At 46.6% G+C, this 144,179-nt stretch overlaps 2 protein-coding genes and 1 long non-coding RNA gene across 8 annotated transcripts in view; 1 reads left to right on the top strand and 2 right to left on the bottom strand.

Annotated features, from left to right (window-relative positions):
• The window catches only part of LOC140204770 (uncharacterized), a 25,672-nt gene extending 22,941 nt beyond the window's left edge, over positions 1-2,731 (top strand). Inside the window, exon 3 of the long non-coding RNA XR_011887703.1 lies at positions 1,654-2,731. This is a non-coding gene — a long non-coding RNA (uncharacterized lncRNA). The remainder of the gene's footprint in view (positions 1-1,653) is intronic.
• A 25,924-nt stretch (positions 2,732-28,655) lies between these two features.
• Positions 28,656-111,473, bottom strand: LOC140204767 (suppressor of cytokine signaling 1-like). 5 transcript variants are annotated; one of them, XM_072271533.1, is made up of 4 exons: positions 111,024-111,473; positions 76,168-76,289; positions 51,904-52,172; positions 28,656-29,976 (listed from the first exon to the last, which is right to left on the bottom strand). In XM_072271533.1, exon 4 carries the CDS (start codon positions 29,914-29,916, stop codon positions 29,323-29,325), a length of 594 nt encoding a protein of 197 aa, XP_072127634.1. In that variant the 5' UTR covers positions 29,917-29,976; positions 51,904-52,172; positions 76,168-76,289; positions 111,024-111,473; the 3' UTR covers positions 28,656-29,322. The 5 variants fall into 5 exon arrangements, with proteins under 5 accessions (XP_072127634.1, XP_072127636.1, XP_072127635.1 ...); XM_072271535.1 differs by lacking the exon at positions 51,904-52,172; XM_072271534.1 differs by lacking the exons at positions 51,904-52,172; positions 76,168-76,289 and adding an exon at positions 33,991-34,111.
• Positions 111,474-139,212: 27,739 nt separating this feature from the next.
• LOC140204766 (uncharacterized) overlaps positions 139,213-144,179 on the bottom strand; it is a 96,477-nt gene continuing 91,510 nt past the window's right edge. Inside the window, exon 4 of one of the 2 annotated variants that reach the window (XM_072271530.1) lies at positions 139,213-139,628. The gene's annotated coding sequence lies outside the window, so the exon portion shown is untranslated. Of the gene's footprint in view, positions 139,629-139,707; positions 140,634-144,179 lie in introns of those variants that run through there. The other variant, XM_072271529.1, reaches the window with a different exon arrangement.

The following is a 144,179-nucleotide window of genomic DNA, read 5'->3' as shown; positions in this document are numbered from 1 at the left end:
GAAGAAACACGACAGGCTGCCAGTGACGGTCTTGGACAAGTATGTACGACGAGAATGGGAAAGCATTCTGCTTTGGGTGGAATGGATCCCTTCTGTCATTGATTTAACTGTTTTCAGCAGAAATCCGGTTTCCCTTTCTGCTGGAGGAGCCAACATCTCCTGGTTCAAAGATTGGGTAGTGCCAGCCATCGTCAAGGGATGCCTTGGTTTCAGCAAGTTCAGCATCACTACTGTATACAGAGGATACAGGGGAGGAGGGGAAAGATTTAATTATCAACTTGTTGAGGTGGATATGAAAGAATCGATGATGTACAAGAAGCATTTGATGTCTCTGGGCCTGTACTTGTTAGAATTCAGAAGGATAAGGAGGAAATCTCATTGAAACCTACTGTGTACTGCAAGTTCTGGATAGAGTGGCCATGGAGACTTTGTGTCCATTAGTAGGAGAATCTAGGATCTGAGGGCAGAGCCTCAGGATTAAGGGAAACATCTCTCCAACTGAGATGAGAAGAATTTTTTCAGCCAGCGGGATGGTGAATCTGTGGAATTTGTTGACATTACAGGGCAGTGGTGGTCAAGTCATCAGGGCAAAAATGATCCAGTGCTTTCATTAGGGCAGAGATGGTACGTTCTCGATTAGTAAGTATTATGGGGAGACGGTGGGAGAATGAGGTTGTTAAAAATAATCAGCTATGATTGAAAGGTCCTCCAAGAGGACCACAGCCTTGTTGTTGGGTTTGGAGGCTTGTGTGCATCAATGGCCCGGAGAGCTATGCTGGCTGGAGTCAGAGCCTTGTGCTTTGACTCTTGGTAGGGTCCCCCAAGCCAAACAGGTCAAAGGGTAGAGGTCAGACTAAGAGTAGTCCACCAGTCCTTCAGGTCCTGGGCTAACAACCCTGATTGGTCAAAAAATATTGTTACGGAAACAACAAGGAAGAACCCTTCTTTATCTGTGTGCAACGATATGGACAGACAAACATGGAGGCCCTTCAATGCTGCCCTAAATGCCAATGGTGTAACGAGCAGTAAGTAAGTAATGAATGAATGGTGGAGCAGGCATGATGGGCTGAACAGATTGAATTTGCTGCTATAATTATTAATTTTATTTTATATATTTGTAGATACAGCACCCACCCACACCACCCAGCAACCCATCTATTTAACCCTGGTCTATTCACAGGACAATTTACAATGACCAATTACCCTACTAACTGGTAAGTCTTTGGAATGTGGGAGGAAACTGGAGCACCCGGAGGAAACCCATGTAAGGTACAATCTCCTTACAGACGGCATCAGAATTGAACTGTGTACTCTGGAACAGCCCAAGCTGTAATAGCATCACACCCTACACCTTACGGTCTATGCTAAGGCTCTATGTGAAGAAAAGGGAATCCTTGTACAAAGTCTGATCATCTCTGATCAGAGGCAGCATCTTTCATCAGAAATGTTAAACAAAAGAAAGCTTCTGCTGATTAGGTAAGCGCAGTAATTTTAGTTTTCAGTCTGAGGCAGAACAAAGAGTTTTCAAGGTTTCCTGACCAACGATCATTGTTCAAACAAAATGGCCAAAGCTAGATTATCTAGTGATGAATCTTGTTTGTTCTTTGTGGGCAAATTGGTTGTGGTGTTTTATTTATCTATTTATTTACTCAGAGATACAATGTGGAATGGGACCTTCGAGCCACGCCACCCAGCAATCCCCCGATTTAACCCTAGCCTAATCACAGGACAATTTACAATGACCAATTAACCACCGAACAGTACGTTTGTGGACTGTGGGAGGAAACTGGAGCACTAGGAGAAAGCCCATGCATTCCACGGATGGGTAGTGTGAGGGGATCCAGGAGTGCCCCTATTAACTTTTGGAGAGAAACATTTATCGTTGATGGTTTGTTTGGAAAGCAGAGAGAGACAGAGTTATTTACCACCGATATGTTGCTTTTGAAAAGAGAGAGAGAGAGACGAAGATTAACAATTGGACTGTCACTTTAAGGCATTGGAAGTAACTTTGGATTTCTACTGAGTTTGGAGTTGGAGACAGCATCAAGCAGCTCGAAAGTTGCTATGGTGACCGGAGGCAGTGTTAATTAATGGACACTCGATGTTATGATTTTCAGCACATTGTTGATGTTACTTTCAAGGACTTGTTGCCTGCTTGTACTCTTTTACAGATAAAGGAAGGAGGGACTCTTTGAATGACAGGTGATGCTCAGCCTGGTGAAATAAATGAGAGGTCAGAGGATACAGACCTCAGACACACGATCTGGACACTGAATGAGCATTGTTGTGCCCGCAGAGAAAGTGGGTTTTGGAGGATCGATCAGGCGGATCAATCCAAATTGCTATTCCACCGTGTGAAAAAGGAGTTGACTGGTGGGGAGTTGTCTATGTGTCCACCCTCGCCTGGGTGATAGCTCCACCACAGAAGACCGGTCCCCCTGGTTAAAGGCACAGTCGGTGACTTGTGAAGGATTTCGGAGGACGACGAGAGGATTGACGGTATCAGCTCACCTGAGGACTCAACTCACTCTCTCTCACTCTCTCTCCATCACTACCCAACTAAATACCACGAACTGAACTGAACTGAACTGAACTTTACTCAACATCGTAAGACTGTACCTTTTTACCCCTAGACTTAAAGAAGCTTGGTTTTTCATACATATATATTCCACACTTACTTCTATATATAATCATTGCTAACCTGTTTGATTTATCTACATTTATATTACTGTATTGCGTAGTTACTAATAAATATTATTAGTTTATAGAAATACGAGACTCCAAAGTGTTTTCCATCTCTGCTGGTTCTTTATCCCCGTCATGAGGTACATGACAGTAGGTACAGACTCCGTACAGAGGACACTTCGAGCTGTAATAGCATCGTTCTAACCACTACACCACCGTGGTGCCCAATTCTGCACATCGCAACAACATCTGTATGTTCATCATTACACAATACAGAGAGTGCCCTGAACCCTAGGCATTCGCACCCTTGGTGCCTTGGCTGACTGCTTATTCCCCGTCAAATAGGGAACCGTGTTTGGTCACGTCACCCTGGGTAGTAACAAAGGGGCACAAATGTGACCGCGTGATCTCCTCCGCGTGCTCCAGTTTCCTCCCACATTCCAAAGACGTCCCGGTTAGCAGGTTAATTGGTCACATGGGCAGCAAGGATTCTTTGGGCTGGAAGGACCTGTTACTGTGCTGGATCTCTAAATAAAGTTTAAATAATGAATGAATAAATAAATAAACAAACAAACATACAAACAGATAGATAGACTGACGGATGGTTGGATAAATAGATAGATGTACAGATGGATAGATGGATAGATAGATAGATTCCTACATACATAGATAATAATTGATAGATGGATAGATAGCGAAATAAATAGATAATTGGATAGATAAATGGATAGACAGATAGATGAATGGATAGATAGATAGGTAGATAGATTGGATAGATAGTCAGATACTCCCATGAAGAAGGAGAGTAGGAGCCCTCTTTTCTATGCTTGTTCTATATCACAAAAGCGGTCTCATCTCTGTTATCGAGAAACTAAACTTGCAGGAAGCCTGGAGGAATATACATAGTGCTGGGGTGATATTAAAGGGGTAATTAAGAAACCAATGGGAAGGCACGTGAAAAAGTATCTTGCAGAAAAGATTAAAGAAAATCTAAAGATGTGTTATAAACACATGAGGAGCAATATGATAACAAATGAACAAATAGGACTACTGGAGACCGAATCAGCAAGCCACGATTGGAAGAGGAGTTGAAGGTGCACTTCTCAATGGATAATTTTCAGGACCTCCATAGAAGAGATGATGCCACCTGTAGTTTAAGAAGTGTGCAAAAAGTGGAGGCCGGTAGCAGACTGGTTAGAGTAACACTGCTGTCTGTAAAGAGGTTGTACTTTCTCCCTGTGACAGCATGAGCTTCCGCTGGGAGCTCCAGTTTCTGCCCACATTCCAAAGATGTACGGGTTATTAGAGTAATTGGTCACATGGGTGTAATTGGGCTGTGTGGGATTATTTGGCTGGAATGTGTCTGCTACAGAGTTTAATCTCTAAGTAAAAATATTAGTTGGGGTAAATATAGGAAAAGAAGAAGCATTAAGAAGTTTAGTGTTAAAAACTATCCAGATCAACATGAAATATATATCAGCCTCTCAAAGGATGCAAAGTAGGAAATTGCAAGGATTTGATCATAACTTATAAACATTCATCACTGCAGGGATAATGTCAGTGGAATGAATGACTGTTCATTTTGCAAATTGTTTGAAAAAGGATAAACCATCTCATGACAGGGCCATTAGTTTACCAGTAATGGTGGGGAAATTACTGGAATGAGTTCTGAAGAACAGTATAAATCTTCATTTAGAAAGGCTCAACTTAATCAAGAATGGTTAGCAGGAATTTCTCAAGAAAAGTCTTGTCTGACTAAGATTGAGTGTTATTTGGAGGGAATGATCAGATGAGAGAGAGCTCCTTTATTCTGATAATGTGTCTTTGACTTCCAATTTTAATTTTGCTTCTCTTTCTGTGGATGCTGCCTGACCTATTGAGTTTAATTTCTAAATAAAAATATTAGATTAGATTAGATTATGTGGACACTCAGTCCTCGCTTATTGTCATTTAGAAATGCATGCATTAAAAAATGATACAATGTTCCTCCAGTATGATATCACAGAAACACAAGACAGACCAAGACTAAAACTGACAAGAACCACATAATTATAACATATAGTTACAACAATGCAAAGCAATACCATAATTTGATAAGAGCAGACCATGAGCACGGTAAAAAAAAGTCTCAAAGTCCTGACAGCCCCAACATCTCACGCAGACGGTTGAAGGGAGAAACTCTCCCTGCCATGAGCATCCAGCGCCGCAAACTTGCCGATGCAGCATCCTGGAAGCACCCGACCACAGTCCGACTCTGAGTCCGTCCGAAAATTTCAAGCCTCCGACCAGCCCTCCGACACCGAGCACCGAGCACCATCTCTGCCGAGCGCTTCGACCCCGCCCCGGTCGCCGAGCAACAAGCAAAGCCGAGGACTCGGGGCCTTCCCCTCCGGAGATTTCGGATCACACAGTTGAGTGTATTGAGTGTTCACAGCATTTTCTAATTTTACTTCGGATTTCCAATAGCTGCATTTGATTTATTTTTGGGTAAATGATGGACCATTAGACATAGGAGCACAATTAGGCCATTCGGCCCATTGAGTCTGCTCCACCTTTCCATCATGGCTGGTTTATTATCCCTCTCAACCCCACTTCCTGTCTTCTCCCCATAACTGTGACGAGAGGCCTAGGTGAGGATGGGAAGAACCCAAGTGCTGGAGTGTCCCAGACTAGAATGAAAACATGATTTGGAGACTGAGAAAAGAACAGGGTTCTTGACGGCATGCCACTCGAGGACCTGACAAGACTAGATGAGAATCCTGCTAAGACAGAAATCCTAAACACAAGCAGAGACAGAACCAAAGTTGAGCTGATGATTGAACACCGAAAATGAGTCCAGGTGCTCTTTAAATATCCAAATCTCGGTGCCAAAGCATGACTGCCATTCAGAGGAGCAGGCCAGAATCTTACACGGGACTGTGCTAGCTATCTGTCCTCTGGAGAATCCGAGCGTCTAAATCCCGGAGGCTGGCACGGTCGGGTACATACTGTAACAGTAACATTACCAATCAAGAATTTATCGACTTCCACTTTATAAACACCCAATGACTTGGCCTCCACAGCTGCATCTATCAGGGACAATGGGTTTGGCAGGACATTGACCTAAGAGGTGTGAATATCCCCTGGACCAGTGTCCAGGTATCTCCACACCTCCCTGGTGTGCCACAGTGTATGAAGCTCAGACTTCAGCCTCACAACTCTGAGCCAAAGTTCCCCGAGCAGCCAATGCCTGGTACAGATGTGGCTGGGGTGAACCACAGTGAGGTTCGGCAGGTCCCATATGTTGGAATGGCCAGACGTCCCTTGCTCGGTCATTTCTGTCCCATTTAACTGGATTAGGTTAGAGTCATAGAGTTATTCAACATGGAAGCAGGCCCTTCAAGCCAACGTGTCTATACCAACCAAATGGTCCCCTTTAGTTATTCCCATTTCCCAATGTTTGAGTGTTCTCATAATCTAATCCTGTAAACCATCCTTATCTCCGAACCTTTCCCTGGCAGTTCAGTCCACATATTCACTGCCCTCGGTGTCAAAATGTTACCACTCAGATCTCCTTGCCTTCAAGAAGAAGGTACAGGAACCTCAGGTTCCACAGCACCAGGTTCAGGAATGGCTATTACCCCTCAACCATCAGGCTCCTGAACCAGTGTGGATAACTTCACCCATCTCAACTCTGAACTGATTCCACAAACTACAGACTCACTTTCAAGGACTCGACAACTCATGTTCTCAACATTATTTACTTACTAATTTTATTATAATTATTGTGTTTTTATTTTTGCCTGGCTCAAGCTGGCAAAACCTAAGGTGTGGGATAGCCAACCACACTCAATTCTTGCATACTAGGCTTTCCGGAGACTTACATAGATATTACTCTGGAGCCCTAATTGTTTAATGCTATTGTGTCATGACTTTGGGATGCCACCAGTTGTAGATATTACTTTTGGAGCAATATATACTCTGTTCATGTTCCATTGTCTTTCAATTTCCTCTTTTAATTCAGCATATTTCTGGTGTTCTGCACTTATTGATTTCTGTATGTTATGTGGGTTTGGAATGGCTAGATCTATTAAGTAAGTTGTTCTTGCTTGTTTGTCCTGTATTATTATATCCAGATGGTTATTATAGCTTGTCCTATCTGTAATAACAGATTAGTCATGATATAATTTGTGGGACTCTGACTCTGATGCCCAAGCTGTAGTAGCATCCCGCTAACCGCTACACAAAAAAGCCACTCCATCGAGCCAGAGTCACGGAAGACTCCAGCAAATTTCTACAGATGTACTGTGGAGAGCAGAGGAGACTCGGTGCCCGTACAGCTGGCCTGGGTGCTGGTGCCAGGCTGATTTGAAGAGCTTGAGAGGGGCCTTGGGCTGGGCAGTGAAATCTGGGCCTGGAGCGAGTCACTGGGTGGCGTGGTCTAGGCCCCGAGTCCTTCGCAGTAGCCAGGTCCTAGTGTGGGATACGATTCGCTGTTTAGACAATTTAAATCCAGGCCCAGACTGGAAGCAAGAGCAGATTTCACCCGCTCTCCGCGATGTTCACTCCTCTCTCCAGGGCACTAGAACCATTTTGCTGTCTGTTGTGGGGTCATCTTAAAGACTAACCCAGCTAGACTGAAAAAGTCAGGGTGTCGGGATCCGGTACGAGAACCAATTTCACTCGTTCTCTGCAATCGTTACTCCTCTCTCCCTGGCGCCGAGGCTGTGAAGACAGCCCTGGCTGCTGTGCTCCATGCCTGCTAGTATGATGAACTGATAGGTGAGGCTTTGGGCCTACTCTGGACTGCTCTGGGGTTCGGGTCTGTGGACACAAGTTTGGTTCGGAATGCTGTTGTTGTTCACTCCAATTGTTTGTATGATTTGTATTTTTTTCTTTCTCTTGCGCATCCAGTGTTAGTCTTTTGTTTTTCTTTTTATTCTTTTTTTTTTCCTTTAATTGGGTTATTTCTGGTTTCTTGCTTTGTGGCTACTGTGAGCAAGCAAATCTCAAGGTTGTATAATTTATACATTCTTTGATAATAAATGACTTGACTTGACTTGGTTGCATCACCGTCTGGTACGGAGGGGCCACTGCACGGGATCAGAAAAAGCTGCAGAAGGTTGTAAACTCGGCCAGCTCCCTCATGGCCACCAGCCTCCCCAACATCAAAGACACCTTTAAAAGGCGATGCTCCAAAAAGACAACATTCATCGTTAAGGACCCTCATCACCCAGGACATGCCCTCTTCTCATTGCTACCATCAGGAAGGAGATACAGAAGCCTGAAGACACACACATACTCATTATTTCAAGAACAGCTCCTTCCCCTCCACCATCAGATTTCTGAATGGACAATGAACCCACGAACACTCAGTGATTATCCCCCTCTCTGTTTACTTTTATTGTAACTTATAGGTTTTATTGCTATGTATTGCAATGTACCGCTGCCACAAAACAACAGAGTGCATGGAATGTTCATCACCATGGACGGTCCCAAGTGAAAAGAAGAGGGTTGGGTGTGAGTCACAGAAAGCTACAGCACAGAAACAGGCCCCTCGGCCCATCCAGCCCATGCTGAACCATTTAAACTGCCTTGTCCCATCAACCTGCACCCGGACCATAGCCGTCCATCTCTCCCATCCATGCACCAACCAAACTTCTCTTACACATTGAAGTCAAAATGGCATCCACCACTTGCACAGGCACCTCAACCGACACTGTAGTTTTCAGGAATATTCCTGCTTCCCAACATTTTCACCACATTTGAACTGAATGTTCCGTCCATTCTCTTTATTTATCGATCAAGCACGGAGTAGGGGCTTCCGAACCTTCGAGCCACATCACCCCAATAACACCCAACAACATCGATTAACCCAAACCTAATTATGGGACAATTTACAATGACCAATTAACCCACAGATTTTGGACACTGGGAGGAAACCAGAAAACGCGGGGAAAACCCATGCATTCCATGGGGAGGACGGACAGAGACTGAAATTAAACTCTGAACCCTGACACCCCTAGCTGTAACACTGACGTTGTAACTGCGACATTACCATGGCAACCATTAATTTATCCCACAAATTGGTGAACGATGATGTCTGCAGACTCCCCCAACTCCCCGGAGATTGCCCCACCACTGAGATGAGTCAGGGGGTCATTGAAACTCCTCCAGGTTGTATCCAGAATGGGGTCAGTGGGCAGATCAGTTCTGTAACCCAACTCCAGGAAGCTGGCACTCCTCCACCGGACTCCATGACGATGCAGGACCATAGAGCGGTCTGAGTGACTGTGGGGGAGACCACGCAAGGAAATGGGGTTCTGTGTCCATTCTAGGGTCCGCTGAAGGGGTATGGAGTTCAAGTTCAAGGGCTAGCAATATAGAAACATAGAAACATAGAAAACAGATGCAGGAGTAGGCCATTCGGCCCTTCGAGTCTGCACCACCATTCAGTATGATCATGGCTGGTCATCCAACTCAGAACCCTGTACCAGCCTTATCTCCATACCCCGTGATCCCTTTAGCCACAAGGGCCATATCTAACTCCCTCTTAAGTATAGCCAATGTACTGGCCTCAACTGTTTCTTGTGGCAGAGAATTCCACAGATTCACCACTCTCTGTGTGAAGAAGTTTTTCCTCATCTCGGTCCTAAAAGGCTTCCTCTTTATCCTCAAACTGTGACCCCTCGTTCTGGACTTCCCCAACATCAGGAACGATCTTTCTGCATCTAGCCTGTCCAGTCCCTTTAGAATTCTATGTGTTTCAATAAGATCCACCCTCAATCTTCTAAGTTCCAGAGAGTATAAGCCTAGTCAATCCAGTCTTTCTTCATATGAAAGTCCTGCCATCCCAGGAATCAATCTGGTGAGCCTTCTTTGTACTCCCTCTATGGCAAGAATGTCTTTCCTTAGATTAGGGGACCAATACTGCACACAATACTCCAGGTGTGGTCTCACCAAGGCCTTGTACAACTGCAGTAGTACCTCCCTACTCCTGTACTCGAATCCTCTTCCTCAGCATACCATTCGCATTTTTCACCGCCTGCTGTACCTGCATGATATACTTCCAAGTTGGGACGACAAGTGACTTGAAGGGGAACCTGAAGGTGATGGTGTCTCCATGTGTCTGCTGCCCTGCCCGTCCGATTGGTGGAGGTTGTGGGAGTTTCTCCCCGTGACTGCTTGGGTTTCCTCCGGGTGCTTCAGTTTCCTCCCACAGTCCAAAAGTTTGGGAGGTGAAGTAGGTACCCAGGAAGAGCTACTGCACTGCATCTTTCTTGATGCAAGATCGTTTAAAGTCACTTCATGTCGACAAATGCATGGAGAATGAAGTAATTCTTTCTCCGGATCCAATGCAGCACAAACAAAATACAATAATAATAATAAAAAACACACAATAAATATAAGTACAGAAGATAGGTTGATTGTATGTCCATAAATTAGTGTGGCACAGTGGCGTAATGCGTTACAGTGCCAGCTGTAAGATCGAGGTTCAATTCCCGCCACCATCTGTAAGAAGTTTGCAAGTTCTCTCCTTGACTTCGTGGGTTTCCTTCATGTCCTCCCGCATTCCAAAGGCGTATGGGTTAGTGTTAGTAAATTGTGGGCACGCCACGTTGGCGCTGGAAGTGCGGTGACGCTCACGGGCTGCCCACAGCGCATCCTGAACGCACTCCACTGTATGTTTCGATGCACTGGTGACAAATAAAGCTAATTTTTAGGACCACATGGTAGCATAGTGGTGAGAACAACGGTTTACATTACCGGCGACCTGGGTTCAATTCCCGCCGCTGCCTGTGAGGAGCTTGTACATTCTCCCCGTGGCCGCGTGGGTTTCCTCCACGTGCTCCGGTTTCCTCCCACAGTCCAAAGATGTCATTCTAAGTTGTCCCGTACTTAGGCTAGGATTAAATCTGTGTTGGGTGGCGCAGGAGGGCAGGTCCTGGGTGATGGAGGCCCTTAATGATGGATGCTGACTTTCTGAGTTACTGCTTTTTGAAGGTGTCCTGGATACTGGTGAGGCTCGTGTCCATGACGAAGCTGACTGAATTTAAAACTTTCTTCAGCTTTTTCCGATTCTGTGCAGTGGCCTCTCCACACCAGGTGGTGATGCAAACATTCCAAATGCTCTCCACGGTACATCTATGGAAATTCGTGAGTGTTCCTGGTAACATACCAATTCTCCTCAAGCTCCCAATGAAATATAGCCGCTGTCCTGCCTTCTTTGGCGTGGGAACATGGCCAAGTGGCTAAGGCATTGGACTAGTGACCTGAAGGTCGTGAGTTCGAGCCCCAGCTGAGGCAAAGTGTTGTGTCCTTGAGCAAGGCACTTAATCACACATTACTCTGCGACGACACCGGTGCCAAGCTGTATGGGTCCTAATGCCCTTCCCTTGGACAACATTGGTGTCGTGGAGAGGGGAGACTTGCAGCATGGGCAACTGCTGGTCTTCCAAACAACCTTGCCCAGGCCTGCACCCTGGAGAGTGAAGACTTTCCAGGCGCAGCTCCATGGTCTCGCAAGACTAACGGATGCCTTAAATCCTGCCTTCTTTGTAATTGGCATCACCATGTTGGGCCTGGGATAGATCTTCAGAGATGTTGACACCTAGGAACTTGAAATTGCTCACCTTTTCCACTGCTGATCCCTTGAGGATTGGTTGTGTTCCCTCAATTTCCCCTTCCTGAGGCCTACAAGCAATTTCTTGGTCTTGCTGATGTTCAGAGCAAGGTTGTTTGCTGTGACACCACTCAACCAAACTTTGTGCTTCCATTTGGAAACTAGAGATCCAGAATAATTTATTTATCACACGTACATTAAAAAACTTAACTTGCATAAAATCATCACTTGTATCCTAATTTAAATAGCAAAAAGGTTATTCTCTGCAAAAAGGGTGTGCATTCAATAATTGCTCATGGTCAAACTAGAATGATTGGGGGTTAGGAATCAAATTAAAGAGACTAGGAGAGAGGAGGTTAGTTCACAACAGGGGGATGGGAACAAGTGCAGAGAGACAGAGGGGTGTAAAATGAGGGTAGAAGCAAAAAGTAGTAAGGCGAAAAGTAAAAGTGGCAGGCCGACAAATCCAGGGCAAGCATCAAAAAGGGCCACTTTTCAACATAATTGTATAAGGGCTAAGGGTGTTGTAAAAGCGAGCCTGAAGGCTTTGTGTGTCAATGCAAGGAGCATTCATAACAAGGTGGATGAATTAAAAGTGCAGATTGTTATTAATGAATATGATATAGTTGGGATCACAGAGACATGGCTCCAGGGTGACCAAGGATGGGCGCTCAATGTTCAGGGATATTCAATATTCAGGAGGGATAGACATGAAAGAAAAGGAGGTGGGGTGGTGTTGCTGGTTAGAGAGGAGATTAACACAATAGAAAGGAAGGACATTAGCCGGGAGGATGTGGAATCGATATGGGTAGAGCTGCATATCACTAAGGGGCAGAAAACGCTGGTGGGAGTTGTGTACAGGCCACCTAACAGTAGTAGTGAGGTCGGGGATGGTATTAAACAGGAAATTAGAAATGCTTGCACTAAAGGAACAGCAGTTATATTGGGTGACTTCAATCTACATATAGGTTGGGTGAATCAAATTGGTAAGGGTGCTGAGGAAGAGGATTTCTTGGAACGTATGCGGGATGGTTTTTTGAACCAACATGTCAAGGAATCAACTAGAGAGCAGGCTATTCTAGAATGGGGATTGAGCAATGAGGAAGGGTTAATTAGCAATCTTGTCGTGAGAGGCCCCTTGGGTAAGAGTGACCATAATATGGTGGAATTCTTCATTAAGATGGAGAGTGACATAGTTAATTCAGAAACAAAGGTTCTGAACTTAAAGAGGGGTAACTTTGAAGGTATGAGACGTGAATTAGCTAAGATAGACTGGCAAATGACACTTAAAGGGTGACGGTGGATATGCAATGGCAAGCATTTAAAGGTTGCATGGATGAACTACAACAATTGTTCATCCCAGTTTGGCAAAAGAATAAATCAAGGAAGGTAGTGCACCCGTGGCTGACAAGGGAAATTAGAGATAGTATCAATTCCAAAGAAGAAACATACAGATTAGCCAGAAAAAGTGGCTCACCTGAGGACTGGGAGAAATTCAGAGTCCAGCAGAGGAGGACAAAGGGCTTAATTAGGAAGGGGAAAAAAGATTATGAGAGAAAACTGGCAGGGAACATAAAAACTGACTGTAAAAGCTTTTATAGATATGTGAAAAGAAAAAGATTGATTAAGACAAATGTAGGTCCCCTACAGACAGAAACAGGTGAATTGATTATGGGGAGCAAGGACATGGCAGACAAAATAAATAACTACTTTGGTTCTGTCTTCACTAAGGAGGACATAAATAATCTTCCAGAAATAGTAGGGGACAGAGGGTCCAGTGAGATGGAGGAACTGAGGGAAATACATGTTAGTAGGGAAGTGGTGTTAGGTAAATTGAAGGGATTAAAGGCAGATAAATCCCCAGGGCCAGATGGTCTGCATCCCAGAGTGCTTAAGGAAGTAGCCCAAGAAACAGTGGATGCATTAGTGATAATTTTTCAAAACTCTTTAGATTCTGGACTAGTTCCTGAGGATTGGAGGGTGGCTAATGTAACCCCACTTTTTAAAAAAGGAGGGAGGGAGAAACCAGGAAATTATAGACCAGCTAGCCTAACATCGGTGGTGGGGAAAATGCTAGAGTCAGTTATCAAAGATGTGATAACAGCACATTTGGAAAGCGGTGAAATCATCGGACAAAGTCAGCATGGATTTGTGAAAGGAAAATCATGTCTGACGAATCTCAGAAATTTTTGAGGATGTAACCAGTAGAGTGGATAGGGGAGAACCAGTGGATGTGGTATATTTGGATTTTCAAAAGGTTTTTGACAAGGTCCCACACAGGAGATTAGTGTGCAAACTTAAAGCACATAGTATTGGGGGTAAGGTATTGATGTGGATAGAGAATTGGTTAGCAGACAGGAAGCAAAGAGTGGGAATAAACGGGACCTTTTCAGAATGGCAGGCAGTGACTAGTGGGGTACCGCAAGGCTCAGTGCTGGGACCCCAGTTGTTTACAATATATATTAATGACTTAGATGAGGGAATTAAATGCAGCATCTCCAAGTTTGCGGATGACACGAAGCTGGGCGGCAGTGTTAGCTGTGAGGAGGATGCTAAGAGGATGCAGGGTGACTTGGATAGGTTAGGAGAGTGGGCAAATTCATGGCAGATGCAATTTAATGTGGATAAATGTGAGGTTATCCACTTTGGTGGCAAAAACAGGAAAACACATTATTATCTGAATGGTGGCCGATTAGGAAAAGGGGAGGTGCATCAAGACCTGGGTGTCATTGTACACCAGTCATTGAAAGTGGGCATGCAGGTACAGCAGGCGGTGAAAAAGGCAAATGGTATGCTGGCATTCATAGCAAGAGGATTTGAGTACAGGAGTAGGGAGGTACTACTGCAGTTGTACAAGGCCTTGGTGAGACCACACCTGGAGTATGGTGTGCAGTTTTGGTCCCCTAATCTGAGGAAAGACATTCTTGCCATAGAGGGAGTACAAAGAAGGTTCACCAGATTGATTCCTGGGATGGCAGGACTTTCATATGATAAAAGGCTGGATCGACTAGGCTTATATTCGTTGGAATTTAGAAGATTGAGGGGGGATCTGATTGAAATGTGTAAAATCCTAAAGGGATTGGACAGGCTAGATGCAGGAAGATTGTTCCCGATGTTGGGGAAGTCCAGAATGAGGGGCCACAGTTTGAGGATAAAGAGGAAGCCTTTTAGGACCGAGATGGGGAAAAACTTCTTCACACAGAGAGTGGTGAATCTGTGGAATTCTCTGCCACAGGAAACAGTTGAGGCCAGTTCATTGGCTATATTTAAGAGGGAGTTAGATATGGCCCTTGTGGCTACGGGGGTCAGGGGGTATGGAGGGAAGGCAGGTACAGGGTTCTGAGTTGGATGACCAGCCATGATCATACTGAACGGCGGTGCAGGCTCGAAGGGCCGAATGGCCTACTCCTGTACCTATTTTCTATGTTTCTATGTTTCTATGTCAAGTTTTTCTTCAAGATGCTGCTCTGCCACAACGCTTCACCTGATCAAGTCTCGTCTGCTAAGTCCAAGGTACCTCAAACATCAACCAACAGTTTATCATGTTTGATTAATACAAGTAGATTTATTTATTTTTTACAATAAATATTCTGTACATGTAAATTGAGCAGCTAAAATGCACAGGGGAAAAAAGAGAATTCATCACAGAAACAAGAATCACCAGGCATTTCAGTCAGAGCATTATCTACACATGAAGTGTCCTGGTTGACCAATGCAACAGATTGCCAAATGGAGTGGATTTTGCAGAGGAGGGACAGCCAAATGGAAAATAGATTTACACTGGGAATTCAATCACAAACAAGGGAAAATCTGCAGATGCTGGAAATCCGAGCAACACACACAAAATGCTGGGGGATCTCACAAGCCAGACAACATCTAGGGAAAAAAGCAGAGTCAACAATTCGGGCTGAAACCCTTCGGCAGGACTGGAGAAAAAAAGGTGAGGTGTAGATTTAAGAGGTGGGGGTAGGGGAGAGACAAAAACACAAGGTGATAGGTGAGACCTGAAGGGAGATGGATGAAGTAAAGAGCTGGGAAGTTGATTGGTGAAAGAGACAGAAGGACATGGAAGAAAGAAAAGGGGGTAGGAGCACCATTGGGAGGTGATGGATGGGCAAGGAGATAAGGTGAGAGAGGAATAAGGGATGGGAAGTGGAGAAAGAGGGAGGGTGGGGGACATTACCAGAAATTTGAGAAATTTATGTTCATGCCATCAGGTGAGAGGCTACCCAAACAGAATATAAGGTGTTGTTCCTCCAACCTAAGTGTGGCCTCATCGCAACAGTGGAGGAGGCCATAAATGGACATATTGGAATGGGAATGGGAAGTGGAATTAAAATGGGTGGCCACTGAGAGATCTCGCTTGTTCTGGTGGACGGAGAGTAGATGCTTGGCAAAGTGGTCTCCCAATCTACGTCGGGTCGCACCGGTATACAGGAGGCCACACCAGGAGCACTGGACACAGTATATGACCCCAACAGACTCACAGGTGATATGTTGCCTCAACTGGAAGGACTGTTTAGGGCCCTGAATGGTAGTGAGGGAGGAGGTGTAGGGGCAGGCGTAGCACTCGTTCCGCTTTCAAGGATAAGTGCCAGGAGGGAGATCAGTGGGGAGGGACAAATGGACGAGGGAGTTGTGTAGGGAGCAATCCCTGCAGAAAGCATAAAGTGGGTGGGAGGGAAAAATGTGCTTGGTAGTAGGATCTCGTTGGAGATGGCAGAGGTTTTGCAGGATTATGTGCTGGACGCAGAAGCTGGTGGGGTGGTAGGTGAGGATAAGAGGAAGCCTTTCCCTAGAGGGGTGGCGGAAAGATGGGTTAAGAGCAGATGTGTGTGAAATGGATGAAAACCAGGAGTCCAGTAGTATTCAGCTTAGTTCCATTCAGTTCCATTCCAGAACGAAAAGCCTCATCCTGAGAGCAGATGTGACAGAGGCAGAGGAATTGAGAGAAGGGGATGGCGTTTTTACAAGTAACAGGGTGGGAAGAGTTAGAGTCCAAGTACCTGTGAGCTTTCTTCCATGGCCTTCTGTGGCTTTCACAAATCAACTTCCCAACTTTTTACTTCATCCCTCCCCCTTCAGGTTTCACCTATCCCTTGTGCTTTTCTCTCTCCGCTCCCCCCACCTCTAACATCTACTCCTCAGCATCTTTTCCTCTGGTCCTGCCGAAGGGTTTCGTCCTGAAGCGTCAACTGTACTCTTTTTCATAGATGCTGCCTGGTCTGCTGAGTTCCTCCAGCTTTTTGTGTGCGTTACACTGGGAATTCCCGAGCCTTGCAAGCCGAGAAACTGTGCAAAGGCTAAACTCCGAAAGTTTCCAAAGGTCAGGAGTGGAAGATTTAATTTATTTCTAAAACAGTTGTAGGCTGTTGGAGGTTTCAAGGATAACGAAAGGTTAAAATGAGGAAGACAACAGGAAACTTTAAAAATGAGATATTGCTTAAACGGGTGATGGGGTCGAACATGCAGCTTGGAACATGCTACAGGATACGGTTTGAAAAGAAACACGCGAATATTTTTAAAACAAATGAAAGCATTGTTTCGTTTAACTGAAATAAGGCCTTGAGACTTCAGACATAAGAGCAGAATTAGGACATTCAGACTATCGAGTCTGCCATTCCACCATGACTGAATATTAAGTGTCTTTTCTGGTAAGCTCTCACCAAACTTTGTGCATCCATTTGGAAAATTTAAATTCAGATTCATGTATTTATCATATGTACATCGAAACATAGAGTGAAATACTTTGAGTTAACATTCACACACTCTAAAGGTGTGCTGGGGGAAGCCCACAAGTGTTGCCACACATTCCGGCTCCAACCTTCTATTCTTCCCTCCTTCCTTCCCTCTTTCCTTCCCTCCTTCCTTCCTTCCTTCCCTCCTCCCCCCCCCCCCCCCCAACGGCCCCTCGAGCCACACCGCCCAGCAATCCCCTGATTTCATTCTAGTCTATCATGGGACACTTTACAACAACCAATTAACCTACCAACCGGTACGCCTTTGGACGGTGGTAAAAGCCGTGACCGGAGCGAACTCGTGGTCACGGAGAGAACGTACAAACCCCTCACAGGCAGCAGTGGGGACTGAACCCAGGTCGCCCGTATATGAAGTGTTGTGCTAACCACTATGCTGCTCTGACACTCTATATATATTGCTTTTCTTCATGTAATTTATAGCTTTTATTATGATGTACTGCTGCAAAACAACAAATTTCACGACATACTCTATGCCGGTGATATTACCTGATTCTGATACCCACTCCCTCACACACAAACACGCACAGGCCCCAACCCCAGGACAGGCTGGATCTCCAGCCTGCAGTGAAGTTGCGGACTTGCAGACATCGGACCTCGGACTTCCACAGTGGACTGTCAAACCCCGGCCTTCAGCCAATACTGTCTGCGTACTCCAGCTTGATTACTAAGGATCTATAATGTTAGTTCTGAAGCATAGTTGCGGTTGATCGAACAGATTCCTAGCAAATCTGCAGATTAGCTCTGCACCCACAAGAAGCTGCAGCAGTGAGATAAAACATTTTGGAGAGAAAGGTTGAAAGAAGAGGCAGCCTTGTTTGACACCAGTCTTCACTGCGATTAGCCCTGTTGTAGGCTCACTGGTTAACACTGTGACTTTCACGTCACTGTGGAGGGAACTTCTTGAGGATAATGTTCCGCTGTTCCTCCTGACTGATGGAGTCAAAGTCTTTAGCGAGGACAAAGGCGGCCATGTATTTTGATGTGGTTGTCACACTGTGAAGAACATGTCCACTGCATGGATGGAATCACATTGAAAGAGTAGCTGTTCAGCCACTAAGGAGAGGAGATTGAGAAGGACTCTGGACAAGTGACAACTGGCAAGTGAATTCTTCCGTCATTAGCACAGATGAAAAATGGTGATGGCTAGAGTGTCCCCTCTTCACTGAAGTGGAGAAATGAGATGGAGAAGGATTTTGGCATCAACTTTATAATCACAATGAGGATATCATCTCTTCTCAGATTTGTGTCACTTATGAGCTGTGATATGACCATTTTGACTTCTTTTTGATATGGAGAGGCTAGCTTGAATAGGTTACTGAGGAGTGGAGGTGAGGGCACTTATTCAAGGATAACAGAGGCATGTACATACACATGCATGCATATATAAACGCGTATACACACATATAGCGGTGTGGAACTGAATGGAACTCAGCTGAATACTACTGGACTTCTGCTTTGATATTTGATGTTCCATGTGTTTGCTCGCACCTTGCAGTTTGCCTTATTTGTTGCTTTTTTTCACGCTTTTGGTGTTTGATATTTTCTTGAATGGGTTCCATGGGGACTCTGTTTCGTGGTTGCCTGTGGGAGGACGAATTTCAGAGTTGCATTTTGCATACATACTTTGATAATAAATGTCCTTTGAATCTTAAATACACACACAAACACACACACACACACACAGACACACACACACACACACACACACACACACACACACACACACACACATATATATATATATATATACTCTCCGAGGATCATTACCTTATCATGGTGGAGAGGCTTGAGAGTTCCTGAGATCCCAAGAGCGATGGAGTTTAAAGTTTAGCTCCCGGTAGGTTCACTGGTGAAGACAACAGTAAGAGGGAGGTCCTGAACAAAGAGCTCAGGGAGATGGAGCAGATATGCACATTGGGAGAGAAGAGGCTTTTCTACGTATTTCAACATCTGCTCCATCCAATGAAGACCTCAGCAGTGGAGGTCGCTGAAGATGATGACACATCACAGTGTCAGTTCAGGTGGAGGAAGGCTGTAGCAGTGAAGGGTGCCCAGTTGTCTTGCATTCCATGCCACTGGACCCTGCCCCCGATCTGTGTAGGACCATGTAACTGCTGCCCGTACATCTGCCTCCTCACGTTAGACAAAGTCACGCAGAGGCATTCTCCATTAAGGGACAAAGCACCAGAATATATGAATCTTGGATTGGTCTCTACAGTCATCTGAGGACCCACCAATTGACAATCCCTCAGGAGAGCATCATATTTATGTGATTGCAGAACCACTACATGTACAATTATGGATTACGTTTATGCTCACAAGCATGTGAAGAGGATGTTTCCTATCGTGGGGGAGTCTAAGACCAGGGGACCTAGCCTCAGAATAGCGGGACATTCATTTAGAACGGAGATGAGGAGGAATTTCTTTAGCCAGAGAGTGGTGAATCTGTAGAATTCGTTGCCACAGACAGCTGTGGAGGCCAAGTCATCGGGTATATCTAAGGCAGCGGTTGATAGGTTCTTGATTAGTCAGGGCATGAAGGGATGCAGGGAGAAGGCAGGAAATTGGGTCTGAGAGGGAAGTGGATCAGCCATGGTGAAATGGAGGAGCAGACTCGATGGGCCAAATGGCCTAATTCTGCTCATATGTCTTATGACCTTATGGTCTATAATAATAAGCACACTTGCAATAGGGAATTGTGAGAATGTGGGTAGAATAAAAGAGTATGGATTAGTACCAGTGGGTATTAGCTGGTCATTGCAGATTCAATGGGTCAAAGGGCTCATTTCAATGATGTTTCTCTCTCTGTCTGACTCTATGAAACAAGCTTCCATTTGTAACTTTTCAGCTTCTCTCTTTTTCAGTTTCTTTAGGTTTTGATCTGCACTTGCTGTAGGTAGGGTGGCTTCGAGTATGGCAAGCAACAGATACAAGATACTGGGAAAACTCAGAGGGTCAGGCAGCAGCTATGGAGGGAAACAGACAGTCCCGCTTTGGGCTGAGACCCTTCATCAGGACTGTGCGTGTGGCAAGCTCGGATCTCACAAATAATCACTAGAAAGCCACCATACCTGTGGATTTGGGTTCATGACAGAGTCGGAGTGAGATCGAGGCATGTTCTGGGAGAAGTTGGAATTTTGGAGACTAAGTTGGAGCAGGCGGAGTGGAGAAAAGTTGAAGTGAAGTTGTTTCTGAGCCTGTCTTCCTAACAGGGAGCGAGGTTTGTTCCATCTAAGCGATGCCCCGATTTGGAAAGGCTGAGTACGGGCCAGAAGCGGCTGAGAGTGTATCACTGCGGCGAGGCCTGGGTCCGAGTGTGAGGGGTGACCCAGTGCTTGGACAATTTAAATGCTGAGCCAGATGGATTGAAAAGTCAGGGTGTCAGAACCGGAGGTGAGGGTTGAGCCGATCCTGATCAGCGATGTTTTACTCCGCTCTCCTTGGGGCCAAGGCTGTGTCCAGCTCCGGCTGCCACGCACTTCGTGGCCATTTGCCCTACTATATAATGAACTGACACCCAAGTCTACGGTCCTACTCTGGGATTTGAGTCTATGGATTCTATTTGGTTCAGAATGCTGTTATTTTCTTTTATTGTTTGCATGATTTGTGTTTTTTTCTCCCCCTCTTTCACTGCACGTTGGGTGTTGGTCTTTTTTTTTAACTGGGTTTTTTCAGATTTCTTGCTTTGTGGCTGCTTGTAAGCAGATGAATCAAAAGGGTTGTACAATTTATACATACATTGATAATAATAAGTGAAAATAAATGTACTTTGAATGTGTTGATCTATGCACTGGGAAGGGTTCAATCCAGCTTGGTTTCTCTCTCTGTAGACGCTACCTGACCTGCTGAGCGTTTCCAACACTTTGATTTTTATTTGGCTATTGATTCACAGTTTTATTCTATCTGGCTCCACGTGTGCAGACAATGGATAAGAAAAAAAGAGCCCAAACGAAATGATTAGACACGACAGTACTCTTCACTTCTCAGGGCAACACAAGGCAATTTTAAGCTGCGTTGAATCAATTCCCAATGTTGTTGGAAAATTTTCCAGACAGAAACAATAAAAGAAGGAAACAAGCGATCGCTCAAAAAGGTGGCATCCGTCATCAAGGACACCCCCCCCCCCCCGCCCAATACCCAGACCATGCCCTCTTCTCATTGCTACCGTCAAGGAGGAGGTACAGGAACCCGAAGACACACACTCAACAATTCAGGAACAACTTCTCTCCCTCTGCATTCTGCTTTCTGGACAATGAAGCAACCCATGAACACTACCTCATTACTTCTTGCTCTCTTTTTGCAATTTATTTAATTTTAAAACTATTTTTTACTAATTGTAATTTATGGTATTGTTTTACGAATTGCACTGTACCGCTGCCGCAAAACAACAAATTTCACATATGTCAGTGAAATTAAACCCAATTCTGATTCAATTTGCTGTTGGTAAAATGCCATCTCTTTGGGACCGAGGCTATACAATTATACAGTATTGAATGCTACTGGCTCATCTGAGGAACAGTGTCCTATTGAGCTTATTGGGTTTACAGAACTAAACTTACCATCAGGCTCTAGGGTGAAGAATACTCAATAGAACTGCATAAAGTGTTCTAGATGTCCCTGCATCTGGATTATCAGAAATTCCAGCTACAGAAATATATTAGGATGGCGTACAGAAGACTGGCCCTCCTTACAAGAGGATTTGAATAAAAGAGTAAGGATGGATTGCTGCAATAATATAGACCACAACTGGAATGTTACATGCAAGTCTGGTCTACCTACCCAAGGCCAAATATATTGTAACACTCACAACATGCTGGAGAAACTCAGCAGGTCGGGCAGCATCCATGGAAACGATCGGTCGACGTTTCGGGCCGGAACCCTTCGTCAGGACTGAAGAGGGAAGGGCAGAGGCCCTATAAAGAAGGTGGGGGGAGGGTGGGAAGGAGAAGGCTGGTAGTTTCCAGGTGAAAAACCAGTAAGGGGAAAGATAAAGGAGTGGAGGAGGGGAGGTAGGGAGGTGACAGGCAGGAAAGTTGAAGAAAGAATAGGACGCAGATTGGGGAACCGCTTCGTCGAGCACCTCTGCTCCATCTGCCAACACAGACATGATCTCCCAGTAGCCACCCACTTCAACTCTGCTTCCCACTCCCATTCAAATATGTCCATACATGGCCTCCTCTACTGCCATGATGAGGCTAAACTCAGGTTGGAGGAGCAATACCTCATATACCATCTAGGTAGTCTCCAGCCCCTCGGTATGAGCATAGAATTCCCCAACTTCCGGTAATTCCTTCCCCCTATCCCTATGTCACTCTGCCCCCTCCCCCAGCTGCCTATCGCCTTCCACATGGTTCTGCCTCCTTCTACTACCCATTGTGTTTTCCCCTATTCCTTCTTCACCTTTCCTGCCTATCACCTCCCTGCTTCCCCTCCCCCACCCCTTTATCTTTCCCCTTACTGGTTTTTCACCTGGAACCTACCAGCCTTCTCCTTCGCACCCTCCCCCCAGCCTTCTCCTCTGCCCCTTCCCCCTACAGTCCTGACGAAGGGTTCCGGCCCAAAACTTCAACCGATCGTTTCCATGGATGCTGCCAGACCTGCTGAGTTACTCCAGTGTGTTGTGAGTGTTGCTTTGACCCCAGCATCTGCAGATTATTTTGTGTTGGCAAATATATTGTACTTGCAATGGTACAGCAAGGGTTATCCCATTGGTTCCTGGGAAGGCAGGTCTGTTTCATGATGGGAGATTAAGCAGACTGGACCTATAAGTGTTTAAAGTTTAGAAGAACGGGAAGTGATCTCATAAAAATGTAGAGTGTTTATGGTTTTGGCAGATCACAAAATGGTATTTTTCCTTGGCTGGAGGGGTGGGGTGGAAATGGAATCCAACAGGATCAAGCCATTTATTTTCCTTGAGGTACCAATGACGATTCATTGACTCACTGGAGTGAGTAAGAACAATGGGAACACGCTCTATCTTTAAGTGTTCTCTGCAACTGGACAACAAAACTCAAAAGACAGGTTGTGTAATCCTGGTCTTACACAAACAACGATAGGGTGGGAGTAAGATCCCAAAATGGTTTCAGAGAGAATGTGATGGACACTTTTTTTTGCTAAACTCAGCTTTCTAATCACAGCAGCTGCTTCTTGTAAAGATCAAAGTGTTGTTTTTGAGTCAGTTAAGATTCCAACTAATAGTCTTTGTTTAGATGCTTGTCATAAACAGGAGATGGTCTTCAGTTCTTAATGTGGCAAGCAGTAATCAGCTTGAAGTTGAAAGCATAGCTCTGCAAACAAGCACTGTCTATTGAACAGACATGCTGGCCCCAGCACCTGGGTTTATTGCTCAAGAGGTGTGGTGTAAAACAATGGGGTAATTTAATTGGGCCTGTTTCAATCTAGACAATGCTAGCTAAGTTATTTAGTTCAAAGAAGCTTGCAGACAAGACAGATAATCACTTAGCATATCAAGAGCTGATCTACTAATAGTTGGAAGATTATTGTACTCATGAGGTTGGCTTTGCAGCAGTAATTCTAGGTACCTGGGATCTCTGTCACCAGAAGCTTTTAGAGCATCTGTGTAATAAATATCTGAAAAAAATCATGTGCATGAAGTCACCCAAGTGGCAAGAAGGTAGTATAAGTTTAGAAGGAAGTTGTCTGTTTTGGCAAAGTCCACAATTATTTCTGGTATGCTTCACATATTGGCAATAAAGTGATTCTGATTTTGAAGTTCAGGCTTTTTAGGAATGGTCCAGGAACATCAGGAAGAATGACAGAAAGATGGGTCAAATTGAATCCATTCCTCTGCCTTTGATTTCTGCGACAGACAAGTGGTTCATCTGTGGCTTTCAGCTTACAGGAATTGTACCTGGGTTTTGCAAATCTTTTGTGTTTTAGAAATAGTTTTTAATTTGGAACTTTTTTTTCTGAGCTAGAAGTCCTCTGTAAGTTTTAAGTGTGTTTTAAGAGTGTTGTTTGGATTTAAATGTGTATCACTGAAAATAAATAAACTGTGTTTAAACTACTTTGTTAGCTGGAAGTATCTTCTCCTTGGTAGGGAGTGTGTACACCGCCCCCCCACTCACTGGTGGGAACTGGGCGCGAAACTCACTGTGGAGAATAAACAGGGAAGTAAACTAGTCTTTAAAGATTAGGTAGTTACAGTGTAACCTCCCTTTAATGGGGCTATCTATAAGAGACAGGGCTTAAGGTCTTTGTTTGAGTTCAGAAGCTCGTGGTCAGCAAACCCAACACCATCACAGAGGAAAAGTGACTGTGATGATGTCCAAGTTTGAAATGGCATCAACTAGAGTACAAGTGGACATTAAAGCAGTCACAAGGCCCTTGGGTCTTGATTTCACTCAAACTGACCACTCGCTCTCACCTCTTGATTTAGTTGAATCAGACCCACTGGGCCAACAATAAACTAGGACTGAGGTTGTATCTGTCATCAACCAAGGTTGTCATGGAGACACAAGAGACTGCAGATGCTGGAATCTGGGGCAACAAGCGATCTGTCAGGGAACTCAGCAGTGAGGAAAATGGACAGTCGACATTTTAGATCCAGACCTCGCACTTGCTGTCAGTTTTGTTAATGATTTAAGGTGACAACTTTTACCCCATTGTTCTCTGCACTGAGGCTGGGGCTTGGTCCAGGCTCTGTGACGTTTACTCTGCTGTGTGTTGAGCTGAGGCTGAGACTGAGGGCCTGCTCTGGGCTACCTGTCTGAGGGCTCGCATTTGTTCTAAGTGCTGTTTGCTTACTTTTATTGTTTGCATGATTTGTTGTTTTTCTCTTTCTCTGTCTCTGCACATTGGGTGTTTGTTGGGTATTTTTTAATGGTTTCTTTTGAGTTTCTTGTTTTGTGGCTGCCTGTAGGAGACAAATCTCAAGGTTGTATAATGCATACATACTTTGATAATAAATGTACTTTGAACTTTAAATACGCTTCCTGAAGGTTGTCATTGGTGAGGGGAGGGGGTGTGAAGGTAGTGGGGATAAGCTTCCACGACCTATTAAATAGATAGCCTCGAATAGCCTCTGACAACCGAGTCCAGCTCCTGGCTTTCACGTGTGGCTTAGCTACTAAGCCCAGTGGAACTGTTTCTACCGACAGGAAAAGGGGCAAAGGCGAGTTACTGGTGCCTTTAAACCAGTTGCTTTAGACAGGAGGGATTCATGAGACATGGTTGGCAGCTCATCGAGGAGAAGGAAAACTCTGATTTCAAACCTCTGCCGCCTTGTGGCTACACCCACTAGTGGGGAAGGCTTTGGGAGTAAACCCCGAGGGAAAAATCCAGAGCTGGCGTCCCTAAGGCCGTCTTACGCTCAGTTCAACGCTGATGGGCAACTCCTGCAATGCTGCTGATGCTGAACTGTATCAGTCTCTGCCTTTCCTTTGGACTCATTAGCTGTATGGAGTGGGGGAGCCTGCTGCATGGGGAAAAGCTTGCTCTCCATATCGTACTATCCTGGCTTGTGTATTGCATAGACAGCTAGGATAAGGGCCCCAGTGTTAAAATATCAAACATGTTTACTGTTAAGTTTATTAAAACAGTATTATCATTGCTACTTTTCCATTAACATTGTGCATAACTATTAACACAATTTTGGTTACTTCTGCTATCTTTGTTATCTAACCCACGTTTGATTAGCTGATCAATAAAGATTACAGCCCTTGATTAAACTCTGCTGAAATCGTTACCGTGGTCATTTTTAGTTTTAAGATAAATTAATATTTTACCATGAGATGCAGTTACTTGCTCCCAGGGCTGCTGTTCGAAGCTGTTGGCTTTGGTCCGGAGCAATTTGTCTGCAGAATGCCAAAGCTGCGATGTTTCTTTTATCTAAATTGGAAGCTACAGTTTCTTTATAGAGGTTGAAAAATTACATTGTAAAAGATCTCATTGAATTCTTGGCCTTGCTAATGTACAGTGTTGATCCAAGCCCTGGCCTTTCCATCTATCTACTTCTGATACTGGGTAATTAGGGCATGCAGTAACAAAGGAGGCTTCTGCTGATCGAGTGCCCAGGAGCATTACTTGAGTAGTAATTCCCAGTCGTGTGATGCACGTCTTTTTAAGTCTAGTCTGATTTATTCGCCTAATTGATGAGCCTTGGCAATCACACAATAAATCAGCTAAAAAGCAGTTTCAATGTTTGGAATTTCTTTACAGAAAGGTCTGAGGCTATTGAGTATAATCAAAGCTAAACTATAAAGATCTTCAAATACTAAAGCCCTTAAGGAGACAAACTTGAATCTTGTTAAATGCTGCAGCAACTATGAGGGCCAGTGTTGACTGTTCCTGCTCCTTTATTTAATTTCATTTATAAATCTATTTACTTTTTTATTAATAATTACTGTACTTCTCAAACTTAAAAATGTGGATTAGCTTCCAGATAAACACCATTATCAAAAGAGGACAGCAGGGCTAGAATTCATAGTAACACACAAATGCTGGAGAAACTCAGCAGGTCAGGCAACATCTACGGAAAGGAATAAAGAGTTGATGTTTCGGGCCAGATACTGATGTCGGGTCTCAGCCTGAAACATCAGCTCTTTATCCCACTCCGTAGATGCTGCCTGACCTGCCGAGTTCCTCCAGTGTTTTGTGTGGGTTGCTCTGGATGTCTAGCATCTGCAACATCTGTGTTTAGAATTCATAGATTGCTGAGTAATCTTAGTGGCAGCATCTGCCACAAGCAGGACTTCCCGGAGGCTAAAGCATTTTAATTCTGATTCCCATTCCCATTCCGGCATGTCCGTCCAGAGCCTCTCCTTCAACCTGATGGCATAAGTATTGATTTCTCCTTCCAATAAACAAATTTCACCCCTCTCCCTTCCTCTAATCCCCACTCTGACCTCTCATTTCTTCTCACCTGCCTATTACTTCTCCCTGGGTGCCCTCCTCCTTCCCTTTCTCCTATGGTCCACTTCTCCAGCCCTTGACCTTTCCCACCCACGTGGTTTCCCCTATCACCTTCCAGCTAGCCTCCCCTCCACCTTTTTATTCTGCCATTTTTGCCCTTCCTTTTCGGTCCTGAAGACGGGTCTTGGCCCAAGACGTCAATTATCTATTCCTCTCCATAGATGCTGCCTGACCTGCAGAGTTCTTCCAGCATTTTGTGTGTGTTTCTTTCTTCAAAGATAATATTCATTCTGAGTATTCCCTTGATCTGTCTATAGGGCTACCTTACCATGACCAGGAAATGATGGATGGGCCAACCACTTAGAAGAGAGCACAACAGAACTTGCCTTATTTACTCCTGACATCCCAGAGAGGAACCAAGCCACAGTAAACGACACAGTCGTGTAACAGCATGGTACTATTACAACTCAGGGCTTCAAGAGTTCGGAGTTCATTTCGGGCGCCATTAGAATGTTTATGCGCATGGATCTCCTCCGGGTGCCCCTGTTTCCTCCCACAGTCCAGAGACATACCAGTTAGTAGGTTAATTGGTCTTTGTAAATTGTCTTGTGATTAGGCTAGGGTTACATTGGTAGGTTGTTGGGGAGTACGGCTTAGTGGGCCAGAAGGGCCAATTCCGCACTGTATCCCTAAATAAAAGAAACACCTGACATTCCTTCCCGACCCTAGGCTCTTGATTGTTGAACCCAATGTTAACTGTTGACAGCAACCTTCTAATCCAGGGGTTCCCAACTTGGGGTCCGTAGACCCCTCGGTTAATGGGAGGCGTCTATGGCATAAAAACGCTGGGAGCCCCTGCTCGAATCTAAGACCAATGGAAATCCACCAACTCCACGGGTCGTCTTAGTTATGACACTGGAGGAGGCCATTCGGCCCACTGTGCCTGTGATATAACCATCCCAATGCCAGCTTTCGCATCGGTAGTCTGGCAGCTTTGAGTTTGCATCCAAGTAAGGCCAGTGATGCTGTGGGGATGGAACTGGACTCTCTGACGGTGGTGTCTGAAAAGAGGATGCTGTCCAAGTTGCATGCCATCTTGGACAATGTCTCCCATCCACTACATAATGGACTGGTGGGGCACAGGAGTACATTCAGCCAGAGACTCACTCCACCGAGATGCAACACAGAGTGTCATAGGAAGTCACTCCTGCCTGTGGCCATCAAACTTTACAACTCCTCCCTTGGAGGGTCAGACACCCTGAGTCAATAGGCTGGTCCTGGACTTATTTCCTGGCATAATTTACATATTACTATTTAACTATTTATGGTTTTATTACTATTTAATTATTTATGGTGCACCTGTAACGAAAACCAAAACCAATATGACTATGTATGTTTTTAAAAGTGAAGAGGGTTTTCTTTCTCTATCTCCTCTACAGGCAGTGAATTTCAGACCCCCCAGTACCCTCAGGTTACAAAGGGTTTCTTTTACCCTTCTCTCTAATCTACTGATTACTTTAAACTGCTGCTTTCTGACTCCTCTGCCAAGTGAAATAAGCCCTTCCTACTCATTGTATCGGGACTTGCCGAGAATTTTAGAGACTTCGGCTAAATATCGCCTCTACCACCTCTGCACCGAAGTAAACTTTTGTAGCCTATCCATGCTCTCCTCATAGTTCATTCATCCAATCAATATTTCCCAGGATTGTTTATTTACCAATTCCCAGAATATTGGATCAAATTTTACATTTTTATTTATGTAACAAAATATATTTATTTATATAATTAAAATATATAAGAATCATATTTCGTACTGTTCAAGTGAATCATGAAACACGTTATGTAGCAATGGTTTCTGTGTCATGGTGACTTAATTGAACAGAAATATTTCCTTCTCGCTATGTCAAGCTCTCTGCTCACTCAGTGAGTGTCTGTCATTGCAGAGCTTGTGGGCACCACACACGGCAGGCCTCCAATCCCCTGTGAAAGAGTCTCCCTCGCTGACTCCGCACCAACATTCCCTCTTAATTTTTCTTTCTCTCTACAGGTGTGCAGGCCAAGCACTGCTCCGTTGAGGAAATTTGTACATGGCCTGAAAACTGTGTGGCATTTTTAACAAAATATTAATTATATTAAAAGAAAATTCCAGCAAAGGCTACGTGCGCGGGGCCATCTCAGTTACTGCACGCTGCACGCCTACGCAGCTTAGAGGGAATGGTGCTCCACACTGCTTGCCGCGGTCCCCGTCATCGCCCCAAAATAAGGGCTGAGGAACACTCCGAGCCTGTCAGTGACAATCGGCATCAACTTTTTCCGCTGTGGGAGGTGTTCCTGGCAGCCAGACTCCCGGCCAGCTGTGCCACAATGATGGAGGAAAGACAACGTCATCGACAGGTTTGGGGGTTATATTTTGAATGGAAATTCCTCAATATAATTCCGAAGGCTGGGCCTCAGAGGCAGCTTTGTCACTCCGTCTCTCCCAAAGTGGCAGATAATGTTCTTTCTGCATAGCTGCTGTAGTTTGAGGACAGGGTTTTTCCGCAGTGGGGTGGAAAAGACAATCGTGTCTCCCCCCTCAAAGACAAAGGGCTTGCGCTGGCTGCTGTCCACGCAGTATTCCAGCAGCTTCACCATGCAGTCAAAGTGAGTGTTATCGAACCAGAAGAGTTCTTTCTTGAACTGGATTCGCATGCTGACGGGCCCCCTGTGGGCCCGGACGCTCAGACTGAACAGGTGATCGGCCTGGGTGCTATCCCGGACGAGGAAGGTGCCCACGGGCTCCGCCTTCAGCATGGCGTGAGCCTTCTCCACGGGCAGCGGCCCCCAGTAGAATCCGCCCTCGTTCAGGGAGCGCAGGCTTCGCTCCACCGTCTCCCTCTCTTCGTTCTGGAATGTGCGGAAGTGGGTGGGAGACTCAGGCGGAGGGCGCTGTAACCGCGGCGGAGGGGACTGTCGCACGTCTGCCCGGGCATCCAGTTGGTTTCTCCCTCCGACCATCTCAGACGGACCTCCAGCTCCGGAGAGGTCCCATCTTCAGCCGCCTCATGGATAAATGTCCTGCAGGGAAAGAGAGCTGAACGTTAATTTATCATCAACTTTTGTTAATGTCGCCATAAACCACCCGGAGATTCACTTTCATGGACAGAACAGTGGGACTGCCAAGAGCCCTGCTGCCTCACAGCTTCAATGACCGGAGTCTGATCCTGACCTCTGGTACCCTTTGTGGAGTTTGCACATTCTGTCTGTGACTACAGATAGATAGATAGATAGATAGATATACTTTATTAATCCCGAGGGAAATTTGGTTTCGTTACAGCCGCACCAACCAAGAATAGAGCGTAAATATAGCAATACAAAAACCACCAACAATCAAACAACAATATGCAAACTATGCCAGATGGAAAATAAGTCCAGGACCAGTCTATTGGCTCAGGATGTCTGACCCTCCACAGGAGGAGCTGCACGTTCGATGGCCACAGGCAGGAACGACCTCCCGTGCCGCCAAGTGTTGTATCACGGTGGAATGTGGCCGAAGTCCAACAGAAAAAAGTTCAATATCCAGTCTGCAAACATGTTCCTCGATCATAATATGCCCTGGACTGCTCCTTCCTCACACCTGCACTGCCGGTAAGTTACAGAGAGCCGTTAACCCATAAGACCAAGGAGCGGAAATAGACCACTGGGCCTACCTAGTCCCTACCTGGGACTACCTGGGTTACCCAGGTGCTCTGCTTTCCTCCTACATCCCAATTACTTGCTGGCTGGTGGGTTGGAGAGATTCCAGAGGAAGTTCAAGAGAATGATTCTGGAAAGGAAAGGGTTAACATACGAGGAATACTTGATGGCTCAGGCCTGTACTCACTGGAGTCCGGAAGAATGTGGAGCAGGAGGTCTCACTGAAACCTATCGAATATTGGAAGGCCTGGGTTGAGTGGATGTGGAGAACATGCTCTCTATAGTGGGGGAGTCTAGAACCAGAGGGCACAGCTTCAAAACAGAACAAAGATGAGAAGAAATTTCTTTAGCCAGAGGTCCTTTGCCATGGGTGACTGTGGAGGACAAGTCATTGTGTATATCTAAAGCAGAAGTTGATAGGTTCTTGGTTAGTCAGTGCGTCAAAGGTTACATGGAGAAGGCAGAAGAATGGAGTTGAGAGGGATAATATATCAGTCATGATGGAATGACAGAGCAGACATGATAGGCCCACTGGCCTAATTCCGCTCCTTGGTCTTAAGGGTTAACGGCTCTCTGTAACTTACCAGCAGTGCAGGTGTGAAGAAAGAGCAAAAGTGGGTTATAGTCAGGTAGATAGGAGAATTGATGAAATTCCCTTGAAATCCACCCAATATCACAAGAAAATATGAATACAGTTTACTTATATTTGAACTTCCTATAAGCATATTAATACTAACAATGTCATATAAGGCCCAGTTATCAAGATACTTCTTGCTGCCTCAGTAAAGCAGCCAGCATTAACAAAGAACCCACTCACTCTCTCTTCTATTGGGCAGAAGGTGCAAAAGCCTGAAAACACATATCACAAGGCTCAAGGACAGCTGTTATCAGACTGATTTGATATTGCCTGGTAAATAACTGCAACATTTTCCACATAATAACCATGTTGATAGTCCAAATACGTTAGTTGTTAAGCACTTTTGGATATCCTGAGCCTGTGAAGAGCAATAGGTTTCTGGTAGGCCTCTGTAGAGAATTCTCTGTGACCAAGAGCCCCCGTCAAGGCAAAATTGTGTTAAGCGCTAACCTCTCTGGTTACCTTTCCATGCTTTTGCCAAATATTTTCTCATCAACTCAAAGTTTTCTGTCTGTGGAAACAATAACCCCACATAAAGCCAGTGTTCCTTGTTAAATATTAATCTCACTCACCTTTCTTTTCCCTTACGTCTGAAGGCACGGTCTCAGAATAAAGGGACGTCCTATCATTACTGAGAGAAGGAGGAATTTCTTTAGCCAGAATCTGTGGAATATGTTGCCACGGAGAACTTGGGGATGTGGTGGCTATTTCACTGTGTGTATTTAAGGCCCAGAGTCAGAGCTGAGCAAATAGACTTTACGATTGATAGGATCTTGATTAGTCAAAAGGATTAAATATCACAGGGGGAAGGTAGCAAGAAATATTGACCACGACTGAATGGTGGAACAGATTGGCCTATTTCTTCTCCTATCTCTTTTGATAGTTTGGTCTTAAGGTCTACTTGCTCAACTCTGACTTTTACTTCAATTAACATTCCCCTGACTGTGGGGGATTCCTCTGGGTGCTCCAGTTTCCTCCCACATTCCAAAGACGTACAGGTTAAGATTCAAGATTCAAGATTGTTTAATATCATTTCCAGTACAGCAGTGCAAGATGAACAATATAGTGATATCTCTGGATCCAATGCTGCATAACAACAATGACTTTTCCCCAGGGCTGAAATGGCTAGCACGAGAGGGCACAGTTTTAAGCTGCTTGAAAGTAGGTACAGAGGAGATGTCAGGGGTAAGTTTTTTTATGCAGGGAATGGTGAGCGTGTGAAATGGGCTGCCGGCGACGGTGGTGGAGGGGGATACGATAGGGTCTTTTAAGAGACTCCTGGACAGGTACGTGGAGCTCAGAAAAGTAGAGGGCTATGGGTAACCCTAGGTAGTTTCTAAAGTAAGTACGTGTTTGGCACAGCATTGTGGGCCGAATAGTCTGTATTGTGCTGTAGGTTTTCTATGTTTCTAAAACACAGAGGATAAAGAACACAAGGATATCAAGTAAAAACACACACAATAAATATAAATACATAAGATAGCTTATATACTTAGATTGATTGTAAGGTGACAGATGAAGCACATTCCTTGGTCTGTGTCTACTCTGTTTGTGGCGGTCTCCTTGAACATCTGCCAGTTGGTCCGTTGAAAACAATTCATAAGTTAACAAGTTAATTGGTCACATGGGTGCAATTGGGCAGTGTGGGGTCATTGGGCTGGAAAGAGCTGTTCCTGTGCTGTATCGCTAAATTAAAACTACAAAAAACATTGTTCCTTCCAGCCTGAGAATACGAACTTTTAATCCTTAAACCCTTAAAACCTTCTCCACAAGGAATTATTTCTTTGGCTAGTCTCCAACAACTACTTCCTGAAACTGCCTTTGGAAGATATCTTTTTGTGCAATTGTGCGACGAGGTACAATCAACAGCTTATAGAGGGAGCAACCACTTGCCAACATTCCCTCTTAAAATTAGCACCACTGTTGAACTGGGCTGTAGAATTGTTACTTTTCTTGTATTTTGATGTCCCTGTTTGTACTTTTAAATAATCACCTATACACACGTAATTAAAAGCTGCTGGTGAATGCAGCAGGCCAGGCAGCATCTCGAGGAAGAGGTACAGTCGACGTTTTGGGCCTCGTCCTGACGAAGGGTCTTGGCCCGAAACGTTGACTGTATCGCTTCCTAGAGATGCTGCCTAGCCTGCTGCGTTCACCAGCAACTTTTATGTGTGTTGCTTGAAATTCCAGCATCTGCAGATTTCCTCGTGTTTACACACGTAATTGTTCAGTGAGTATTTCAGTGGTCGCAGTTGCCTCCACTGAAATGTGTCACATTTTTCTGGAAATTTGTTGGCTTCAGTGATGGGTGTCACATTACTTGAATCTGGCTATCTGATTGGTTAACTGTTACCTGTTAGAATTTTAACGGCATTCAACTACAAAGAAGGCACGACAGTGGCGATGTTTCATTAGGAATTTGAGGAGAACTGATATGTCACCGAAGGCACGCAAATTTCTACAGACATACTGTGGAGAGCACTAGATCGATACAAGCTGCAGAGAGTTGTAAACTCAGTCAGCTCCATCATGGGCACTGGCCTCCATAGTATCCAAGACATCTCTAAGGAGCGATGCCTCAAAAAAGGCAGCGTCCATCATTAAGGGCCCCCATCACCCAGGACATGCCCTGTTCTCATTGTTACCATGGGGAAGGAGGTACAGAAGCCTGAAGGCACACACTCGGCGATTCAGGAACAATTTCTTCTTCTCTGCCATCTAGTGTACCTGTTTCCGAGTTGTTTCCAATACATACTTACCCATCACTATTTCCTGAGGAGACTGAGGTCCTTTAACATCTGCCGGACGATGCTGAAGATGTTCTACGAGTCTGTGGTGGCCAGTGCGATCATGTTTGCTGTTGTGTGCTGGGGCAGCAGGCTGAGGGTAGCAGACACCAACAGAATCAACAAACTCATTCGTAAGGCCAGTGATGTTGTGGGGATGGAACTGGACTCTCTCACGGTGGTGTCTGAAAAGAGGATGCTGTCCAAGTTGCATGACATCTTGGACGATGTCTCCCATCCATTACATAATGTACTGGGTGGGCACAGGAGTACATTCAGCCAGAGACTCATTCCTCCGAGATGCAGCACGGAGCGTCATAGGAAGTCATTCCTGCCTGTGGCCATCAAACTTTACAACTCCTCCCTTGGAGGGTCAGACACCCTGAGCCAATAGGCTGGTCTTGGACATTTCATAATTTCCTGGCATAATTTACATATTACTATTTAACTATTTATGGTTCTATTACTATTTATTATTTATGGTGCAACTGTAACGAAAACCAGTTTCTCCCGGGATCAATAAAGTACGACTATGACTATGACTATGTAACACTAACAAAGCGATGGTAAGCAAGAACGCTTATGCCTCATTCATAATTGCCGGAGAACTTTTGGATCGCAACAGCATCAGGATCCGGCAACACTGCTTCATTTTCCCTGCAGGTAAGCAGAGGGTTATCGGGATCAGCGGTGTGTCCGATCAGCCTCCCGGTCACGGCTCCGTTTGACAGCGACACGGACAGAACAGTGCTACAGCAAAGAGCATTGCTGCATCGCAGCTTCAACGACCTGAGTTTGACCCTGACCTCTGGTGCGCTCTGCGGAACTTGTAGGTCCCCCCGCGACCACGCGGGTCTCCCCCGGGTGCTCTGGTGTCCTCCCACCTCCCAATGACTTCCTGGCTGAGAGGCTGGAGAGGGCCCAGAGGAGGTTCACAAGAATGATTCTGGAAATGAAAGGGTTAACACATGAGGAGCAATTGGCCTGTACTCACTGGAGTCTAGAATAACCGGGGGTGGGGGGAGGGGGTGGTGGGAGTGGGAAAGAATCTCACTGAAACCTGTCAAATATTGAAGAGCCTAGATAGAGCGGATGTGGAGAGGATGTTTCCTATATCGGGGAAGCCCAGGACCAGAGGACACAGTCTCAGAATCACAGTCACATCCATTTAAAACAGAGATGAGATGAAATTTCTTTAGCCAGGGGGTGGTGAATCTATGGAATTCATTAGCACAGATGGTTGTGGAGGTTAAGTCATTGTGTATATCCAATTATCTAAAGCAGAGGTTGATAGGTTCTTGGTTAGTCAGGGCATCAAACGCTACGGGGAGAGGGTAGGAGAACGAGGTTGAGAGGGATCATTTATCAGTCATGATGGAATGACTGATGGGCCGAGTGGCCTAACTCTGCTTCTATGCCTTATGGTCTTATGGGTTAAATTACCTGTAGTGCAGGCGTGTGGAAAGAGAGAGAATGGGAGAAATAATGAGATTGTCTTGAGACCTAACCAACAGCCTTCCCCAATGTCACTAGTAAATATGAATGCATTTTAATTACATCTGAAATTTCTTTATCTGCATTATTACTAACAGTGCCATATAAGGCTCAGTTATCAAGATACTTCTTGCTGCCTCAGTAAAGCATTCAGCAAAATCAAATACCCTAGTTACCCTGGACATTGTCTGTTTGCCTCATTTCCCATAAGGCAGAAGATACAAAAGCCTGAAAGCAGCAGGCTCATGGTCACAGTCAGAGTCATACTTTATTGATCCCGGGGGAAATTGGTTTTCGTTACAGTTGCACCATAAATAATTAAATAGTAATAAAACCATTTCTCTTTTCTCTTGATTTTATTTTGTTTGTGACTGGGGAGGAAGTTCGTCTTTCAGCAGGGCAACAACCCAAAGCACACTGACAAAGCAACCATTGAGTGGCTTCAGATAAAGAAAGATGCTGCCCTTGAGTGGCCCAGTCAGAGTCCTTCCCTTAACCCCATCGAACATCTCTGGCAAGACCTCAAGATTGCTGTCCACCACCGCTCCCCAACTAACCCGTCACAGCTTGAGCAATTTTGCAAGGAGGAATGGTAAATCTTGCTTCATCATGTTGTGCAAAGTTAATAGAGACTTATCCAACAAGATTACTGGCCGTAATAGCTGCGAGAGGTAACTTAACCAAGTACTGACCAAACTGCTGACATTTCAGTTTTTGAATTCTTATTTTTTCATGCTTTACAATTTTCCCTGTTTTTTAGGCTCTACTATGTGATTCATAAATAAAAATTGTCAGTTAATTTGATCAAAATCCCTGGTTGTAATACTCATTCATCTGTGTAAATAACAGGAGCAATGAAAGATCAACCAGAGTGCAGAAGACAACAAACTGTGCAAATCCAAATACAGATAAATAGCAATAAATAATGAGAACACAAGGTAATGTGACAAGGAGTCCTTGAAAGTGATATCAACAGCAGTGGGAACACTTCAGTGTAGTTATCCCCTATTATTCAAGAGCCTGAAGGTTGAGGGGTGAAACTCAGTGTGGCCTTCTGCTCCTGTAGCCCATCCACTTCAAAGCTCAAAGTGCAGTATGTTCAGAGACGCTCTTCTGCACACCACTGTTGTAACGTGTGGTTATCTGAGTTACCGTCGCCTTCCTGTCAGCTTGAACCAGTCCGGTAATTCTCCTCTGACCACTCTCTTTGACAAGGCGATTTCGCACACAGAACACAGAACAAGGTTGTATAATCCAAGTTTCTGTGGTTAAGAAGGCCTACGGTGCACTGGCCTTCATCAATCGTGGCACTGGGTTTAAGAGCCAAGAGGTAATGTTGCAGCTATATAGGACCCTGGTCAGACCCCTGCTCAATTCTGGTTGCCTTGCTACAGGAAGGACGTGGAAACCAGAGAAAGGGTGCAGAGGAGATTTACAAGGATGTTGCCTGGATTGGGGAGCATGCCTTATGAGAATAGGTTGAGTGAACTCAGCCTTTTTGTCCTTGGAGCGACAGAGGATGAGAGGTGACCTGATAGAGGTGTACAAGATAATGAGAGGCATCGATTGTGTGGATAGTCAGAGGCTTTTCCCCATGGCTGAAATGGCTAGCATGAGAAGGCATAGTTCTAAGGTGCTTGGAAGCAGGTACAGAGAAGATGTCAGGGGTAAGTTTTTTACACAGAGAGTGGTGAGTGCACGGAATGGGCTGCCGGCGGCGGTAGTGGAGGCAGAAACGATAGGGCCTTTTAAGAGACTCCTGGATGGCTACATGAAGCTTAGAAAAATAGAGGGGTATGGGTAAAACCTAGGTAGTTCTAAGGTAGGGACATGTTTGGCATGGCTTTGTGGGCCAAAGGGCCTGTATTGTGCTGAAGGTTTTCTATGTTTCTGTGTTTCTATAATGTAAACATACTTAGATAATACATTGAACTGCCACTCATTGGACTTTTCTTTTGTGTGCACACCATTCTCTGTAAACTCTAGAGACTGTTGTGTGTGAAAATCCCAGAAGATCAGCAGTTTCTAAGATCCTCAAACCACCCCATCTGGCACCAACAATCATTCCATGGTCAAAATCACTTGGATCACATTTCTTTCCCATCCTTATGTTTGGTCTGAACAACAACTGAACCTCTTGACCATACTGGCATGCTTTAATGCACTGAGTTACTGCCACATGAATGGCCGATTAGATATTTGCATTAACGAGCAGGTGTACCTAATAAAGTGGCCACTGAGGGTTTTAACAATTTATCCACTTTAAAAGGTGATAACCCCTAAGTGCTTCCCCTTTTACAACATTACCTCAGCAAATATTTCATACACTTCCTTCTTAGTTATAATGGCCACATCATCCCCTCTTTTGTACAGAGATGCAGTGTTTGGAGGTCAGTGCACCCTCCACCGTGGTGTGGTATCAAAAGGTCTTCACTCCCAAGTAGGAATGCCTCCATCACCCTCCAACATCAAGGACCCCACCATCCAGACCATGCCCCCGTCTCACTGTTAACATCAGTAATAAAGTGCAGGAGCCTTAGGTCCCACACAACAAGGTCCAGCTGTAGCCCCTCAGCCATCAGGACCTTGAAGCGGAGTGGATAACTTCACTCACCCCAACACCAAACTGTTTCCACACACTATGGACTCACTTTCAAGGACTCCTCATCTCGTGTTCTCGGTATTTATTTCTTATTTCTTTTTGTATTTGCAGTTTGGTTGTTTGTCTGGGTGAGGTCTTTCATTGGTTCTGTTGTGTTTCTTGGACTTACCGTGTATGCCTGCAAGCAAGTGAACCTCAGAGTTGTATATGGTGACGTATATATACTTTGATAATAAACTTCCTTTGAACTTTGAACCACTGGTTTGTAAACTGATGTCCTACGTGTCCAGCCAGCACCTTTGCAGAACACCACGCTGCAGCAGCTTTGCAGCGTGCACCGAAAGGTGTGAACCTATTGAAAAGTGTGTGATGTTATGCAAAGGTCATAGACTCATAGAAGACTTCACAACAGAAACAGGCTCTTTGGCCCAGCTAGTCTTTGCCGATCTGTAACTCTGAGTCCCACTGACCTGCACCCAGATCATACTCCTCCCACTCATGAACTTATCCAAACTTCTCTTAAACATTGAAATCGAACCCAAATCCACCACTTCCACATTTCACACTCTCACCATCCTCTGAGTACTCTGACAGACTGTGGGTGTAGAGAGATGGGTGCACATTGACAAAGTTCAAAATAAATCTGTCATCCAAGCACACATATGTCACCATATAATATGCAGTTTCCTGTGGGCATTCACGGAAAAAAAAGAATTTCAGGATGTATTTTGTATACATTTCTCCGACGTTAAATGTACCTATTGAAACCCAAACACAATAAAATCAATGAAAGGCCACACCCAGCAGGGCGGACAGGCAACCAATGTGCAGAAGATGACAGACCGTGCCAATACGAAAAGGAAGGAAAAAATAATTTAAAAAATAAGCAATAGATATTGAGAACATGAGACAAGGAAGTTCAAGGTGGCAAGACGGCACTGGAGAACCATGGTGATGAGTTGTGGGCAGACAAGCTCTAGAACCCATGGGGGGCAAAAAAAGAGAGAGACAGACATATCATGTTGACAAAGTGGAAACAGCAGACATAAACTGGGCTAAAAACTACATTAAGAAATACAGATATAAAAAATTAAGTAAGTAATACAAAACAGAGGGCAGAAGTAGTGGGGTGGGGTTCGTTGTCCGTTCAGAAATCTAATGGCGGCGGGAAGAAGCTGTTTCTAAAACGTTGAGTGTGTCTCTCTTGGAGACTTGGATGGGTTCAGACCGAGCTGTGAATTCTCCCATGGACAAAAAAGTGCCAATATTTTGTGCAAATATTGGCACAAAGTGCGCATCCTCAGATTGTGTTGTTCTCACAGATGATGCATTTCACTGTACACGTGATCAATAAATAAATAAATATATTCTAATCTAATCTACCGAGAGCATTATACAAATATACGTTCCCTGTCTCTTTCTGCCTGGATCTCTTTATTGATCCTTTCCACTGACACTCCCTTTGTCATTCCTTACATTAGAAGACAACCACGTCAGGCTATGTAACACCATAAGATATAGGGGCAGAATCAGGCCATTCGGCCCATTGAGCCTGCTCCGCCATTTCATCGTGGATGATCCATTTTCTCTCTTGGCCCTAATTTCCTGCCTTCTCCTAAAATATATTTAAGATAAGGTGGGATAGATTTTTGCATAGTAGGGGAGTTAAGGGTTATGGGGAAAAGGCAGGCAGGAGGAGATAAGTCCATGGCCAGATCAACCATGATCTTATTGAATTACGGAGCAGGCTCAGTGGGCCAGATGGCCGACTCCTGCTCCTACTTCTTATGTTCCTATGTTCTCCACATATCTCTTCATACCTTGACAAATCAGGAATCTATCAATCTCTGAGTATGGGAAAAGTGGCTCCATTGCCACAAGGTTCTGAGTCATTACCGGGGCGCACAAATACTAGAACACCAGTGTTCGCAGTTGTTAACAGAAGAAGCAGACCAGAGACCTGGACCAACAGGTCGAAGCTGCACCATGACAGTTTACTGAAAATCATCTGGGGCGCCGCAGTAGATTTAGGGCATAGCGCAATGCTTTACAGCACCAGCATTCAACGATCGGGGTTCAATTCCCACCACAGGCTGCAAGGGTCTGTGACGCCACGGGTTTCCTTCGTATACTTCAGTTTGCTCCCACAATCCAGACGCGTACAGTTAGGGTTAGTGCTACGTTGGTGCTGGAAGCACAGCAACAGCTACGGGCTGCCTCCAACGTATCCTCAGACTCTGCAGGTCGATGATGCAAACAAGGCATTTCACAGCATGTTTTGTTGTAACAAATTAAGCTAATCTTCAAATCTTTATCTTTTGAAAAAAAACTAGACTCTTGCAATCTGCTCTGTGAATGTCCTTTGGGACACGCAGATCTAATCTAAAGCACAAAGGAATGCTGGAAATCCAGAGCAATATGCACACAAAATGCTGGAGGAACTCAGCAGGTCAGGTAGCATCTATGGAGGGGAACAAACAGTTGATGTTTCGGGCCGAGACCATTCATCAGCACTGGCTGCCTGACCTGCTGAGCTCTTCCAGCATTTCATGTGTGTTACTCAGGTTGAATCTTAATGCCCCTTGAGTGGTATCCAAAACTGCAGTGTTAAAAGAGAACGAAATCAAATAGAGAGCCTGGCATCAACTTGGCACTGAACTAACGCACAGTTAAGTTGCTTCCTGTCCACTTAACCCCGTTAGTTCCTCCTCTACATGAACAACAATTGTTGAAACCGGGGTGGAGAAAATCGCAGTGGCTCAAGAAAGAAAATCACCACCATCTTCTCAAGGGCTAATGCTGGCCTTGTCAACAACACCTGAGGTCATGGGTGAAAGGTGAAATGTCTAAAGGGAAGTTAAGGGGGTACTTTTTCTCTCCGAGGGTGGTGCGAGTGTGGAACGAGTTGACAGCATAAGAGGCTCGATTTCAACATTTAAGAGAAGTTTGTATAAGTACATGGACGGGAGGGGTATGGAGGGTTATGGTCCAGTTGCAGATTGATGGGCCTTGGCAGAATAGTTTGGCATGGACTAGATGGGCCGAAGGGCCTGTTTCTGTGCTGTAGTGCTCAAATAAAAATCTTACTGCCTCTAACAAGAATAAATGCATTGCTTCCTACAAAATATTGGGAGATCTTCCTGAGTAAAATCAAAAAGCAGTGAAGTTAGTGTTTTATTTCAGATTTCCAGCTGCAGCAGTTTTCCTCCATCTTGCTATGCAGAAGGCAGAAGGGAAGCAGAAGGCAAGGACATGTCGATCTCTCCCAACCCACAGCGCAGAGCTTGTCATTGTCAACTACGTATTTTTAAACACTAAGTTTTGACTGGACCAGAGAGATAACACTGTCCCTGAGGCATTTAAAATGTGCTTTTAATCTTATCATGTTTTCTGTCTGTGTTGCACGTGCAGTCCCACCCTGACAATGAGACTTTTCGGATACCAAGTTCCGTCAAAGCCACAGTTGTGCACATCACGTGATTGCACATTTTCTCCCTAACCCCTTTTGGAAAGCCCAACGATTCCAAATTATGGCTTTTCAACCGAACAGTCACGTTTCATGTTGTCAATGCCATGGAAGCCATCTCTTTAGCCGAAGAGCATCCATGATTTTGAGCAGCGTCTCCTCCTGCCTCTTTGTGTCATCAAACGTGGCTCAGAGCTAGATTAAGTCTCAGCTCAGAAACTCAAACACCTAATCCAGCTCGACATTTCAATCACATCCCTGTGCTGCTGGGAGATGTTGCCCTTAGGCAAGATTTTAAACTGACCCCACCTTGCTCGATAGCACATGCCAGTCCTCATCTGGGGAATAGCAATGGAAAGGGTGAGCAGCTTCAGGTCAACATCTCTGAAGATCTACCCTGTGTCCAACATACTGATGCAATTACAAAGAAGGCACAACAGCGGCTATATTTCATTAGGAGTTTGAGGAGATTTGGTATGTCACCAAAAACACTCGCTAATTTCTACAGGCGTGTCATGGAGAGCATTCTAATTGGCTGCATCACCGTCTGGTATGGAGGGGCCACTAAACAGGATTGGAAAAAAACGGCAGGAAGTTGTAAACTCAACCAGCTCCATTATTTGCAGTAACCTCCCCAGTATTCTGGACACCTTCAAAAGGTGATGCCTTAAAAAGGCTGCATCCATCATTAAGGACACTCATTACCCAGACCATACCCTCTTCTCGTTGCTACCATCAAGGAGGAGGTACAGGAACCTGAAAACACCCACTCACGATTCAGGAACAGCTTCCTCCCCTCTGCCATCTGATTCCTGAATGGACATTGAAGTCATAAACACTACCTCACTACCTCTTTGTCTCTCCCTTTTTGCACTACTTTTACTTTAATTCTATATATGTTTCTTATTGTAATTTATATTTTTAATGATGTATTGCAATGTACTGCTGCTGCAAAACAACAAATTTCATAACCTATGCCGGTGATAATAAACCTGTTCAGATTCTCCAACAAGGAAGGTAAGGTTAGTTTAGTGCCCTGGGAAAGATTGATTTCACAATTGTTACTCAAAACCTGGTATTTGATTTCACCGCTGTTTGCACTAGTCTGCTGAGCACAAATTAGCTGCCACATGGTATTTGGGTGAGGCTAGAACCAGAGGTCATGGGTTAAGGGTGAAAGGTGAAACGTTTAAGCAGAACACAAGGGGAACCTCTTCGCTCAAAGGGTGGTGAGAGTGTGGAATGAGCTGCCAGCGGTGATTTGATGCCCACATTTAAGAGAGATTTTGATAAATACATGGATAGGAGGGGTGTGAACTGTAGACTGGGTGCAGGCTAATGGAACTAGACAGACTAGATGGACAACACACGTGAAATGCCGGAGGAACTCAGCAGGTCAGGCAGCATCTATGGAGAGGAATAAACAGTCAACATTTTTGGGCTGAGACCCTTCTTCAGGACTGATGGGGCATATGGGGTGACCAGTGTGGCACTGCATCACTGTATATGACGAGGGGCCATATACATATTCCTCTCCTTGGATACAAGAGGTCCTGCAGATGCCTGCAAAAGATGTCTGTTTATTCCCCTCCATAGTGCCGAGATGAATTGGAAAGATCGGGTACAGGCCACATTGATGTGTTGGGGTTCAAGTCTCAGAACGTATTGAAGTGACTGAAGCCGCCGACGATTTCGGCACCGGGCCAGAGTGAAAAGGTCAGTGTGTCGCTGCTCCACTCCGCGTTGAACTAAGAGTCTGTGGACTGTCTCTCTACTTGGACTTCTGTTCAGAATGCTATTTGCTTGTGTTTATTATTATTTGCATGATTTTTTTAAATCTCTGCACATTCAATGTTTGATGGTCTTTTTTTAAAAATGGGTTCTTTGGGGTTTCCTTTTCATGGCTGCCTTATAGCAGATGAATCTCAAGGTTGTCTAATGTATATATTGATAATAAATGTACTTTGAACTTTGAAATAAATGCATCTGGGTATGGACAAACTGGGTTGTGTGTGCAAGCAACAATTTCGAAGTTTCAAGATGACACAAAACTTGGCAGTAGTGAAGAGGATATGACAAATAACAGCAGAATATATAAGCAACACACACAAAATGCTGGAGGAACTCAGCATCTATGGAGAAGAGTAAACAGTCGACATTTCAGGCCGAGACCTCTTGTCATGTCCTGATGAAGAGTCTCCGCCTGAAACGTCGACTCTATACTCTTTTCCATAGATGCCCCCTGGCCTGCTGAGTTCCTCCAGCATTTTCTGTGTGTTGCTTGGATTTCCATCATCTGCAGATTTTCTCTTGTTTGTGAATAGCAGAATATAAACAGGCTAGAAGGGAGGGCAGACAGGTACCAGATGAGGGCGCGACGATAGTGTAACAGTTAGCGAGTTGGAGTTCAGAGTTCAATTCCGATGTCATCTGTAAGGAGCCTCCGTACGTCCTATCTGTGGAACGCCTAGGTTTTCTCCGGGTGCTCCAGTTTCCTCCCACAGTCCAAAGACGTACCAGTTAGTAGGTTAATTGGCCATTGTAAATTGTCCTGTGATTAGGCTGGGGTTAAAAATCAGGGGCTGCTAGGCAGTGTGGCTGGACTAGAAGGACCTTTTCTGCTCTGTATCCCTAAGATATTTCAGAAATGCAGATGACACTGTGTTAATTGCAAATACGGAGGAAGAACTACAAAACTTAATTGATAAAGTTGTTGAAGAAAGTGCAAAAATGGGTCTATCTATCTATCAACTGCAAAAAGACAGAATGTATGGTGATATCCAAAAAGAAGGAGAACCCCATCTGCAGGCTGAGAATAAACGGGAAGACATAAAACAAGTACAGAACTTTTGCTACTTAGGATGCAGGTGCGACACGGACATCAGAAGAAGAATAGGGATGGCAAAGGACACCTTTACGAGAATGAAGAGTATACTGACCAACACTAAACTAGGCATGACAACCCGCCTCAGAGTACTGAATTGTTACGTTTATCTAGTTATGTCATAGAATGTTGGACAATATCTAGTAACACGAGGAAATGAATTGAAGCAGCGGAGATGTGGTTTTTGCGGAGGATGCAAAGAATATCATGGACGAAGCGAATATCTAACGAGGATGTCATGAACAGAGCAAACACAAAAAGAGAAATAATGTATGAGATCATGAAAAGGCAAGGTAACTTCATTGGACATGTGATTAGGAAAGAGGAGTTAGAATGCACGGTAATTATGGGAAAGATTGAAGGGAAGAAAGCAAGAGGAAGACAAAGACAAATGATGATGGAGACAGCAGCCAGAGAACTGGAAATGAATACCAATGAATTGATCCACTTGACCCGAAACAGGAGTGTGTGGGCCATGGCCGTCAAAGCTCAAACCGGGCAGGGCACCTGATGGTGATGATGATCTCTAAGAAAAATAAAATAAGTGAAGAGAAACTACAGAGATGAATTTTTAGGAATAATAAGGAGAGGTGTAAAGAATAACCATTTTTAAAGGATTCAGGAGCAGGATAACCGTAGTTACATAAGCACAAGTCACTGACAAAGGTTAGGCATGTCAAGACTGGTGATTAATAAGATAAATAAGAGCTTATCCAATTCTGGGCTTTTTTAAATGGCATAAAAATTAAAAGTAGGTAAGACATGCTGATGACTTTGGATGTCAGTTGATTGAACATAGAATATAGAACGTAGAACAATATCACATAGTAGAGACCCTTCAGCCCATAATGTTATGCTGACCCTTTAGCCTACACCAAGATCATTCTAACACTTCCCTCCAACATAGCCCGCCAGTTTTCTTTCATCCATGTGCCTATCTAAGAATTTCTTAAATGCTCTTAATGTGTCTGCCTCTTCCACCATGCTTGGCAACACGTTCCATGTGCCCACCGCTCTCTGCGTAAAGAACTCGCCTCTGACATCCCACTATACTTTCCTCCAATCTTCTTCCAGTAGCATGGATATCAATTTCTCCTGCCAGTAAACAAATACCGCCCCCCCCAGCCTCTATTCCCTACTCTTATATCTTTTCACCTGCCTATTACTTCCCCCTGGGTCCCTTCCTTTTCCCATTTCTCCTATGGTCCACTCTCTTCTCCTATCAGATTCCTTCTTCTCTAGCCGTTGATCTTTCCAGCCCACCTGGCTTCACCCGTCACCTTCCAGCTAGCCTCCTTCGCCACCCCCTTCTTTCTCAGTCCTGAAGAAGGGCCTCAGCCCGACTGTCTATTCACTCCCACAGACGCTGCCTGACCTGCTGAGCTCCTCCAGCATTTTGTGTGCGTTGCTCTGGATTTCCAGCGTCTCTTGTGTGCTAATGATAATGGTTACTGGGTGGATCTTCTTTACGTCAGAGTAAAACGTTTTTAACCTATTTGGTGGAATTTTAGATCAGCTAAAAGATAGAGTTGATGAGGGCAATGCAGCCAACTTGGTAAACATGGAGACACTGGAGACCACAGATACTGGTTTCATGGACTGCTGATGATTCAGATCAACAGATGAAGGGTCCCCGACAGCCCATTTCCCTCCACAGACCTGCTGAGTGCTTCCAGCGTTTTCTGTGTTGATGCAGAATACATCCTTTTCCAGAGAAATTTTGATGATATACAGCATTAGAGGGCACCTGGACAAAGTTGAAGCACTTAGGCCACAGAGAGTTATTGGGAGCATGCCTACGGAGAACGTCCTGGTGAATGGTTGTTTTTGTTTTGGGCTGGAACAATGGGAATAGCTGAGCTCCAACAGGACTGATTTTACGGCCACTGCAAATTTCCCGGATTTATATTAGTAACAGAACTGAGTGTGCAAACAACAATTTCTAAGTTTGTGGATGACACAGAACTTGGCAGTAGTGAAGAGGATGTGATGAACAACAGTAGAATGTAAACAGGTTGGAAGGGAGAGCAGATATACTGACTGGTGCCAGATGAAGAGAAACTGGAGAGGATGGTGTGTGTGTGTGTGTGTGAGTGCGTGCGTCTGCATGTGTGTGTAAGTGTGTGTGTCTGCATGTCTGTGTGAGAGTGTCTGTGTGTATATGTGCGCCTCTATGTGTGTCTGTGTGGGCGTGTGTGGTGATTGCTTCATGAATGAGTTACTGAACTAGAAATTTGGACAGCAGAGTTCAAATTTCTCATGGCAGCTGAGGAAATTGGTTGCATGTTAAAAATCTGGAACATAAAGACTCTAATCTTCAACCGAAACAAGCCACTGGACTGTTGTAATATCTGAGTAGGAAGTATGTTGCCTGTGCTCTGTGTGGTCAAAGAACAAAACATTGTACAACACTGAAATGTACCCTTCAACCCACTATGTCCAGGCCAACCTCTTCACTAATCCCACATGCATGCCAGATGAGGAACAACCACTCAGGCCAACCTTGCCTGCCCCATTCATCTTCTGTAGCCTTCTAGGATATGACACATGAATTACTCATGCCAGCAATTTTCAAATGTGACAAGGCTTCTGCCCACGTTAGCACTTTAAGCCAGAGTTACTGACCCCAACAACATTTCTGGGTTGGGGGGGTGGAGATTTATCTTCATCCCCTCTCTCATCACTCTACCTTAAATCTACATTTATGTTCCATGTAAACAACAGGAATTCTGCAGATGCTGGAAATTCAAGCAACACACATAAAAGTTGCTGGCGAAGGGTCTCGGCCTGAAACGTCGACTGCACCTCTTCCTAGAGATGCTGCCTGGCCTGCTGCGTTCACCAGCAACTTTGATGTGTGTTGTTTATGTTCTATGTGCCATGTTCCATAGTTCTAAAGTTCTAAGTCCTAAAATTCTAAGTTCTACTGAATGTTGTATGTTACATAACTCTAACCTGCTCAAACTTTATGCATGATTAAAATTTCTAAAGAAATTTAATGGGAATTCAAAAGGCCTGATGAGTTTGTGGATTCTTTAGTTCCTAGGAAAGAAGACGGATCATTCACACTTGTTTAAAAATCGGGACATTGACAGGATGCAAAGTTGGGCTGAGAGGAGTTCCATCTGGAGAGATGAGAGTAAGTAGGATAGTCAAAGAAAAACTGGTGGATGTCGTGTACTTGGATTTTCAGAAGGCATTTGACAAGGCGCCACACACGAAGCTGTTCAACAAGACAAGAGTCCATGGTATTACAGGAGAGATACAATCATAGATAAAGTAGTGGTTGATTGGCCGGAGGCAAAGAGTCGGACTAAAGGGAGTCCTTTCTGATTTTCTGCTGGTGACTACTGTTCCACATGGGCCAGCGTTAGAACTGCTTCTTTTTACATTGTATGTTAGTGATATGGATGATGGAATTGCTGACCTTGTGGTCAAGTTTGCGGATGAAACAAAGGGAGGCGGAGATGCAGGTAGTATTGAGGAAGCAGGGAGGCCACAGGAAGATTTAGACAGATTAGGAGAACGGGCAAAGAAGTAGCAGATGGAATATATTGTAGTGAAGTGTACAGCCAGGCACTTTGGTTGATGAAATAAAAGCATAAACACGGATAGAATTCAAAAACCTGAGGTATAAAGGGACTTGGGAGTCCTCGTGCAGGATTCCCTAAAGGTTAATTTGTAGTTTGAGTCAGTAGTGAAGAATGCAAACGCAATGTTAGCATTAATTTTGAGAGGACTAGGATATGAAAGCAAGGATGTAATGCTGAGGCTTTATAAGGCACTGATGAGCAGTTTTGGGCCCCTTATTTAAGAAAGGATGTGCTGACATTGGAGAGGCTTCAGAGGAGGTTCATGAGAATGATTCCGGGAATGAAAGGCTTTTCGTACAATGAGCAATCGTTGGCGCTGGGCCTGTACTCGCTGGAATTTAGAAGAATAAAGGGGGATCTCATTGAAACCTATTGAATGTTGAAAGGCCTAGCTAAAGTGGATGTGGAGAGGATGCTTCCTATGGTGAGGGAGTCAAGGAATAGAGGGCACAGCTGCAGAATAGAGGGACATCCATTTAGGATGGGACGAAGGCAAGAGAATGGAGTTGAGAGGGAAATGGTTCAGCCATGATGAAATAACAAAGCAGACTCGATGGGCTGAATGGCCTAATTCTGCACCAGTGTCTCATGGTCTAAGTGATTCACTTTGGAATATCAAACTGGAAGGCAGAATACAGGGTTAATGGCAACACTCACAGCAGAGTGAAGGAACAGAGGGACCTTGGGGTCCACACCCGTAGACCCCTCGACGGCACCGCACAGGTTCACAGGGAGTACTTCCCTTCCAAGTTTCAAATTAAGTTTATTGTCAAAGTACCTACTGGATGTATGTCACCATATACAACCCTGAGATTCTCTCTGGAGCGAAGCAGGATGGGAGAGGTGACTTGGTAGAGGTGTACAAGATGATAAGAGGCATGGATGAAGTGAACAGCCAGGGACTTCCCCGGGGAGCAAATGGTTAACACAAGGGGGCATAATTTTAAGATGGAAAGAAATAGGGGATTTCAGAGATACATTTTTTTTTAACACAAAGGGAGGTGACTATGTGGAACCCAGTACAGGGGTAGCAGCAGGGGAACATTCATTAAGGATAATTAATTTTTTTTAATTTATTGAGATCCAGTGTGAAGTAGACCCTTCTACACTGCGAGCTTCCCCACCCCCCCACCCCCAGATTTAACCCTAGCCCAATCAAAGGCACTTTACAAAGAACAATTAACCTACTAACCGGTACATCTTTGGAGCTTGGGAGGAAACCAGAGCACCCAGGGGAAACCCATGCCTTCACGGGGAGAATGCGCGAGCTCCGGCGGGAATTGAACTCGCGTCACTGGTGCGGTGAAGCAGTGCACTGGCCACTATGCCACCGAGCCGCGCTGTGCTGTTATGTCCCACGTATCTACCGGGGACTGGGTGAGCATACAAAGAAAGAGGCGGACGGACCGGTGTGTGAGAGTGGGCGAAGACATATGCTTTGGTATAGACTGCGCTGCATACTATGTAACTTGATGTAAAGTACCCTTCTCTCTTGTATGTGGCTGCCACTTCATCTGTATATTGTTTCCATTTGTCAGACTTTCTGCTCTGCACGGTCATCACAAATACCTCATGACTAACCATCAACACCAAATCATGATTCATTCGGCCATCAAACCAGATAGCTTCCCACCCACCAACTCCCCCCCACCAATAATCTGTGTCAGCTTGCCTCCATTTAGTATTACCTTATTTTAATAAAAAAAACAAGTTTATTCAGAATAAAAAAAACAGTATTTACAAGAATAAACCATACACTGCCTTTTCATTCTTTACAGCCAATGCGTTCAGTAGTGCTCGATAGAGGCCCTCCAATGGTTCATGGATGTTGTGTCCTAGCTGTCTGTGTTCGATACACAAGCCGATACTCAAGCCAGGGCAGTACAATAATGGAGAGCAAGCTGTTGCCCATGTAGCAGGCTCCCCCTCTCCATGCAGCTGATCAATCCAAAGGAACGGCAGAGGCCGATACAGTTTGGTACCAGTGGCATCACAGGAGTTGCCAGTCAGCGTTGAACTCAACGTAGGACTACCTCAGGGACTCCAGCTCTGGAACTTTCCCTTGGATTTACTTCCGAAGCCTTACTCATCAGTGGGTGTAGCCACAAGCCAACGGAGGTTTGAGATCAGAGATTTCCTTCTCCTACTGGAGCTGCCATCCACAGCTGACAAGCCCCACCTGCCCGAGCTCAACCACATAAATGCTTGCTGACAGTTCAGTTACAGTTCTTAAAACTAATAGCACTGCTTCCACTCACGGGCCTTCCCTTGCTGTAACTTACGTCTGCATGGGCTGAAGTTCTCATACCAAGGACATACGTTCATATAATGAATGCTGGCTGGTATTCCAGCTTCTCTCCAACAACGTAACTAGTTCAGCGATTTGGAATTTGCTGACCTCCAGCAGAAATATTTCCATTTATTGTCATAGAAACAGGCTCTTCGGCTCATCTAGTCCATGCCGAATTCTTCCCATTCCTATCAACCTGCACCTGGAGTATCGTCCTCCACTCCTCTCCCGTCCGTGTACTTACCCAAACTTCTCTTAAATGTTGAAATCGAACCGGCATTTACCACTTGCGCTGGCAGCCCGTTCCGCACCCGAAGTTCCCCTTAAACATGTCACCTTTCACCCCTGACCCACGACCTCTAGTTGTAGTCTCATCCGAGCTCAGTGGGGGAAAGCCTCTCTGCATTTACCCTACCTACACCCCTCAAAATTTTGTCTACCTCTATCAAATCTCCCCCCCCACAGTGGGTGAAGTTAGATTCAGTGAACATCAGCACTCTTGAGGAATGCAGAATATGTGGGCTGGGATTGGATTCTCATCTCACTTTCAGCAGAGCTCTCTTCTAATGAAGGCACCTAGTGCAAGTCTACGAGCACCTCTTCAACTGATTCCGGACATTCCAGGCATAAGTCCCACTCCAGCAACACAAATGCACAGATTCCGACAGAGGTTCCGGGATAGTAACAGAAGATTTCTATTCCGGGTGATACTACCTTTCACTACAAACTGAGGACCTACCTATTCTCTGAAATGCCTAAAAGAAAGCAAGACTGGTACCTTTACTAATATTAGACCATAAGACATAGGAACAGAGTTCAGCCCATCAAATCTGCTCCACCATTCAATCACGTCTGATTTATTATGCCTCTCAACCCCATTTGACACCCTGACTAACCAAGAATCTAACAACCTCCAATTTAAGGATACCCAGGGACCTGGCCTCCATACTGTCTACAGCAATGAATTCTATATTCACCACCCTCTGGCTGAAGAAATTCTTCCTCATATCTTTTCTAAAGGGACATCTGCCAGGATAATCAAGGACAAGAGCCACCTAGCCAACAGACTTTTTGTCCCTCTTCCCTCCGGGAGAAGGCTCAGGAGCTTGAAGACTCGTACGGCCAGATTTGGGAACAACTTCTTTCCAACTGTGATAAGACTGCTGAACAGATCCTGACCCGGATCTGGGCCGTACCCTCCAAATATCTGGACCTGCCTCTCGTTTTTTTTTTGCACTACCTTACTTCCCATTTTTCTATTTTCTATTTATGATTTATAATTTAAATTTTTAATATTTACCAATTTTAACTATCTTTAATATTTTTAATACTTAATATTTGTAATCGAGGGAGTGTGAAGCGCAGAATCAAATATCGCTGTGATGATTGTATGTTCTAGTACCAATTGTTTCACAACAATAAAGTATAAAGAATACCAAAGTTAAGAATAAACTCTTCTCAAGCTTCCAGCAGGGTACAGGTATCCATTTTACCTGACTTTTTTTTTCCAAAAATACTGTATTCAGAAATATTACACAATAAAGTTATTGATTTTACCTGACGTTTCGATGACAAACTCCACCACCTCATCAGGGATGATGCCTAGGCGTGTCTAGTCCGGTGGTATATATGCTCAACTCCTGCCTTCCGTCCGCCTGATTGGCTAGTCCTCAACCAATCAGGTTTCCGCTATCCCACCTTGTTTACAATCGAGTTCCAGTTCTTACTTGGAGTGAGACCTTTGTCTTTGTCAAGATCAATACCAGTACTCGGCTGGAATCCCGAAAATAGTTTATTCGTTATCTACGCCGGGAAAGCAGCAAATCCTTTTTCACCCAAGTTATGAACATAAGAACAAGCAAAGCAGAATAGTAAATTAAAAATCCTGCATAGATACATACATCCCTTCCTAAGAATGGCAGAACTAGTTTAACCTCCTCCCCGCTTTCAGTAACTGCTTCTTCCCTGTCATAGGTGCTTTCAATATCATTCATTACCACACTGTGGGAACCATACCAAGTACTTTCCTTGTGTGTGCTTTCCGACTTAACGGACAAAGCTGACTTGCATGTGGCTACAACAATCCGTTCATTACCCTGGGGTAACCTTTCACTTCCACGTTACCTACTTACAGAGACTTTGACTACCGTGTTTCTGAAATAAAAATAACAGCACCAGGGGTGATTGATAAGTTCGTGGCCTAAGGTAGACGGAGCCAGTTTTAGAAAACCTAGCACATTTATTTTTCCTACATTTACAGACACACAGTCTAGCGGTCGTGGAGCATACGGATCCCTTCTTTGTAGAAGTCGGCGTCTTGGACCGCCAGAAGTGGTCCACAGCATGGGGTGATTGATAAGTTCGTGACCTACGGTAGAAGAAGATGAGTTATTAACTTCAAACTTACTGCATTTTCACTCAGAGTTGAACTGCACGTGCATGTAACGACAGCTGTGTAACTCATCTCCTCCTACCACCTCGAGGTCCAAGATGCTCTCGTTGCATGCACAAATGCAAAAGTTTGAAGTTAATAACTCATCGCCTTCTACCTTAGGCCACAAACTTATCAATCACCCCTGCTGTGGACCACTTCTACAAAGAAGGGATCCGTATGCTCCACGACCGCTGGACTAAGTGTGTACATGTAGGAGGGGACTATGTTGAAAAATAAATGTGCTAGGTTTTCTAAAATTGACTCCTTCTACCATAGGCCACGAACTTATCAATCAAGCCTCATACTTCCAACTGTAGAGCAACAGTGATTCCCCAGGGCGTGGCCCCCCTTGCCAAGGTAGCACCAGTGAGCAACACAATCAATGGCAACGTCCTGCCGACAATTCATAAAACCGCTTCTTTTACTTCTTCCTCTTTCAAATATGATTCTACTACCGTGCTGCGTGTGATTGGGACTTCTGATTTTACAATTTGATGGTTTGTTCTGGGGGCTAAAATAGAGTACGTTGCTGTCTCTAAGGGAGTTTGGTGAGGTCTGGAGCAGAGTGTGCAGGCTGGAGGCCTACAGATGGGGCACGAGCCCATAGTCGGCTCCATTGTTTCTCCCCGAGGGTGCGAGCCCATGATTGTCTCCACTGCTTCTCTCCGAATGAGTGGCCAAGCAAGTCTGAGGTCGACTAAGATGAGAGCAGAGGGCAGGAGGGTGTTTGATGCCGTCTGCCTGAGTTTGACCAGTCTTCCTCTCCCTCTCGCTTGCTGCTGTCGGAGGGGAGTGCAAGAGTCTTGGGACCCACGTTACCAGGATTGATCAGCGAGGCTGTGGACTTGTTTTGGGGGACTTTAAGGTTCATGTTACATGTCCTGGATTTTGGTTACTCTTTATTACTCTGCTGTTTTTGAGCAGATTGATCGGGGCGATCGGTGCAGACTGGCGCACTTCAGCGGAGAACAGCCCTGCGGCCCGTAGTGGGCTAGCGGCATGGTGTGGAACTGAACGAAACTAAACTGAATGCTACTGGACTGCTGGTTTGATGTTTGATATTCTACATGTTGTCTGCTCGCTTTTGGCTGTATGCGTAATTTGTTCTTTTTTTTCGCACGTTGGGTGTTCGTTGTTTTCTTGAACCGGTTCCATGATGCTTCTCTGGTTCATGGCTGCCTGCGGGAGGGTGAATCTCACATTTGTTTTCTGTATATATGAGGGGTGATTGACAGGTTCGTGGCCTAAGGTAGAAGGAGTCAATTTTAGAGAACCCAGCACATTTATTTTTCAACATAGTCCCCTCCTACATTTACACACTTAGTCCAGCGGTTGTGGAGCATACGGATCTTGGACCTCCAGAAAGTGTCCACAGCAGGGGTGAATGATAAGTTTGTGGCCTAAGGTAGAAGGAGATGAGTTATACAGCTCTCGTTACATGTACATGCAGCTCAACCCTTTGAGTGATTATGCAGAAAGTTTGAAGTTAATAACTCATCAGTTAATAATGTATCAGGGGTGATTGATAAGTTTGTGGCCTAAGGTAGAAGGAGATGAGTTATTAACTTCAAACTTTCTGCATAATCACTCAAAGAGTTGAACTGCATGTGCATATAACGAGAGCTGTATAACTCATCTCCTTCTACCTTAGGCCACGAACTTATCAATCACCCCTGCTGTGGACCACTTCTACAAAGAAGGGATCCGTATGCTCCACGACCGCTGGACTAAGTCTGCACATGTTGTAAAATAAATGTGCTAGGTTTTCTAAAATTGACTCCTTCTACCTCAGGCCACGAATTTATCAATCACCCCATGTACTTCCATAATACATGTATTTTGAATCTTTGACTTTGAATCTTGTAATGAATACATCAAGGATTAACTTTAATTGCCATATACATTTATAGTTATTAGGAATTTGCTGTGGTGTGTTGGTGAGGGTGCAGCATGCAACAGAAAGCAGCTGTCGGCAATTATGAAGAATAAAGAATTATATAAAAATGAAGTTATAAGCTAAAGTACGGACATGGAATAAAATGTGCATAAATACAGAAATATCAGAATGTATTGACAATGTATTATAAAAAATGATTTAAATTATTTACAGTGCAGTGATGGGGCGGTATTAGATAGAAGGGGGAGTAACAGATAGAGGGGGTGTGGAGGGCTAACTAGAATAGTTGATCAGATTATCTGCCTGGGGGAAGAAACTTTTAAGATGGCATGAAGTTTCTGTTTTAATAGCCCTATAGTGCTTTCCAGAAAGGAACGTTAGGAAAAGGCAGATTGTGGGGGCGGGGGGTGGTGTCCCCAGTGATTTCTCCTGCCCTCTTCTTTGTCCTGGACACACACAAGCCCTGCAGTAATGGTAGACTGCAGCCAATGACCTTTTCTGCAGAACCTGACAGTTTGCTGTAGTTTTCAATATCGTGAGAGAATACGTTGGATCGTGGCGCTTTTGTGATCTAGAGGTCCAGATGGTCAGACTGAGGCATACAACTTCCCAGCTCTTTACTTCACCCCTCCCCCTCTCCTGCTTTCATCTATCACCTACCACTTTGTACATCTTCCCTCTCCGACCAACCCCACCTTCTTAGTCTGACATAGAAACATAGAAAACAGATGCAGGAGTAGGCCATTCGGCCCTTCGAGCCTGCACCACTATTCAGTATGATCATGGCTGATCATCCAACTCAGAACCCTGTACCAGCCTTACCCCCATACCCCCTGATCCCTTTGGCCACAAGGGCCATATCTAACTCCCTCTTAAATATAGCAAATGAACTGGCCTCAACTGTTTCCTGTGGCAGAGAATTCCACAGATTCACCACTCTCTGTGTGAAGAAGTTTTTCCTAATCTCGGTCCTAAAAGGCTTCCCCTTTATCCTCAAAATGTGACCCCTCGTTCTGGACTTCCCCAACATCGGGAACAATCTTCCTGCATCTAGCCTGTCCAATCCCTTTAGAACTTTATACATTTCAATCAGATCCCCCCTCAATCTTCTAAATTCCAACGAGTATAAGCCTAGTCGATCCAGTCTTTCATCATACGAAAGTCCTGCCATCCCGGGAATCAATCTGGTGAACAATCCAGGAATCAATCTGACTTCTCTTCCTTTCCAGTCCTTGGACTTCCAGCATCTGCAGACTATCTTGTGTTGGTGAGGCATAGAAATTGTTGCTTAGGGCCATTTTATTAAGTGTTACTAGAACAAAGGGAACCACCGAGAACAAAAGGTCGTGGTTGTTCTCTACACACAAAAAACTAGCTTCGACTACAAAAGATAACAGCATTCCAGTGATAACAATTAGCCTATGAGAATGTCAGATTCAAGTGGTCCGATGTGTTTGTGGATCGTCTCATCCCTATGAATACCCACAGCAGAAAAACTAAGAAGCTTCTAGAAAAATACTGAAGCTACAATTACTGAAAAGTTTACTGAACAATTACACATAAATAATGATTATATAAAAGTACAAGGAAGGATAGGAACTACAAGAAAAATAACAATTTTACACTCTTATCTAACAAATGAAAGACCTTTCTTTAATTGATTTTTTTTCCTTAATCATTAATTTCCTGGTCGGTGACCAAAAGGACAACAATTAGTGCCCTCAATAAGCCTCTTTGCTGACTCACTACAAACTCATCGTCAAGCACCCCCACCAACCAGAATTACCGTGGATGAGATGATCGCTCTCGAGGTCCCCACCATCTCAGGATCTCGTTCCATGTCTAATCAGCCTGGGTAACACCACTGACCAGGAACTTGACTCGACAAGGCCTTTAAATGCTAAGACTGTGAGACAACATCAGAGACTGGGTTTTCCTGAGGCAAGTGTCTCCTCCACCAACACCCCCGAAAACAAGGGTGGTGGCAATCTATGGATAGCTATAAATTCACCCTGAACTTTGAAGTTCAAAGTTGAAAGTTCAAAGTAAATTTATTATCAAAGTACATATGTCACCATATACACAACCCTGAGATTCCTTTTCTTGCGGGCATTCACAGTAAGTACAAGAAACACAGGGGTGCAGTGGTCGTTGGAGCGCACCCAGCACATCTTTAAGAAAAAAGCTGAAATAAATAAGCTAATTAATTAGGTGCCGCCCAGAAGCCAGTCTTCAATAGAGGAACTGAGGTGGAGAGGGTCAATAACTTTAAATTCTTTGGCATTAAGGATCGACATTTCTCAATTTTGAAAAGAGTCAGAGGAGCTGTTCTGGGACCAGCACGTAACCGTCATTACAAAGAAAGCACGGCAGCACTTATAATTAATTAGATTCAACATGTCACCTCGATCCAGACAGCCCTGTCTTTTCAGCCTGTCTGGGCTGGCGTTTAAATTGACCAAACAATGGAACAGCTAAAGGCTCCAGCGCCCTGGAAAGAGGAGTGAACATCGCGTAGGGCAAGTGAAATTGGCAACCGCCTCTGATCTGGGCCGACATTTAATGCCGGGCCGCACCTAATTAATTAGCTTGTTTATTTCGGCTTTTTTCTTAAAGATGTGCTGGGTGAGTCCCGGCTTCCACTGTACCCCTGAAGAAACACCATAGAATCAATGAAAGACTGCCCCCAACAGGATGGCCAACAGCCAATGTGCAAAACAGAAGCTGTGCACAGACGAAAGAAAAAAATAAATAGATAGATAAATTAAGTAAGTAAGTTAAGAATATGAGATGAAGTGTCCTTGAAAGTGATTCCATAGTTTATGGAAACAGTTCAGTGATGGGGTGAGTGAAGTTACCCCTCTGTTTCAACAGCGTGATGGTTGAGGGGTAATAACTGTGCCTGATCCCGGTGGTGCAGGTCCTGAGGTTCCTGTGCCTTTTTCCTGATGGGAGCAGCGAGAAGACAGCATGGTCTGGGTGGTGGGGGTCCTCGATGATGGATGCTGCTTTTCTACGAGATCACTCCGTGTAGATGTGCTCAAGGGTGGGGAGGGCTTTACCTGTAATGGACTGGGCCGTATTGATTATTTTTTGTATGATTTACCGTACAAGGGCATTGATGATTCCATGCCAGGTTGTGATGCAACCAGTCAATATATGCTATACCACGCATCTATAGAAGTTTGTCAAAGTTTGTCAAATCTTCACAAATTTTTAAGAAAGTAGAGAAAATAGAGAAAAGTGCAAGAAAATGAGTCAAGGCGCCTCCTGTACCTAATAAAATGGCCACTGCGTGTACGTTCATGGTCTTCTGCTACTGTAGTCCATCCACTTCCAGGTTCGATGTGTTGTGCACTCAGAGATCCGTTTCTGCACACCGTTGTTGTCACGTATGGTTATTTGAGTTACTGTTGTCTTCCTGTCTACTTGAAACAGTCTGGTCACTCTCCACTGACCTCTCTCATTAACAAGGCGTTTTGCTCACAGAGCTGCCACTCACTGGATAATTTTTAGGTTTTTTCACACCATTCTAGAGAATCTAAATTCTGCTTTGCATGTAAATCCCAGGAGATCAGCAGTTTCTGAGATACTCAAGTCACCCTGTTTGGCATCAACAATCATTCCACAGTCAAAGTCACTTAGATCAAATGTCTTCCCCATTCTGATGTTTGGTCTGAACAACAACCGAACCCCTTGACCACATCTGTATGTTTTTATGCATTGAGTTGCTGCCGCATGATTGGCTGATAAGATATTTGCATTAATGAGCAGCTGTACAGGTGTACCTAATAAAGTGACCACTGAGTGTAGGACATGGTGACACATATGTATTTTGATAATAAATTTACTTTGACATTGACTTTTGAGTTCTCATAGATCCTGTTAACAGTTTAAGATCTACCACCATTCACAAGGTGTGGGAGGGTTGCGGAGCGTCAGTCTGATCTGCTAGTTTCAAGATTGCTTAGTATTGCCTGCTGCAGGCTGATTTTGCTGATTGCCACATATGTCATCCCAGCACTTTGCGTGTGCCTCTTCCAGCTTGGTGCACGGCATCTGATGCTGATAACGTGTTCTCCGCTACATGCTGGAGACCAAGCCCAGTCCACAAGGAAAACCCTCAGCGTCTAGTGACAAGCCAATTCTATATCGCGTTCCCAATCTGGCCAAGTGTGGCAGATGGGTTCCCACTGGTCGGAACGAACGCGATGGGCTGAATGGCCTGCTTCCATCCTCACGGCAGCCTACCGCTGTCTGTAAGGGTTCTGTGCATTCTCCCCGTGACTGTGCGAGTTTCCTCCCACATTCCAAGAGCGTGCTCTTCTGGTTAGAGAGTTGGCAAGCTATGTTGGCGCCGAGCGCACACTGCCATTCACGGGCTGCCCTCAGCACAATCCTTGCCGATCAGATTTGGCACAAGTGGCGCACTTCACTGTATGTTTCGATGTACATGTGACAAGTAAAGCGAATCTTTAAGACTCAAATGAAAAACGGGATTAATTCAGGATTAGTGTAAAAGGGTGACAATGACGATGGCCGAAGGGCCTGTTCCTATGACCTCCTGTCTAGTATTCTCCTTGTTCAGCTTAGCATATCACAGCCTTCAGCAATTTCAGAGAATCGGCCTCTGCAGTTTCCTATCTCACAGTTCGAGCACTAAATTTATTGTTTCACTCTCTCATCTGGAGATTTCAGATTTCAGACTTCTCCCCCATCTCTGTGGCCTTTCCAAATGTCATCACCAACACCATTTGTTAGAATGTAGAACAAGAACAGGCCCTTCGGCCCATAATGTCTGTCCCGAACACGATGCCAAATTGTAATCTCTTCCGCCTGCTCATGATCCACGTCCATTCCCTGCATATCTGAAATTCTCTTTAAAGCTACTATGCTTCCTTCCACCATTACCCTTGGTAGCCATGTCAATCATGCTAAGTCAAGTTTATTGTCATTTAACTATGTATATGTATACTGCCAAACGAAACAACATTTCCCTGGACCAGGATGTAAAGTACAGTAGTACACATTGTTATTGTTGCTCCTTTCCATGCCTTGTGGCGCATCAGTCAGCAACCTTACTGTTTCCTTAGTGCTTTTTTTGTCCGTTTCTCACAAGACCGAGTTGCTAGCTTGACGCTCAACCCAGCACAGATGGAAAGCGTGCAAGGAGCCGGCCGGATTCGAACCCAGGACCAATCAGCAGTAGTACACATGACACACAATAGTTTAGGAATGTAAGGATTAAATTTGCAAATGAATTATGCAAAGATAAACAAAGTAAAGTGCATAAATTAAATATTGTAGGGTACAGAACAAATTATCTGGTGACACCTTGAATGCAGGGAGTTCAGAAACCTAATGGCCTGAGGGAAGAAGCTGTTTCTCATCCTGACCGTTCTTGTCTTTATGCATCGGAAACTCCTGCCTGATGGTAGAAAGTCAAAGAGGATGCTGGATGGATGGGTGGGATCCTTGATAACACTGAGGACCTTGCGTATGCAGCGCTCCTGATAAATGTCCTTGATAGATGGTAGGGAGACCCTCCATCGGGGACATTTATCAGGAGCACTGTGTACGCAGGACCCTACCATCCACGGGGAGACCTACCATTCAGGCACCTACCTCTCTCTGTGTAAAAAAAAACTTGTCCCATATATCTCATTTAAACTTTTCCCCTCTCACAGTAAATGCATATTCTCATGGCTTTGACATGTCTACCCTGGGGAAAAATTCCACCTAACTTATCTGGGCCTCGGCCTCGCATAATGTTATAAACTTCCATCATGTCGACTCCACAGCCTCTGACACTCCAGAATGAAGAACTCAAGTTGGACCAAACTGCACACCTCTAATTCAGGCCACATCCTGGAGAACCTCTTCTGCACCCCTGCCAAAGTCCCTATGGCATTCCTGTAATAGAGTAACCAGAATTGCACATAACAACTTGTGTTGTTCAATCCCTCCTGATCTCCATCCAATCACAGAACAGTCCCTTCCCTCTACATTTCAAAACCTGTTTTATTTCTAGCCGTTGTTAGATGTGACAATAGCTCATCAGTCCGGAACACCGCAGATGCCTCCTAACATGAGGAATTTTAGCACCTTCCCCTAGTTGGGTGGCGTCACAGCAACAACCTTGCACTCCGCGTCAGCAAGACCAAAGAGCTGATTGTGGACTTCAGAAAGGGTAAGACGAGGGAACGCAAACCAGTCCTCACAGAGGGATTGGAAGTGGAGAGAGTGAGCAATTTCAAGTTCGTGGATGTCAGTATCTCTGAGGACCTAACCCGGATGCAACATATAGATGCAGCTATAAAGAAGGCAAGACAGTGGCTACATTTCATCAGGAGTTTGAGGAAAATTGGTTTGTCACCTAACTCACCCGAAAATTTCCACCGATGTACTGTGAAGAGCATTCTGACTGGCTGTATCACCGTTTAGTATGGGGTCGGGGGGGGGGGGCTACTGTACAAGATCGAAGGAAGTTGCAGAAAGTTGTAAAATTAGTCAGCTCCATCACGGGAATGAGCCTCCATAGTATCAAAGACATCTTCCAAGTTGCGGTGCCTCAGGAAGGCGGCGTCGATCATTAAGGACCCATCACCCCGGATGTGGCCTCTTCCCATTGTTACCATCAGGAAGGAGGTACAGGAGCCTGAAGGCATGCACTCAGTGATTCAGGAACAGCTTCTTCCCCTCTGCCATCTGATTTCTGAATGGACATTGAATCCATGAACTACTACTACTATGTCGACTCAGGCCTAGGGGGCCGGCGTTGGGCACGATGATGGACTCTCCACTTCTCCCTCTCCCTCATCAGTGTGTTCAGTTCATCTACATTAGCCGCGCCGCTGTCTTCTAGGAGCGTGTTGATCATAGTCTTGGGAGGGAGCCCAGGGTTCATCCTCCCGTGCTTGGGCTCCCATATGATGACCAGGCTGGCAGGTAGCTCGGGGTGGCGTAGACAGTGCCCCGCTAGTTGCAGTCTTCTCCCCTCGATTTTAGTGGAGAGCATCGGTAGGTTGTTATAGAGCTCAACGTTCGTCATGTGCTGTTGCCAACTCACGTCAAGAGCCATCCGGAGCATTCGTGTATAGCAACCATCTACAGACTTTCACATCGATGACAGACAACCCATGAACACTACCTCAATATTTTGTTTGTTTCCGTTTTTGCATTACTTACTTTAACTTAGCTATATATATACTTACAGTAATTCAGTTTTTTCTATATTTACCATGTATTGCATTGTACTGCTGCCACAATGTTAACAAATTTCATGACGTATGCTGATGATTCTGATTGTGATTTTTCACACTGTATTTCTGACTTTGCTGCATAGACATGCCTGTCCTAGGAGGCAAAGCCATCTCCAGCGGACTGGGCAGATGAGATCCAACGACCATGAAGGAAGTTCTGCAACGCTCCGTGGAGACTGGAGGATGTGACAAGGCACAGGAGACGCCATGGTCATCCACTGCAACCGAGAAAGAACCATGATGTGACCACCACTTGTACCACTGGACCCGGACTTCCAAGTTCGAGTGAGTGGAACTGCCCCAGTGTCCACTTTAAAAGCATTCCTACATAGGTTTCAAAATACCGCCACCATCGGATTCGAGAGACAACCAATCCATCGATCACCATAGATATGGTGAAGGTGTAGCAGAGGGCAAACTGACTGCTAAACAGCAAGATCTAACTGGAAATAAACAGAACTAACTTATTTCACAGTCAATGGTGAGATTAAATCTCTGCGATTCAGTTGTGAATTGTGGAGGAGGTGCAACATCACACCACGCTCAACAAAAGTGACCCCAGCTTGTGAGTACAGCAGGCGGAGAAAAAGGCGAATGGTATGCTGGCATTTATAGCGAGAGGATTCGAGTACAGGAGCAGGGAGGTACTACTGCAGTTGTACAAGGCCTTGGTGAGACCACACCTGGAGTATTGTGTGCAGTTTTGGTCCCCTAATCTGACGAAAGACATTCGTGCCATAGAGGGAGTACAAAGAAGGTTCACCAGATTGATTCCTGGGATGGGCAGGACTTTCATATGATGAAAGACTGGATCAACTAGGCTTATACTCACCGGAATTTAGAAGATCGAGGGGGGATCTTATTGAAACATATAAAATTCTAAAGGGATTGGACAGGCTAGATGCAGGAAGATTGTTCCTGATGTTGGGGAAGTCCAGAACGAGGGGTCACAGTTTGAGGATAAAGGGGAAGCCTTTTAGGACCGAGATTAGGAAAAACTTCTTCACACAGAGAGTGGTGAATCTGTGGAATTCTCTGCCACAGGAAACAGCTGAAGCCAGTTCAGTGGCTATATTTAAGAGGGAGTTAGATATGGCCCTTGTGGCTAAAGGGATCAGGGGGTATGGAGAGGAGGCAGGTACAGGGTTCTGAGTTGGATGATCAGCCATGATCATACTGAATGGCAGTGCAGGCTCGAAGGGCTGAATGGCCTACTCCTGCACCTATTTTCTATGTTTCTACTGAGGACGTGGCTGAAGTCTTGTTCAAGCAAGTGCTCAGTAAATGATGCCAAGCAACAAACACAAAACTGAAGGAACTCAGCCAGTCGGGCAGCATCTATGGAGAGGAATAAACTGTGGATGGTTCAGGCTGAGACATTTCATCGGGACTGGAAAAGAATGGGGAGGAAGCCAGAAGAGGAAGGTCCTCATGCACGTGGCCAGGTGGCTAAGGCGTTCGTCTAGTGATCTCAAGGTCGCTGGTTCGAGCCTCAGCTGAGGTAGCGTGTTTGTACCCTTGAGCAAGGCACTTAACCACACATTGCCCTAGTCTGTGTGAGGAGTGGTGCCCCACACAGACTTCCAATCTGCACCTTGTAAGGCATGAAAATGCCCGACGCAGGCCTCTCACGGTCTGAGTCGACATTCTCTCCCCTCCCCTCCCCCTCCACATGCAGGATTCCCTAAAGGTTAACTTGCAGGTTGAGTCAGTGGTGAAGAAGGCATATACAATGTTAGCATTCATTGGACTAGAATATTAAAGCAAGGGCGTAATGTTGAGGCTTTATAAATCACTGATAAGGCCTGACTTGGACTGTTATGAGCGGTTTTGGGCCCACTGTCTCAGAAAAGATGGAGAGGATTCAGAGAAGGTTTATAAAAATGATTCTGAGAATGAAAAGGTTACTATATGAGGATCGGTTGGTGGCTCTGGGCCTATACTCACTAGAATTCAGAAGATAGATAGATAGATCCTTTATTGATCCCAATGGAAATTACAATGTCTCAAAATAGGCATCCATTAGTCTCATGACACCATGGATATGCACCTTGGAAGGTCTCCAGGGCGCAGGCCTGGGCAAGATTGTATGGAAGACTGGCAGTTGCTCATGCTGCAAGTCTCCCCTCTCCACGACACCGATGTTGTCCAAGGGAAGGGGCACTAGGGCTGATACAGCTTGGCACCGGTGTCGTCACAGAGCAATGTGTGGCTGAGTCACATTGTCACAGTAGCATTACAAATGCACAGATATTCAAATATTAGAAGGGAAGTAAGAAAGAATAAAAAAAAATAAGTTACCTCAAACAGTCTAACGGGAGGGGGTCATCACTTCCCCAGCTACAGGTTGACTCATTATAGAGCCTAATGCCAAGGGTAAGAATAACCCCATATAGCGCTCTTTGGAACAGCACAGTTGTCTTAGTCTATTACTAAAAGTGCTCCTCTGTTTAACCAAGGTGGCATGCAGAGGGTGAGGAACGTTGTCCAGAATTGCCAAGAATTTCTGTAGGGTCCTTTGTTTTACCACAGCCAGTGTGAGCCACAGTGTGACTCCTACAACAGAGCCAGACTTTCTATCAGTTTACTGAGCCTGTTGGCATTGCCCGTGTCGATGCCATTGCCCCAGCACACCACCGCATAGAAGAATGAGGAGAGGGAGTCTCATTGAAGCCTATCAAATGTTGAAAGATCTTGATAGAGAAGATGTGGAGGGGATGTTTCCTATGGTGGGGTAGTCTAGTACCAGAGACCTGAGTTCTGCTGAAGGGTCTCAGCCCGAAACGTCCACTGTTTACTCTGTTCCAGAGATGCTGCCTGGCCTGCTGAGTTCCTCCAGCATTTTGTATGTGCTGCTTGGATATCCAGCATCTGCAGATTTTCTCTTGTTTGTGATTGCACCACATCTTGGTATTGGTATTGGTTTTATTATTGTCACACGTACCAAGTTACAGTGAAAAGATTGTCTTGCATACGCACTCAGCTGGTGCAGTAACCTTTTGTAATGCATCAAAAGCCATCTGCTGGTCCAGATACTATTACAACTGCTGGTTCCTCTTTCTCAAGTCTTGTTACAGCCTCAAAGAGCTCTAGCAAATTTGGCAATAACTATTTCCCCTTATCACAATGATATAATTTTCTGAATGGTCTGTGACACCTCATTGATAATGGATTCCAACATTTTCCCAATGTGAGATGCTAGGCTAACTGCGGCTTACGTTCCACATTTCTGCTTCTCTCTCCTTTCTTAAGATTAAGATTGTTTCATGTTATTTCCGGTACACAAGTGTAAAGGAGAATGAAATAATTGTTGCCCCAGATCTGATGCAGCACCAAAAAAGAACACAATAAGCTAAAGAACACAATAATAATAAAAAGACAGACAATAAAAAAGTAAAATAAATAAATATAAATACATAAAATAGCTTATATACATGGATTGATCGTATGTCCCTAAAGTGACTCTAGGCATTGGAGTGTATGTATATAAAGTGACTCTGACAGGGAATGATAAAGTAGTGGTGGTTGGGGGTGTAGAGGGGTGGGTTAGTGGGTGGAGGGGTTGATCAGCCTTACTGCTTGGGGAAAGGAACAGTGTTTGAGTCTGGTGGTCCTGGCATGGATGACAGCCTCCTCCATGATGTTGCTTTTGCCATTTTCCAAGTCCATGGGATCTCTACTGAATATTGGCAGATTGCCCTCAGGGCATCTGCACCCTGAACGCAGGAAACGGCTGGAAGATTGCCCTCAAGGCATCTGCGCTCTATGTAGCTACTTCCTTTTAGGATCTAGGATTTAGACTGTTATGTCAAGAATCATTAATCTTTATCCCCATTAGTTTACTGAGTACACCTTCTCTAGTAATAAAGATTCTTTTAGTTCCTCACTCTCCTTACGCCCTTAAATTATCTCTTAAGATTGGACTGTTTTAACATCTATTGCTGAGAAAGACTGATCCAAAATAATCATTAGGAATTGCCACCATTCTCTGTTTCTCATTATTGATTCCCCATTTTCATTCTTTAAGGCACCAATGTCTACTTCCTTCTTCTCCATCTCTTTTCCTCTTCCACCGATCACCTCCCAGCGTCTCACTTCATCACACCCCTCTCCCAATCCACCCACTTTCCCCCTCACCTATCACCTGCCAGCGTGTACTCCTTCCCCTCCCCCCACCTCCTTATTCTGGCTTCTCTCCCCCTCCCCACCACCTTCCTTTTCAATCCTGATGAAGGGTCTCGGCCCGAAACGTCGACTGTTTATCCCCCTGCATTGATGCTGCCTGACCTGCTGAGTTCCTCCAGCACCTTGTGTGTGTTGCTCTGGATTTTCTGCATGTGCAGATTCCCTTTTGTTAGCGCCCTCTTTATTTTCTCATCTAAGTGCCTGTAGGAATTCTGTGACTCAGTCTTCATATAACTCGCCAGTTTACCGTCACCGTTTAATCTCCTGCCTGAGTCCTGATGGAGGATTTCAGCTTAGACTGTTGACGTTCCTTTCCAGAGTGCTGCCTGATCTGCTGAGCTCATTTTTAATTTTTTGTTTTTGAGATACAGGACGGTAACAGGCCCTTCTGGCCCAACGAGCCCGCCCGTGGGACCAATTAACCTACTAACCTTCGGAATACGGGAGGAACCTGGAGGACACCCATGTAGTGATGGGGACAACGTAGATACTCCCTACAAATTGTCGGGGGGGGGGGTGAACTCAGTTCGCTGGCACTGTGGTAGTGTTACGCTAGAACATATAGAATAATACAGCACATTACTGGCCCTTTGGCCCACAATGTTGTGCCGACCCTGTACTGACGCTACTGTACTGCCTCCACAAAATTCCTCCTTTATTCGATGTGTGTCTTCCATATTCCAACACTGGCAGAATCTCTTGTCTTTATTATCTCCTCCCTCCTTTCAGTTATTCTAAACTTAATGGTCGCTTTTTACTGCAACAGTAAAGTTTGCCGGTGCTCTGGTTTATAATTTTGTACCTGGATGTAGAGACCAGTACAAATACTAACTCCAAGGTTGAAGGCGTCATAATAAGGCAACTGGAATCTTGGTTTCCTCTCTCGGGTGTTACCGCAGCGTAGTGGTCAGCACTACGCTTTATGGTACAGGCGACCCCGCTTCCCTTCCTGCTGCTGCCTTTAAGGAATTTGTACGCTCTCCCCATGACCATGTGGGTTTCCTCTGGTGCTCTGGCTTCCCACCACGGTTCAAAGACATACCGGTTAGTAGGATAATTGGTCATTGTAAATTGTCCCTTGGTTAGGCTGGGATTAAAGCTGGTTACTGGGTGGTGTGGCTTGACGGACCGAAACGGCCTATTCTGCGCGGTATCTCAATAGCTAAATAAATAAAGTAGGGCAGGGTAAAGGGTGAAGTGGTGATCTTAATCAAAGACGTGAAGTAGTCTGGAGTTTGTCTGCGAAACACAGGTTTCTGGTGCAATTCTCCACTGATGTCATAGTGAGCATCCTCACATCAGCCGTCACCATCTGGTTCGGTGCACAACCTCTCACCGTACACAAAACTTACAGTGAACTGTCAGGTCTGCAGGAAAGCTCATTGGCTGCAGTCTACCATCACTGCAGGACTCCTGTGTGTCTAGGACACAGAAGCAGGCAGGAGAAATCATTGCGGACCCTACTCACCCAGCCAACTGCCTTTTCCAAAGGCTTCCCCCTTTCTGGAAAGTGCTCAGGCACAATCAAAACAAAAACTTCACACCACCTTAGAAGTTTCTCCCCCCCCCCCCCCCGCCCACAGGCAGTTAATCTGATCAACCATTCTAGTTAGCCCTCCACGCCCTCCTCTATTACCCCATCGCTGCACTGCTCTGTGAACACTTTAAAGCACCTTTCACAAAGCTGTTTATACTTCAAATACAAGCTGGTATTTATGTATTCATGCATGCTTTATTCCATATCCACAATTTAACCTCTAATTTTATTTTGTATATAATTCTTTATAATTGTCTAAAGTGGTTTTTGTTGCATGTCGCACCCTGACCAGCTCACCACAGCAAATTTCTAATACATGTAAACACATACGGCGAATAAAGTTGATCTTTAATTTGCATATTCATTTAGCCAAATGATATACAGTACAGTCAGTAGCCACTTTATTAGTTACTGCCTGTGTCTAATAGAGTAATCAGTGAGCATATGTTTGTGGTCTTCTGCTGCTATAGCCTATCCACTTCAAGATTCAGCGTGATGTGCATTCAGAGACGCTCTTCTGCACACCACTGTTGTGACACGTGGTTATTTGAGTTACTGTAGCCTTCCTGTCAGCTTGAACCAGTCTGACCAATTTCCTCTGACTTCTCTCATTGACAAACTTTTTCCGCCCACAAAGCTGTTGCTCAGTGGACTTTTTGTTTTTCGCACTATTCTCTGCAAACTCTAGAAAATTGTGCATTCCAGGAGATCAGCAGCTTCTGAGATACTCAAACCACCCCACTGGTCAGCAATAATTATTCCACAGTCGAAGTCACTTAGGTCACATTTCTTCCCCATTCTGATGTTTGGTCTGAATAACAACTGAACCTCTTGACCATGTTGGCATGCTTTCATGCATTGAGTTGCTGCCACGTGATTGGCAGATTAGATATTTACATTAGCGAGCAAATAAAGAGGCCACTGAGTGCATGTGAAGGATGAGATTTGCAATGATTTGGGTTCTTTCAGAAGAAACACTTCACAGGTTGACAAATCAGAAGTCAGCTGTGCTTACGAATGTATCTCAGTTACCAAAAATTCTAACAGCTCTTGTCAGATCTATTTCTGCTTTCATTCAATAATTCTTTCCTAACTAAAGTACAACACTGAGTCAAAGATGCAAGCGCCAAGCTGCAAAGATTTGCAGAGGATGACGAGGTCTGAGTCATTCCACAGATATGTAACATTAAAGGACATCAATGGATTTTTTTTTTTCGTTTTGCTTCCAGATAGGTTAAACATTGCAGGAGGTAAGTGAACTTCCTGATGTTCTTCTGTGGCAGTGACCTTGAACCAACAAGGGACAAACCCTGTCAGAAAGAGCAACAAGTAATGCACCAGGTTTGGTTAAATTCTCCTGACGCATGATTACTTAGAGTTGTGGAGAACTGAAAACACAGAAACAGGCCCTTCAGTCCATCTAGTGCCAAACTCTTATTCTGCCTAGTCCCATCGACCTGCACTTGGACCATAGCTCTCCATACCCCTCCCATCCATATACCTACCCAAATTACTCTTAAATATTGAAATCAAAACTCTCAGCCACTACCTCTGCTGTCGGCTTATTCCACACTCTCACCACGCCTCTGAGTGAAGAAATTCCCCCTCAAGTTCTCCTGAAATATTTCACCTTTCATCCTTAACCACTAGTTCTAGTCGCATCCAACCTAAATGGACAAAGTTTTCTTGTGCTTACCCCACCTGTAATTTTATATACCTTTTTCAAATCTTCCCTCAATCTCCTACAATCCGGGGAAATACAGTCCTACTCCATTGAAACCATAGAAACTACAGCACAGAAACAGGCCTTTTGGCCCTTCTTGGCTGTGCCGAACCATTTTCTGCCTAGTCCCACTAACCTGCACACAGACCATATCCCTCCATACACCTCCCATCCATGTATCTGCCCAACTTATTCTTAAATGTTAAAAAAGAACCCGCATTTACCACCTCGTCTGGCAGCTCATTCCATACTCCCACCACTCTCTGTGTGAAGAAGCCCCCCCCTAATGTTCCCTTTAAACTTTTCCCCCCTCACCCTTGTCCTCTGGTTTTTTTCTCCCATTGCCTCAATGGAAAAAGCCTGCTTGCATTCACTCTATCTATACCCATCATAATTTTATATACCTCTATCAAATCTCCCCTCATTCTTCTACGCTCCAGGGAATAAAGTCCTAACCTATTCAACCTTTCTCTGTAACTGAGTTTCTCAAGTCCCGGCAACATCCTTGTAAACCTTCTCTGCACTCTTTCAACCTTATTTATATCCTTCCTGTAATTTGGTGACCAAAACTGAACACAGTACTCCAGATTCGGCCTCACCAATGCCTTATATAACCTCATCATAACATTCCAGCTCTTATACTCAATACTTTGATTAATAAACTCCTTTAACTCAGATACTCAAATCCCAGCAACATTGATTTAAAATCATTTACTTAAGAGCGATCATAACAGGCCCACAGTTCTGTGGAAGTCCTGGGTACCAGGGATCCTGCACCGCTAACTACTCTTGTAGCCTTCCACTGGAGACAAACACAGACTTTCCCTTCCTCAGCATGGAAATCTGCCCCTAATGCTGGGGGGATTGAGGGTGTTAAGACCACAAGACATAGGAGCAGAATTAGGTCATTTGGCCCATTGAGTCTGCTCCACCAATCCATCATGACTGATTTATTATCTCTCTCAACCCCATTCTCCTGCCTTCTACCCATAACCCTTGACACCCTGACTAAACAAGAACCTATCAACCTCTGCTTTAAATATACCCAATGACTTGGCCTCTATGGCTGTCTGTGGCAATGAGTTTCACACTTTCACCACTCTCTGGCTAAAGAAATTCCTCTTCACCTCCACTCTAAAGGAATGCCTTTGTATTCTGAGCCTGTACCCTTCGGTCCTAGAATCCCACACTATCGTAAACATCCTCTCCACGTCCACTCTGTCTAGACCTTGTCCTTAGTACAGTAGAGTAGAGCAACTTGAGGTACCTCGCCCAAGCGCAGATATCCCACCCTGCAAAAACTCATTTCAGGGAGGTAGCACCATCAATTTGCAGGAGACTCCTGGAACTTCCGGGAGAGGTGGGATGTCTGCAATAGAGTAGCTCCTTAGCAGCTAGCCAGCTAGTTTAAATAACGTTAGCTATGCTAATGAACGAATGACACCTGTTAAACTCACCTCAACATGTCTTTTACAGTCTTAACCCACCATGGGCAATAGAAAAGTCACTGTTGCAAACAGTGCAGTGAGCAACACTGTCATTATTTCGACCCCTATTAGGCAGGGGTACACTTTAACGTAGTCTGGGGTGACGTACGTTTTATATTTTCTTATTTTAGAACACTCTGCCATGGCGCGCGCTCTCTCTCTCTCTCTCGCGTGCGATCTTGCTTGCTTGCTCTCGCTCTCTCTCGTGGTCGCTCTCAAGCTCTCTTGCTCACTTGCTCTCTCGCCCGTTCACTCTCAAAAAAATTGATTTCTGTGATATTGTATATAATTTGCAGGCATCAGGGAGCCACTATCAATATGCGGGAGACTCCCGGAACTTCCGGGAGAGGTGGGACGTCTGCAAGCATGACTTGCAGGCTAGCAGAGGGAAGGAGTGCATTACACCCCCTTTGACAGAATCGGGTCTCTGCACTGTAACCTGGTTCCAAATGATGGGGGGACTTGTTATTTAACCAAATCAGTTTCAAAGATTACACATTTTTATTGCTGAAATATAGAAAAGAACGTCGTAATTTTGAGCAAGTGTTGGAGGAACTCAGCAAGTCAGGCAGCATCTATGGAGGGGAATACATGGTCGAAGCTTCGGCCCGAGATCCTTCATCAGGACTGGAAAGGAAGGGGGAAGAAGCCAGGATAAGGAGGTGGGGAGCAAGGGAAGGAGTACAAACTGGCAGGTGATACCAGCTGAGGGGGGAGAGGTAGTTGGGTAGGGGATGAGGTAAGAATTTGGGAACTGATAGGAGGAAGGGCTGAAAAGGAAGGAATCTAACAGGAGTGGACAGTGGAACGTGGGAGAAAGGGAAGGAGGAGGGAAACCAGAGGGCGGTGATGGGACGGTGAGGAGAAACAACAGCTTGAGAACACTACCTCACTGACTGTCAGATCTGTTCTGAGGCTGCATGAGTGCCTGCACCAAAGCAGCCTCTGCGGGACGATGGGCTGCACTGGGGGCCCCCAGAGGAAGAAACTGGCTGCTCAGGGCAGGCAACCTGCAAGTTCAGGACAACAGGAGGTCAGTCACAAGGACATGTTTGAAAGGGAAATAAGTGAAACGGTTCTAAGTTTTAGATTCAGATATGGCTGGGCAACAGCTAAACACTGAAGCCGCTGGGCCTCTGAGATAGAACAGAAGATGGGGCAATTACTCGGCAGGACTGTTAGCATTCGTAGAATTTAAAACAGAGCTCATGCTTCAGGACAGTAGCTGCAGTGGAGTTGGAGAATGATCACTTTTCCAAGGTCATTAATACTGATTAAGAGGAATACATTTAAAACCAGTGACCCAGGTTCAATTCCCCCCGCTGCTTGTAAGGAGTCTGTATGTTCACCCTGTGACCGTGGGGGTTTCCTCCAGGTGCTCTGGTTTCCTCCCACAGTCCAAAGACATACCGGTTCATAGGTTAATTGGTCATGGTAAACTGTCCCGTGATTAGGCTAGGGATAAATCAGGGTTGGGGGATGACGAGGCTCGTAGGGCTGGAATAGCCTATTCCACGCTATATCTCATTAAATAAGAAAAGCAAAATTACAGTCATTAAGAGATGCCAAATGGCTTGGACCAGATACTCAGATTTCAAAAGTAAGGTAAAACACTGTAGATACTCCATGTACAGTACTGCGTGAAAGCCTTAGGCAAATATATGATCTGAGTGGGACTTTTCTCACCCAGGGAATGGCGAGTACCGCCTGGAAAATGCTGGAGAGATGCTTACTGGTTTTTCACCTGGAACCTACCAGCCTTCTCCTTCCCACCCTCCCCCCGCTTTCTTTATAGGGCCTCTGCCCCTTCCCTCTACAGTCCTGACGAAGGGTTCCGGCCCGAAACATTGACTGATCGTTTCCACGGATGCTGCCCGACCTGCTGAGTTCCTCCAGCATGTTGTGAGTGTTGCTTTGACCCTAGCATCTGAAGAGTATTTTGTGTCTAGATGATCACTTGAATGGATATATGGCCAAGGACCAAGTGCAGGAAGGTGGGGTTAATATCGATGGGCCAAATGGCCTATTTCCCAATTATTCTATGACCAAATTATACAAAGAAGCAGGATTAGGAGGAGTAGATGATCTAACCCATTGTCTATTCTGCCATTCAATGGGATTATGGCTATACGCCATTCCACAAGTCCATTTTCCTGTCCTCTTCCCCATTACTCCTGATTCCCTTACTGATTGGGAATCAAACATATTTCATCCTAAAATGTACCCAAGGATCGTCCCTACAGCTGTGCGTGACAAGGTGCTCTTCAAACTCACAAATCTCTTTAGTTATTCCTTAGGAAGAGGTGCAGTCAACGTTTCAGGCCGAGACCCTTCGTCAGGACTAACTGAAGGAAGAGTGAGTAAGGGATTTGAAAGTTGGAAGGGGAGGGGGAGATCCAAAATGATAGGAGAAGACAGGAGGGGGAGGGATAGAGCCAAGAGCTGGACAGGTGATTGGCAAAAGGGGATACGAGAGGATCATGGGACAGGAGGTCCGGGAAGAAAGAGAAGGGGGGGGGGACCCAGAGGATGGGCAAGAGGTATATTCAGAGGGACAGAGGGAGAAAAAGGAGAGTGAGAGAAAGAATGTGTGCAGAAATCACCTGTCCAGCTCTTGGCTCCATCCCTCCCCCTCCTGTCTTCTCCTATCATTTTGGATCTCCCCCTCCCCCTCCAACTTTCAAATCCCTGACTCACTCTTCCTTCAGTTAGTCCTGACGAAGGGTCTCGGCCTGAAACGTTGACTGCACCTCTTCCTACTGCCTGGCCTGCTGCATTCACCAGCAACTTTGATGTGTGTTGCTTGAATTTCCAGCATCTGCAGAATTCCTGTTGTTTAGTTATTCCTTACTTCAGTTTTAAATGGGTACCCCCTAAATTCTGAGACCATGCCCTCTGCTCCTACTGTAAATTGCCCCCAGGAGGAGTAGATGATCTAACCCATTGTTGGTGAGAGGTAGAATGGAAGAAAATAAGATTAATGTAAAATGGGTGGTTGATGGGCAGTATGTTAATGGGCTGAAAGGTCTGTTTCCATGGTATCTCTCTCTCTCTGTCATATATAGAACTAGGATGCCTAAGACTTTTGCATAGTACTGTATTTGTCAATGTGGAGCAAAGAGCGAGTTTGTAATTCTGACGGGAGCAACGGATGTTGAGAGTGGCGAGGCTGGAGTGCCATGGGAGGGGTGTGGGACAGGTGGCAGAGAAGAAGTGCCAGAGGTGTGAGGTGGCACAGGTGCAGACACACCCAGCTCTGAGACTCCACGCAAGGTCACGTGATTCCAAACAATTGGTTTATTGATCATTACAGAATGTCCCCCTGGTGCTTTCTGCTCCTTTCCCTTTAAAGTGGGTCCACTCCAGCTAGGGTTAGTGATACTGGGGCAAAAATTGCCTCCACACTGGCCATGATGGGCGACCTTGAGCTTTGACCTTGCAGACGGGGAAAAAGGCAAATGGTATGCTGGCATTCATAGCAAGAGGATTCGAGTACAGGAGCACGGAGGTACTACTGCAGTTGTACAAGGCCTTGGTGAGACCACACCTGGAGTATTGTGTGCAGTTTTGGTCCCCTAATCTGAGGAAAGACATTCGTGCCATAGAGGGAGTACAAAGAAAGTTCACCAGATTGATTCCTGGGATGGGCAGGACTTTCATATGATGAAAGACTGGATCGACTAGGCTTATACTCACCGGAATTTAGAAGATTGAGGGGGGATCTGATTGAAACATATAAAATTCAAAAGGGATTGGACAGGCTAGATGCAAGAAGATTGTTCCCGATGTTGGGGAAGTCCAGAATGAGGGGTCACAGTTTGAGGATAAAGGGGAAGCCTTTTAGGACCGAGATTAGGAAAAACTTCTTCACACAGAGAGTGGTGAATCTGTGGAATTCTCTGCCACAGGAAACAGTTGAGGCCAGTTCATTGGCTATATTTAAGAGGGAATTAGATATGGCCCTTGTGGCTAAAGGGATCAGGGGGTATGGAGAGAAGGCAGGTACAGGGTTCTGAGTTGGATGATCAGCCATGATTGTACTGAATGGCGGTGCAGGCTCGAAGGGCTGAATGGCCTACTCCTGCACCTATTTTCTATGTTTCTATATTTCCCTAACAATGACTGCCCTCCCCCTGCCCCTTTCCCACTCTTAGACTGCAAAAGAGACTCATATAGAGAATTAGGTCACATACTGGATGTCATGAAATTTGTTTTTTTTTGTGACAGCAGTACAGTGCAAGATATAAAATTACTACAGTACTGTGCAAAAGTCTAACTATACAATATGTGCCTAAGACTTTTACGCAGTACTGTATAATCTTCCAAAGTTCTGTTCAAAGCTCCACAAACACTTCTCGTTGCCTCAGTAAAGCAGCCAGCATAATCAAAGGCCCAACCGGACGTTCTCTCTCCTCTCTTCCATCAGAAAGATACAAAGGCCTGAAAGCATGTACCACCAGGCTCAAGGACAGCTGCTACCCCACTGTTCATCAGATTCTTCAACAGTTCTCTCATACAATAGGTGGACACTTGACCTCACAGTCAACAGTGCTGCTCCAAAGTCTTAGGCACATGGAAAAAATTCTGTAAAGTGAAGACGTTTTCAAAAATAATAAAAAGTTTCTAATTATCAAAAAAGAGCAGTAAACAGTAAAAAAAAACTGGATCAGATCAATATTTAGTGTGACCACTCTTTGTCTTTAAAACTGCACCAATTCTCTTAGGTACAGTGTCGTGCAGCTTAATAAGAATATTGGCTGGTACGCTGTTGCAAGCATCTTGGAGAACTTGACATAGTTCCTCTCCAGACTTTAGCTGTCTTGCTTGCTTCTGTCTCTCCAGGTAATCCCAGACAGCCTCAATAATGTTGCGATCAGGGCTCAGTAGAGGTCGTAACATCTGAAACCATATAAAAAATCTCGGGTGCCTTAAGACTTTGGCACAGTACTGTGCCTCATTCTGATCTCGCAGATTATTCTTTATCTACACTGCACTTTCTCCGCAGCTGTTACACTCTATTCTGCATTGTTTTTGGTTTACCCTCTTCTACCTCAATGCACCGTGTAATGATCTGATCTGTATGCACAGTATGCAAGACAAGCTTTTCACTGTGTCTCAGTAGTAAACCAGTTCCAATACCAACTCAGAATACATTCCTTTATATTGGAATAGAAGCAAAAAGATGCTGAGAATTTAAAGTAAAAATTAACAGTGCAGAAAGCACTCAGCAGATCCATCAGTATCTACAGACAGAGAAAAACAGAGCCAATGCCATGGTTCAGAAATATCAATTTACCTGAAAAATCTTTCTCCATAGATATAGCCTGGTCTGCCAAGAATTTCATCCAATTTCTGCTATCTTTAACACTGTAAACCTGGTTATTGTACTTCGTTTATCAGGAAATGAGAGAGGATAACCTGAGAATTATAGCATGCATGCATTACTAAATGACAATAAAAGAGGACTACATGTCTTCATATCATAATCTAAAAAAAATATTTTTTATATCTATCACCAGGAACTGACTAAAGCCTACAATTAAAGAAAGAGTTAATTAACACCTTGAAAAGTTTCAGCTGTGCGGAAAGTCATAGAAAAACAGAACACCTATGACTCATGTTGGATTGGGGTTTAGAATTGTCATTTTTCATGTACAGTACTGTAGTTTAACTTTCTTATGCTTGCTACTCTTTCTTGCATAATAGTATGCTTCAATGTACATGTTTCCCTTCTGGAAAACACAAAAATACTATGACAACAAAAACTTCACACCCTCTTAAAAGTTTCTTTCCCCCCAGGCAGTTAATCTGATCAACCTTTCTAGTTAGTCTCCCCACCCCCTTCTACCTATTAACTCATTCACTCCTTTGTAAAAGCTTTAAGTCGCTTTTTATAATGCTGTTTACATTGTAAATACATCCTGGCATTTTCATTTTATTCCATATCTGTTCTTTAGTCACTAAATTTATTCTTTACGTAATTCTTTATTCTTTATTATTGTTGAATGTTGTTTTTGCTGCATGTCGTGCCCTGACCCAACATCCCACAACAAATTCCTAATACGTGTAAGTGTACAAATTGAATAAAGTTGATCCTTGATGTGATAAATAAATAATTAATTTTGAATTTGTATTGTTTTAATTGCAGAGCTGTAACTCGGGGCTTGAAGCTCTACTAGGCAAATTCTTTGGGTCCTTGCCTTTTGTAGAACATTGACCATCAGAGTAAACCAGGCACTTTGGCCCATGATGTTGTGCCGACCTTTTCACCTACTCTAATATCAATCTAACCCTTCCCTCCTACATAAGCCTCCATTTTTCTGTCATCCATATGCCTATCTAAGAGTTTATTAAATGCTCCTAGTACAGGGCTTTCCAAACTTTTTTTGTCATGGACCAATACCAATAAACAAAGGGTCCATGGACCTTAAGTTGGGAACCCCTGTCCAAATATATCAACCTTTGCCATCACTCTCTGTGTAAAGAACTTACCTCTGACATCCCCTCCCCTATACTTTCCTCCAAACACCTTGAAATTATGCTGCCCTGTACTAGAAAAAGTCCCTGGCTATCCACTCTGTCTATACCTCAAGTCATCTTGTACACCTCTATCCTGTCACCTCTCATCGTCCTTCACTCCAAAGAGAAAAGTCCTACCTCACTCAACCTATCCCCTTGAGACATGCTCTCTAATCTAGGCAGCATCCTGGTAAATCTCCTCTGCACCCTGTCTATAGCTTCCGTATCCTTCTTATAATAAGGTGACCAGACTGAACACGTTGCACACTGGTTGAATACCCAGTTGACGCAATCTTTCATTGGTTCTATTATGGTTACTGGATTTATTGAGTATGCCCACAAGGAAGTGAATCTCACAACTGGATATGGTGACATACCCAGAAGGTGGAGCTTAGGCGGGTCAAAGGCGACTCCTTTGCTTGCTTCTTCAGAAACAGCTCTATTTCCATCTTTTCCCTTTCAGGGTTCGTTTGAAGACCCTGACTTCAAGTTACACACTGACTAGCAGATGTCTGAGCAGAAGACTGGTGTGTCATGGGAGATGGAAGATCTAAGGCTGTGTGCCCAGAGACCTGAGGTCTTTGGGCACAGAGCTCGGAAAAAGCGACGCAACGGACTTTTAACATCGTAATCTAGTAAGATGTTTGTTGTGTCTCCTCTCTCGCTGTGAAGACGGAGACACCTCTTTCTCCCTTATTAGGGAGAGACAGAACCTGTGGTATGCTGAATGCCAGGTGAACAATGTCGCCTTTGGGGTAACTGCAAGTCTGCGTCTTTGCTGTTGCGTTGCTCACGCATGAGTGCTCAGTGGTGGGTGCCAATGCTTTTTTTTTGCTGATGGGGGGGGACATCGTTGCTTACTGCTGCTTACGCGCGGGAGGGAGGGGAGCTGGGGGGGGGGGAGGGACTTTGAGGTTCCAACATTTGACTATCATTCATTCTTTGGGGGCACTGCTCTGTTTTTGTGGATGTTTGTGAAGGAAAAGCACTTCAGGATGTATATTATATACATTTCTCTGACATTAAATGTACCTTTGAAACATATATGTACTTTAATAATTAAGCTGCTTTGAACTTTGAACTTACAATTGGTACTCTGCCTGCATGAGCAGGTAAGAGTTAAATGGAATTCGATCCAGGGAAGTACAAGATAACACTCTTGGAGAATACCTGCAGTGGCTCTTTATTGGGTGCTCCTATAAAGTGGCCAGTGAGTGCATGTTTGTGATCTTCTGCTGCTGTAGCCCATCCACTTCAAGGTTCGATGGGTTGTGCATTCAGAGACGTCCTTCTGCACACCACTGTTGTAACGCGTGGTTATTTGAGTTACTGTCGCCTTCCTGTCAGCTTGAACCAGTCTGGCCATTCTCCTCTGATCTTTTCTCATTAACAAGGTGCACTTGCCCACAGAACTTCCGCTCACTGGATGTTTTTTTGTATCTCACATCATCTTCTGCAAACTCTAGAGACTGTTGTGTGTGAAAATCCCAGGAGACCACCAACTTCTGAGATACTCAAACCATGAAATCATTCCAATGTCAAGATCACTTAGATCACATTTCTTCCCCAATCTGATGTTTGGTTATATTGTCATAGAAGAGCACAGCACAGAAACAGGCCCTTTGGCCCATCTAGTCTGTGCCAAACCATTTAAACAGGTTAGTCCCATTGACCTGCACCAGGGGCATACCCCTCCCATCCATGTAGCTATCCAAACTTCTCTTAAATGTTAAAACTGAAATCGCATCCCCAGCTCATTCCACACTCTCAACACCGCCTGAATGAAGTTTTCCCTTAACCATTTCACCTTTCACCCTTAACCCATGACCTCTAGTTGTAGTCTAATCTGAACAACAATTGAACCTTGTGACCATGTCTGAATGCTTTTATGCATTGAGTTGTTGTCATATGATTGGCTAATGAGATATTTGCATTAACAAGCAGGAGTACAGGTGTACCTAATAAAGTAGCCACCGTGTGTACAATTGGGCTAAATAGGAATATATACTGGCATCCGTTACTCTCATGAGACCATGGATTTGCGCCTTAGAAGGTTTCCAGGCCTGGGCAAGGTTGTATGGAAGACCAGCAGTTGCCCATGCTGCAAGTCTCCCCTCTCCACGCCACCGATGTTGTCCAAGGGAAGGGCATTAGGACCCGTACAGCTTGGCACCGGTGTCGTCGCAGAGCAATGTGTGGTTAAGTGCCTTGCTCAAGGACACAACACGCTGCCTCAGCCAAGGCTCGAACTAGCGACCTTCAAATCACTAGACGAACGCCTTAACCACTTGGCCACATGCCAAATAGGAATAGGAATGCAATGGGAAATATGAAGTGACGTGGAAGAACAAAAGGACCTGTAATGTATGACCACAATTTGCAGAAAAGACTCAATGGGCCAAATGGCCTAATTCTGCTTCTATGACTTATGGTCTAATTTTGAAACAAGGGTTAAAAAGGTAAATAGGCTGTTTTCCTTCATAGTATACTTCATTATACCAAACTGTGCACAACACAAGTTAGACCTCAGCTTCGGAACTGCACGTAGTTCTGGATGTCATAACTATGGTGTGATTACACTGGAGAGGGTCAAATAGAGAGCAACAAGGATGAAGAGAGGACAAGAAAGTTTGTAGCTCTGAGGAACAATTAGATAAATTAACACAGTTTTGTTTGAAGTAGAGGCAAGTAAGAGGGATTTAACTGAGATGTATAAAAGTATGAAGGTACAAGATGGAGAAGATAAACAGGATGAACAATGGGTCCCACGGTAGAGTAGTGGTTAGCACAACACTATTACAGCTCAGAGCAATCCAGAGTTTGGAGTTCAATTCTGGAGTCGTTCTGTAAGGAGACTCTGTACATCTTCCCCATGGAATAGATGGGTTTCTCCAGGTGCTCTGGTTTCCTCCCACAGTCCAAAATGTACCAGTTAGATTCATTAGTCACTGTGAATTCTCCTGTGATCGGGTTATGGTTAAATTGGGGTCATGGGTTTGCTGTGCCGGAGTGCCGCATTGTGAAAAAGAGTATAGTAGCACTATAACATGGCTTTTGTTTGCCAAACTAATAGCACATGACAGAAAATGCTACTTCCCTTTCTCAATTATTCTTGGAATTCCTGAGCTAAACTAGATTCTTAGGTAGATTATGATGGCCACACATCAATTGAAAACTGGTTAACTCCAAGTAGATCCCTGTTGGCCATTGGCGAACCACACACAAAATGCTGGAGGAATCTAGAGCAATTTCTGACTTCTGAAAGATTCGGGCTTCTTCCCCCCGTCTTTTTCAGCCCTGATGAAGGGTCTCATCCCAGAACTTCAACTATTTATTTATCTCCATAGATGCTGCTTGACTTACTGAATTTCTCCAGCATTTTGTATGTGGTACTCTGAATTTCCAGCATCTGCAGAATCTTCTGTGTTTACGGTCATCAGTGAGAACTTAGAAGGGATCCCTATCTCAATTGAATGCAGCAGACCCAATTAAATGCAGAACCATCAAAGATGAAAGAGTAAACTCAAGAGATTCTGCAGATGCTGGAAATCCAGAGCAACACACACAAAACTGCTGGAGGAACACAGCAGGTCAGGCAGCATCTATGGAGAGGAATAAACAGTCAACGTTTGAGGTTGAGACCCTTCATCAGGACTGAAGCCAGAAGTGGGGTGGAGGGGGAGGGAAAGGAGTATCAATGTTGAGTGAGGGGAAGGTTGGGTGGGTGGGGAAGAGGGGTGTGAAATAAGATGCTATAAGGTGATAAGCTGAAGAAAAAGCTCCCTGGGATGGGGGAGAAGATGGCGGTGCACGCGGCCACTTCGGTGATGATGTCTGTTATCTGTCAAATAGGGCATCATGCACAATTCTGATTTGATGGAGACAGACATGAGAGTACAGAGGAACATCTGGAAAACTTCTGGAATGCCCGCTTCGCTGCCGCTGCTACTGTGTGGTAACCAGAATCTCCGGAGCTGAAGGCCCCGAAACCCTCGGCTTTGCGTGTTTCAGTGGCCGGGAAGAGGTCGAAGGCGCTCGGCAGAGGATGGCGCTCAGGAGGCTGTATTGGAGAGGCTGGTCGGAAGCTCGGAGTTTTCGGACAGATGGACTCAGGGTCGGCTGTGGTCGGCTGCTTCCAAGGCATCAGCAAGTTGACGGTGCCTGGAGGTTTATGGCAGGGAGTTTCTCCCTTTTGCCGCCTGCTATTGGGGACTCGGGAGTCGATCGACTCGGGACTTTGAGGCCTTTTTTTTACTGTGCCTATGGTCTGTTCTTTATCAAATTATGGTATTGCTTTGCACTTCTGTAACTATATGTTATAATTATGTGGTTTTGTCAGTGTTAGTCTTTGGTCTGCCTTGTTTTCCGTGATATCACTCCGGAGAAACATTGTATCATTTCTTAGTGCATATATGCATTTCTAAATGACAATAAAAGAGGACTGAGTGTTCTCATAATCTAAAAAAAAGGAGTCTGATAGGACAGTGGACTATGGAATAAGGCAGGGGTTCCCAACACTTTAATAGTATTGGTCCATGTCATACAAAAGGGCTGGGAACCCCTGGGATAAAGGGAAGGAGGAGGGGAACCAGAGAGAGGTGATGGGCAGGTGAGAGTGGAACTGGAATGGGGAATAGAAAAAGAGAGAGGGAGGGAGGGGTGACAGAGTATTATCAGCAGTATAATGCCACGGTATCCCTGAGCAACAGGCTTGAATTCTCCATACTGACCTATTATAGAATGTATCTAGGTCATTCCATCAACGTTTCAAATGACACCGAATCTTGACAAGTGGTGCCATGGCCTTTCTCTTTGTCAGCTCACAAAGTCCATTCAGTTAGGATTCACGCCTCCAGCAAAACTTTTAAGCAATAAATCGCATACAGTAACGGGGGAGAAAGAAGAAATATGAAACAAAATCTCCTCAGTACCGAAGAGAAGAGAATGCAAATCCTACTACAGTACAACATTCCCCAACACCGTTTTCGGGACACTGTCAGAAATTACCCTACAGCTGCAAATCTCTGTACTTTCTGGGCAGTTCACAATTATTGCTTGCTCCCTGTTTCACACTTGGACCTTGCATTATTTTGAAATTTTGAGATAAAGATTACACGTACATCAAATCAAACAGTGAAGTGCATCGCTTCCGATAAGCTGGCGGCGTGCTCAGACACAGAGGCCACTCCAGGTCCAACCAAGGGTGCAATTATTCACTTTATATCTTTTTTAAGATCATAAGACTCTGCTGGTTATCAAGGATACCAAGTACAGAAGGCTTCCCCTTCAGCCAGTTGCTCAATAGTGACGGGGCTGGACTTACTAGGTACTGTAGTTGTGGTGTCACCTGGACTGGTTGTGTACCGTCGCTGTGCCGAGGTGCCACGTGATCCAAAAGAAAGTGCAAGTGACTGTCTTGGGACATTTTTCTTGCGATCGCAAGATCCTGTTGAACGTTGGTGATGTGGATTACTGCAAATCTGGTTCGCTGGTTTGTTGGTGAGACAGATGGCGGGGGAGCTGTGTTGCCTTGGTTGCGGCGAGGACTAGGCCCTCAGACTACGGGGTTGCCTATTGCAGCCACCCAGGAGAGAAGACACTGAGGCATTATGCGAGAGAGAAGAGGCATCTGTGGGTTTGCTGGAGTACGTGCTGGGATGGGGGCTTCTCTCCAGTGTTCCAGAACATCCCATGCACCATCATTCCACAGGTCATGCCATTCAGGGCCTTGGACTATATTTTTTAGTGACTTTACATTTCCTGCTATCATAACTATATGTGCTATGTGCTGTGTGCTGTTGGTAATGTGTTTTGCACCTTCAGAGGCACACTGTTTCATTTGGCTATACTCATGTACAGCTGAAAGATAGTTGAACTTGAGTTTGCATCAAATTAAATCAGTGAGGAATGTGCTGGGGGCAGCCCAGAAGTGTTCCGCACACCTCACGGGCCCACAGCTCACTAATCCTAACCTGTATACCTCTCGAATGTGGGAGGATTCCAGGGCAGCCAAAGGAATTCTACCCAGTAACTGAAAAAATATACAAACTCCTTACGGGCAGCGGTGGGAAATGAACCCTAGCCGGAGAAGGCTGGCGCCGTAAAGTGATGTGCTAACCGCCACACTATCGTAACCCTGTATTCATGATGTAGGTATGAATGACAAGGCCAGCATTTAATACATATCCCTAATTGCCCTGAAAGTGGGACGGTATGGCCAAAATGGTGTGGGGGCCACGATCGGACAGCTGGAGATATAAGAGACTGCAAATGCTGGAATCTGGATGCAGGACTGCAACGCAAAATATCGACAGCTCCTTTCCTCCCAGAGATGCTGCTCACCGAGTGACCAATACTGGATGTGCTTGACAGAAAAGAAATATGACTTCACTATCTTCTCACCAACTATTCCCCCCAACTCCAATTCAAGAACTAACAGAATAGGCCAGGTGGATGCCCAGAATGGAACATACAGTCAAGTCGTCAACACCAATTCTGAGCAACGTTCCCTCTAATTTTCTTTTACAGCTGTGCAGACCAACCATGGCTCTGAGCGGAAATTTTTTTTTACACTGCCTGAAAACTGCACGGCACTTTAATGAAACACCATATAAAAGAAAATCACAGATGCGTGGCAACAACGGCTATGTACGCGGGAGCATTGCGGTTACAGCGTGGCCGTGCACCCGCATGGCTCAGAGGGAACGGTAATCCTGAGCTATCAGTGGGGGTTTGCCTTTACGTATCAGCTATGACTAGGGTTGAGTTCAGAGACCCAGTCTAGACACGCGACTACGTAACTCGGGCCAACACTGGCACTTCCAACCCAGCAGCGGAATTCATACAGCCACCTGCTTCACAAATCCAGTGGCCCAGGTTCAACCTCAACCCCTGGTAGTGGCTGGAGGGAGTTTTCACCTTCTCTCTGTGTCACTGCACGTTTCCTCTGGGTTCAATGGGTTCTTTCCACATCCCAAAAAATGCAGATTGATAGAGTGAATGTCTACTGTAAATTCCCCTTGGTGTACATGAGTGGTATAAGACCTTAAGATACAGGAGCAGAATTAGGCCATTTGGCCCATTGAGTCTGTTCTGTTTTTTTATTATTCCTCCTAATCCCATTCTCCTGCCCTCTCCCTGTAACCTTTAATGCTCTGACTAATCAAGAACCTATCAACCTCAGCTTCAAATATTCGCAATGACTTGCCCTCCACAGCCATCCGTGGCAATGAATTCCACAGATTCACCACCATCCAGCTAAAGAAATCACCCCTCAGCTCTGTTCTAAAAGGGAGGTCATTCTATTCTAAGGCAGTCCCTCTGGTCCTAGACTCCCCACTATAGGAAACATCCTCTCCACGTCCATGTGTATGTACAATCATGGAGGGGCGGGTGTCATTGTTTAGCACAAAATGGGTCAGGTAGGATTAATGTTAAAATTGGTCCTTATTGTTCAGTACAATTTTGGTGGGCTGTAGCACCTGTTTTTATACTGAATCCCTCTGGCTTGCGAGATCATAGATCTGCGCCTGGAAAGTCTTCACACTCCAGGGCGCAGGCCTGGGAAAGGTTGTATGGAAGACCAGCAGTTGCCCATGCTGCAAGTCTTCCCTCTCCACACCACTGATGTTGTCCAAGGGAAGGGCATTAGGACCCATACAGCTTGGCACCAGTGTCGTCGCAGAGCAATGTGTGATTAAGTGCCTTGCTCAAGGACACAACACGTTGCCTCGGCTGGGGCTCGAACTCACGACCTTCAGATCGCTAGTCGAATGTTTTAACCACTTGGCCACGTGCCCACATGAATCTCTCTGTAGCTCACTATGATATGATCTTTTTGGGAGGACACATTAAACCCACGCATTGCTAAAAATGCTAAAGTTTAAAGAAAAATCCATGAGCAATTGGAGTATTGTAACATAAACCTGAATCTCAACTGATTCACAAGAAAGGTTCAAATCCCATTCAAGGTCTTTTGCATTTGGGAGCAATGTTCCGCTGAACATTATTTGCTGCTGGAAGTTCACCCAGGAAACCAAGCTTACATGCACAAATTCCCCATTCTGCACCAAAGTAGCTATGAGGCTAGTGTGGGAGTACTGTTCCCTAGACTGGCATTTGAGGGGAGCAATGGGACTGTATGGTGAGATCAACCACAGTGAGCTGAAGTCTATGTCTGGTGCTCTTTAGGAGAAAGATGCCCAGCAACTGCTTAGACAGCAGGGAGGCTGCCTGTCTTGGACAATATTGCTCCCTTTACCAACACTACTTACAGGTGTTCTCCTTCACGAGTGTCAAGTTAACTAATGTAGAAGAGAGGGGGTGGCACCTTGCGTAACAATTAGTGCAATTCTTTTACAGTGCAAGTAATCACTGATCAGGGTGACTGACTCTCGCCGCTGCCTGTAAGGAGTTTGTACGTTCTCTCCGTGACCGCGTAGGTTTCCTCCGGGTGCTCTGGTTTCCTCCCACAGTCCAAAGACCATGGTGGTTAGTAAGGTGTGGGCCTGCTACGTTGGTGCTGGAAGTGCGGCGTCACTGGCAGGCTGCTCCCAGCTCAATTCTCCAAACGTGTTGCTCATTGATGCAAAATGACGCATTTCACTGGTTGTTTCAACATACGTGTGACAAATTAAACTAATCTTTAATCTTCTTTCTCTCTTTCATTAAGATGCATTAATCATTTGAAGTGTAACAAAATGGTTAGATAAATAAAAAGCAAGCTTTACCCCATAAGAACAGAAGATTCAAATGGCAGAATTAGGCAATTTGGCCCATCGAGTCTGCTCCATCATTTCATCATGGCTGATCCATTTTCCCTCTCAGCCCCAATCTCCTGCCTTCTCCCGTGACCTTTCATGCCCTGACCAATCAAGAACCTATCACCCTCTGCCTTAACTATACTCAATGACTTGGCCTCCACAGATCTCACGGCAGTGAATTCCACAGGTTTGCCACTCTCTGGTTAAAGAAATTCCTTTTTCCATTCTAAAAGGACATCCCTCAAATCTGATGCAGTGTCCTCTGGTCTTAGACTCCCCCACCTTTGGAAACATCCTCTCCACATCCACCATATCGAGGCCTTTCAACCTTCAATAGACCCCACTCGACCCCCACATTCTTCCGAAATCCAGTGAGCACAGTCCCGGAGCTTTCATTGGTGGATGGGTCAGTAAGTGGGGGAAAGGCTGGTGGCAAAGGAATTGGAAGACAGATAAGAAATGCCTCCTTTTATCCACATGGAAGCACAAGAGGCTGCAAATGCTGGAACCCAGAGCGATACACAATACACAGGATGATTTCAGCAGATCCAGCAGCGTCTATGGAGGGTAATGGACAGTTGATGTTGTTGGTGAATAATCCATCTTCTCTGAGATCAGGATAGTGAAGAGAGGTTTTGGAGATGGACCAAGTGAATTTGAGAGAGGGGTGAAATTTGCCAGCCAAGTTGATGAGATGGAGACGGACTGCTTTTAAAATAATGTCCATTCACTTTTAGGCTGAAGTTGGCTGTCCATTTCCCTTCATAGATACCACTTGACCTGCTCAGTTCCTCGAGCCCATTGTACAAATACATCTCTTAATCCTGAGAATGCTCCTCAAAAGGATGACGCATGCAAGTTTAACAATAGGTTTTCAAAAGTGAACCAGCTGAATAGTTGAAAAGGAAATATTTGCAGTGTTACAGAAAACAAGCTGGGAAATAGTATTATACAACTGACTGAAATCATTCTAAAAGACTTCCTGTGCTCTGCGTCTTTTAGACCATATGACCATAAGACATAGAAACAGAATTAGGCCATTCGGTCCATCAAGCCTGGTAGCTATTTGATCATGATTGATTTGTTATCCCTCTCAACCCCATTCTCTCGCCTTCTCCCCATAACCGTTGAACCCCTTAGTATCAAGAACCAATCAACCTCCGCTTTAAATATAACCATTGACTTGGCCTCTACAGCTGCGGGTGGCAATGAATTCCACAGGCATAAATCACGCCTCAGCAATGCCTTATATAATTTCAACATAACATGCCATTTCCTGCATTTAATATGTTGATTTATGAAGGCTAATGTGCCAAAAGCTTTCTTTATGACCCTATCCAACTGTAATGCCACTTCCAATGAATTGTCGACCTCTATTCCCAGATCCCTCTGTTCTACCACAGTACTCATTGCCCTTCTGCTCACCGTGTAAGACCTACCCTGCTGGTCTTCACAAAGTGCAATACCTCACACATCTGCATTAAATTCCATCTGCCATTATTCCAGTCGGTCCAGATTCCGCTGCAAGCTTTGATAGTCTTCCTCACTGCACTACTCCCCCAATCTTGGTGTCATCCGCAAACTTGCTGCATACCATCATCCAGATTGTAGGTACAGATGACAAACAACATTGGGCCCAACACCGACCCCTGCGGCACACCACTAGTCACAGGCCTCCGGTCAGAGAGGCAACCATCTACTCCCACTCTCTGGCTTCTCCCACAAAACCAATGCCTAATCCAATTTACAACTTCATCTTAAACACCGAGCTAATGACCTTTCTTGAGCTTCCTCCCACGTGGGACCTTGCCTTAAAGTCCATGTAGACAGCATCCACTGCCCTGCCTTCATCAACTTTAAGAACATTGCCTTCAAGAACATTAGTCCCATCAAGATCAAACTTCTGATTCCTGACTTTGTGTGTAGCAACATCTTTCTCCACAACTATTCCAACAAAACAGCTTTTTTGTTTTACACACAGAGTGGTGGATGCATCTGGCAGGGGTGATGGTAGAGGCAGACACATGAGGGATATTTAAGAGACTCTTAGACAGGGATGAAAGTAAAATGGAGGGCTGTGTGGGAGGGAAGTGTTAGATTGATCTTTGAGTCAGTTAAAAGGTCAGCACAACATTGTGGGCTGAAGGGCCTGTGTTGTAGTGTTTGATGTTCTAAACAAGGAAGGGAAAAAAAAGAAATTGTATTTATAAAGCTCCTTTCATAGTCTCTGGAGATCCCCAAGCATTTTACGGCCAACTAAGGTGCTGTTTAAGAGTAGTCACTGTAGGAGAAATGTAATAGACAGCTTGTGTATTAGAACAAACAGGAACAGGAAAATGTCCAGATAATCGTTTCACGATAATTGAGCAAGATATCATGATGAGGACACCAGGGATCGCTCCCTACACCTCTAAAATAAACAGCAGGATGATTTATTTTAATTCCAGAAGGCAAACTAAATTAAAGTAAATTTATTATCAAAGCAGGTACTGGATATGTCACCATATAGTACACCGCGATTCATTTTCTTGCAGACATTCATAGTGGATACAAAGAAACGCAATAGAATCAATGAAAAATTACACACAAAGATTGACAAACAACCACTGCACAAAAGAAAACAAACTGTGCTAATATTAAATAAACAAAGGAATAAATAATATTGAGAATGTGAGTTGTAAAGTCCTTGAAAGTGAGTCCAGAGGTTGTGGAATCAGTTTAGTGTTGAGGTGAGTGAAGTTGTCCATGCTAGTTCAGGAGCCTGATGGTTGAGGGGTAGTAATTATTCCTGAACCTGGTGGTGTGGAACCGAAGGCTCCTGTACCTCTTGTCTGATGGTTGGATAACGCTTCAACCAAAAGTAGCAGTCCAAGATTGTAGGATTCCCCCAGTCCTGAAGCGGAATAGGAATCGTGAGCTGCCTAAGTGCTACACCTGCCCATACACCTCCTCCCTCACCTCCATTCAGGGTCCCAATCAGTCCTCCCAGGTGAGGCAGCACTTGGCCTGTGAGTCTGCTGTGGTTGTCCATTGTGTCCGGCGCACCCGGTGCCACCTCCTCCATTTTGATGAGCCCCGTCATTAAATAGGGTGACTCCTTCATTCCATCTGCCACAAGCAGAACTTCCCGGTGGCCAAGCACTTTAATTCTGATTCCCATTCCAGTTCCAACCTGTCGGTCCATGGCCTCCTCTTGTGCCGAGATGAGGCCACACTCAGGGTGGTGGGGCAGTACCTTATATTCCACCTGAGTAATCTTATGGCATGAATATAAATTTCAGTCAAAAAAAACTCCCCTTTCCCCACTCTAACCTTGTATCTCTTTTCACCAGCCCATCTCTTCCCACTGGGTCCCCTCCTCTTTCCTTTCCTCTTATGGTTCGTTGTCCTCTCTGTTCAGCTTCCTTCTTCCCCAGCCCTTGACCTTTCCCACCCAGCTGCCTTGACCTATCACCTTCTAGTCTGTCCTCCTTCCCTCCCCCCACCTTTTTACTCTGGCTTTTTCCCCCTTCCTTTCTAGTTCTGAAGAAGGTTCTTAGCCCGAAACATCAACTTTTTATTCCTCTCCACAGATGCTGCCTGGCCTGCTGAGTTCCTCCAGTGTGTTGCACTGGAATTGATTGTCCTGTTTCAACCCCAGAGTTCAGTTAGGATTGTATCTTTAGATCCAGAAACAAATGCTAATCCATTTGAGAGAGAAAAGGTCATGGACTGGGATGGTAAGTCATGGTTATAGCTTACAGATGTTTCCAGGTGCGGCATTGAAATGATTTAACGACAACAGAGATTTCTGAGGAGAAGAATCATTTTTTTTCTTTTTTTTTCCTCAGTGAACTTCCAATAGAAATTAACATTCTTAGTGATGTACAGGGTGGCACTTTAAAACATTTAAAATAATTTGAAGGATCTGTTGATTTGTGCAATTCAACAACTTGACAATTTACTGGAAGTTTTTATGGCTCCTTGGCAATGCAGTGTAAGAATAGTCATGTAGTCATAGAAGAGCACAGCACAGAAACAGGCCCTTTGGCCCGTCCAGTCTGTGCCAAACCATTTAAGCAGGTTAGTCCCATTGACCTGCACCGGGGGCATAGCCCTCCATTCCCCTTCCATCCATCTAGTATCAAACTTCTCTTAAATGTTAAAACTGAAATCGCATCCACTACTTGCACTGGCAACTCATTCCACAGTCTCAACGCCGCCTGAATGAACTTTTCCCTTAACGATTTCACCTTCCACCCTTAACCCATGACCTCTAGTTGTAGTCTACTCCAACCTCAGTGGAAAAAGCCCGCTTGCATTTACCCTATCTGTAGCCCTCATAATTTTGTATAACTCTATATCAAATCTCCCCTCAATCTTTGACATTCTAGAGAATAGAGTCCCAACCTATTCAACTTTTCCCAGTAACTCAGGTCCTCAAGTCCTGGCAACATCCTTGTAGATTTTTTCTCTGTATTCTTTCAATCTTATTTACATCCTTCCTGTAGGCCGGTGGCCAAAGCTGGATGCAATACTTGAAATTAGGCCTCCGCATATCTTCTATATATAGGAGGGATTCGTGTTTGGGGATTTGCCTTTTAGCTGGTTCAGCAAAACACTGTGGGCTGAATAGCCTGTTCCTGTGCTATACTTTCCTATGTTCTGCTTCTTATACAATCTCAACACAACATCCCAATTCCTGTACTCAACACATTGATTTATGAAGGCCAATGTGCCAAAAGCTTTCTTTACGACCCTGTCTACTTGTGACGCCGCTTTCAATGAATTTGTCTGGGTCTGCTACATGAGCCTTCTATTTATGTAATTAACTGAAATGTGCCTATGATGACCTTTGGCCCACGCAGTCATCACTATTTTCGCCTTTCAAACATCACTTGACTTAGTCCACCATCCAACTTTACTCCCACCTCAACACATCAGCTGCTCAAAGCCTCAACCGTGCCTTTGTTAATTCCAGCCTTATCCGTTTCAATGCATAATCGACAGCTTCCTCATCCTACACTGTGTAAGGTTACAGTCATTAGCCATTCTTTAACTCTCACTGTCTACCAATCACCCAGTAACGCTCTGCTCAGCAAGCAGTACTGGTTCCAGTTAAACAAATCACTGATTTCAACTTTCCTTTCAGATCACTCAGTGGTCTTCAGAGAGATTCAAGATTCAAGATTGTTTAATGTTGTTTCCTGAACACAAGTGTAAGCAGAATGAAATAATTGTTACTCCAGATTTGATGCAGCACAAAAAAACCCACAAAAGATAAAGAACACAACAATAAATATAACCCAATAATAATAAATATACTGAAACTACCCAAATAGCTTACATTGATAGATTCATAGAATGTCCATAAAGTGATGCTAGGCTGAACATAAGGTGACTGACAGGAAGTAGTAAAGTAGAGGTGGGTTAGTGAGTGGAGGTGTTGATCAACCTTACTGCTTGGGGAAAGGAACTGTTTGAGTCTGGTGGTCCTGGCGTGGATTCTAAGTAACTTCCTCCCTGATGGGAGTGGGACAAACAGTCCATGAGCAGGGTGGGTGGGATCCTTCATAATGTCACTGGCCCTTTTCTAGCAACTTTCTCTACATATGTCCTTGATGGTGGGTCGGCTGTTGCCAGTGATGTGTTGGGCAGCTTTGACTCCCTGCTGTCGAGCCTTCCTGTCCGCTGCAGGGCAGTTTCTGTACCATGCCGTGAAGCAGCTTGTCATTGGTCACAAATAATCTAGGCTTGGACTCAAATTAGAATGTTTAGTTAGTTGGATCTGTGCTTAATGTGGCCTGTTTCTGAAGACCAAGTCAAGAAACATGGTTTAAACCTGAACGTCTTGCAGAAGGAAACTGATGAGGTACACATTACTACAAATTCAGGGAGGTCTGGTTTCCTACGCAAATTGTTAAAAAAAAAATACATGTTTTCTCTTTTTATATATTAAAAAATTCTATTTTGAAACCTGGACACCACACACTAAAGATTGGAGATTCTCAACAAGTCAGGCAGCATCTGCGGAGGAGAATAAACTATCGATCTTCCGAGACCTTTCATGGTATGATTACATAGTGGCTGGCATAACATTTTACAGCGCTGGTGACTGGAGTACAATTCCTACCGCTATCTGTAAGGAAGATATACGTTCTCCCCGTGACTATGTGCCTCTCCTCCGGGTGCCCCAGTTTCCTCCAGCATTCCACAGACCTACAGGTTAGTAAGGGTTAGTAGGCTGTGGGCATGCTATGTTGGCGCCACTTGCGGACAGGACTTTAAGTTTTCACTTTGTCAGACTGTGTTGGCTTCCAGCGCAAACGACGCACTTCATTCTGTTTCGATGTTTCAATGTATATATGGCAAACAAAGCTAATCTTAACATCTTATCTTATCAGGGTTGTCAACTGAACAGTCATCAAAGAAATATCGACTGCTTATTTCTCCCCATGGATGGTGCCTGACCAGCTGAGTTTCTCCAGCATGTTCTGTGTTGCTCAAGATTTCCAGCATCTGCAGAATCCCCTGTGTTTTTAATTTTCAATCCCCAATACTACTGGACGAAAGCCAACATTGCTCAAGTAAAAGCAAAAAATGCTGGAAATACTTGGGTCAGGTAGCATCGGTGAAGTGGGAAAGTTACTGTTTCAAGCTAATGACTTTTACTCAAAATTTATGGCAGAGCCAGATGGGTTCTACATTAGCCAGGGCATCAAAGGGTAGTGGGGAAGGCAGGGGAGTGGGGATGACTGGAAGAATTGGATCAACCCATGATTGAATGGCAGAGGAGACTCGATGGGCCGAATGGCCTACTTCTGCTCCTATATCTTATGGTCTTATATTCCTCAAGGTTGCCGAGGACTTTAGTTGATGATGTTGATATCCTTAAGGTGATTTCTTAAGCATCCTTTGAGGCACGGTTAACTTGAGAAAATTCACATCATGTTTATTGCTAAGTTGAAAACTTAAAGTTCAAAGTGAATCTATTATCAAGGTACATACTGCATACATGCTCCCTTTCACCTTCTTGCAGTTATACTCAAAAAATCCAATAACCACTATAGAATCAATGAAAGGGAGCATCCACAGGATGGACAACCATCAAACTGGGCAAATACAAAAGAAATATAATAACAACAATCATGTAGGGTCTTTTAAGAGACTCTTGGATGGGTACATGAAGCTTTGAAAAACAGAGGGCTATGGGTAACCCTAGGTAATTTCTACGGTAAGGACATGTTCAGCACAGTTTTGTGGGCTGAAGGGCCTGTATTGTGCTGTAGGTTTTCTACGCTTCTATGTGCCATGTTGTATGATGTGGATGATCAAGGTCTATGATCATGACTGTTCTTGGCAAATTCTACAGAAGTGGCTTCCCATTGCCTTCATCTGGGCAGTGCCTTTACAAGATGGGTGACCCTAGCCATTATCAACACTCTTCAAACTTTATCTGCCTGGTGTCAGTGGTCGCATAACTAGGACTTGTGATATGCACCAGCTCTCGACTCATACGACCATCCACCACTTGCTCCCATGGCTTCAAGTGACCCTGATTGGGGGGAGTGAAGCAGGTGCTACACTTTGCCCAAGGGTGACCTCCAGGTTAACAGAGGGCAGGAGCACCTCACACCTACTTTGGTAGAGATGAATCCCAAACTAATAAATAAATAAGCAATAAATATTGAGGACATGAGATGAAGAGTCCTTGAGAGTGAGTCCAAAGGTTGTCAGAGCAGTTCACTGATGGAGACAGTGAAGTTATCCCCTCTGGTTCAAGACTCTGATGGTTGAGGGGTGATAACTATTCCTGAACCTGGTGGTTTGGGTCCTGAGGCTCCTGTACCTCCTTCCTGATGGCAGCAGCCAAGGGTTCCTGATGATAGATGTGGGATGCATCATCGCATTCTTTGTTAATAACATACATGCAAGTTAAAAATTACTGACAGCTGGCAAATGAATTACTTGTTAGTGTTGTTTTTCAGGAGGGAGAGAGAGATGGGCGGGAGATGACATTCTTGTGAATATATTTGATAGGATACAAGATTTTGCCTTTTGATAGAAGGTTTACAGTTAGATTATCTATTTCTTTATCTATAGCAATCTCCACGTGGGCCTGTGTTTTGTTGCTCGTACTATTATCATGACAGAGTTCAAAGTAAATTTATTATCAGAGTACATATATGTCATCAGATACTACCCAGAGATTCAATTTCGTGCAGGCATTCACAGTAGAACAAAAAAAGAACAACTAGAATCAATGGAAACCAAAGCACAAGTAAAGACTGGCAAATAACTAATGTGCAAGAGAAGACAGATTACACAAATACACAAAAATAATGAAATAAATAAATAGTACTGAGAACACGAGTCGTAGAGTCCTTGAAAGTGAGTCCATAGGTTGAATTGAATTGACTTTATTTCTTACTTCCTTCACATACATGAGTGAAAATCTTTACGTTACCTGTGGAATCAGTTCAGTGTTGAGGTGAGTGAAGTTATCCACGCTGGTTGAGGGGTAATGACTGCTTAGGATGGTGGTGAATGTTGGTAGTTCGGGCTGAGGCATTTGATGTTGTGGTGTTCAACGAGGTTTGGCAATTAGCTTGCAGATGTTTCATCGCCAGTCAAGGTGACATCTGAATGGACAGTTGTTGGTGTCTCTCTCTGGGAGTGCTCGCATCTATATAGTTGCCCCGGTCCAGATTGGTTACCCCTGCAGTTGACCTTAGAATTCTATTGATTTGCATTTCTTTGGCTCTTGGGGATTTGTAGCTGCGTCTATTTCTATATGTTTGGTTACGGAGTTATCAGAAGAGAACCACGCTTCTACAAATACTCGTGCCCGCTTCGTGATTGACTGTGCCTAAACCTCTGCGGTCCCAGTTAAAATTCTCGTGTCCTAAAATGGTGTAGTAACTGTTCCTGAACCTGGGGTTCTTGAAGGTAGTAGTTAAAAGAGCATGGCCTCAGTGGCCAAGACCCTTGATGATAGATTTTGCTTTTTTGTGACAGCACTCCTCACCTTCTAGATATGCTCAATGGTGAGGAGGACTTTCCTGTGATGGACTGGGCTCTATCTGCCACTCTTTGAAGACTTTTCCCTTCATGGACATTGGTGTTTCCACACCAGGCCATGATACAACCAGTCAGAATACTCTCCACCGGGCATCTAAAGTTCTAATGCTTCCCACAGTCAAATCCCGGTTTTTTCCCCCTACCACCACTATATCCATACCAGCTACTCCCCTCCACAGCCCCTTTCATTTCCCCCCATACACTGCCATTTTACACTTACACTCCACACCTCGCACCTACACCGACAGTCACTGTCCTACTGTGTTTTCACCTGCCCTGCTGGTACCAAAAGAATTCCTCTTGCTAACAACCACTTTGTCACTTTATCATGTCCTGTCAGAGTGACCTTGTGTTCAGATACTCCTGCAGACATGGTCAAGAGGTCCAGTTCTCATTCAGATCAAGCATCAGAACGGGGAAGAAATGTGGTCTAAGTGACCTTGATCTTGGAATGATTGTCAGTACCATATGGGGTGGCTGAGTTATCTCAGAAACTGCTGATCTCCTGGGATTTTCACACACAACAGTTTACAGAGAATGGTGTGAAAAATGAAAAAAAACATCCAGTGAGCAGCAGTTCTGTGAGCCAAAACACCTTCTTAATGAGAGAGGTCGGAGAATGGCCAGATTGGTTCAAGCTGACAGGAAGACAACAGCAACTCAAATTAACCACGCATTACAACGGTGGAGTGCAGAAGAGTATCTCTGAAAGTACCGCACATTGAACCTCGAAGTGGATGGGCTTCAGCAGCAGAAGACCATGAACATATATTCACAGGCCACTTTATTAGATACATAACAAAGTGGTCTCTGAGTGTATGAACCATATATCTGATATAATACAAACCTGAGCAGATTACTATAACTTCACTCTGCCATGGACAGTCCCAGAGGCCATGGGGCTGGCAACCCCATCCCGTAAAAACCCAGAGCTACAGAAACGCCCACGGGAGCTCCGAAGAGCTCATCGCAGGGAGAGGAAGGATCTTTGAAGATGGGCTACACCTGGGGACAACTTGAACGACTGGCCCAGGACAGAGGATTCTGGTGAGCTGCTGTTGGTGACCTTCGCCCCAGTAAGATTGGGAAGTAAGATTGCTATATTTTTACAGCCATGCATTGATGGAAAGGTATGTCACATCCGGAGTTTCTCCAGTTAGCGGACGATTTCCCTCCACGCCTCTCTGATGTAGTGGGGAACCGCGTACGAGGCAAGTTTCAGCAGTGGTTTGCCATTGCCTACTGCCGGGTGAGTTTCCAAAGGGATCACCAGCTCGTAACCCAGCACGGACAGAGAGCGTGCAGGGGAGCCGGCTGGATTCGAACTCGGGACCTTTCGTCCCGAAGTCCGACGCTGATGCCACTACGCCACCAGCCGGGTCCATGCACTAATAGGCACCTTTAACCTTAAAAATATCTGAGTGCTCAAATAAACAAAAAACTCTTTTAGTCTGTCGAGTAGGTTCTTACGTGGTTTGACATTTAATTATTTATTTATTGAGACAGTGTGCAGCCTGCCCTTCTGGCTCTTCGAGCCGCACAACCCCCAACAAATCAGATTAACCCTGACCTAATCATGGGACAATGTACAACGCCCAATTACCCTACCCGATACGTCTTTCGACTGAGAGAGGAAACCAGATCACCGAGAGGAAACCCACACATTTCACGGGGAGGACACACACTCCTTACAGACGCGGTTGGAATTGAACTCTGAACTCCGGAGCATCCACAGCTGTAATAGCGTTGCGCTAAACGCAGCATTGCCGCGGCGCCGCAGCCCAGCGCCTTGATCACCGAAACAGGCCAAGTCGACGTGAGCTCTATGCAGGCTGCTTCTGACATTTATCGTTGCAGAGTCACGCAGTGAGACACCACAGAAATAAGCCTACCTGCTTACCCCTGCTGCACGGTGTACCGACCCACACTAATCCCAGTTACCCGAATTAGGTCTGGTAGCTGTCTTTGTTTAGGTGATTCAAATGTTTGTCTCGGTGCTTCTTAACTGTTGTGAGTGTGTCTGCATTCACCTCCTCTTCAGGAAGCTTACCTCAGACTCAACCACCGTCTCGGTGGAAAAAAAAATCCCCCCACAAGTCCCGTCTAAAACGCCTTCCTCTCACTTTAAATCTACACTCAGTGGCAACTTTATCAGGTGCAGGAGATTGCCTAAAAAAGTGGCCACTGAGTGTATGTTCATGGTCTTCTGCTGCTGTAGCCCATCCACTTCAAGATTCGATGTGATATGTGCTCAGAGAGATGCTCTTCCGCACACCACTGTTTTAACATGTGGTTATTTCAGTTACTGCCGCCTTCCTGTCAGCTTGAACCAGTCTGGCCAATCTCCTCTGACCTCGTTCATTAACAGAGCGTCTTGACCCACAGAACTGCTGCACACTTTTTTTTGTTTCCTGCACCACTCTCGAGGGACTGTTATGTGTGAAAATCCCAGGAGATCAGCGGTCTCTGAGATACACAAACCACCCCGTCTGGCACCAACAATCGTTCCATGGTCACTTAGATCACATCAAAGTCACCTGGATCACAATTCTTTCCCATTCTCTGAACAACAACTGAACCTCTTGACCATGTCAGCATGCTTCATGCATTGAGTTGCTGCCACATGATTGGCTGATTAGCTACCTGTATGGATTGTCACCTTGTCGTGGTGAAGAAGCTTGTGTGGTCCTGTGATCCCGAGAGCAATGCCGTCTGGAGCTACGCTCCTGGTAGGGTCACCCATGGCGGTAAGGTCGAGGGTGAGGTCCCTGACAAAGAACAATCCAACCAAGACCTCAACGGTGGAACAGGTGGATGAAGTTACTTCGAACTCAATGGCTGTGAAGGTGGATGAAGGCTGCAACAAATCCATCAGTTCCAATCGTCGTGGTTTCCATGCCATTGGAATCAGTTGGTTGATTTGTGAAGTATCGGGTGCTTCTTGGAGAGCAACCTCAAGTACACGTTAAACGAATACACGCACAGGTGTCTTCGCTCTCTGGGCCACTTCTTCAGAATGAAGACCATCATCCTTGACCTCGAGGGATAGCCATGACGACGACCTGTATTTGCATTAATGAGCAGTGTACAGGTGTACCTAATAAAGTGGCCACTGAGTGTGCACCGCCTTGTCTTGGACATACCTGCCGTTCTACTTTTTTAACAATCTACCCTATTTAACCCCGTCAAAATGTTGCATACCTTATCAAGCAGCTCAGTCTCCTCTGGGGAAACCGAATTCAGCCGGGCCAGTCTCTCCTCATGGCTGAAATGCTCCAATCCACGCAACGTTCTGCTGAATCTCCTCTGCCTACTCTCCAGTGCAATGACATCCTTCCTGTACTGCGGTGATCAGAATTGCACACAGAATTCTGGGTGGCATGACTTTCCAGCTGTTCTTTGTTCTATCTAGTGAGATCACTCACACTGAGTATGTTGTTTTCCCAATGGCTAGTCTATTGGCGGGTCCTCGGGTGGCTGTGGAGACTGATCCAGGATCCACATGCTCAGGTACAGTGTGGGCGATTGCAAGTGCTGCCTGTGGATCGGTGTCTATGCCACTGTTGATGAAAGCAAACACTCCAAATGCACTCTTCACCTGGTCCACCTGTGCAGCCATTTGCACGGATCTAAGGGTGTATCTCAACGTCCTTCTATCCACCAGTCCTCCTCAGACCTCTGCCAATTTATGGGTGTGCTCACATTGCACTTTTTAGAATTCTCCAAAGCTCCACCCAACCTTCCAGCCAATCTATATACAGAGCTGTGGCCTCAGACAACCTTTCTCACTATCTACTTCACCACCATCTGCAAACACACAGATCATACCTCCTACTTTCCATCCAAGCCATTAATATACATCAGAAACAATAAAGTCAGAAAAGCAACCCTCTCTGCATCCTTTTACCAAGCCAATTTTGGATCCAAATAGCCAACTTAGGCCCTATCCTTTAGGAACAAACTTCCTAAAGTCCACATAGACAATATCTACTGAATTCTATTCATCAACTAGCCTAAATACTTCATAAAAAATCAATTATATTTGTACAAAACAGGATTCCCCACAAGCAATGCTATGCTGACCATCCTAATTTCTGAAGAAGGGTCGCCAGTCCGGATGAAAGGTCTCGGACCAAAATTTCAACTGCTTACTCTTTTCCATAGATGCCAGCTGGGCTGCTGAGTCCCTCCAGCATTTATTTATCCTAATTTATTTATTTATAGACAGCATGGAATTGGCTCTTGGAGTCGCAGTGCCCAGCAATTCCCTGATTTAACCTTAGCCAGGGCAATTTACAATAACCAACGAAACCTGTAGCTGGATGTGTTTGGACTGAGGAAACTGGGAGAATGCACAACTCCTTACAGGCAGTGGTGGGAATTGAACCCTGGTTGCCTGTACTGTAAACCATTGTGCTAACCACTACACTACCATGCCACACTGCCTTTCCTATTGAAAATAAAATTAAACGTAGAACTTCTTCCAGTTATTTTCCTACGGTTGACTCAAGGGCCTGTAGTTATCTGGTTTATTCCTGCTGCCCTTCTTGAATAAAGAAACATTAGTTAACGTCGAGTCATCTTGTTCTTCGCTCGTGACTAACAAAAGATATAAAACTGTCCCAGCAATCTCCTCACTTTTCTCCCAAAGCAAGCTGAAGCTCCAGTTTCAAGTTTGTCATTCAACCAGACATAAATATAGCCAAGTGAAACAGTGTTCCTCTGGAGTCAAGATGCAAAACACATTACCAACAACACATGGCATCTACTGAGTGAACACTAGAGGGCAGCACTAAGCAAACACCAAGGGCAGGGCTGGTCCAGAACATGCAGTTTCTGAACCATGCAGTTTTGGCACAACTGTACATAACGAGTCCAAACGACAATACAACAAGAGGTGCACAACCTGCTGCTGGGATAGCCCTGCTGTAGTTAAAATTCTTAGTATCCAGCAGGGACTTGTGATCGTAAAGGAGATATACAGGACAAACAACTCCACCTTCGATTGGACCTGGAGTGGCTGCCATCTTACCAGCCTGGGATGCATACTGGATTCCAGTGATGCTCAGATCCTAACAAACTATAAACCAAAAATAAAGCTTTCAGGCAAGCTATGAGTTATAGGACACAACAGGCCCTTCAGCCCATCTAGTCTGAGCCAAACCATTAATCTGCCTAGTCCCTTCGGACTGCACCAGGACCACTGCCGTCCATACCCCTCCCATCCATGTATCTCTCCAAACTACCCTTAAATATTGAAATCGAATCCATACCCAGCACTTCCACTGACAGCTCACTCCACACCCTTACCGCGCTCTGGGTTAAACCCCCAATGTTATTGAAGGTCCTGGAAGCTGGGACTCATTAGCGTTAATCTTAGTGTTTCATGACAACTGGATCTAAAGTCACCACCTTGAAAGTGGCTTACTGGTCAAAGCACTGATTTCAATAGTCAAGAGATAACATTGTAACTTTATAAAACTCTGGTTTGGCTGCCTCTGGAGTATTGTATACAGTCTTGGTTGCCCCACTATAGGAAGGATGTTTGGAGAAGGGGTTTATCAGGATGCTGCCTGGTTTAGAGGGTATGTGCTACCCCAAGAGGCTGAATAAACTTCGGCTGTTTTCACCGGAGAGCCAGTGGCTGAGGGGAGATCGGCTAGAGGTTTATAAGATTATGAGAAGCATAGATAGAGTGAACAGAGAGTATCTGTTTCCCAGGGTTGAAATGTCTAATACCAGGGGGGCATACATTGAAGGTGAGAAGGGGATGTGAAGGGTAAGTTTTTTACTCAGAGTGGTGGGTGCCTGGTGTGGTGATAGAGGCAAATGCATTAGAGCCTTTTAAGAGACGTTTGGATAGGCACATGGATGTAAGGAAGATGAAGGGATATGGACACTGTGCAGGTAGGAGGAATTAGTGTTTGGGTGTTCTTGATTTGTTATTCAGCCAATTTGGCACAACACAGTAGGCTAAATGGCCTGTTCCTGTGCTGTACAGTTCTATGAGAATGTGACTTAAAATCTTGTGTTTCTCTTTACCACGGTGTGGTTCACCATCTCAAAGGTTTGCACAAAGACCATTCATTCATTGACCTTTGACCTATATGGTCTTCTTTCTTCCCCCCTTTTGTCACATTGGGATTTGATTGGCAACTGCCTTTAGAAGAAAAAGTGACTTCACTGCTGGCTGGGATTGTTGCTTTGCTGGGCCTCAGAGAGTGAAGATGAAATACAAGACCATAAGACATAGGAGCATAATTAGGCCATAAGGCCCACCCATCACCTGCCTCCTCCCCATGACCTTATTAAACAAGAATCTATCAGCCTCTCAATGACTTGGCTTCCACGGCTGTATACAGTGGCAATGAATTCCACATATTCACCACTCTCAGGCTAAAGAAATTGCTCCATGCCTCTGGTCTAAAGCGACATCCTTGTATTCTGAGGATGTCCCCTTGTCCTAGAGTCCCAAGTCCACTCTATCTAGGCCATTCAATATTCAGTAGGTTTCATTCTTTCTATTCTGAGGCTGTGCCCTCTGCTCCTAGATTCCCCCACTCCAGGAAACATCTTCTCCACCTCCACTCTATCTCGGTCTTTCAATAGGTTTCAATGAGATACCCACCGCCACCCCCCCACACAATTCTTTTAATCTCCAGCAAGTACAGGCCTTGAGCCATCAAACACTCCTCATACATTAACCCTTTTATTCCCAGGTTCATTCTCATGAATCTCCTCAGAGCCATCTCCAACGCCAGCACACCCTTCCTTAGAGTGACCACTGAATGTATATGAGAGTGTGGGCATTCGTGCATTGGGATTCAATATCAACTGCGAGATTATCACAAGATCCTCCATCAATCGTACAGAACCACTTCTTAATATAGACCATCAGAAAGCAAGGAACCCCAAACCAGGCGCCTTCCTCTCTCCTTACTGCCACTCAAGCACCTACTCAAACAAGACCGCAGCAATGGTCACAACCTTGTGTCATCCAAAATAAAACTTCAAGATTCAAAGTAAATGTTATTATCAAAGTACATATATGTCAATGTATACAACCCTGAGATTCATTTTCCTGTGGGCATACTCAGCAAATCTATACAATAACTATAACAGGATCAATGAAAGATCAACCAGAGTGCAGAAGACAACAAACTATGCAAATGCAAATATAAATAAATAGCAATAAATAATAAGAACATGAGATAATGAGATAAAGAGTCCTTAAAGTGAGATCATTGGTTATGGGAACATCTCAATAGGGGGACAAGTGAGTGTAGTTGTCACTTTTTATTCAAGAGCCTGGTGGTTGAGGGGTAGTAGCTATTTGAACCTGGTGATGCGAGTCCTGAAGTACTTGTACCTTCTACCTGATGGCAGCCGCGAGAAGAGAGCATGGTCTGGGTGGCGAGGATCTCTGATGATGGAAGCTGCTTTTCTACGACAGCGTTTTATGAAGATGCTTCATTTATCTTAGGCCATCTGTACCAACTAGCCTTGTAACAAAGCACACTCTCAGAATTAAACCCTGAAACTATCTGACTGTCAGAATCAGGGTTCACCCTGATAAGTAACGCACCTTTAGCGTGTTGAGACATGGATGGGCAGACGGCTGAAAGAAAAATGGAGGAGAGAGCTATGGGGGAGAGAAGGGTTACATTGATCATAGAGTAAGTTAATGTCGCACAAATATGGAAGGATCTGGACTGGTCTATGTTCTATGCTCTATAAAGACTTATTGTATAAATAAACGCTAAAGTGAATGGTTCACTTTTGCATATCCTGCGATGTAAATCTGGGGAAGCCTGGAAAGACAAGGGAATATTTGAAGACATTGGGGAAGATGAGGGCCTAAGGACACTGGGAAGTGGCTGGCAGCCAGAGAGAACTTGGTGCCTGGGAGCTCTGCAAACGTGGAAACGGTCATCAGAGGTCAAATGGGCTGAAGATATTGTAAAACGGAGCAGATAAGAATGAAGAGGAGGGAAGCAAGAGAAAGAATTATGTGAATTTCTGTAGCACCTTTCAAAATGTATTACAGAGATTCTGCAGATGCTGGAAATCTTAAGCAACACACATGTGGTGCTACTGGAACTTGCCAGGTCAGGCAACATCTATGGATGGAGTCACTGGTTTGAGCAGCCACAATGCCCGAAACAATGACTGTTTATTCCTCTCTATAGATGCTGACAGACCTGCTGAGTTCCCCCAGAATTTTGTGTGTGTTGTTCCAGAGGGCAAGGTACTTTTGAAGTGCAGTCATTTTGCACTGCAGAATTTGCCCATCCAAATACACATGGGAAATTCCAACAAACAGGAATGGTTAGCAGAAAAAGACACGACTTCTCAGTCAATCTCCAGGAACCTGAGCATCTCCAAATCTGTAGCTATCATGTCAGTGGCCCACTGAGGAACGGCAGCTAGGCTTCTCTTCTGATGCCTGCAAACCCGTGCAGAAAAACACACCAAACATCTGTTTTCAACTGAATTCTTATCAAATTTCAAGAATCGATGATGCAACGAGTTCCTGGAACCTGAGTGTGTTTACGTTCCTGATGGCAGGGAACATTTAACTTTTCAATTTTCCCATAAATGTCCAGGATACCTCAGGTTCGGCCGCTAACTTTGTCCTTGTTAATTGATTCCGGGTTAGCCAATTACTTCTAGCAGTGTGTAGTGAGGAAGAATAAGGCAATAGTCAATTCAAGGTCAAAGTTCAGGTCATCGTCATTCAATCTACATATGTATACAGCTAAATGAAACAACATTCCCCTAGAGCAAGGTGCACAACACGGTACATATCACTCACACACATAACACACGAAGTAATATTGCAACAAATAACAAGGTGCATTCACCATACAAATTAAAAAGTAAACAAAATAACATTGCTGGCGCCTCATACGTGTTGAGACAGTACCTCTTGATGGTGAGGGGGGGTGGGTTCAAAGATTGTTGGACAGATGGGAGGGACTATTGAGAATGCTGAGAACCCTGCTTATGAGAAATATCTCTGACGGGTGGGACACAGACCCCGAATGCTGTCTACTGACCTCTTTCCGGACAGACCTTGCGTTAAGCAATGGTAATATCCTACCTAATTTCTGAGTAGCCGGCCGGTGGTGTAGCGGCTTCTGCATGGGACTCTGAGGCGGGTGGTCCCGGGTTCGAAGCTGGCCGGCTCCCTGCATGCTTTCCATCTGTGCCTGGGCTGCGCAGTCAGCTAGCAATTCGGCCCCATAAGAAATCAAGACAAGTGCAAAAGAAAGCTCAAGATAGCCGCCCAGTGCACCACGAGGCGTGGGAGAAACAACAACAATTTCTGCATGCAAGTTCAAATCATCCCCGAGTCCCCGAGGAAGTGCCCGCAAGGCCAGTAAGTCCACTCACCCAGAACAGAGCATTCGGGATGTAGGAGTGGGGGGGGGGGGGGGGGGGCGCGAAACAGAAAATTAAATGGCTGCTGCACAAGAGGCGGTCAATTGGCCTATTGCATCTATCCAGCTGTAGGCAAGCTTAATCCAGCTTAATCCAGTCCCTGAACCTCTCCTCACACTGTCAAAGTCAAAATCAAAGGAACTTTATTATCAAAGTACATATGTCACCATATACCACCCTGAGATTTGTTTTCTTGCAGGCATTCACAATAACATTTACAAAAACTATACATAAAAGTTCAAAGTTCAAAGTAAATAAGGTAATAAGTAACTTTATCATCAGAGTACATATGTGTCACCATATACAACCCTGAGATTCATTTTCCTGTGGGCATACTCAGCAAATTTAGAGAATAGAAACTGTAAACAGGATCAATGAACGATCAACCGCAGAAGACAACAAACTGTACAGATGTAAATATAATTAAATAGCAATAAATAACGAGAATATTAAATAATGAGATAAAGAGTCCTTAAAGTGAGATCATCGGCTGTAGGAAACATCTCAATGATGGGCAAAAACTGACAACCAGTGCAAGTAATAATATATTAATAAATGAATGCAGAAATGCATGAATTAATTAATATACAGACAGTAGATAAATAAATAACCAATTAATACTGAGAACATGAGTTGTAGAGTTCTAGAAAGTGAGTCTGTAAGTTGTGGGGCCAACTCATTGTTGAGGTGAGTGAAGTTATCCTCACAGATTCAGGGTCCTGGTATGTGTGGGATCTAAGGCTCCTGTACCTCCTGCCCGCCGAGCAAGTTCCTTCCCCTCAGATACTGACCCAGCCACCTTCCATATGCTACAGCTGAATCGGCTGCCACTCCTCCTACCCCAAGAGCACATTCCGGATCCCAAGTGCTCGCTGTGCAAGTAGAGATAGTGACCAGAGAAACCACAAAGACTTGTAACATGATCATACTAAAGCATTACACACTCCACTTATGGTCAATTGGATTTCAACACTGGTGAAAAATTGGTCCTGTATCACTTTACATTCTTATTCCAATGAAGTCATTGCAAAGTTGCACAAATGCCCACTATCGTATCATCAAGGTACATTCAATTTCTTTTAAATTTTAAGAGGCCCTGTTCTCGTACTGCAAGAGTTAATCATTCTGCACAAAATGCTGATGAATTATATCATCAGTACATTCAGTTTGCTGCGCCATTCCCTGAGTATTTCCAGAAATGAATCCTTGCCTCCCCCAATTTTCTACAGCTGTGTAAGGGGTACTCTACTTGCAAATAAAAAGTAATTTTTATACAGCATTAGTTGGACAGAAATAATTGATAGGGACTTGACCGTAAGACATAAGAGCAGAATTAGTTCCATCAAGTCTGCTTCACTGTTTCCCCATGGCTGATTTATTATTCCTCTCAACGCCATTCTCCTGCCTTCTCCCTGTAATCTTTGACAACCTTACACTGCTTTAAGTATACCCAGTGACTTGGTCTCTGCAATCACCTGTGACAACGGAGTTCACAGATTCACCACCCTTTGGCTAAAGAAATTCCTCCTCACCTCCGTTCTAAAGGGGTGTCCTTGTATTCTGAGGTTGTTCTAGATACCTTTTCCACAGTTCAAAGCTCAAAGTATGTATACATGATACAACCTTGAGGTTTGACTCCATGCGGGCAGCCGTAAAACAAAGAAACCCAAAACAACCCGTAAAGAAAGACTGTCAAACATCCAATGTACAGTGAGAAAATGAAACAAATCGTGCAAACAACAAAAGCAAGCAAATAGCATTCGGAACAAAAGTGAGTCCACGGACACACAGGTTAGAGCAGACCACAGCCTCAGGCTCAGTTCAGTGCAGAGCCGAGTAAAAGTTGCAGGGCAGCAAGCTGAACTGACCCGAACCTCACCCCTCGTCCCAACACTCTACCTTTTCAATCCATCTGGCCCGGCGTTTAAATTACCCCAAACCTCCGCAAGTATTGATACATTTACAGGACCCGAAACAAAAACTGACACCCATGCAGGATCTGACCCACTCCTAGAACTTGGGCGGGGCAGGGGGAGGCGCGTGGGAGGAATTACTTACACATTGTCGGTACACTCTTGTAAACACTGATCCACTCCCGGGACTGCCCACGTAAATACTGGCAACACTCCTACGACTGTCTCATGTGAACACTGACACACTCCAGGGGTTACCCCATTGCTCTCCAGGGACACCCCCAACAATAGTCGCCGGCAACTAAATACTGACCCTTAAGCACCACTGCAACCGGAGTCCCCGTTTAAATGTGACCCACTACCAGGATCCCTCATGCAAATATTGACACACTGCCTGGACCCCCTGTAAATACTGACCTACTTTTGAGGTTGCAGCATGTAAGCACTGTTAAAACCAGAGCCCCTATGTAAATATGACTCACTGCCAAGATCTTCATGTAAATAATGGCCCATTCCCTGGACCCCTTGTAACTACCCTCACACTCCTTGGACCAACTCCACCATGGACGAACCCAAGCCTGGCTGTGAAGGGAGAAGGGTTAGGCATGGGGGCTAGCAACCCCATCGTTTAAAAACCCAGAGCTACAGAAACACCAACAGATCCAAAGCCCTCATCCCCTGGAGAGGAAGAATCTTCGAAGATGGGCTACACCTGAGGACAACCTGAAAGACTGGCGCAGGTCTCTGGCAAGCTGCTGTCAGAAGCCCTTACCCCAGTAGGGGTGATGGACTTAAGCAAGCCTTGACCTACCTGTAAATACTGACACATTCCCAGAACCCCTCCAAGTAAATACTGTCCCAAGCAAAAGCGTAGTCAACAATGTAATTGGATTGTGGAATTGGGTCTATTGAACAAAAGCAAAGAGAAGGATGAAATGGATTTTACACAGGTAGGAAGGCTGTGACTGGTGTGGCACTGCATCACTATATAGGTGGAGGCGCCACGCACCTATTCCTCTCCTTGAAGACAAGAGATCCTGCAGATGCTGGAAAACCAGAGTAACACACACAAAATGCCAGAGGAACTCAGCAGGTCAGGCAGCATCTATGGAGGTGAATAAACAGTCGACAATGAAGGGTCTCAGATCCAAACATCCACTTTTCATACCTCTCCACAGATGTTGCCTGACCTGCCGCATCCATCCAGCATTTTGTTTGTGTTGTTCCGGATCTCCAGCAGTGGCAGAAACTCTTGTGAATTCTTCCAAGTTTAATTGCAGATGTGAGAGAGGAGGGGGCTATAAAGGGGTCTGGAGAAGCCTGCTGAGTGGGTAAGGACATGGCAGGTGAAGTATAATGCAGAAAAATGTGAGGAGGTTATCCAAACCCAGATGTATGGAGCAGAAGGGCAGAATATTTGTGAAATGGTGAAAGGCACTGATGTGTAAGGGGATCCGACCTATAGATGCAACCATACAGAAAAAATTTCAAATTGGTAGCTGAGGCCACCTTCAGGGTAGAGGAGCAACACCTTATAGTCTGTCTGGGTAGCTTGCAACCTGATGGTATGCATATCGATTTCTCTTCCAGTAAACAAGTTCACTCCCAGTCTAACTTTTACCTCCTCTCACCTGCCTATCACTTTCCCCCGGGTCCCCTCCTCCTTCCCTTTCTCCCACGGTCCGCTCTCCTCTCCTATCAGATTCCTTCTTCTCCAGCTCTTGACGTTCCCCACCCACCTGGCTTCACCCATCACCTTCCAGCCAGCCTTGTTCCTCTTCCCCCCACCCTTTTCTGCTGGTATCTTCCTCCTCCCTTTCCAGACCTGAAGAAGGGCCCCGGCCTGAAACATCAACTGTGCTTTTTTTTCATTTCCATAGATGCTGCCTGGCCTGCTGAGTTCCTCCAGCACTTTTTGTGTGTTGCTCTGGATTTCCAGCATCTGCAGAATTGTTCATGTTTATGAAATTGGTAGTGTGGATGATAGTCATAGGGTGCTGGTAAGATGAGCAGACTGATGGCAGATGAAGTTTAATCCTTTACTTATTTATCTATCTTTCTATTTCCTGATTTAGATGCAGCACAATAACAGTCCAACGAGCCCACACTGCCCAATTACACCTATGCCACCAATTAACCTACTAGCCTGCGTGTCTTTGGCATGCGGGAGGAGACCAGAGCACCTGGAGGAAATCACTGCGGCCAAGTGCACGGGCTTTGGAAGAACAAGTGGGGATAGGACAAACTCAGTAAATGAGAGGGCCCAAGTCAACATGGGGACCTGAGTGTACAAGTCTTAGGTAGCAGCACAGCTACGCAAGGTGATGGAGAGAGCCTCTGGCATACGTTCCTTCATTGGCTAAAGCATAGACTATTAGAAGCTGAACAGTTATAAACATTGGTTAGGCTACATCTGCTGTACTCTGCGCCACTCTGGTAGACACATTAATGGAAGGACTTAATTGCTCTATGCTAGTGTGCTGCCTGGGATGGAATATTTAACTCATGAACATCGAACAGCACAGGCCCTTCAGCCCACAATGTTGTGCTGACCGTTTAAACTACTCTAACCCTACCCCTCCTCTATTTTGATATCATCCATATGCCTAAGAGTCTCTTAAATGCCCCTGTTGTACCTGCCTCTGCCAGCACCCCTGGCAGGGCCTTCCACACACCCACCACTCTGTGTGAAGAACCTGCCTCTGACATCCCTGTTTACTCTTCCAATCACCTTGAAATTATGCCCCCTGGTATTAGCCACTTCCACCCCTGGGAAATAGTCTCTGGCCGTCCACCCGATCCATGCCTCTTATCACTCTGTACGTTTCCGCCAGGTTGGGCTGTGTCGGAGTGGAGGAAGCCAGGAGGGACGTGACAGAACGGTGTGAAGCCTGGGCAGGGTGGCTCCACGCAGGGAGGAGACCTCCTGCAGTGAAAAGGCCTCAAAGTTCAGAGTAAATTTATTATCAAAGTACACCATATACACCCCCGAGGTTCATTTTCTTGTGGGCATCCACAGTAACTACAAGAAACACGACACAATCAGTAAAAGACCGCTACTACTAGCATGACGAAACAACCACGCAAAAAAAAACAAACTGCAAATACAAAAGGAAGGGAGAATAGAAATAATAGTAAAATAATAGACAAATAAATAAATAAGCAATAAATATCGAGAACATGGGATGGAGAGTTCGCGAAAGCGAGTCCGTGAGTTGTGGGCACAGTTCAGTGATGAAGCGAGTGAAGTTGTGTGAAGCTAACTCTTCTGGTTCAGGAGCCTGATGGTTGAGGGTTAATAACTATTCCTGAACCTGGTGGTGCGGGTCGTGTACCTTTTTTTTCGGGAGCGTTGGGCACAGTTTTAGTCTCCTAACCTAGGAAAGAATACGTTGGCGGGCGTGCAGCGATGATTCGCCAAACCTATGCCTGTTATAGCGGGTCTGCCGCGGGGAGAGAGGTCGAGCAGACGGGGGACTGTATTCTCTCGGGTTTAGAAGAAGAAGAGGGGCTTTCATCTGAACATAACGGGCTCTTAAAAGGGTGGATATGGCAAAAAGTCCAAGTCCGAGGAACACGATTTGAGAATGGGGGGGGGGGGGTCAGTCCACTCAGGGTTACGCTGGGGGCAACAAGTCTTCAGAGGGCAAGAGACCTTTGGGATTCTCCACTCGGGACCGTTGTGCTCGTTTAAAACGGCGATCGAAAACAAATATTGAGCAATCGGTGGAATGCGGGCAACGCGCAAAAATGGAGGGGCTCAGCGGATCGGAGGGAAGAAGAGTCGACGTTTTGGGTCGAAAGCGGGGAGACCGCTAGTATGAAAAGAGGGTAGTGTTGGAATAATGGCGCTGTGGTGGATTAACTATGATGTTGAACGATGGAGGAGGCTTGACAGGACTGGATAACCCTTTCCTGCTCACTATTTTCTGTACGCTGAGACCATCCCGGGACCCCCAGTGTGAACGCCGAGCCGTTCCCCACACTACCTCCTCCTCCCCGCACACCGGCGACTTTTTTTTTCCCTGCGGGGAATCCGCGCTGCCCGGGACCCAGGTCACCGGCCACTGCGTCCCAAAGGAGCCGCCAAGAGAGATCGGCGCATTCCTCGCCCCGACCCCGGCAGAAAACTGGGATGCTTCACCCAAGAGTCGATCTGTCGCCATGGAACCCACCACAGCTACCCGGCTCAGGAGCCCATCATGACCCAGAGCAAGTCCTTCAAGTTGTTTATTTTGCGAAAGAAGCGCCAGATTATCACTCGTGGTCGCAACGTTAGCCCGTTCCGTGTGCAACACTGCGTTAGTCCTTTCACCGATTTGCATTAATTTTTGATGCTGAAAATTAAACTGCAGGTTTTCCCTAAATATTTATCCGATGCTAAGCGTCATTCCCTAGAATACAAGCAACGGTGCACAAAGACAGATTTCCTTGTTTTTTAGACATTTACTTACCCCGATTATGCAGTCATATTTCCTTCGCAGTGCTGTCCGGTTTATAAGAGCCACGATAATTTAACACACACACACACACACACACACACACACACACACACACACACACACACACACACACACACACACACACAAAGCCTGTCCACTATCCCGCTCAGCCGGCAGATGCTTCAACTCCGGGTAGCGGGGGGGTCGTTCGGGTGCTGGAAAATCGGCACACTGTCCCACGGGGGCAAGCGAGTCGGGCAATGGGGTGACGACGGGGCTTCCTGGCGGAGCATTGCCCCCCACTCACCCCCACCCCCGTATGTGTGTGTGCGTGTGTGTGTGTGTGGGTCCGACCTGCCGGTGCTGCGGGCCCCGAGGACGGCTGGGCCGAACGTGGTGGGCGCTCTCCACCTCTCACTCTGGCCAACTTTTGTCAGCTTGGCGAGTCGTTTGAAGCGCCGCCCTCCTCCCTCTCTCTCCCCCCATTTCACAGAAACTCCGCCACGCGCAGTCTTTCCAAGAAATTCAACCTGGGTTTCACTTTCGTACACGTCACTCGCTTGAGCTGCTTTTTTTTTAACAGCAAGATAGCTCTTAAACCCACGGGCAGTTCCTACACCCGTCTCAGTTTACAGATTATCGGCTCTCCGAGCAGCGCTAATGCTGGACCGCGCTGATCGGGGGTCGAGGCAAAGAGTGGAGGGGCAGTGGCAAAAGAAGATACGAGAGCTTGATTTAGAGCACAGAAAGAGATTTAATGTGCACAAGCATGAGGTATTTTGTTTTGCAAGAAACAATTTCTATAAACTGGCGGGACGAAATGTTGAGTCTTTTTTGGTGTTATACTAATTAGTAAGTTTTTAAAATATTGTCACATGTACCGAGGTACAGTGAAAATCTTTGTCAAAATCAAAGTCGAGCTTATTGTCATATGCACCAGTACTGTAAGCACGTGTGCAATTAAAAAGTAACACACACGCAATTATTTATTTATTATTAAGATACAGTGTGGCCGCGCAGCCCAGCAATCCCCCAATTTAACCCTAGTCTAACCACAGGACAATTTACAATGACCGATTAACCTAGCAACCGGTAGGTCTTTGGACTGTAGGAGGAAATCGGAGCACCCGGAGGAAACCCATGCAGTCACGGGGAGAATGTACAAACTCCTTATTGGCAACCTCAGGAAATGAACCCAGGTCGCTGGTACTGTACTGTAAATCGCGGCTCTAACCGTTACGCTAGCGTGCCGCCGAAAACACAGCAGGTCAAGGCAGCATCCATCTATGGGAATCATTAAAGTCGATGTTTTGGGCTGGGACCTTTCATCGGGACTACCTCACCCAACCACACACCTTTGCCCTCACCTGGTTTCACCCATCATCTGTATGCTTGTATTCCCTCCCCTCCCCTCCCCTCCCGCACCTTCTTATTCAGCTTTCTGTCCCCCTCCTTTCCAGACCTGATGAAGGGTCTTGGCCTGAAACATTGACTGTTTACTCCCCTCCATTGACGCTGCCTGACCTCCAGCATTTTGTGTGTGTTGCTCTGCATTTCCAGCATCTGCAGAATCTCTTGTGATCATAACTTGGGGCGACTAAAAACTTATTTTAACATGCCATCCATACAGATTATTTGATCGGATTAGAGAACTGAGGTCATACAAGGGGAAAAAAAGCAGAATGGAGAATGCAGTGTCATAGTTACAGGAGGAAGTGCATTGCAGGCAGATAAGGAGGTTCAAGGTTATAATGACGTCAAGGGTCCATCTTATTGTACTAGGGGACCATTCAATAGTCTTACAGTATCCAGATAAAATTGTTCTTCAGTCTGACTGTTCTGGAAAGACAAAGTTGAAGGCAAATGTTTCAAAAGGTAATTGGTTAATTGTAAAATGCCGCTTAGAAGCGCACTGGGAGGATTCAGTAGACTTGGGGTCAATGGAACAACACACATACGATGGGCCGAATAACCTCTGTGCCTATCATTCTACAATCCCATAAATCATAACCTTGACAAACTTCACTCAACTCATCTCTGAACTGATCCCACAGCCTGTATGGCAAACAAGAGAAAATCTGCAGATGCTGGAAATCCAAGCAACGCGCGCAGAGCGTGTGTTGTCACAAGCTACTCTCTCACTTTCAAGGAATCTGTAACTCATGTTAAAAAAAAACAAGGATGTAATGTTGAAGCTTGATAGAGCAGTGGAGAGGCCTCACTTGGAGTAAGGAGATTCATGTAAATGATTCCAGGATTGAAAGGCTTGTCATATGAGAAGCCTTTGATGGCTCTGGGCCTCTACTGACTGGAGTTCAGAAGAATGAAGGGGGACCTTACTGAAACCTCACTGAATGTTGAAAGGCCTAGATAGAGTGGATGTCACGAGAATGTTTCCTATGATGGGGGAATCTAAGACCAGGAGGACCCATTCTCAGAATACAGCGACATCCACTTAGAATAGAGATGAGGAGGAATTTCTTTAGCCAGAGAGTGGTGAATCTGTGGAATTCGTGGCCATAGGCAGCTGTGGAGGCCAAGTCATTAGGTATATTTAAGGCAGAGATTCATAGATTCTGGATTAGTCAGGGGTCCCCAACCTTTTTTGCACCACGGACCGGTTTAATATTGACAATATTCTTGCGGTCCGGCCAAGTGGGGGGGGGGGGGGCGGGGGGGGGGGGGTGTTAATATGACCAGAATACAGGTGATAGGTCAACAATAGAGGGTTATGGACTGAGTGCAGGTCGGTGGGACTAGGTGTGAGTAAGAGTTCGGCACGGACTAGAAGGGCCGAGATGGCCTGTTTCCATGCTGTAATTGTTATATGATTATATAAGTCACTTATAAGTGGCTAATACACTCAATTTCATTTCTAAAGGGGTCTATCTAGCGAATTTAATATTAAACACACAGCGCATATTTTCCTCGCATGAATAAAGTGATAAGTCAATTATCACAGTGGTCCCAAACCTCCGGGCCGCAAAGAATGCAGCGGTAGCCAGAATGCACCCAGCACATCTTTAAGAAAAAAGCCGAAAAAAACAAGCTAATTGATTAGGTGCTGCCGGCCCGGATCAGAGGCAACGCAATCGGCAATCGCCTCTGATCTGATCCGACATTTACGTGCCGGGTAGCACTCAATTAATTAGCTTGCTTACTTCTGCTTTTTCCTTAAAGATGTGCTGGGTGCATCCCGGCTACCGCTGTACCCCTGCCTTCTTCATGGTCCGGAGGTTGGGGACCACTGAATTATAAGTCACTTATAAGTCAATAGCATCATAAATTTTAAGTGACGTTTGGATATTAAACACACAGCGCATATTTTCCTCGTATGAACATATAAAATCATTGCAACACACCAATATCGCTGAATCAGTGGGAACCCTGGGCTTGTTTTCCTGCAACAACATGGTCCCATCGAGGGGTGATGGGAGACAGCGATACTCCAAGGGGGTTCCTTATGTCCAGCCTGTTCTGCAATTTAGTTTTAATTGCATTCATGCAAAAAACTCCGCTTCGCAGCGATATGATGTTGGAAATGGAAGCAACGTTTTCAGTGCTTTCATGGCTATCTCAGGATATTCAGCCTTGACTTTGATCCAGAATGCCGGCAGAGATGTTATGTCAAACATACTTTTCAGCCCACCGTCATTTTCAAGCTCGAGGAGTTGATCTTTTCCCCGTGCTGACATGGAAGATTCACCGGAAACATTCACAAATGGGTCACGGACCCGTTCCTTAGTGTGTCCTGGGTCACTGATGAACTCGCATGGGTTCAAGTTCAACGGTGGGCGTGACAGGGAATGAGGAAAGGTGCAGCTGACTCATATCGTTTCATATCGCCAAATCATATCGTTTCCTCGCGGCCCGGTAGCACGTGCTTTGCAGCCCGGCACCGGTCCGCGGCCTGGTGGTTGTGGACCGCTGTGTTAAGGGACATGGGACGGGGGTGGGAGGAGGCAGAAGACTGGGGCTGAGAGGGAAATGCATCAGCCATGATGAAATGGCAGAGCAGACTCGATGGGCCGAATGGCCTAAATTTGTTCCTTTATCTTATGGTCTTATGTTTTCAGTATTATTTATTTATGTATATAATTATTATTGTTATTGTACTTGCATAATTTGTCTTCTTTGGCACATTGGTTGATGGTCAGTCTTTGAGACTTTCACTGATTCTGTTGTATATTTTTGTTCTACTGAGTTTATACATACTTTGATAACAAATTTGCTTTGAAACTTTGAATGCTTTTGAACTTTGTGGTTTCTTAGCCTTTATCTGAGTTGACGCTACGGAGCTCTGTACAGTTTAAGGTCTTTGCTGAAGCTCCGTAGAACCATTGCTTCAACAAAGTCTCGGCAAACCTTTACTGAGTATTTCACCGTGCCCTGGTATGTGGCAATATTTAACCAATATTTGCCACCACTCTGATGTGCTGTTCAGAAGGCAGGGCGGAATCACAATCAGGTTTAATATCACCAGCATATGTCATGAAATTTGTTGTTTTGCAGCAGTAATACATTGCAATGCCTAATAATAAAAACTATAAATTACAGTAAGAAATAAATCAATATCTATATTTATCTACTATCTTTTAGATTATGAGGACACTCAGTCCTCTTCTATTGTCATTTAGAAATGCACACATGCGTTAAGAAATGATATCATGTTTCTCCGGAGTGATATCACAGAAAACAAGACAGACCAAAGACTAACACTGACAGAACCACATAATTATAACATATAGTTACAGCAGTGCAAAGCAATACCATAATTTGATAAAGAACAGACCATAAGCACAGTAAAAAAAAAAGTCTCAAAGTCCCCGAGTCGATCGACTCCTGAGTCCCCGATAGCAGGCGGCAAAAGGGAGAAACTCCCTGCCATAAACCTCCAGGCACCGTCAACTTGCCGATATCTTGGAAGCAGCCGACCACAGCCGACACTGAGTCCATCCATCCGAAAGCTTCAAGCCTCCGATCAGCCCCTCCGATACAGCCTCCCGAACGCCATCCTCTGCCGAGCGTCTTTGACCTCGCCCCGGCCGCTGAAACACGCAAAGCCGAGGATTTCGGGGCCTTCAGCTCCGGAGGTTCCGGTTACCACACAGTAGCAGCGGCAGCGAAGTGAGCATTTCAGAAGTTTTCCAGATGTTCCGCTGTGCTCTCACGTCTGTCTCCATCAAATCAGGATTGTGCACAGCCCCCTATTTGACAGATAACAGATATTCATCACCGAAGTGGCCATGTGCGCTGTTGTCGCGCCGCCATCTTCAACCCCCTCCCGGGAGGAATTTAGATGTATAATTAAATTCAGTGTAAAATCAGAGAAAAAATTAGTGAGGTAGTGTTCATGGGTTCATTGTCCATTCAGAAATCTAATGACAAAGCGGAAGAAGCTGTTCCTGAATCATTGAGTGTGTGTCTTCAGGCTCCTGTACCTCCTCCCTGATGGTAGCAATGAGAAGAGGGCATGTCCTGGGTGACGGGGATCCTTAATGACGGACGCCGCCTTTTTGAGGCATGAGGCTGCGGTAACGTTTGCCAGATGGATGCAGATGAAACAGTTTATGGTTGGGCTGACTGGTGTCCCTGATGATCTATCAGGCCTTCTTTCTGAAGCTCATTTCACTCCTGTGCGGTGGCCCCTCCAGACCAGACAGCGATGCAGCGAGTTAGAACTGTACATCTGCAGAAATTTGCAAGTGTCTTTGGTGACATCCCATTTCTCCTCAAACTCCGAATGAGTTTGGGGTTATCTGGGATGTGAGAGAAAGGTGTGAGTCTATAAATATGACCAGAATTCTGACTATGGGACAGCACATAAAATGTTGCAATATCTCAAGAAGAGCAGTATTTCCTCTGGAAGTGCCCCTTGGAGTCCACGTCGACTCTATGATGACCAGAGGTCTGACCATGAGACAGTTTGTGTTGTTACTAACTCAGCACAGCAAACAGAACAATGCTGTATTTCTTTCTATTTGACCCTCTAACAGTGTCACTCTCTCTCAGTGCTGCCCCTCTCACAGTGCAGTGCCCCTCAAAGCTACCTCTCAGAAGTGAGGCACTCCCTCAGTACTGTTCCTCCCATAGTGAGACACTCCCTCAGCACTGTCCCTCTGACAGGGAGACACTCCCTCAGTACTGCCTCTCTGACAGTGAGACACTCCCTCAGTACTGTCCCTCTGACAGTGAGACACTCCCTCAGTACTGCCCCTCTGACAGTGTGACACTCCCTCAGCACTGTCCCTCCCATAGTGAGACACTCCCTCAGTACTGTCCCTCTGACAGTTCGGCAATCCCTCAGTACTGTACCTCTGACAGTGAGGCACTCCCTCAGTACCATCCCTATGACAGTGGGACACTCCCTCAATACCGTCCCTCTGACAGTGAGATACTCCCTCAGTACTGTCCCTCTGACAGTGTGACACTCCCTCAGTACTGCCGCTCTGACAGTGTGACACTCCCTCAGTACTGTCCCTCTGACAGTGAGATACTCCCTCAGTACCGTCCCTCTGACAGTGGGACACTCCCTCAGTACTGTCCCGCTGACAGTGAGGCACTCCCTCAGTACCGTCCCTCTGACAGTGAGACACTCCCTCAGTACTCTCCCTCTGACAGTGAGGCACTCCCTCAGTACTGTCCCTCTAACAGTGCAACACTCCCTCGGCACTATCCCTCTGACAGTGGGACACTCCCTCAGTACCGTCCCTCTGACAGGGAAACATTCCCTCAGTACCATCCCTCTGACAGTGTGACACTCCCTCAGTACTGTCCCTCCGACAGTATGACACTCCCTCAGTACCGTCCCTCCGACAGGGAGACATTCCCTCAGTACCATCCCTCTGACAGTGTGACACTCCCTCAGTACTGTCCCTCTGACAGTGAGGCACTCCCTCAGTATGGTCCCTCTGTCAGTGTGACACTCCCTCAGTACTGTCCCTCTGACAGTGAGACACTCCCTCAGTACCGTCCCTCTGGCAGTGTAACACTCCCTCAGTACTGTCCCTCTGACAGTGAGGCACTCCCTCAGTACTGTCCCTCTAACAGTGCAACACTCCCTCAGCACTGTCCCTCTGACAGTGGGACACCCCATCAGTACTGTCCCTCTGACAGTGTGACACTCCCTCAGTACTGTCCCTCTGACACAGTGTGACACTCCCTCAGTACTGTCCCTCCGACAGTATGACACTCCCTCAGTACCGTCCCTCCGACAGGGAGACACTCCCTCAGTACTGCCCCTTGACAGTGTGACACTCCCTCAGTACTGTCCTTCTGACAGTGTGACACTCCCTCAGTACCGTCCCTCTGACAGTCAGACACTCCCTCAGTACCGTCCCTCTGACAGTGGGACACTCCCTCAGTACTGTCCCGCTGACAGTGAGACACTCCCCCAGTACCGTCCTTCTGACAGTGTGACACTCCCTCAGTACCGTCCCTCTGACAGTGAGACACTCCCTCAGTACCATCCCTCTGACAGTGTGACACTCCCTCAGTACTGCCCCTCTGACAGTGAGGCACTCCCTCAGTACCACCCCTCTGACAGTGTGACACCCCCTCAGTACTGTCCCTCTGACAGTGAGACACTCCCCCAGTACCGTCCCTCTGACAGTGTGACACTCCCTCAGTACCGTCCCTCTGACAGTGAGACACTCCCTCAGTACTGTCCCTCTGACAGTGAGGCACTCCCTCAGTACTGTCCCTCTAACAGTGCAACACTCCCTCGGCACTGTCCCTCTGACAGTGGGACACCCCATCAGTACTGTCCCTCTGACAGTGTGACACTCCCTCAGTACTGTCCCTCTGACACAGTGTGACACTCCCTCAGTACCGTCCCTCTGACAGTGTGACACTCCCTCAGTACTGTCCCTCCGACAGTATGACACTCCCTCAGTACCGTCCCTCCGACAAGGAGATATTCCCTCAGTACCATCCCTCTGATAGAGCGGCACTCCCTCAGTACTGTCCCTCTGACAGTGAGGCACTCCCTCAGTATGGTCCCTCTGTCAGTGTGACACTCCCTCAGTACTGTCCCTCTGACAGTGTGACACTCCCTCAGTACCGTCCCTCTGACAGTGAGGCACTCCCTCAGTATGGTCCCTCTGTCAGTGTGACACTCCCTCAGTACTGTCCCTCTGACAGTGTGACACTCCCATCAATACTGTCCCTCTGACAGTGTGACACTCCCTCAGTACTGTCCCTCCGACAGTATGACACTCCCTCAGTACCGTCCCTCCGACAGGGAGACATTCCCTCAGTACCATCCCTCTGACAGTGTGACACTCCCTCAGTACTGCCCCTCTGACAGTGTGACACTCCCTCAGCACTGTCCCTCCCATAGTGTGACACTCCCTCAGTACTGTCCCTCCGACAGTATGACACTCCCTCAGTACCGTCCCTCCGACAGGGAGACATTCCCTCAGTACCATCCCTCTGACAGTGTGACACTCCCTCAGTACTGTCCCTCTGACAGTGAGGCACTCCCTCAGTATGGTCCCTCTGTCAGTGTGACACTCCCTCAGTACTGTCCCCCTGACAGTGTGACACTCCCTCAGTACGGTCCCTCTGACACAGTGTGACACTCCCTCAGTACTGTCCCTCCGACAGTATGACACTCCCTCAGTACCGTCCCTCTGACAGTGTGACACTCCCTCAGTACTGTCCCTCTGACAGTGAGACACTCCCCCAGTACCGTCCCTCTGACAGTGTGACACTCCCTCAGTACCGTCCCTCTGACAGTGAGACACTCCCTCAGTACTGTCCCGCTGACAGTGAGACACTCCCCCAGTACCGTCCCTCTGACAGTGTGACACTCCCTCAGTACCGTCCCTCTGACAGTGAGACACTCCCTCAGTACCATCCCTCTGACAGTGTGACACTCCCTCAGTACTGCCCCTCTGACAGTGAGGCACTCCCTCAGTACCACCCCTCTGACAGTGTGACACCCCCTCAGTACTGTCCCTCTGACAGTGAGACACTCCCCCAGTACCGTCCCTCTGACAGTGTGACACTCCCTCAGTACCGTCCCTCTGACAGTGAGACACTCCCTCAGTACTGTCCCTCTGACAGTGAGGCACTCCCTCAGTACTGTCCCTCTAACAGTGCAACACTCCTTCGGCACTGTCCCTCTGACAGTGGGACACCCCATCAGTACTGTCCCTCTGACAGTGTGACACTCCCTCAGTACTGTCCCTCTGACACAGTGTGACAGTCCCTCAGTACCGTCCCTCTGAGAGTGTGACACTCCCTCAGTACTGTCCCTCCGACAGTATGACACTCCCACAGTACCGTCCCTCCGACAGGGAGATATTCCCTCAGTACCATCCCTCTGATAGAGCGGCACTCCCTCAGTACTGTCCCTCTGACAGTGAGGCACTCCCTCAGTATGGTCCCTCTGTCAGTGTGACACTACCTCAGTACTGTCCCTCTGACAGTGTGACACTCCCTCAGTACCGTCCCTCTGACAGAGAGGCACTCCCTCAGTATGGTCCCTCTGTCAGTGTGACACTCCCTCAGCACTGTCCCTCTAACAGTGCAACACTCCCTCGGCACTATCCCTCTGAATGTGGGACACTCCCTCAGTACCGTCCCTCTGACAGGGAGACATTCCCTCAGTACCATCCCTCTGACAGTGTGACACTCCCTCAGTACTGTCCCTCTGACAGCGAGGCACTCCCTCAGTATGGTCCCTCTGTCAGTGTGACACTCCCTCAGTACTGTCCCTCCCATAGTGAGATATTCCCTCAGTACTGTCCCTCTGACAGTGAGACACTCCCTCAGTACCGTCCCTCTGGCAGTGTGACACTCCCTCAGTACTGTCCCTCTGACAGTGAGGCACTCCCTCAGTACTGTCCCTCTAACAGTGCAACAATCGCTCAGCACTGTCCCTCTGACAGTGGGACACCCCATCAGTACTGTCCCTCTGACAGTGTGACACTCCCTCAGTACTGTCCCTCTGACACAGTGTGACACTCCCTCAGTACTGTCCCTCCGACAGTATGACACTACCTCAGTACCGTCCCTCCGACAGGGAGACACTCCCTCAGTACTGCCCCTTGACAGTGTGACACTCCCTCAGTACTGTCCTTCTGACAGTGTGACACTCCCTCAGTACCGTCCCTCTGACAGTGGGACACTCCCTCAGTACTGTCCCGCTGACAGTGAGACACTCCCCCAGTACCGTCCCTCTGACAGTGTGACACTCCCTCAGTACCATCCCTCTGACAGTGAGACACTCCCTCAGTACCATCCCTCTGACAGTGTGACACTCCCTCAGTACTGCCCCTCTGACAGTGAGGCACTCCCTCAGTACCACCCCTCTGACAGTGTGACACCCCCTCAGTACTGTCCCTCTGACTGTGAGACACTCCCCCAGTACCGTCCCTCTGACAGTGTGACACTCCCTCAGTACCGTCCCTCTGACAGTGAGACACTCCCCCAGTACCGTCCCACTGACAGTGTGACACTCCCTCAGCACCGTCCCTCTGACAGTGAGACACTCCCTCAGTACTGTCCCTCTGACAGTGAGGCACTCCCTCAGTACTGTCCCTCTAACAGTCAACACTCCCTCGGCACTGTCCCTCTGACAGTGGGACACCCCATCAGTACTGTCCCTCTGACAGTGTGACACTCCCTCAGTACTGTCCCTCTGACACAGTGTGACACTCCCTCAGTACCGTCCCTCCGACAGTATGACACTCCCTCAGTAGCGTCCCTCCGACAGGGAGATATTCCCTCAGTACCATCCCTCTGATAGAGCGGCACTCCCTCAGTACTGTCCCTCTGAGAGTGAGGCACTCCCTCAGTATAGTCCCTCTGTCAGTGTGACACTCCCTCAGTACTGTCCCTCTGACAGTGTGACACTCCCTCAGTACCGTCCCTCTGACAATGAGACACTCCCTCAGTACTGTCCCTCCGACAGTGAGACACTCCCTCAGTGCTGCCCCTCTGACAGTGTGACACTCCCTCAGTACCGTCCCTCTGACAGTGTGACACTCCCTCAGTACTGTCCCTCTGACAGTGAGGCACTCCCTCAGTATGGTCCCTCTGTCAGTGTGACACTCCCTCAGTACTGTCCCTCTGACAGTGTGACACTCCCATCAGTACTGTCCCTCTGACAGTGTGACACTCCCTCAGTACTGTCCCTCCGACAGTATGACACTCCCTCAGTACCGTCCCTCTGACAGGGAGACATTCCCTCAGTACCATCCCTCTGACAGTGTGACACTCCCTCAGTACTGTCCCTCTGACAGTGAGGCACTCCCTCAGTATGGTCCCTCTGTCAGTGTGACACTCCCTCAGTACTGTCCCTCCCATAGTGAGATACTCCCTCAGTACTGTTCCTCTGACAGTGAGACACTCCCTCAGTACCGTCCCTCTGGCAGTGTGACACTCCCTCAGTACTGTCCCTCTGACAGTGTGACACTCCCTCAGTACTGTCCCTCTGACAGTGAGACACTCCCTCAGTACTGTCCATCTGACAGTGAGGCACTTCCTCAGTACTGTCCCTCTAACAGTGCAACACTCCCTCGGCACTGTCCCTCTGACAGTGGGACACCCCATCAGTACTGTCCCTCTGACAGTGTGACACTCCCTCAGTACCGTCCCTCTGACAGTGTAACACTCCCTCAGTACTGTCCCTCCGACAGTATGACACTCCCTCAGTACCGTCCCTCCAACAGGGAGACACCCCCTCAGTACTGCCCCTCTGACAGTGTGACACTCCCTCAGTACTGTCCTTCTGACAGTGTGACACTCCCTCAGTACTGCCCCTCTGACAGTGAGGAACTCCCTCAGTACTCTCCCTCTGACAGTATGACACCCCCTCAGTACTGTCCCTCTGACAGTGAGACACTCCCTCAGTACCGTCCCTCTGACAGTGAGACATTCAGTCAGTACTGTCCCTCTGACAGTGAGGCACTCCCTCAGTACTGTCCCTCTAACAGTGCAACACTCCCTCGGCACTGTCCCTCTGACAGTGGGACACTTCCTCAGTACCGTTCCTCTGACAGTGTGACACTCCCTCAGTACTGTCCCTCTGACAGTGTGACACTCCCTCAGTACTGCCCCTCTGACAGTGAGGCACTCCCTCAGTACCACCCCTCTGACAGTGTGACACCCCCTCAGTACTGTCCCTCTGACAGTGAGACACTCCCTCAGTACCGTCCCTCTGACAGTGAGACATTCCCTCAGTACTGTCCCTCTGACAGTGAGGCACTCCCTCAGTACCATCCCTATGACAGTGGGACACTCCCTCAATACCGTCCCTCTGACAGTGAGATACTCGCTCAGTACTGTCCCTCTGACAGTGTGACACTCCCTCAGTACTGCCGCTCTGACAGTGTGACACTCCCTCAGTACTGTCCCTCTGACAGTGAGATACTCCCTCAGTACCGTCCCTCTGACAGTGGGACACTCCCTCAGTACTGTCCCGCTGACAGTGAGGCACTCCCTCAGTACCGTCACTCTGACAGTGAGACACTCCCTCAGTACTCTCCCTCTGACAGTGAGGCACTCCCTCAGTACTGTCCCTCTAACAGTGCAACACTCCCTCGGCATTATCCCTCTGACAGTGGGACACTCCCTCAGTACCGTCCCTCTGACAGGGAAACATTCCCTCAGTACCATCCCTCTGACAGTGTGACACTCCCTCAGTATTGTCCCTCCGACAGTATGACACCCCCTCAGTACCGTCCCTCCGACAGGGAGACATTCCCTCAGTACCATCCCTCTGACAGTGTGACACTCCCTCAGTACTGTCCCTCTGACAGTGAGGCACTCCCTCAGTATGGTCCTTCTGACAGTGTGACACTCCCTCAGTACTGTCCCTCTGACAGTGAGGCACTCCCTCAGTATGGTCCCTCTGACAGTGAGACACTCCCTCAGTACCGTCCCTCTGGCAGTGTGACACTCCCTCAGTACTGTCCCTCTGACAGTGAGGCACTCCCTCAGTAATGTCCCTCTAACAGTGCAACACTCCCTCAGCACTGTCCCTCTGACAGTGGGACACCCCATCAGTACTGTCCCTCTGACACAGTGTGACACTCCCTCAGTACTGTCCCTCCGACAGTATGACACTCCCTCAGTACCGTCCCTCCGACAGTATGACACTCCCTCAGTACTGCCCCTTGACAGTGTGACACTCCCTCAGTACTGTCCTTCTGACAGTGTGACACTCCCTCAGTACCGTCCCTCTGACAGTGAGACACTCCCTCAGTACCGTCCCTCTGACAGTGAGACACTCCCCCAGTACCGTCCCTCTGACAGTGTGACACTCCCTCAGTACCGTCCCTCTGACAGTGAGACACTCCCTCAGTACCATCCCTCTGACAGTGTGACACTCCCTCAGTACTGCCCCTCTGACAGTGAGGCACTCCCTCAGTACCACCCCTCTGACAGTGTGACACCCCCTCAGTACTGTCCCTCTGACAGTGAGACACTCCCCCAGTACCGTCCCTCTGACAGTGTGACACTCCCTCAGTACCGTCCCTCTGACAGTGAGACACTCCCTCAGTACTGTCCCTCTGACAGTGAGGGACTCCCTCAGTACTGTCCCTCTAACAGTGCAACACTCCCTCGGCACTGTCCCTCTGACAGTGGGACACCCCATCAGTACTGTCCCTCTGACAGTGTGACACTCCCTCTGACACAGTGTGACACTCCCTCAGTACCGTCCCTCTGACAGTGTGACACTCCCTCAGTACTGTCCCTCCGACAGTATGACACTCCCTCAGTACCGTCCCTCCGACAGGGAGATATTCCCTCAGTACCATCCCTCTGATAGAGCGGCACTCCCTCAGTACTGTCCCTCTGACAGTGAGGCACTCCCTCAGTATGGTCCCTCTGTCAGTGTGACACTCCCTCAGTACTGTCCCTCCGACAGTGAGACACTCCCTCAGTACTGCCCCTCTGACAGTGTGACACTCCCTCAGTACCGTCCCTCTGACAGTGTGACACTCCCTCAGTACTGTCCCTCTGACAGTGAGGCACTCCCTCAGTATGGTCCCTCTGTCAGTGTGACACTCCCTCAGTACTGTCCCTCTGACAGTGTGACACTCCCTCAGTACTGTCCCTCCGACAGTATGACACTCCCTCAGTACCGTCCCTCTGACAGGGAGACATTCCCTCAGTACCATCCCTCTGACAGTGTGACACTCCCTCAGTACTGTCCCTCTGACAGTGTGACACTCTCTCAGTACTGTCCCTCCCATAGTGAGATACTCCCTCAGTACCGTCCCTCTGACAGTGTAACACTCCCTCAGTACTGTCCCTCCGACAGTATGACACTCCCTCAGTACCGTCCCTCCAACAGGGAGACACCCCCTCAGTACTGCCCCTCTGACAGTGTGACACTCCCTCAGTACTGTCCTTCTGACAGTGTGACACTCCCTCAGTACTGCCCCTCTGACAGTGAGGCACTCCCTCAGTACTCTCCCTCTGACAGTGTGACACCCCCTCAGTACTGTCCCTCTGACAGTGAGACACTCCCTCAGTACCGTCTCTCTGACAGTGAGACATTCCCTCAGTACTGTCCCTCTGACAGTGAGGCACTCCCTCAGTACTGTCCCTCTAACAGTGCAACACTCCCTCGGCACTGTCCCTCTGACAGTGGGACACTCCCTCAGTACCGTCCCTCTGACAGTGTGACACTCCCTCAGTACTGTCCCTCTGACAGTGTGACACTCCCTCAGTACCGTCCCTCTGACAATGAGACACTCCCTCAGTACTGTCCCTCCGACAGTGAGACACTCCCTCAGTACTGCCCCTCTGACAGTGTGACACTCCCTCAGTACTGTCCCTCTGACACAGTGTGACACTCCCTCAGTACTGTCCCTCCGACAGTGAGACACTCCCTCAGTACTGCCCCTCTGACAGTGTGACACTCCCTCAGTACTGTCCCTCTGACACAGTGTGACACTCCCTCAGTACCGTCCCTCTGACAGTGTAACACTCCCTCAGTACTGTCCCTCCGACAGTATGACACTCCCTCAGTACCGTCCCTCCAACAGGGAGACACCCCCTCAGTACTGCCCCTCTGACAGTGTGACACTCCCTCAGTACTGTCCTTCTGACAGTGTGACACTCCCTCAGTACTGCCCCTCTGACAGTGAGGAACTCCCTCAGTACTCTCCCTCTGACAGTATGACACCCCCTCAGTACTGTCCCTCTGACAGTGAGACACTCCCTCAGTACCGTCCCTCTGACAGTGAGACATTCAGTCAGTACTGTCCCTCTGACAGTGAGGCACTCCCTCAGTACTGTCCCTCTAACAGTGCAACACTCCCTCGGCACTGTCCCTCTGACAGTGGGACACTCCCTCAGTACCGTTCCTCTGACAGTGTGACACTCCCTCAGTACTGTCCCTCTGACAGTGTGACACTCCCTCAGTACTGCCCCTCTGACAGTGAGGCACTCCCTCAGTACCACCCCTCTGACAGTGTGACACCCCCTCAGTACTGTCCCTCTGACAGTGAGACACTCCCTCAGTACCGTCCCTCTGACAGTGAGACATTCCCTCAGTACTGTCCCTCTGACAGTGAGGCACTCCCTCAGTACCATCCCTATGACAGTGGGACACTCCCTCAATACCGTCCCTCTGACAGTGGGATACTCCCTCAGTACTGTCCCTCTGACAGTGTGACACTCCCTCAGTACTGCCGCTCTGACAGTGTGACACTCCCTCAGTACTGTCCCTCTGACAGTGAGATACTCCCTCAGTACCGTCCCTCTGACAGTGGGACACTCCCTCAGTACCATCCCTATGACAGTGGGACACTCCCTCAATACCGTCCCTCTGACAGTGAGATACTCGCTCAGTACTGTCCCTCTGACAGTGTGACACTCCCTCAGTACTGCCGCTCTGACAGTGTGACACTCCCTCAGTACTGTCCCTCTGACAGTGAGATACTCCCTCAGTACCGTCCCTCTGACAGTGGGACACTCCCTCAGTACTGTCCCGCTGACAGTGAGGCACTCCCTCAGTACCGTCACTCTGACAGTGAGACACTCCCTCAGTACTCTCCCTCTGACAGTGAGGCACTCCCTCAGTACTGTCCCTCTAACAGTGCAACACTCCCTCGGCATTATCCCTCTGACAGTGGGACACTCCCTCAGTACCGTCCCTCTGACAGGGAAACATTCCCTCAGTACCATCCCTCTGACAGTGTGACACTCCCTCAGTACTGTCCCTCCGACAGTATGACACCCCCTCAGTACCGTCCCTCCGACAGGGAGACATTCCCTCAGTACCATCCCTCTGACAGTGTGACACTCCCTCAGTACTGTCCCTCTGACAGTGAGGCACTCCCTCAGTATGGTCCTTCTGACAGTGTGACACTCCCTCAGTACTGTCCCTCTGACAGTGAGGCACTCCCTCAGTATGGTCCCTCTGACAGTGAGACACTCCCTCAGTACCGTCCCTCTGGCAGTGTGACACTCCCTCAGTACTGTCCCTCTGACAGTGAGGCACTCCCTCAGTAATGTCCCTCTAACAGTGCAACACTCCCTCAGCACTGTCCCTCTGACAGTGGGACACCCCATCAGTACTGTCCCTCTGACACAGTGTGACACTCCCTCAGTACTGTCCCTCCGACAGTATGACACTCCCTCAGTACCGTCCCTCCGACAGTATGACACTCCCTCAGTACTGCCCCTTGACAGTGTGACACTCCCTCAGTACTGTCCTTCTGACAGTGTGACACTCCCTCAGTACCGTCCCTCTGACAGTGAGACACTCCCTCAGTACCGTCCCTCTGACAGTGAGACACTCCCCCAGTACCGTCCCTCTGACAGTGTGACACTCCCTCAGTACCGTCCCTCTGACAGTGAGACACTCCCTCAGTACCATCCCTCTGACAGTGTGACACTCCCTCAGTACTGCCCCTCTGACAGTGAGGCACTCCCTCAGTACCACCCCTCTGACAGTGTGACACCCCCTCAGTACTGTCCCTCTGACAGTGAGACACTCCCCCAGTACCGTCCCTCTGACAGTGTGACACTCCCTCAGTACCGTCCCTCTGACAGTGAGACACTCCCTCAGTACTGTCCCTCTGACAGTGAGGGACTCCCTCAGTACTGTCCCTCTAACAGTGCAACACTCCCTCGGCACTGTCCCTCTGACAGTGGGACACCCCATCAGTACTGTCCCTCTGACAGTGTGACACTCCCTCTGACACAGTGTGACACTCCCTCAGTACCGTCCCTCTGACAGTGTGACACTCCCTCAGTACTGTCCCTCCGACAGTATGACACTCCCTCAGTACCGTCCCTCCGACAGGGAGATATTCCCTCAGTACCATCCCTCTGATAGAGCGGCACTCCCTCAGTACTGTCCCTCTGACAGTGAGGCACTCCCTCAGTATGGTCCCTCTGTCAGTGTGACACTCCCTCAGTACTGTCCCTCCGACAGTGAGACACTCCCTCAGTACTGCCCCTCTGACAGTGTGACACTCCCTCAGTACCGTCCCTCTGACAGTGTGACACTCCCTCAGTACTGTCCCTCTGACAGTGAGGCACTCCCTCAGTATGGTCCCTCTGTCAGTGTGACACTCCCTCAGTACTGTCCCTCTGACAGTGTGACACTCCCTCAGTACTGTCCCTCCGACAGTATGACACTCCCTCAGTACCGTCCCTCTGACAGGGAGACATTCCCTCAGTACCATCCCTCTGACAGTGTGACACTCCCTCAGTACTGTCCCTCTGACAGTGTGACACTCTCTCAGTACTGTCCCTCCCATAGTGAGATACTCCCTCAGTACCGTCCCTCTGACAGTGTAACACTCCCTCAGTACTGTCCCTCCGACAGTATGACACTCCCTCAGTACCGTCCCTCCAACAGGGAGACACCCCCTCAGTACTGCCCCTCTGACAGTGTGACACTCCCTCAGTACTGTCCTTCTGACAGTGTGACACTCCCTCAGTACTGCCCCTCTGACAGTGAGGCACTCCCTCAGTACTCTCCCTCTGACAGTGTGACACCCCCTCAGTACTGTCCCTCTGACAGTGAGACACTCCCTCAGTACCGTCTCTCTGACAGTGAGACATTCCCTCAGTACTGTCCCTCTGACAGTGAGGCACTCCCTCAGTACTGTCCCTCTAACAGTGCAACACTCCCTCGGCACTGTCCCTCTGACAGTGGGACACTCCCTCAGTACCGTCCCTCTGACAGTGTGACACTCCCTCAGTACTGTCCCTCTGACAGTGTGACACTCCCTCAGTACCGTCCCTCTGACAATGAGACACTCCCTCAGTACTGTCCCTCCGACAGTGAGACACTCCCTCAGTACTGCCCCTCTGACAGTGTGACACTCCCTCAGTACTGTCCCTCTGACACAGTGTGACACTCCCTCAGTACTGTCCCTCCGACAGTGAGACACTCCCTCAGTACTGCCCCTCTGACAGTGTGACACTCCCTCAGTACTGTCCCTCTGACACAGTGTGACACTCCCTCAGTACCGTCCCTCTGACAGTGTAACACTCCCTCAGTACTGTCCCTCCGACAGTATGACACTCCCTCAGTACCGTCCCTCCAACAGGGAGACACCCCCTCAGTACTGCCCCTCTGACAGTGTGACACTCCCTCAGTACTGTCCTTCTGACAGTGTGACACTCCCTCAGTACTGCCCCTCTGACAGTGAGGAACTCCCTCAGTACTCTCCCTCTGACAGTATGACACCCCCTCAGTACTGTCCCTCTGACAGTGAGACACTCCCTCAGTACCGTCCCTCTGACAGTGAGACATTCAGTCAGTACTGTCCCTCTGACAGTGAGGCACTCCCTCAGTACTGTCCCTCTAACAGTGCAACACTCCCTCGGCACTGTCCCTCTGACAGTGGGACACTCCCTCAGTACCGTTCCTCTGACAGTGTGACACTCCCTCAGTACTGTCCCTCTGACAGTGTGACACTCCCTCAGTACTGCCCCTCTGACAGTGAGGCACTCCCTCAGTACCACCCCTCTGACAGTGTGACACCCCCTCAGTACTGTCCCTCTGACAGTGAGACACTCCCTCAGTACCGTCCCTCTGACAGTGAGACATTCCCTCAGTACTGTCCCTCTGACAGTGAGGCACTCCCTCAGTACCATCCCTATGACAGTGGGACACTCCCTCAATACCGTCCCTCTGACAGTGGGATACTCCCTCAGTACTGTCCCTCTGACAGTGTGACACTCCCTCAGTACTGCCGCTCTGACAGTGTGACACTCCCTCAGTACTGTCCCTCTGACAGTGAGATACTCCCTCAGTACCGTCCCTCTGACAGTGGGACACTCCCTCAGTACTGTCCCGCTGACAGTGAGGCACTCCCTCAGTACCGTCCCTCTGACAGTGAGACACTCCCTCAGTACTCTCCCTCTGACAGTGAGGCACTCCCTCAGTACTGTCCCTCTAACAGTGCAACACTCCCTCGGCACTATCCCTCTGACAGTGGGACACTCCCTCAGTACCGTCCCTCTGACAGGGAAACATTCCCTCAGTACCATCCCTCTGACAGTGTGACACTCCCTCAGTACTGTCCCTCCGACAGTATGACACTCCCTCAGTACCGTCCCTCCGACAGGGAGACATTCCCTCAGTACCATCCCTCTGACAGTGTGACACTCCCTCAGTACTGTCCCTCTGACAGTGAGGCACTCCCTCAGTACTGTCCCTCTGACAGTGAGGCACTCCCTCAGTACGGTCCCTCTGACAGTGAGACACTCCCTCAGTACCGTCCCTCTGGCAGTGTGACACTCCCTCAGTACTGTCCCTCTGACAGTGTGACACTCTCTCAGTACTGTCCCTCCCATAGTGAGATACTCCCTCAGTACCGTCCCTCTGACAGTGTAACACTCCCTCAGTACTGTCCCTCCGACAGTATGACACTCCCTCAGTACCGTCCCTCCAACAGGGAGACACCCCCTCAGTACTGCCCCTCTGACAGTGTGACACTCCCTCAGTACTGTCCTTCTGACAGTGTGACACTCCCTCAGTACTGCCCCTCTGACAGTGAGGCACTCCCTCAGTACTCTCCCTCTGACAGTGTGACACCCCCTCAGTACTGTCCCTCTGACAGTGAGACACTCCCTCAGTACCGTCTCTCTGACAGTGAGACATTCCCTCAGTACTGTCCCTCTGACAGTGAGGCACTCCCTCAGTACTGTCCCTCTAACAGTGCAACACTCCCTCGGCACTGTCCCTCTGACAGTGGGACACTCCCTCAGTACCGTCCCTCTGACAGTGTGACACTCCCTCAGTACTGTCCCTCTGACAGTGTGACACTCCCTCAGTACCGTCCCTCTGACAATGAGACACTCCCTCAGTACTGTCCCTCCGACAGTGAGACACTCCCTCAGTACTGCCCCTCTGACAGTGTGACACTCCCTCAGTACTGTCCCTCTGACACAGTGTGACACTCCCTCAGTACTGTCCCTCCGACAGTGAGACACTCCCTCAGTACTGCCCCTCTGACAGTGTGACACTCCCTCAGTACTGTCCCTCTGACACAGTGTGACACTCCCTCAGTACCGTCCCTCTGACAGTGTAACACTCCCTCAGTACTGTCCCTCCGACAGTATGACACTCCCTCAGTACCGTCCCTCCAACAGGGAGACACCCCCTCAGTACTGCCCCTCTGACAGTGTGACACTCCCTCAGTACTGTCCTTCTGACAGTGTGACACTCCCTCAGTACTGCCCCTCTGACAGTGAGGAACTCCCTCAGTACTCTCCCTCTGACAGTATGACACCCCCTCAGTACTGTCCCTCTGACAGTGAGACACTCCCTCAGTACCGTCCCTCTGACAGTGAGACATTCAGTCAGTACTGTCCCTCTGACAGTGAGGCACTCCCTCAGTACTGTCCCTCTAACAGTGCAACACTCCCTCGGCACTGTCCCTCTGACAGTGGGACACTCCCTCAGTACCGTTCCTCTGACAGTGTGACACTCCCTCAGTACTGTCCCTCTGACAGTGTGACACTCCCTCAGTACTGCCCCTCTGACAGTGAGGCACTCCCTCAGTACCACCCCTCTGACAGTGTGACACCCCCTCAGTACTGTCCCTCTGACAGTGAGACACTCCCTCAGTACCGTCCCTCTGACAGTGAGACATTCCCTCAGTACTGTCCCTCTGACAGTGAGGCACTCCCTCAGTACCATCCCTATGACAGTGGGACACTCCCTCAATACCGTCCCTCTGACAGTGGGATACTCCCTCAGTACTGTCCCTCTGACAGTGTGACACTCCCTCAGTACTGCCGCTCTGACAGTGTGACACTCCCTCAGTACTGTCCCTCTGACAGTGAGATACTCCCTCAGTACCGTCCCTCTGACAGTGGGACACTCCCTCAGTACTGTCCCGCTGACAGTGAGGCACTCCCTCAGTACCGTCCCTCTGACAGTGAGACACTCCCTCAGTACTCTCCCTCTGACAGTGAGGCACTCCCTCAGTACTGTCCCTCTAACAGTGCAACACTCCCTCGGCACTATCCCTCTGACAGTGGGACACTCCCTCAGTACCGTCCCTCTGACAGGGAAACATTCCCTCAGTACCATCCCTCTGACAGTGTGACACTCCCTCAGTACTGTCCCTCCGACAGTATGACACTCCCTCAGTACCGTCCCTCCGACAGGGAGACATTCCCTCAGTACCATCCCTCTGACAGTGTGACACTCCCTCAGTACTGTCCCTCTGACAGTGAGGCACTCCCTCAGTATGGTCCTTCTGACAGTGTGACACTCCCTCAGTACTGTCCCTCTGACAGTGAGGCACTCCCTCAGTATGGTCCCTCTGACAGTGAGACACTCCCTCAGTACCGTCCCTCTGGCAGTGTGACACTCCCTCAGTACTGTCCCTCTGACAGTGAGGCACTCCCTCAGTACTGTCCCTCTAACAGTGCAACACTCCCTCAGCACTGTCCCTCTGACAGTGGGACACCCCATCAGTACTGTCCCTCTGACACAGTGTGACACTCCCTCAGTACTGTCCCTCCGACAGTATGACACTCCCTCAGTACCGTCCCTCCGACAGTATGACACTCCCTCAGTACTGCCCCTTGACAGTGTGACACTCCCTCAGTACTGTCCTTCTGACAGTGTGACACTCCCTCAGTACCGTCCCTCTGACAGTGAGACACTCCCTCAGTACCGTCCCTCTGACAGTGAGACACTCCCCCAGTACCGTCCCTCTGACAGTGTGACACTCCCTCAGTACCGTCCCTCTGACAGTGAGACACTCCCTCAGTACCATCCCTCTGACAGTGTGACACTCCCTCAGTACTGCCCCTCTGACAGTGAGGCACTCCCTCAGTACCACCCCTCTGACAGTGTGACACCCCCTCAGTACTGTCCCTCTGACAGTGAGACACTCCCCCAGTACCGTCCCTCTGACAGTGTGACACTCCCTCAGTACCGTCCCTCTGACAGTGAGACACTCCCTCAGTACTGTCCCTCTGACAGTGAGGGACTCCCTCAGTACTGTCCCTCTAACAGTGCAACACTCCCTCGGCACTGTCCCTCTGACAGTGGGACACCCCATCAGTACTGTCCCTCTGACAGTGTGACACTCCCTCTGACACAGTGTGACACTCCCTCAGTACCGTCCCTCTGACAGTGTGACACTCCCTCAGTACTGTCCCTCCGACAGTATGACACTCCCTCAGTACCGTCCCTCCGACAGGGAGATATTCCCTCAGTACCATCCCTCTGATAGAGCGGCACTCCCTCAGTACTGTCCCTCTGACAGTGAGGCACTCCCTCAGTATGGTCCCTCTGTCAGTGTGACACTCCCTCAGTACTGTCCCTCCGACAGTGAGACACTCCCTCAGTACTGCCCCTCTGACAGTGTGACACTCCCTCAGTACCGTCCCTCTGACAGTGTGACACTCCCTCAGTACTGTCCCTCTGACAGTGAGGCACTCCCTCAGTATGGTCCCTCTGTCAGTGTGACACTCCCTCAGTACTGTCCCTCTGACAGTGTGACACTCCCATCAGTACTGTCCCTCTGACAGTGTGACACTCCCTCAGTACTGTCCCTCCGACAGTATGACACTCCCTCAGTACCGTCCCTCTGACAGGGAGACATTCCCTCAGTACCATCCCTCTGACAGTGTGACACTCCCTCAGTACTGTCCCTCTGACAGTGTGACACTCTCTCAGTACTGTCCCTCCCATAGTGAGATACTCCCTCAGTACCGTCCCTCTGACAGTGTAACACTCCCTCAGTACTGTCCCTCCGACAGTATGACACTCCCTCAGTACCGTCCCTCCAACAGGGAGACACCCCCTCAGTACTGCCCCTCTGACAGTGTGACACTCCCTCAGTTCTGTCCTTCTGACAGTGTGACACTCCCTCAGTACTGCCCCTCTGACAGTGAGGCACTCCCTCAGTACTCTCCCTCTGACAGTGTGACACCCCCTCAGTACTGTCCCTCTGACAGTGAGACACTCCCTCAGTACCGTCTCTCTGACAGTGAGACATTCCCTCAGTACTGTCCCTCTGACAGTGAGGCACTCCCTCAGTACTGTCCCTCTAACAGTGCAACACTCCCTCGGCACTGTCCCTCTGACAGTGGGACACTCCCTCAGTACCGTCCCTCTGACAGTGTGACACTCCCTCAGTACTGTCCCTCTGACAGTGTGACACTCCCTCAGTACCGTCCCTCTGACAATGAGACACTCCCTCAGTACTGTCCCTCCGACAGTGAGACACTCCCTCAGTACTGCCCCTCTGACAGTGTGACACTCCCTCAGTACTGTCCTTCTGACAGTGTGACACTCCCTCAGTACCGTCCCTCTGACAGTGTGACACTCCCTCAGTACTGTCCCTCTGACAGTGAGGCACTCCCTCAGTATGGTCCCTCTGTCAGTGTGACACTCCCTCAGTACTGTCCCTCTGACAGTGTGACACTCCCATCAGTACTGTCCCTCTGACAGTGTGACACTCCCTCAGTACTGTCCCTCTGACACATTGTGACACTCCCTCAGTACCGTCCCTCTGACAGTGTGACACTCCCTCAGTACTGTCCCTCCGACAGTATGATACTCCCTCAGTACCGTCCCTCTGACAGGGAGACATTCCCTCAGTACCATCCCTCTGACAGTGTGACACTCCCTTAGTACTGTCCCTCTGACAGTGAGGCACTTCCTCAGTACTGTCCCTCTAACAGTGCATCACTCCCTCGGCACTGTCCCTCTGACACAGTGTGACACTCCCTCAGTACTGTCCCTCCAACAGTATGACACTCCCTCAGTACCATCCCTCCGACAGGGAGACATTCCCTCAGTACCATCCCTCTGATAGAGCAACACTCCCTCAGTACTGTCCCTCCAACAGTATGACACTCCCTCAGTACCGTCCCTCCGACAGGGAGACACCCCCTCAGTACTGCCCCTCTGACAGTATGACACTCCCTCAGTACCATCCCTCCGACAGGGAGACATTCCCTCAGTACCATCCCTCTGATAGAGCAACACTCCCTCAGTACTGTCCCTCCAACAGTATGACACTCCCTCAGTACCGTCCCTCCGACAGGGAGACACCCCCTCAGTACTGCCCCTCTGACAGTGTGACACTCCCTCAGTACTGTCCTTCTGACAGTGTGACACTCCCTCAGTACTGCCCCTCTGACAGTGAGGCACTCCCTCAGTACCACCCCTCTGACAGTGTGACACCCCCTCAGTACTGTCCCTCTGACAGTGAGACACTCCCTCAGTACCGTCCCTCTGACAGTGAGACATTCCCTCAGTACTGTCCCTCTGACAGTGAGGCACTCCCTCAGTACTGTCCCTCTAACAGTGCAACACTCCCTCGGCACTGTCCCTCTGACAGTGGGACACCCCATCAGTACTGTCCCTCTGACAGTGTGACACTCCCTCAGTACTGTCCCTCTGACACAGTGTGACACTCCCTCAGTACTGTCCCTCCAACAGTACGACACTCCCTCAGTACCATCCCTCCGACAGGGAGACATTCCCTCAGTACCGTCCCTCTGATAGAGCGGCACTCCCTCAGTACTGTCCCTCTGACAGTGAGGCACTCCCTCAGTATGGTCCTTCTGACAGTGTGACACTCCCTCAGTACCATCCCTCTGACAGTGAGACACTCCCTCAGTACTCTCCCTCTGACAGTGAGGCACTCCCTCAGTACTGCCCGTTGACAGTGGGACGCCCCATCAGTACTGTCCCTCCGACAGTATGACACTCCCTCAGTACCGTCCCTCCGACAGGGAGACATTCCCTCAGTACCATCCCTCTGATAGAGCGGCACTCCCTCAGTACTGTCCCTCTGTCAGTGTGACACTCCCTCAGTACTGTCCCTCTGACAGTGTGACACTCCCTCAGTACTGTCCCTCCCATAGTGAGACACTCCCTCAGTACTGTCCCTCTGACAGTGAGGCACTCCCTGCGTACTGTCCCTCTGACAGTGTGGCACTCCCTCTTTACCGTCCCTCTTGCAATGTGACACTCCCTCAGTACCGTCCCTCTGACAGTGTGACACTCCCTCAGTACTGTCCCTCTGACAGTGAGACACTCCCTCAGTACCATCGCTCTGTGAGGCACTCCCTCCGTACTGACCCCCGTGCACTAGGGTGCTTCCTTAGAATTGTCCCTCTCACAGGGCAGTGACCCTCAGAGCTGCTTCTCTGACGGCACTGCGCTCCCCAGCACTGCCCCTGTCGTTGTAGGGTGCTTCCTCAGAACTGCCTCCCTGGCAGTCCAGCCCTCCTTCAGTACTGCCTCTCTCACAGTTGGGGGCTTCCTCAGAATCATTTCTCTCACAGTGCAGTGACCCTCAATACTGCCTCCTCAGAGTGCAGTTCTCCTTCAGTATCGTCCCTCTGACAATGTGGTGGCACTCCCTGAGAAATAGCACTCTCACACAGCACCCCTCCCTCAGAACTGCCCTTCCTCTAGTGCACGCTCCATTAGCACGTCTGATATTGGTGAGAACAATCTCGCTAGAGGTGTTGGCTAGTGTCTGAAACCAGTACCTGTTTCTTATTAAATTTTGCTCTGATTTGGCACTGAACCACCTATTATAGGCCTTCTCAGAGAGTAGTCAAACGTCTGGACCGTGACTTACCTTTTGTTATGCACATTAGTAAACTATATAGTGTCTGAATAGTTTCATTTCCTCCAAAACTGCAACTTGTATTTATTCCAGATTTAACGAGCTGGCTCAGTTCAGATAGCTGAGTGGCAATGGTGGGTCTGAACTTAGTTCTACATTTTTGGTTCAAGCCTCATTATTGTTTGCAGAAGCTGGGAATCAGAAATAAATACAGCCCAGTAATGAACCAAATAAAACCCCAAGGAGAACCTTGAACTATCAGTGGAGCAGTTCGTCTGTGATATCCTTTCCTTTAATCTCTAAGGAACTGCCAGATTGAATTTGGAGGAGGTTAAAAGGACAGTACAGCATTGTGGGCAGAAGGGTTTGTACTGTGCTGTAATGTTCTATCTTCTACGGGGAAGGGTGAAATTGGTCTTGGAGTAGGTTAACAGGTCAGCACAACATTGTGGACCAAAGGACTGTGTCCTTTAAAGAATATGGCACTATTGGAAGTGGCAGTGCAGAGGGAGTGCCACATTGCTTCAGGGACAGTGATGAGAGACTGCTCCAGAAATGAAAATAAAGAAAACCCTGGAACTGAGATACATTTTGCCTACTTAGTTTTTCTTTCCTTTTCTTTAGCAAGGTGTTCACATATGACGTGGTAGTGTAATCAAGTCAGGTTTATTGTCATTTAATTATATACATGTGTACCATCAAACGAGACGTTTCTCTGCACCAGGGTGTAAAGCACAGTAGTACACATAACATACAATAACTTGGAAAGTGTGAATTAAGTCAACAAGTGAATTATGCATAGATAGACAAAGTAAAATCCATACATTAAATATTGTAGGGTACAGAACAAGTTAACCGTGTGGTAACCGGAATCTCCGGAGCTGAAGGCCCCGAAATCCTCGGCTTTGCATGTTTCAGCGGCCGGGGAGAGGTCGAAGGCGCTCGGCAGAGGATGTATCGGAGAGGCTGCTCGGAAGCTCGGAGTTTTCGGACGGATGGACTCAGTGTCAGCTGTGGTCGGCTGCTTCCAAGGCATCGGCAAGTTGATGGTGCCTGGAGGTTTATGGCAGGGAGTTTCTTCCTTTTGCCGCCTGCTATCGGGGACTCGGGAGTCGATGGACTCGGGACTTTGAGACTTTTTTTTACTGTGCCCATGGTCTGTTCTTCATCAAATTACGGTATTGCTTTGCACTGCTGTAACTATATGTTATAATTATGTGGTTCTGTCAGTGTTAGCCTTTGGCCTGTCCTGTTTTCTGTGATATCACTCTGGAGAAACACTGTATCATTTCTTAATGCACGTATGCATTTCTAAATGACAATAAAAGAGGACTGAGTGTCCTCATAATCTAATCTAATCTAAAATTATCCAGTGACAATTCGAATGTGATACGACAGGGAGTTCAGAAGCCTAATGAACTGAGGGAAGAAGCTGTTTCCCATCCTGATCGTTCCCGTCTTTCTGCATCGGAGTCTCCTGCCTCATGGTAGAAAGTCAAAGAGGATGCTGGATGGATGGGTGGGATCATCAATAATACTAAGGGCACTGCATACGCAGCGCTCCTGTTAAGTATCCCTGATGGACAGTAGGGAGACCCCTATGATCCTCTCGGCCATTCTCACAGTCCTTTGTAGGGAATTCCAGTCCGATGCTCTGCTGCTCCCAGACCAGATGGAAAGGCAGCTTGTCAGGACGCTCTCAATGGTGCTCCAAGATGGGGGGTGGTGGGGGATGAGGGGAGAGCCTCGCTTGTCTCAATCTCCTCAGGAAGTGGAGGTGATGCTGTACTTTCTTATTCAGGGAAATGATATTGAAGGACCAATAACTCTCTCAAAGGAGAAACTATGTATGCACGACAGGGATGGTGTATGCCATTCATGTACTTCTTACATATAACAAATAATGATTACTCAAATAATACTGAAATATTAAATATGCTACAACTGCCACGCAACTTCGTGGAGGGGCATTACTGAAGGATTGCCCCTCTTCTCATCGCTACCATCAGCGAAGTGGTATGAGAGCCTGAAGACACACACTCAAACTTTTGGGAATAGCTCCTCCACCATCCGTGTTCTGAACAATGATCGCAAGAACTCTACCTCCTGATCTTTTGTTTGCATTAATTATTTTTTTAAATATTTCTTAAGGTAACTTATAGTAAATTTATTTTTTATTAATTGCACTGTCCTGCAAAACAACAAATTTCACAACATAGGTCAGCAATAGCAGACCTGATTCTCATTCTGAAGGACTTGCTGCACCTGTGATCCAAACCATGCCCCTTTTCGAGCTGCTGCCGTCAGGAAGGAGGTACAGGAGCCTTTGCTCCCACACCACCAGGTTCAGGAACGGTTATTATCCCTCAACCATCAGGCTCCTGAACCAGCGTGGATACTTTCACTCACCTCAACTCTGAACTGATTCCACAACCTGCAGACTCACTTGCAAGGACTCTAACACCCAAGTTCTCAATATTTATTGCTTTTTGATTAGTTGTATTTGCGTAGTTCATCCTCTTTTGCCAGTCTTTGCGTGTGTTTTTGTATTTCTCTGTTCTACTGGGAATCCCTGCAAGAAAATCATAGTCATAGTCATAGTCATACTTTATTGATCCCGAGGGAAATTGATTTTCGTTACAGTTGTCCCAACCAAGAATAGAGTATAAATATAGCAATATAAAACCATAAATAATTAAATAGAAATATGTAAATTATGCCAGGAAATAAGTCCAGGACCAGCCTATTGGCTCAGGGTGTCTGAGAATCCAAGGGAGGAGTTGTAAAGTTTGATGGCCACAGGTAGGAATGACTTCCTATGACGCTCTGTGCTGCATCTCGGTGGAATGAGTCTCTGGCTGAATGTACTCCTGTGCCCAACCAGTACATTATGTAGTGGATAGGAGACATTGTCCAAGATGGCATGCAATTTGGACAGCATCCTCTTTTCAGACACCACCGTCAGAGAGTCCAGTTCCATCCCCACAACATCACTGGCCTTACGAATGAGTTTGTTGATTCTGTTGGTGTCTGCTACCCTCAGCCTGCTGCCCCAGCACACAATAGCAAACATGATAGCACTGGCCACCACAGACTTGTAGAACATCCTCAGCATCGTCCGGCAGATGTTAAAGGACCTCAGTCTCCTCAGGAAATAGAGATGGCTCTGACCCTTCTTGTAGACAGCCTCAGTGTTCTTCGACCAGTCCAGTTTATTGTCAATTCATATCCCCAGGTATTTGTAATCCTCCACCATGTCCACACTGACCCCCTGGATGGAAACAGGGGTCACCGGTACCTTAGCTCTCCTCAGGTCTACCACCAGCTCCTTAGTCTTTTTCACACTAAGCTGCAGAATCTCAAGGTCACATATACGTACTTCAATAGTAAATTTATTTTGAACTTTGAGCACCAGAGGGCCAGTGCGGAAGGAGCAGCACACTGCTAAAGGAACACCAAACTGATGGAGCTGAGGGGGTATAGTGATAGACCATTGCACTGAATACTGAGGGAGCATCACTGTCGGAATAGCAGTGCTGAGGGAGAACTCCCATGTCAAAGGTACAATACTGAGGCACTGTAAGAACAATAGAGAGGGAGTATCAATGTAGAGGGAGAATTAGTGTAGAAAGCAGTAAGTTCGTTAAGTTAAGTTTGAGCTTTATTGTCAATGCTAAGGACAACGAGGGTGCAGTAATACCATTCAGAGCAAGCACCACACTAGCAATTCAATTACTAATACCACAATGATGAAACTTAAAATAACATCAGAGTTATTTAGAATGTCATCTATGTTACAACAGAATTGAAAACAAACAACTCCAAAACGGGACATTGTTCATTTCCATGACAGCCCTGGGGAAGAAGCTGTTTTTCAGCCTGAATGTCTGTGCAGGGACATTTATGTCTCTCCTGCCAGACGGTAGGAGATCGAACAGGTGAATACTGGGTTGGGATGAGCCCATCACCACCTTGCGAGCCTGCCGTATACATCGTCAGTTGTAGATGGTTTCCATATCTGGTAGCTGTGTCCCAGTGATGTTCTATGCAGTCCTGTTCATTCGCTGAAGTGCTTTTTGGTCGATCTCACTGCAGCTAATGTACACACTGAAATGTAGTAGGTCAGTATGCTCTCAATTGCACATCGATAAAGGTTTACCTGCAGCTTTTGGGGCAGATTTGCTCTCTTTATACTCCTAAGAAAGATTAAGCACTGCCGAGCCCTCACTACTATCGAGGAGGTGATGCTGGTCCAAGAGGGCTCCTCTGTGATGTTCACTCTCAAGAACTTAAAGCTGGAGACTCTTTCCACTGCTTCACTGTTAATTAGTAATGAAGCTTGTTCGCTTCTTCTCGATGTCCTGAAATTGATAATCATTTCTTTGTTGCTTTTTGATGTTGAGTGAAAGGTTATGGTTATTACACTGTTGGTTGGACAATACTGTGTGTGTGTGTGTGTGTGTGTGGGGAGGGGGTGGTCACTGCTCTGCTGGAGGTACAGTTTAGACAGGCAGTACTGAGAGAGTTGTGCACTGTTGAGCAGCTCAATGTTTGATTTCCAGAGTCATTATATTTGAGGTGGAAGACTGAGCATTAATAAATGTTCAAAAAGAAAATGGTGGAAATGTTCAGTAGGTCAGGCAGCATCTGTGGAAAGATGTTAAAGGCATCCGTTAGTCTAGCGAGACCATGGATCTGCACCTGGAAAGTCTTCACTCTCCAGGGCGCAGGCCTGGGCAGGGTTGTATGGAAGACCAGCAGTTGCCCATGCTACAAGTCTCCCCTCTCCACGACACCAATGTTGTCCAAGGGAAGGGTATTAGGACCCATACAGCTTGGCACCAGTGTCGTCGCAGAGCAATGTGTGGTTAAGTGCCTTGCTCAAAGACACAACATGCTGCCTCGGCTGGGGCTCGAACTCATGACCTTCAGATCACTGGTCGAATGCCTTAACCACTTGGCCACGTGCCCACGGAAAGACGTTAGGACCGGTAAATAGAGAGAGACACACAATTTAGTCTTCAGTAGGAGGGAAGTGTTGCAAGGATCTGTAGAACAAAGAGAATGTCTATGATAGGACAAGTTCAAGGATCAAGAATCAACTCTATTCACCATACACATTTACATGCATTAGGAAGTTGCTGTGGTGTGTAAGTACCAATAACAACACATGATATGGAGCAAACTTAGTACACTGGAAACCATCTCCATTAAGCCAGGAAAAGTCATTGCGGGCACCACCCACCCAGCAAACTGCCTTTTCTGAAAGCTCTCTTCTGAAAAGCTCTATAGAGCCAATAAAATGAAAGCTTTACATCATCTTAAAAGTTTTTTCCCCAGGCAGTTAATCTAATGGGGTGTATGGGGTGTCTAGAGAGGGGTAGCACCTGTGGTGTGGGGGTTTGCCGTGCCCTTTTTCAGGGCAGCTCGTCCACCTCTGGTCCCCACCTGGCGCTCAGCTCTCACCTGTGGCTCCAAGTAGCTGTAGCACGCGCAGTGGCCACACCCCGGTAAACCGTCTCGGCAGACGGGCCAAACCAGGTGAGGGTAGCAGCCGGGTCTTCGACCGTCGGTGAGGTAGGGGATCTGCCTGTCCCAGCATGTGAAGTCTGGCCATGGCGGATTGAGCAGAGGAGACCGATTAATGGTCCAACGGTCAGGAAGGCAGGCCAGCGGGCATTTGTGGAGCGCTAAGAGCACGACAAGGCACTTAGACGTCCTGGTCATCCACTGCAAGAGGTGGTGGTCTCTTTAATCTCATCCGGCAGAAGGCAAAGGCAAACTACTGCTGTAACTTGCCACGTACATGATTTCCCAACATGTCAGAGTAGCGTGCAGGGAAATCGTCAGCCAACTGGAAATTTCAGATCCGACCTAACGACGACGAGTTAATCTAATCAACCATTCTAGTCAGCCCCCCACACCCCTCTCTATACATTACATCAATCACTGCACTGTGAACTCTTTAAACCATTTTTATAATGCTGTTTACAATATAAATTCATGTTGGTATTTATGTATTTATTCCATATATGTATTGGCACAACAAAAGACAACATTCAATAATTATAAAGAGTACAGAATTATTCAGAAATAAGTTAGGGGTTAAAGTATAGAAACTGGAATAAATGCATAAATATCAGCCACTTTTAGTCCTCCTAATTTCATCCTTAAAGATCTCTTCCATTTTCTTCAAGATCCCCTGGGTAACAGTCTTGTTCCTCAGACTTGTGCTGGGTCTTGAAACTTTGCAGAAGACCACAGAGAGAGTGGAAGTGGGATAACGGCCATCAAACAGAGCCAGGGTCACTCCCGCCGGCTGAGAGCAGATGCTGCGTGAAACTATCGCCCAGTTCACATCTGGTTCCCTAACATAGCGGAGGCCTCATTGTAAATATCAAATGCAGTACAGCACTACAGATCACCTACACTTCTGAATGAGCCCTCATACCTCAAATCTGACATATGGACATACTTTCGTCCTTAAAGACGGCAGAACTAACTTCTCTCTCCCTCTCCATCCCCTTTTCTCTCTAATACACACACTTACTCTTTCCTTTACACACTCTCCTTCACACATACACACTTACTCTCTCCCTTACATCCTCAAATACACACACACACACTACACACTCTCTCTCTTTCACTCTCACACACACCATTCTGTCTCTCCCCTCCCCCTCCTCGCCTCCCCTTCCTCCCCCTCCCCTCCTCCCTCTCTCTCTCTCTCTCTCCCTCTCTCTCTCTCTCTCCCCTCTCCCTCCCCCTCCTACCCCTCCCCTCCTCCCTCCCTCTACAGATAGGAAGCGAACTGCTGATTCACCTGCAGAAGTCTCTCTGGAATCTCAGATACTGGGGGGAAGGGAAGAAGTGAAAGGACAGATGTTACACATTATGTGGCTGAACCATTTTTCAGCTCCCAGTGCAAACTGGTTTTTTCTTAAACTCACTTCATTTTCACCAACACAATGTGGCAGCGCAAGGAAATTGCAGAACTCCACACATCTTTGACTTTTCTGTGGTTTCAAATTACATCCAGCAGGGGGCCCTGGGTACCGACAGGATCAGAAGCTTGCGCTGGTTTCAGGAGGAGGGTCGTCTCCGATACCGGACAATAATGACA

The sequence above is a fragment of the Mobula birostris genome, chromosome 11 (genome assembly GCF_030028105.1).
Source record: "Mobula birostris isolate sMobBir1 chromosome 11, sMobBir1.hap1, whole genome shotgun sequence".
NCBI lineage: Eukaryota > Metazoa > Chordata > Chondrichthyes > Myliobatiformes > Myliobatidae > Mobula > Mobula birostris.
Note: the sequence above shows the minus strand (reverse complement) of the source record. Positions and strands in the feature narration are given on the sequence as shown.

Bases quoted from the DNA above. Each gene is read 5' to 3' on its own strand.
- LOC140204767 (XM_072271533.1), bottom strand. From the start codon at position 29,916: ATGGTCGGAGGGAGAAACCAACTGGATGCCCGGGCAGACGTGCGACAG.